This window comes from Leiobunum rupestre, chromosome 5 (assembly GCF_980474605.1).
Source record: "Leiobunum rupestre chromosome 5, qqLeiRupe1.1.hap1, whole genome shotgun sequence".
Classification (NCBI taxonomy): domain Eukaryota; kingdom Metazoa; phylum Arthropoda; class Arachnida; order Opiliones; family Sclerosomatidae; genus Leiobunum; species Leiobunum rupestre.
Window position 1 is genome coordinate 73,416,434 of NC_143388.1, and position 144,179 is coordinate 73,560,612.

The following is a 144,179-nucleotide window of genomic DNA, read 5'->3' on the forward strand; positions in this document are numbered from 1 at the left end:
GTAGAGCGTTATGGAATTCTGTTTTAAAATCACATGATTTTACTTTTTCCACCGTTTTCTCTGTTATTGAAAATACCACACTTGTTAACACTCGGAAAAAAGGGTGAAAATCTTAAACAAAAAAAAACTTACTTATAGAATCTCGTACATTAGTTCCAGTTGACCATATTCGGTATTCATAAACAACAATTTTGCACAATTTATTGGCATATGGAAGTATTAAGGGGTCTGCGACAAACAAGCCACCTTTGTTGATTTCATCCAACGCTGGTGGAATGTCTTTTTCCAATAATTTTGTATTTCTTATTTAAAGTGATATTTTGTACAAAATGTAAGCTTGGTCACGTTGCTTTTGCGTCAGTGGTTTTTTGCCTTTTTTGATCTTTGCCAAAACTTTCAAACCGTTTTTATTTACCGACCAGATTTATCCCAGATCGCCTCCAACAATTCTATTCAGTGTGTACAGTCTATCTGTTTTAAGGTGCCTTAGTTTAAACCTTTTGGCCTTGTTTAATGGAATATCTAATTCATATTCCCTATGAAACTTTCTTAATTCTTTAATTGAATTATTTTCTGTAATTTCTTCAACCCAAAGTTATCTAGCTTTTAAATCAAGCACCTGCCACCCGATCCAGTGAACAAGATTGGAAATTTCGTCACCATATAGAGTATGGTCGCACAAAATCACAGGATCAATTTCATCTTCTCCATGAACTAGGCTATACAACCAATTGTTCCAACGGTATAAAAAAGGCGAATACCCATTTCTATCATCTGCGTATTTTTCCTTCAACAAATCAAATTGCGAAAGCATGTCCTCAACTAATTCGCGTACACTTCCATTGTCTACCATGAATTTAATCGCGTCTTGACGTTTTCCTAGGAGATCCGTTGTAAAAAAATCGTCTTTATCATATTTACTAATTAATAAATCTAATATTCCGTTAGAACTTTCCATAATTTATTTTAAGATTCGATTACTTAAGACTTGCGCACATTAGCTCCCTTGAATCGCGACTCCCGCGGAATGCGCGGATAGATACGTTAAAGACCTGTTTTCGCATGTACCTTGTGCAATGCCCCAATTTGTATCGTGCCGCAAAGGGGGCAGGCACGTTCGAAAAGGGGTAAAGTAGTTTCTCAGATTTGATGGCGCGCGCTTTAAGGAAAGTTCAAGACTTTCTGTTTCTGTCTATTTACTTTTGAACTTACTCTTAGTATTTGCTTCCCGTTTATTCTATATTGAAGTGTTTCTTCCGAAGTGTTTTAAATAATCTTTTTTTCGTAGCCCTTAGATCTAATTCTTGCACCAGTGCAATTGGTCAGGACCACATTTTTTCGGGAGTTCTACTACACAGCTGCTATAACGATTATTAATGAATAAATCTTATCTGGTCCACCAAAATCGATTTCCACGACTTCCATCGACAACATGATAAACATCGATAAATCAGTAAGTTACATTATTATAAAATTTTTACCAATAGTGTATAAAAATACATTTAGGGATAAAAACTATGCTGGGTTGATTTTTAGCTTTTTTCCTACCCCCAGAGTTAATCAAATAAGCACGTTATCTAATTGGTTATCAAACACATACATCTATTGACGCGACTAACGAGGTTAAAACACAAGCAAATCCCTCCCGTGCAAAGGGAAGGCTATAATCTGGTGCACCGATGGCGATCCCGTGGGAGCTCATGGGCCAAGGCCCTCAAAGAGAAGAAGTAGGGAGCAGTGCCCCCACTGAAAAATATTTGTGCGGAAACCCCCAAGATAAATTTTAAATTATTGGTTTAAATATTTTAAAAGGTATTATTTTGATATATCTAAAAAAGGGTACCGAGAAAGAAATAAGCTTAGAATCTAGTCCTATAAAATGTGCCAAACAGTTTCAAAACTACGCGCCAAAATATAGCAAAGCTTTGCTGGTTATACTTTCAGGTAGTTCCTTGTGTTTTTATGATGTCAATGCTAGTTTTCTGGATTAATTCAAAATTCAAAGACAAAATGAACAAGAAAAGTGTTAATGTCATAAATAAAAATAAATCGAGAAGATATTCCACAATCCCTTTCTGGATTATGCAGATTTCACGCAATGTAAAAGGAGGATTAGCTTATTTAATTCCTCTCATCAAATATCGTGAGTATTTAATTGACTTTAGCTACACATCAAAAACTAGAAAATTCGAATCAAAATGAAATCGTGACGCAAAATTTCACGGTTGGATGTTTATCCAAACAAAAAATTGTTCATTTTCCAAGGTTTGGACTTGAAACCTAAGCCTACACTTTTAGAGTTTTAGTAGTCAGTTCCTGCTTAAAGGGAATATAACATTAAGAATTTCAGTCACTCCGTGATATTAACGATTTTGATGGTTCCAGGAACATAAGGGTTTCGAAAATTGCTACAGTGTTTAATTTTTGCACGCACCTTCATTTAGTCATAATACGTAAAATAACAAAAGTCCAGATTATTATTATTTTTTTAAATAGAGCTAATACCCAAGGCACCACCTTCCACCACATAAGCAAGCCCTTCATGCCACTCGAGCCAACTGTCAGCTCCCTAAACTTACTATTAACGTTAACCTCAGCAAATTTTTATGGGAAGGGTAAACCCAAGATCTCGGGGAAAACCCCTTTAACCAGTGGGGAGAGAACTTACAAACTCTACGCAGAAGGAGTGGTTCCGGATTTTCACCCAGTGCCACTAGCTGGGATAGAACCCGGCTCCTCTTGCTGCGAGGCGAAAGTGCTAGCCACTCCTCCACCCCACAATTTGCTAAGGAGGGATAAAGGCGCACCAACTTGGGTTTTGCTAATATCTCTCTTTGTATTGTATTAAGAATATAAACTTAATCACAAAAATGAGAGTCTGGCTATTTTCTACTCAAACAATCTTTGGAATATTAAGGTACGATCATCGTTTTAACTTGATCGCAGTTTGAATGTTGTGCCCGAAACGCCTTCTATAATTGGCACCTTCCTTTACTAAAAACGAAACTCTCTATGACAAAACTAAAGCCCGTCGAAACATTAACTGTTGGGAATTAAAGCAAAATCGGTGAATATCACCACGAGTCGTCTCCTTGTAAGTGGATTGTTATGGGTGTCATTTCTTGAGTTGTTGGGGTCTTCCATAAAGAACGCCTTACAGTTTATATTTCCTTCGAGCTTTTCGAAAATTATTTTTCTTTGTTCAATTGTCCATGGATAAATTAACTAAGAGATGTTTCATCGCTTTGAAAACTGGTAAATTATTTTTATAGGAGGTGATTTTTGTTTAATTTTAAAATGGTTATAAAATGTTTCATTAGTTTATAACAAGATCAGGTTTAATTTTCGCGGGGTATTTCCTGTCTCAAAAAGTTGGATATTGGGCCCCTGTTTTTCGAAAAAAAGTAATATATTCAAACTTAAATTCTTCCAAAACTTCCGCTTATTAATGCTTAGATTTCTGAAGACTACTATTCCAAATAAAACCAATTTTCAAATTCCTTCATTTTTCTGACGATTTCCACAGAGCAATTTTCCCTAGAACTCCAGAAGTTGTCTCTCAAAATTTTAATTTTCAAAAAACTCTAGAAATATTTTCCCAATATATTCCAAAGCAAATTCTTTAAAAAATTCCCTTAAATTTTACAAAAAGTTCTAAAGATGATATTACCAAACATTAAAACCCACATAGAGAACTAAGAAATCCCTAGGATTTTCTTAAGATTTCTTGAGATATTTTTGTAAGGTATAGCTGTTGTGGGTTGATTGTTTGATTAACATTGTTATTTTAGTAGTTAAGATTACTCATTGGGTTTGTAGAAGTTGCAAAAGTGATACTCGTTATTAATACAAACTATATGAAAAAAATTATTCCATTTCCCAAACCAAAACGAAATGGAGACGTTGGATAAAATTGTTAGGGAGATATGATTTTCCTCTTAAAAAAGTAGCGTGCAAAACATTTGTGTGTGCCCAAAATTTTTCGAAATGGCCTTAACAGATCCAATTCATAGCCAAAATTTAAGAAATATTTTAAGCATATCAGTTTAGTGTAAATTTATAATAAAGCATAAAATTATTTTTTAGGAATATTTCAATTCTGAAAACTCATATTATAGCTTTGGACCATAATTTAACAGATATTTAAATATATGATCCTCAGCCACATAACATAAATTTAAGAGCTATAAATCAGTGTTGAGTTAAATAATAAATTCAAATCAACATAACAGTCCACTTTCCAATTCTACAGTAAATCCCAAGGAGCTTGTAAGAACTGTGTACTTATCGTGGTTAAGAAAAAAATAAGTTTGAAATAATTCGGTAAACGGGGTTAAGGTTTCATCCTCGGGTACTGGCATCGGAAATTATAAATACATTTTATCGGACACTAACACAACAGTATATTCTGAAGAAATGATAGAAACAATTTCAGCCATTTCGAAGGGAATAAAATAATTTGTTTAACCAGATTTGCAGCTATTTAAAATATGTTTTAAAATACAAGAATTAAAGAAGATACAGGAGAAGTGCTGGAAGGAGTATCGATTAATGGAAACTCTCAACCCCAATTTCAAATAAAATGGAAGATCCCAGCAAACACAAGAACGTCCTTTAGACATCCGATAGACGTCAAACTCGGATCTTGCCTTCGTCCGTAGGACATCCCAAAATCCGGGATTGACGTCGGTTGGACGTTAAAGGACGTCCAAATGTCCGGTTTGTCTATAGCCGTAGTACGTCCCGGGGACGATTTTTCGGACATCCAACGGCGATTACGGCGGTCGTCCCCTGGATGTCTTTCTATGAAACTTAGAGATGTCTTTAGGCCTTTAATTTGGTTCAATCATGGCTCAATAGGGATGAAACTAGGACGTTCATTGGATATCGTATTCTGAACAAATAATTTAAAAAGCGAAACTTGATATTAAAATTTTATTCAAAACATTAAAATACAAGATAATGGAAAAAATCCAGCAACAAGTGTACAATTTGATTTTAATAACACGAACTCTACATAAAAATTAAGAATTTAAATTTATTATATAAGGTTATTTAATTTTTACGATTGTTTTTCGAAAGTTGGAAACTCAAGTATTAGCAGTTAACATATAAATTACAAAACTTATATAGTTATTTAATTTTTATATAACAAAATAAATTTCGAACTAAACTATTAAAAAATTAAATAACCTTCCTTATACAAATGTAAAACAAACAATAAAATTAAAAATCAGAATTAAAATAAACTAAGCCATTTAATACTATTCTTGAAAAAAAATTAAGACTATGGGATGAAAAATGTACTCTAGAAATTGCTGTTTGTCGAAGCTTAATTTTAATATCTATCCAAATCTTACTTTTGGAATTACAATTTAACTATATAAAATATAACAGTATGAAATAAAGCTTTAGGCGAACCACTCAGTGAAAGTAATGAATAATAAACTTAAAAAGTTAAATTGAAACATGTACATGTCCAAAATGAACCTTAAAAACATCGAACCTTCCTTAACTTTCGGAGAATACACTGCAAACCTTACTTTTGGAATTCCAAAATCAATATATAAATTATCACAGTATGAAATAAAGCTTAAGGCGAACCGTTCAGTGAGAGATATGAATAATAAACTTAAAAAGTTAAATTGAAACATGTACAGGTCCAAAATGAACTTTAAAAACAGCGAACCTTCTTTAACTTTCGGAGAATACACTGGAAATCTTACTTTTGGAATTCCAAATTAAATATATAAAATATAACCGTATGAAATAAAGCTTTAGGCGAACCGTTCAGTGAGAGTAATGAATAATAAATTTAAAAAGTTAAATTAAAACATGTACAGGTCCAAAATGAACTTTAAAAACAGCGAACCTTCCCTAATTTTCGGAGAATTCAACGCAAATTTTCTATGCCACTGATAATAAGTATTTTAGTTTTTTTTATTAAATAGCAAATAAGTTTTACAAGCCTCAGCCTTGAATAAAAATGGACTCATTTATCATCTGATTTATTATGTTGAGGCCTCTTTGAGTATAATCAGCTAGGCTTAATACCCAAGTGCACCACTAAGTCATCTTGCGACTTAAAAGGCTATACAGTTATTGAGTCTTAGTAAAGTTGTTTATTTCCCTTTGTTTTGTATTAAGTCTATTTACTTTTTCTACAGGTATATAACAGATTGCAAAAAGAAGCAAGAACAGTTAACACCACGCAGGAAATTCAAAAGACAATCCGTTCACTCTCGATGCAGGTCTAAGAAGAAACGAATGACTAAACGCAAAAAAAATAGATTTGTCCTTAACAAAAAAATTAAACAACTAGAAAAAAGCTTATGGAAACAAGTTTCCAACTAAATGAAAATCAAAATAGAAAGATGCGTGAGGTTGTTTCAGAAATCAACTTAAAGGGACGGAATGAACTGGATGATATTTTTCAAATTGCAATGAAGAAAAATAAACTTCTGGGATTGGCACTGAAAAAAGCTTGGGAAATGAACTCTAAAGCATCACAAGAAAATGATTTTCTAATTGATCAAGAACGCTGTGTTAACGGTTCAAATGGCAATAGATGGAGCCCTCTTACGTATAGAATTGCACTAAGTGTATATTCTCGCTCGCCAGCTGCGTATGAAGCGCTTGCTTCTTTTGATGTTTTAAGACTTCCGAGCGTTCATACCTTACAAGCTAAAATCCGACCAATTCCAAGCAAACAAGGGATAGATTTTGTTTATCTACAAAATGAATCAAAAAGGTTTGACCAGTTTGTAGATGATCATCCGGAATATCACAATCCAATCAAAGAAGGTGTATTAATTTTTTATGAAGTCAAAATTATTGGAGAGTTGATGTGGGATTCCAAAATCGGGGAGTTTTTGGGATGCGCTATGGATCCAAGTGAGTTTGCGTCCTTAGAAGATCTTTATAAATGTAAAAAAGCTTCGGAATTGCTTGAAGCAGAATATGTGCTACAGTATTTATGGCGATGTGCTACTACTAAATTCGACATTATAGGGCCATATTTTATGTTTTCAAAGCCAGTGACTCACGCAGCTATAACAAGCTCCATGTTTAGGTGTGTTTTTGCTTTTCATACTGTTGGACTTGAAGTTGGAGCTCTTGTTTGTGATGGAGGCAGTTGCAATGCAACATCAATTCGACAAAGTTTGGGTCTCCAAAGAGCGTATACTCATTCCGTTAAAGAAGATGGTACTTTGAATTTTCGGTTCCCAACCAAATTCAGGAATCCACATGTGAAAAATGCGTGGATTTATTGGATTGTATGTCCAAGCCACCAGTTTAAAAACATGGTATATGCTTTAGAACATTCACAAGATAATGGGACGAGGGATTTTACAATTGATCGTGTTCGCTTCGGGTGGCTGCAATTAAAAGATGTAAAGAAACGAGAAAATAATAGAAGAGATGCCGGTGAATTAGTTCAAGTCAAAGGCCTTTTGCAATCTCACATAGACCGGGACCCTTGGTCGAAGTTAAATGTAACACCGGCCAGAATCATGAAGCAACTCCCTCTGTTAGAAGAGTTGTACAATTATGGAAATCCGATGTTTGAAGAGCAGCCAGCTGATAGGCCTAATGTAATGGCTTGTTATTATTATCTAAAAGCATGCCACGATATTTTTGAATGTGGTTTACTCTCAAAAGAACGAGTAAATGGCTTAGAGTATCCTCCTATTCATTCCATGCTCAAAGGTATGAAGTTTTTCGAAAATTGGGCAACTACAAGAATTAGAGAAAATGAAAGCATGACCAACAATCCAAAGTTTTTGGCATGGCAAACGTGGGAACTTCTGCGAATTTCTGTCTATGGCTTCATTGATTTTGTGGAATACTTTACAAAAAGCACCCTTCAAAGTACATTTACCCTGTTCGAATCAATGGCTCAGCTGTGGAAACTTTATTTAGTCAAATGAAGTACAACGCTGCTGGGAAACTTACCAACTTAAATTATGCTATTTAAAATATGTTTTAAAATACAAGAATTAAAGAAGATACAGGAGAAGTGCTGGAAGGAGTATCGATTAATGGAAACTCTCAACCCCAATTTCAAATAAAATGGAAGATCCCAGCAAACACAAGAACGTCCTTTAGACATCCGATAGACGTCAAACTCGGATCTTGCCTTCGTCCGTAGGACATCCCAAAATCCGGGATTGACGTCGGTTGGACGTTAAAGGACGTCCAAATGTCCGGTTTGTCTATAGCCGTAGTACGTCCCGGGGACGATTTTTCGGACATCCAACGGCGATTACGGCGGTCGTCCCCTGGATGTCTTTCTATGAAACTTAGAGATGTCTTTAGGCCTTTAATTTTGTTCAATCATGACTCAATAGGGATGAAACTAGGACGTTCATTGGATATCGTATTCTGAACAAATAATTTAAAAAGCGAAACTTGATATTAAAATTTTATTCAAAACATTAAAATACAAGATAATGGAAAAAATCCAGCAACAAGTGTACAATTTGATTTTAATAACACGAACTCTACATAAAAATTAAGAATTTAAATTTATTATATAAGGTTATTTAATTTTTACGATTGTTTTTCGAAAGTTGGAAACTCAAGTATTAGCAGTTAACATATAAATTACAAAACTTATATAGTTATTTAATTTTTATATAACAAAATAAATTTCGAACTAAACTATTAAAAAATTAAATAACCTTCCTTATACAAATGTAAAACAAACAATAAAATTAAAAATCAGAATTTAAATAAACTAAGCCATTTAATACTATTCTTGAAAAAAAATTAAGACTATGGGATGAAAAATGTACTCTAGAAATTGCTGTTTGTCGAAGCTTATTTTAATATCTATCCAAATCTTACTTTTGGAATTACAATTTAACTATATAAAATATAACAGTATGAAATAAAGCTTTAGGCGAACCACTCAGTGAAAGTAATGAATAATAAACTTAAAAAGTTAAATTGAAACATGTACATGTCCAAAATGAACCTTAAAAACATCGAACCTTCCTTAACTTTCGGAGAATACACTGCAAACCTTACTTTTGGAATTCCAAATTCAATATATAAATTATCACAGTATGAAATAAAGCTTAAGGCGAACCGTTCAGTGAGAGATATGAATAATAAACTTAAAAAGTTAAATTGAAACATGTACAGGTCCAAAATGAACTTTAAAAACAGCGAACCTTCTTTAACTTTCGGAGAATACACTGGAAATCTTACTTTTGGAATTCCAAATTAAATATATAAAATATAACCGTATGAAATAAAGCTTTAGGCGAACCGTTCAGTGAGAGTAATGAATAATAAATTTAAAAAGTTAAATTAAAACATGTACAGGTCCAAAATGAACTTTAAAAACAGCGAACCTTCCCTAATTTTCGGAGAATTCAACGCAAATTTTACTTTTGGAAATACAAATTCACTAAACTATAAGTCCATCATTCAGTGAGAGTGAAGATGAATACTCCATAAAGGTAACGAGTCAAAATAGACTTTTATCAAACATATTTTCTTCCTACCTCTGTAAAAGACACATTAAAAAAATCGAATTAAAATCATTAAAAAAATCAAACAGTTTTTTAATAAGATACTTACTCTTATGATATATTATCAACGATACTAGAGATTACTATATTATAATCTTTAACGTTTGTGTAGAACGCATGCTGGACTTTATGGTGACCGATTCCAAACTATCGAGTAATGGGCTAATGGCGTCGTATAAAAGAAACTACAAACTGGGCTACCAGATATTTTAAAAGAAATTTAGCGCGGCCAACTTAGATCAGCTTTTTCGCAGTAATTGGCTGTGATTGTAGAAATAATTCATCAAATAAAAATAATGGAAATAAAAATTAAGAAAATAATAATATAAAAAAATATAAAAATTAAGAACAGATAAAATTAATTAAATAATTAAGTAGTTTTGATTTAACACGTAATTTCATTAATTCACGTTAAATAAACTCGTAAATTTAAATAATAATATTCATAATAAAATTAATATTTTGTGGTTCATTAATCATTATCAGCTCAAATACCAATACAGGTGAAACAAATTAAAATTAATTGCTGATAAACGCGCCTCTAGATAGCATTGATGGACGAAACATTTCGGACGAATAGTGGAGATCCATGCGACGTCGATTGGTCTGAATATCGGATGTCGCGAAATTGGTACTACGAGGACTAAAATGGGACGTCCGTTATTCGTCCCGTAGGACGAATTTTAAACGGGACCAAGCTGGGATCTATGGACCATACTGGGACGTCCCAGGACGATTTGTGTTTGCTGGGATATTTAACAGATGAAACATATTGAAGAATTTCCTAAATAAAACCTGGCCAGCCGACTAACAGCTACGTTAAAATTACTGATGCGGAACTTTGTGTACGAAGCAGTGAAGAAGAATTTGTGACAGGCTAAAAAAATTAAGCACAAGGTTTGCTGTAGGAGGTGGGGTTATGGCCAACGGGAAATGTTTCTCAATGAGTTCGGAATCAGAAGGCAGGTACAAATGCTCAAACCCTTATTCTGGTGTAGAATAGAGACATACATTTTTTGGTTTGAGGTTCACCAAATTATCCAAACAATTAGTAATTGTTAATGGTGAGGAACTAACATGGAAAATTGTCTGTTGCTGATATAATGCAGCTCAAAGTTCCCATATTAACTTAAAAATACTACACAAATTAACATCTGAGCTTGTAAAGAACAAGATGAAATTGAAGACCAGCTGTAAATTGTGATAACTCTTGAACATTTGTATCAATGCTTTTTGGTAAGCTACACAAGTACTTAGCCAACCAGTGGCGAGTGCCTAGAAAGTAGACTTTCCCTGAAATGCTTCGATTTATTGAAATTTTCAATAAATGATTTGATGTGGGGAATATTTAACGTCACACTCGGAACAGTAATTTTTCTTGCCTCTTTTCAAAAAATGATTGCAGATTGAAGGTAAATATATTTATCATGGTTTATTTATAAAAAAAAAAGTTTTAAGGATAATAACGGACGCTTATTTCTTTAGTGGTTTCCAGATGATTTTCCTTTACTTGGATGAGTTTGAAAACTATTTAAAATTTCTGTAAAGGAACGTAGTATTTTAACGCAAAAGACTTCATCTGGATTAAAGCAAACAACAAAAGGGTTAAATTTTAATTGATTTTGATGTGTATGTAATTACATCTCAATATTGATCTTTGCATTACCAAAATGCATTTTGGAATTAGGGCTTTTCATATTCTAACTGACCACTTTAATCAAGACCCAATTGAACAACTATTTAGTAAGCATAGGCGAGCGTGCATGGCTAGATCTAAGCCCACGTTGAACGAATGAATTTGGAATTCCATAAAACTTATAAGTTTCAGTGAAGGAAACACGAAATTACATTTAATGCAATTTAAAGTTTCTTCTTTAGAAATCAGTTAACACCCTATATTATCCATATTATTTGAACAAATTCTTGTTATTTTCTTGACTTCAAGCCTTAGTTACCATTGGTTTTCAGATTGATTGGTTTGTATGACCATTTCCTTTTGTATTGCAAAAACATTTAATCTCTTCATCGGCACCTTGTTTGTGTACACCAATTTTGCTGTACACCTTTTGCCATTTAATTACATAAAAAGTAAATAAACAGTTAGTTTGCACCTTAGTTCATCATCCTGTAAATTAATCCCGTAAAAATACTTTATTTCCAAGTATGGAAAGATGAAGAGAAGTAACATTTTTAAAGATGGTCTTAAATGTTGTCTTAAATTATTCTTCGGGATATTTCAGTTGAGTTTGTATTCTTCCAAAATTCTTTGTACTCTTCTGGAATGCAATACCGATGTCCATTTCGAATCATAGTGTTTTCTTCCATACAAAGAAATTCGATATTCTTTCCAAATAAAGCCAAAGCCTCTCTCCACAAAATATCTGAAATGTTTTCGGAAATTGCTTCTCAAATAGAAAAAAATGAATTTATGCGATAAATTTAAATTAACATTGAACAAACTTTTTGTAACAATATATAAACATTTGTTGGTTGTTATGTTAAGTTGTTAACAAAAAACACTGCCTTTATAAATATTTCTGAAATGAAATAATAAAGTAAGCCAGGTTCATTAATCAATAAATTTTAATTAAAGCTTGTTAATTGTAATTGGAAATTAATGCCAGTCATCTGGGTTTTTGGGTTGAAAATGGAGTTTGTACTGTAAAATACTTGTCACTTAAATTACCAATGATTAATTAACTTTAATCTGCAAAAATAAAGTTATTAACAAAAACCATGGTGGATAGGACTTATACCCTTCCCTCACTCTATTTTCTACTTTATTAATAAGTTATTTATTTAAAGTCAGAAAACAAACTAAAAAGCTTTGCAAAGCTTTTATGTAATCGTGCTGGCATGGTTTAATTAACTAAATACACATTTAAGTAATGAGTTAATTAATCCATGATGCAGGTTATAGACGTTAGAATGCACTTTTGGTGAACCATGGATTAATACATGACAGAATATTCAAAACAAAATTACAGAAAATATACTGGAGCTATACAGAAATTGTCATCTTTATTTGGTGCTATGCCAAACAAAGTTTCAAATGTTTAATCCGAAAAATTTGACATAATAAATATAATAAATAAAGGTAACATCCCTTAGTTAATTATTTCGTGGATAATCCAATGGCTGATTATTATTTAAGAAATATGTTACAATTTTAGTTATTTTTTAATTTAGGATTTACTAGATTGATTAATTTATTGGCGGTCCACATTTGCTTATTATCGGGTCACTTCAAGATTTCTATCAATAAGGCTAACAGTAGTAAAATATGCATGTTGGAATTTATTGAAATAAGGATTAATTGTTAAACATTTAAATCTTACATAAGCGGTTAAATATCAGAAGGGTGATCATTTAAATCAAGTACGTGTTATTTTTTCACGCAAAGCAATCCCTGATAATTTGGTCGGTGAATCGTCTCCATCGAGGGTGCTTCTGTGTATTTGGATTTTGGCCCTTTTTTATATTTACGTCAAATTCTCGAGTGTTTTCAAAGCCAATGCGTCAGCTATAGAGTACGCTGAAGTTGATTACATTCCCGACTTATTGAAGTATAAAGAGTGCGTGCCGAAGATGCTTCTGAATGGACCAGAGCATTATTTTATTATGGATAAGGTGAGTTCAATAGATAATTTATTATAAATGTTACTTCAAAAGAAATTAAATTATTTAAACCCGTGTGGTGCGTATATTCCGTGAAGCTTTAAATTAATAATTATTTGCTCTCAAAAAGTAGACGTAACTACTACTTAAATGGTAGCGAAAAAATTTGAAAATATTAAAAGAATTATAAAATACAACCCCTATTATCACAGGAAATAAGGCTAAGGCCTTTGAGGTGCCTTTGGTAATAAAATAATTAAATTGTTCTTCTTGATGTTAAAAAATTATTAACAATATGAGGTTATTTATTTCAGCTTATCAACAGCTATAATGTAAAGTAAACCGCAATCTTTGTAGCAGAATTTGAGTTTCAGGCATAGTTTGTAGAAAGCGTAAAATATATGCTTTATTAGATTAGTGAAAACAAGCTGAGACTCTATTGGGGGCCAGAATTTTCTTTTAATAGCCGTCAATGGTTTCCGGATGTACTGGAAAATTAAGGCGGGATATACTTTTTCACTGTTCTCTTCCAGACAAGACGCAATGCCAAATTAAGTTAATATTAACCGATCGAAGCCTTACTCATACGCGTAAGAAAAATTAAAATATTTTTTATTAATATATTAAAAGGTAAGCTTTTTCAAAGGCTACCTGAGTGTTTCACAAACTTACGATAGATATAAAAATATCGCTCACTTTAGTGATTTATTAAAACCGCTGACAATGAGTGGACGATTAAAAATGTTTCTAAACGTAATATTACACCTCTACAGGTAATATAAATTTAAACCGTGAATTTTTTGACCATACTTTGGGAATTTTTACAAATTTTCATTTAAACCTGATCTGTTCCAGATATCGTTAACGATTTTAACAAGTTGGCAAGCCAAAATATACCTCTCCTTGGAAGAATTGTGCCTAGTTGTAATAGTTTATCAAGATGACCCTTAATGATATATCTCCGCAATTCAGAGTTATTTACTGAAAACGTAATCCTGGTTCGATCCCACCCGGTATAAAATTTTAATTATAATAAAAATAATTTAGACGAAACAACCGAAATTAATTTATTCAGAATATTATAAACTAAGTAGTTACAACAGTGAGTTAGACGTACTAAAACAATGCCCAATTGAGTTAAACCCTCTTAACAGTACAAGTTTATCAATTAATACGAAGCCAATTACAATGAAAGAAATATCTACAGAGGGTACTTGTTATTAGTTTTCTCACTTACGCAATACTTGACGCATCTTTAACGTTCATTTTATTTTAACACTTACCCATGGTGAAGATAAAACCGATACCCTTTCTTAGTTCTTCCGTAGATAAACCCTCGTCTCCTTCCATCTAATATTCATAATTTACTAACTCTTATTTAAAAAGCACTACACCAAATCCAATAAAACAAACCTCGTGGCATAAAACAATTAATAAATAACCACAAAAAACCTACTTTAAACCATTTCACACAGATAACAATAATTTAATGCTAACAATACCGCCCAAAAGCTGAACACAATCAACAAATTAAAATACAAAAGCCCAATCGACCAAATTTCGGAGCCAAAATTAACAATAGAAAAATATAAAATAACAACCCAATCAATCAGGCTTCAGAGCAAAAATTATATATAGAAAAATATATAATAACTCAAACGATCAGGCTTCAGAGCAAAAATAACCTATAAAAATATTTAATATTAACCCAATCGATCTGCCTTCAAAAAAAATACTTAATAGAAAATGTATAATATTAACTCCATCGATCAGGCTTCAAAGAAAAAATAACCGTTAGAAAAATAAAACGCAATCAAGCTACAAATTCCTTCAAAAATTTAGAAACCAAACAATAGAAAATTTAATTATACCAAGAATTGCGACACCTTACCATTAACAAACAGGAATTTTCGACGTTATTATTATGAAACTGGATAAGCTAAATAACACGACGTACACACTGAAAAGGTTCCTCCAAACTGAACGTTTTCGTGGAAACAAATAACCTCAAACAAGATTTGACCTTTAGATTTTCATACGTAAAATATTTAGACTTTAACAATTTCAGAAAAACTAAAAAACAAGGTTCAATAAACAATATATGCAGATATTGTATTAATCCATTAGTAAGCCTTATCACAATGGTTAATTTTTTTTAATATTTTCCCTAAGGAAGTCAATGGCTCGGCGGTGAACTATCCGCATTGTTACAATGTGACCCGAGTTCAATACCTGATTACGATCAAATTTTACATTAAAATACTTAAATATTTAATTAAATATAAGATTAATATAATTTATAAATATTTAATTAAATATAAGATTAATATAATTTATAAATATTTAATTAAATATTAGATTAATATAATTTATAAATATTTAATTAAATATAAGATTATTATAATTTATGAATATTTCATTAAATTTAATATAATTTCTAAATTGTTAATTAAATATAAGATTAATATAATTTATAAATTGTTAATTAAATATAAGATTAATATAATTTATAAATTGTTAATTAAATATAAGATTAATATAATTTATAAATTGTTAATTAAATATAAGATTAATATAATTTATAAATTGTTAATTAAATATAAGATTAATATAATTTATAAATTGTTAATTAAATATAAGATTAATATAATTTATAAATTGTTAATTAAATATAAGATTAATATAATTTATAAATTGTTAATTAAATATAAGATTAATATAATTTAGAAATTGTTAATTAAATATAAGATTAATATAATTTAGAAATTGTTAATTAAATATAAGATTAATATAATTTAGAAATTGTTAATTAAATATAAGATTAATATAATTTAGAAATTGTTAATTAAATATAAACACCCACAACCATCATAACACAAACACAACAAACTCAACACCCACAATCATCATAACACGAACTCAACATCCACAACCGTCATAACACAAACAAAACAAACTCAACACCCAAAACCGTCATAACACGAACCCAACATTCACAACCTACACATAAACATTACAATAACGAAATATCCATTCACACTGAATATTCGCGACGGTGAGCGTTGACGAAAAAAAGACCATCCAAACCAAACCCAACCGCATAGCAATCCTTTAATGCTCACCGTCACACGGTGGTTTTGCCAACCCTTCGAGAAACTGTGAACGCAGAAATTTCGAGAAACTGCGTACGCAATGATTAACCTTTGCACGGATAATGCGAACGCGTTCGCAGGCCAGACAGACACGGTGGTTGTATAACCCCTCCTAGGGTACAAAGTCCTCTCGGAGAGATAAAAATGGAGCGTTATAGGAATAGTTTGTTGAAACATAAGTTTGTATCGGGTTGATTTCTGCTTACTCAACACACGACCTGATGGCCAACCGAGTAAAAAGTCATCTTTATTTTTATTCTTAATTAATATAAAATTATTTCGTTTTTGGTTTTTGGAATTTAATTTGCTCTTAGAAATAAGAATCATTTGGAATTTGGTCAAACTTCCCCCAAAAATACAAATGGGACAAATCACATTGATTCATTATGCCCATTGAAGTCTGTATTTTGGCATTAATAACTATGTAAATATCCTAAATACAAATGTATTAATAAAAATCAGCTAGGCTAATACCTTTGGCCTAAGTCATCAAGCGACTTTTGAAGCCATTAATTCAGGTGGCCGGGTTACAATGCGTAGGAGGGTGGTGGCAAGCCCTGCATGCCACGAGATCGAGCCAACAGCTCCCTACACGCATATAATTTATTTCCACAATTTTCATCGACTTTTCTTAATGTCTCAATGTTTTAAGAAACTACCAAATTGAAAAGGGCGGGAGAATTTTGGAAAAATTATTATGCTTAATAAAAACAGATGGTGCTAAGGCGATAATACTTTATAACGAATATACGCATGAGCTCTTACATTTCAAGCATAGACGTTGAGTGTCTAAGTTTCAAATTAATAATATCCTTACCAAACTGATACCTGAACATCCGTTTTTTTGTAATTTTGGGCTATTAATTATATTTTTATAAACAAAACCTGGCAATTCATTACGAAGTTGTACAATGTTCAAATGAATTAATAATTGAATGTGTTTTTATTATCTACCAACAAATACTAGAAAAGTATACTAATCTGTAAGTTAGAGGTATGGTATGTTTTCTCAAAATATATGTAACGACGTAAACCAATAACTTTCAAACATTCGTAAAAATTGTAACTTTAAAACGAACAATAAAGGTGCCATAATAAACCCGCTCTGAAGATCGGTTTTGTGGGGACCACAAAACCACTTTAATGACGGCTGGGAAGAGACAACGCTCTCCTGGCCGAGGGGTCGGACACTTGCCATTATTTTGTACGGGATTTCGGGATTTCGTTGAGATTTTGGCGATTTTACCATTACGTTTTGAAGGGATTTTGGGATTTCAATGTTAATTTTCCATAGCGAGAGTTAAAAGATTATGCGATTTCAGACAAAGTGTACGGGATTTTGTTAAATGTCCGACCCCTCGCTCCTGACACACATTTTAATTCCACAAGCCAAGTTGCTGATCTGTTTAATATACGTGGGTTCAAAAGAGTCACAATAACATTCGTGTGCAGAGTAAATAAATAAAAAAGACTGCGAAAAATGTCACCTAAAGTTATTCGGCTGAGAAATAATTTTTGTTCGATCATTTATAATATTATACACCTTCGACGTAATTGTTCTATTTGAATCTTCTAGGCATCACTTAAAAAATTCTATACATATTATTGTATATTATTTACATTGTTAAATTAATGGCTTCTGATTTTGTAGTCGGAGTCCGAACTACCGTTTAAGCGTATGCTAGAACTACTTGAACATTACAAACCGGAATGTTTTATCAATGCAATTGACCTTGTAACGGAAGACGGCCACTATTTCAACGTTTCCAGAGGGTATGAGGCTTTGTTGCTCCCCGACATGTTATACGAATTGGCTTCTGGTATCGTACTTCACGAGTTGGATAGAGGAGATTTAGAACTCTACATATCCAAAGGAGACTATTACTCATATCCTATGTTTTACGCCGTGCATCGAAATAAGTCGTTGCAACTTTTGGAAGAAATCAATTTAAGGTAGGGGATGGAATTAAATACTAATGCGTGATGCAATGTTTCTTATGTCCGGGTACAAGAATTAGCATACGAATAACGATGGTACTAGTTTATAGGACGTCGACAGGTTCGCAGTAGCACATGCAATGTAATTTAGTTAGCTTAAATATTTAAAATTCAATAACTGTTATTAGTAAACTATATTTATTTTACAACACACTAAACAATGGTGACCCTCTTTGTTACTTCCAAGGTAGGATCTTTAAATCTGGAGATTTCTGAACTCCTTGTAGATCAGCAAACTGCAAATACGGGCCAGTTAAATATTATTCCGCCAGTAACGGAGAATGGTTCCTACGACGGAGAAGATTCTCTTAACATGGGCCGTGCATGCCGGGATTGCCAACACCCTGGTTGTTAACGCCGCGAGGTGAGGATATTTATCCTCGTATATTTTTCAATACTCCAATGGCTCCTTTCTTTAATTTTTTCCCTCCAAATATCTGTTGTTTATAATAATAATTAATTTTTTTCGCCTTGAAGGCCTATCGGCCGAAGTACCGCATATTTCCCCCCATTAAAGCCTAGTTTTCTTCCCGAACTTCTTGGTCTCATTAATTGTTCACGTTTTTACTGCGAAAATCTTATCGACGCTCCTGGAAACACCTATCGAGTCTTTAGGTTTCATACACAATTTCCGAATTTTAATATATATATATATATATATAAAATCTATGAATTATTAAATTTAAATTATATGGAAATGATATTTACAATTCCAAATCGAATAATAATTTTCTGGAACAGATACTAGGGCTTGCTTTTCTCATTAAAGTATAACTTTGTATCAGAATTCTAATTTCGCGCTGTGAAATTCCAATAAACCGCTAAGAATTAGAATGAAAGAGGTGATCTTGGTTAGCTTCACTCTTTTCCTGAGTCTTCACTCGGAGAGTGACGAAAGAACGAAAAAATTCAATCTCAGGAGGGAAGTTCTCAACGGCAATTGTGTAAAGAGGGAAAAGTGAGGATTTAAACGTTTGTCACTTTCGCTCATGAGGGAGAGTGGACGACTACACTTCACTCGCGATTTTGCCCATGGCTGATAATAACATTTCAAAATGCTTTTATTGTTTAAGATTTTCTTTATTGCGTGCGCATTCATAAGGCAAGACAACTCCCCAGGCATCTAAAATAGAATTTGGGCTTAAAGAGCAAAACAAACCAAGATTGTTTCTTCGATTCTTAGTTAAAACTGGTGTATATTGTTCGAAAAACATTTAAAACAAGAATACTTCATTTTATGTTATTTGTAAAAACCCCATTTATGAATATTTAATGAAAGACGCAAAAATTATAAAACAAAATATTGATAGTGTTTATACAACTTTTATTTAAATAAAACCAAAATAAAATTAAAATTTCTGAAGAATTTTGCACAAACACTGAAGATAAATTAAATTGACCATCTTATCAGTTAAACAAAGTAACTAGTTATGAATATAAAAATTATTGGATGTCAACAAATTTCGAAAAATGTATGAGGCTTTTTTAAACGCTAATTGGTTTAGCTCTGAAGGTTTGTAAAAAGTGAAACATTATTTCCAAGTTTCTTTAGCCTTATTTAATGTTCAAGATTTGAACTGATTTTCTTATTGGAATGCCTGGGATAATGATTGAAAGCCTGCGATCAATCTTTGTACCGCAAAAAGAATTAAACTTAAGCCAATTTTTTAGATGAGGTTTCACCCATTAGGGGATAAAAAGCTAAAATTTAAAACCTACGGTTATTTCTAAATCACTTTTATATTTTAGTTAATTATCTTTGAAACAACTATATTTCGGCACAAAGGAATTTTGTTTGAAGAAAACAAAGTGTTTTTCTACAGGAGTAAATTTCCTTATTTTCATGTTTCCAAAGTAAAATGTTTTAGCTTATTTTTTGAACTAGGAGTTTGGGTCAAAATATGGTAACCTTTCTAAAAAGGTTTTTATTTTAATTTTTAGTAGTTCGTTTTAATCCTACTAACGGTAGTAACTGCTGTTACAAAAGGTTTTAAACCAATAAACATTAATTTCTTTTTATGGCTTTTTAATTTTTTTAACTTTTTCTCGATATAAAATGTCTAATATAAGCAAACATTAATAGTGCTACATTATTAATCAGTTTAAACTAGTCTAGAGGTTTAGTTTTACTTTCAGATTCGATAAAATGAGGCGAAAATGCCGGTTTATTTAAATTTGTAAACAATATATTAGAGTTATCATGAAAAGAAAACTTTTCCGTAAAATAGGCCTCGGTCATTTTCCGACCAGATAATTTCATATGAATAAAATCATGTTTATTTGGCAAGTTGCGTATTTTTATTACATTTAAAGTATAAAGTGCGAGGCTATCTTGAATACTTGATGAAAACTACCTTGACAGCTATCTTAAAAATCTTTCTAGAAGACTTATTAATTCGCGGTTCACGATAATTCCAAATTTACCATATACCTTAAAATATACCCTGTTTACGTGACGTACCAATATATTTATTTTGTGGAAAACAAACTATTAACTAACTACGCACAGTTGGGGCAATCTGAGCTCAAACATGGTCAAAATTAATATCTCAAAAACCGTCTCCTGTACAAATTTCAAATTTTTGTGACACTTAACACGTGTTGGGGACAAATAAAAATTATAACATCGATAACCTTGAACCATGTCTTCAAGGTCATTAAAAAATAATTCGAGACTCGTTAGAATTAGAAACTTCGTTCCAATTAGAAAAATGTTCCTCATCATATTTTATGTCTGAATAACTTTGGCCCGAATTCATTTGATCAATTGAAAGACGAAAAACAAGTTGGTCATCAAGTAAACAATGCTTAACTGTTGATAATAAAAATTTAATAAATCCCAAAATTACATAAAATAAATTATCCCATTGACTTAGCATAGTCTTAAGTTGAATCGACAAAATGTATAGAAAATAAATTTTCGATTTATTGGTTTTCTTTTTTACAAATTGAATCATATTCAAACCCATTTAGCATAAAATGTGGCGAAGAACCCTTTTCTAATTGGACTTTTTTAATATCCATTATGGTTCTCAACATATATTTTAATTAATAGAGTATTCGTGAACAGAACATATGTTACGTCCGATTCATAATAACTTCCCTGTAGCACATTTAGCTTTTTTTCCTTGATGACCAACTGGTTTTAAGTGTGAAATTTTTCTGCTTTCAAATGATCAAATGAATTCGGATTCAAGTTGCTCAGACATAAAATATGATGAGGAACAACTTTCTAATTGGAACGAAGTTTATAAATGGATCGGTTCTCAAGATAATTTTTTATGACCTTGAGTAAACGGTTCAAGATCATCTATGTTATAATTTTTTTTGTTCCCCAACACGTGTTAAGTGCCACAGAAATGTGAAGTTAGTACCGGAAACTGTTTTGATGTTATCGCCATAGATCGTTTTTCTAATGGACACGCTTTTTAATTTCATATTTCTTTTGAAAATTTGTCAAAAAAATAGAAAATAGTCAAATATCGCAAAAAGTTTAATCGATATTGTGATATATACTGAACATTCAAGAACTTAAATCAAACATTGTAACTTAATCTACCTAAAGTTGTAACTAAAAGGCACATTAATTCGAAAAGGAATATATCAGTTACAGACCTTTAACGACGTTTTCCAGAATTCACACTATTTGAACTACGCGGCGTTGTGTAATAGTTGCATCATTATAAAATATCGATATCTACTTGGTATTGATATTTCCAAAACTTTAGACTGCAGAAAAATATCTTAACCTTTTAAATCAAGTCTGACTGTATTCCAAAAATTATGCAAACACTCCTAATTAACATTTCTTAAAAAAATTTACTTCTAAGGAGCCTGGTGGAGAATAAAAATTTGCATTCAAAAACCAAACAGCATTAAACAGTGCGGCGGTTTTTAAACAAATATTATATATTAAAATAAAATTCATTTTTAACTTTTGCCATGTTTGGGCTCAGTTTTCCCCACTGTGCGACTTAAGTATGGTTAATTTATTTTTTAAATTACGTTTCCACTTATTATGGCTCAAATTTTACTATTTAAATGGCCCTAAATGGGTTAGAGTGTGCAATAACTGGTGGCCTTACCAGAGAGTCAGGGTCCGGCTCTTGTAACCCATAAGGGCGGTTTCGTACTTGCAGATGTTAGCTTTAATGAAATTATCTTATCTCACCCTCTTACGTCGGTCAGATTTGGGCTGGAAACTGAGCTTCAGCTCAGTCTAACGGAGAGGGTACAGGCAAATTGGCCGCTTCGGAGGATTGGGTAGCCTGCTGTGAGGCAACGGGTCTTCGTATAAGACGCAGTGGTCCGGTTTCTTGGCCTGTTGGAGCACACCCCTTTAGGAGCTCTTTCTGAAAGGTATGACTATCTTCCTACGTAGGTAGGTTGTCGGCTGGAGTTGCTAAAGCATCCACTCTTATTCCCACTGCTGTGTGCGAAGTGGGGGTTGGTCGTCCCATTTTTGCACCTTCTGCTGGGTCGCGTGGCTTGCGTCTAAGGTGAGATCATCAGTAGTAGGGTACTACTACCCATGCTCGACGTGTCACCTGTCCGGCCTGTGGACGCTGGCGTAGGGCATTATAATGTGGTTTCAATCTTACTGGTACACCAGGCTATAAAATCTGACACACTGATATCTTTAACTTAGAGGCTAACCACTTGCGTATTCAGGTGTTCGTTGGTTTGTAATTCCATATAATCCCAAATGCAAGACCAAAAATATAACGTTTTACGACATATTATCTTGACTTTATACATGGCTAATTGGCTATTCTTCATTTCAATTATGTACTTACTTAGCTAGATTTGTACCCTCAAGATTATCAACATATATGAAACGGTGAAATGCGCCGTTTTTTTTATTTAATCAGGTTGTATTTCGGTTAATGAGATCCTTGTAATATAGTTAAATAACATTAAACAATACTAAATTTTTATTTACTTTGGAACAGGGTGCTGAGAATATTTGAAACGAAAACCTTCGAAAACGTTCTATTAGAACTAAGGTTCAGCGTTTACGAAATGCACAAATGGGAATATCCTGATCAATTCGACATGTCTTTAACGTTTCAAGATTCATATATAACATTTTCATTTTTCATCATATTTCTCAGTGCTAGTACCTTGGTTCTGTTTGTTGAAATATTTAAAAATTGACTTATTACAAAAAATGAAACCCCTAAATTTCCTAAATTGTTTCCTGAATAATTCGTCGATGAACAAAAGGCCGAAAGCTTATCAATAACTGAAAATAATTTCTAGTCCCTAATTAATATTTCAAACGAGGTTCATCATATTTTCTCTATCAATAACGATATTTTACATTTTCCGTTTAAAATCTTAAACAAAAAACCGCAGTGATTGAAATTGTGCTATTTTTCGTTAATGAGTACACTAAAAATATATAGTTAAAAATTATAAAATAGGAAACATTTTACTTTGAAATTTTTTTAAATAATATTTGTTGAAATATTTCAAAACTTAAATTTTTTATCAAATAACTTTTAACCTAAATTAGAGTTTATCTCAATTTACAAAGATGGCGCTCTAGGTATATATTTGTTAAATTGATATCACTCGGGCTTAAATTTTGACTTTGGCACTAAATGTTTATTGTGACCCATTATATGAATAAATAAAAAAAACACTTCGAAATCGTTATACAGGGTGTCTCAATTTGCTCGATCAGGCCATTTTTCTCAAAATATATTAAGGCTAGGGTTCTGAAATTTTCAGGGTTTATTTGTTAGGTATGGAAGGCTTTGGATACTAAATTTCAGAAAAATCGGACGATTTTGTGCCGTTTTGGAAAATTTATTTTTCACCGGTAGGTGTCACGCAAAATGTTTCAATAGAAAAGTTGTAGGGCATAGTCGAAAGTGTAAAAATAATTTTGGTTCGGTTGAAAAAGACCTATTTTTCACTGAGTTTGGAGGTCGGTGGAAAAACAAGATGTACTAGCAGGCAATAGCCTTTAACGTAAACAATCGTACATAATCACAACACACATGTACATTTATTTTAGGGAACTTATGCTTTCAGCTATGTTGTTAAAAATCAGAACTGCAAAAAGTTATTGTTAAAGAAAATTATTACGTTCAACACCTAATTAGACAAAGTAGACAAAGACCGCGTCTTCCATTTCGACGTGGTTACGAGTAAGATCATCAAACAAAGATTTGTAGACCAAAAATTACGCTTATTTTTCTTTTGTTGTTTTTTAACGTGAAATATCAATTGTCCGAGTAATATTTAAAGCGTTTACATTTCAAAGTTAAAACATTATCTCAGCTTGGCCGATTGTTGTCCAGTATGCCTCTTTACACTCGAGATCAGCGCGCTCATATGCTAGAATTATTTTACGGAGAAGGTCATCATAATGTTACTCTAGTAAGTCAGTTATTTAGACGAAGATTTCCCAATTGCAGACCAAGTCATAAGACGGTTCTTAGAGTGGTCCGCGACTTCGACAACTGGGGTAATATCAATCTGAGGTTTCGTGGTCGTGGTCTCCAGGACATCGACATGGAAAACACCATACTTGCATACTTCGTCGCCTATCCTCGAGCGAGCGTCAGGACTGCCAGCTTTGACTTAGGGTTGGATCGAAACTACGTTTGGAGAACACTCAAAAGACACCATTTTCATCCTTATCGAGCGACACTTTACTAGAGGTCGGGGACGGTTAATCATTATCCATGTTTAAATTTATTTTTTTCGGGAAAAAATGTAAACAAAGAAATTTGCCGGTTAAATTTCGGAAAATGATTAAAAAACATGTATTATTCGGAAAATTTTAGCTTTTTATCGAAAAAAACGTCGTTTTTCCGATTAATTTTACAAATTTATCATAAAATTAATCGGATAATACAGAAATAGAAATTACTTGATCAAAACATTTTTCGAACAATTTTGAGAGCTTTATCTATTGAATAAAAGTTAACCATCCCCGACCTCTACACTTCACCAAGGACTGCATATGACGGTGATAGACAGCGCCGACTCGACTTCTGCAATTGGTTTTACCTCATGGCTGACGCACACCAGGATTTTCACGATCAACTACTGATGCCCGACGAATGTTCATTCGGAAGAGATGGGCCTTTCAACCGTCAAAACCATCATATGTGGGACTACGAAATCCACACTGGGGATTTCCTCACCGCCACCAAGTGCAGTTTCGCTTAAATGTGTGGGCTGGTCTGTTAGGTGACATAATTATTGGCCCGTTCTTCATACCAAATCATCTGAACGATCAAAACTACTTGGAGTTCCTTCAAAATGAAATATCCAACGTGTTGGACGACATTTCTCTGGCCGAGTACAGACGCATCTGGTTCCAGCAAGATGGGGCGCCACCTCACCAATATCGTGACGTGGTTGCATATCTAAACGACGAGTCTCCTGGAAGATGGATCAGAAGAACTGGTCCGGTTCATTGGCCTGCAAGATCCCCTGATCTAACGCTACTCGACTTTTTTCTTTGGGGATTCGTAAAGCACTACGTATACCAAATACCTGTAACGAGCGTTGAAGATTTACGACAAAGAATCATCTAAGCATGTCGCCGGGTGACTGCAGAAATGGTTCGGGGAGCATTTCGCAATATGCAACATCGTAAATATTTGTGCAATGCATCAGAAGGTGGCATTTTGAAAACATTTTGTAGAAGTCATTAAAAAACATTTGTCACTTGGGCTAATTATTATTTGTTTATTTTTCGAAATCTTATAACTGAAATGCATGTTACCTACAATTTGTTATAGGCTATTGCCTGCTAGTACAACTTGTTTTTTCCCCGACCTCCAAACTCAGTGAAAAATAGGTCTTTTTCAACCGAACCAAAATTATTTTTACACTTTCGACTATGCCCTACAACTTTTCTATTGAAACATTTTTCCAAAACGGCACAAAATCGTTCGATTTTTCTGAAATTTAGTAACCAAAGCCGTCCATACCTAAAAAATAAACCCTGAAAATTTCAGAACCCTAGCATAAATGCATACATGGCCTAATCGAGCAAATTGAGACACCCTGTATATTTCAAGACTATCACAAAACTTGAACCAGGTATCAATTACTTAAGTCAGTTATTTTGTGTAAGATATTTTTTTAAAATTATCCTTACCACATTGGAATTTATTTATAGACGTTTTTCGGTTTTTCCCTTAAGGCCCTACCGTGCCGAAATATGGGACCCAAAAGGGTCCTTTAGTGTCAACATTTTTTAATAATTCAAGGGAATACCACTAGGACAAAAAGTCTCCTTTGTACTAATGTAACTTTTTCACATATCGTACGACTTACAGCTTTTATTTAATCGTTGGACCCCGAATACCTTTACTGATACAGTGAGAGCTAACTGCTTAATTTATTGAATTTTTTTTATATTGAGATTGTACTGCATTTAAACCTTACGGGGTGATTAATCCTGTGAATTGGCTTTAAGCCTTTTTTAAAGAACATTATATATTATCAAAACTATGCAAATATTAAGAAACAAATCCTTAAAGGCATGATGTTATAGTTCATTTGACCATTCATTGAACCTTGAAAACCTTATTGTTGAAGAGTTTATTAAGATTGTTATTATTTCTGCAATTTGGTTAAAGGTATTGGACATATTTTTTAATGTGTTCCTAAAAAGCTTTTAACGCATTTGGTGTTCCATTTATTTTAATCGAATTTGGTTGAGACCTGTGTTAAAAATATTTATTTATTGCTTAGCAATAAATCTAAGCAGCTATTTTGCGTACACCAATTATTTAGTTTTATAGAAAAAATTTCAGCAGAAAACATGAGTTTCTATATTATTTAAAACATGTGTGACACTCCTTATAATTAGAAAGCAATTAATCAAATTGAAGTCCATTTAGTCGTCTAGATTAATTTTTAATAACATTTAGAAAGTAAAGTTCCGACATTTATAATGAAAAATATATGGGGATGTGGTGCTGCAAAAGTTATAAATGGCTCTCTGGTTAAATAAATTGTTCTTCTTATTTTTGAATCTCGATGAGATTAGTTTGATGGGTGGGCGTCCGTGGTTCATCTCCGAAAGGCGCGGGACATTATATTCGCGGAGAGAGGTAAATTCAACGTGGGTTGATACGAACGTTACGTTGAACTGGAACTGGAGTCAGCTGCGAAGCGGAGACCGATGGTCAGCATCCTGACCTCGTCGTCGAGCGAAGAGCAGGAGCCCAAGAGAGCGAAAACACGCACGTAGCCCCTCTTTATAACCTCAGGGGCTCAAAGGGGACAAAGACCACAACAGGGTCCAAATTAGTTCTTCCAAAATTGAAAAGCGCTGAGGAAGTTCGCAAAAAGGTATTGCTGGGCGTTGCGAAATATTAGAGTCTACTCGTGCATTAAAGAAACCTGAGCCAGGCACGGTGTAAAAATATAAGTGGGTCATTTATAAATGTTCTTTTGGTAATGGAACGTTACATATGCATTAAATTAACCTCGTTTCTGACCCGAATTAGGAGGTAATTTCTACCAACTTGGACTTAATTATCAATTCGTACAATTGATTTATAAAGAAAAGTAATGCACTAAGTGAGTTATTATTAAAAGATCTTAAACCCAAAAGTGAATGCGATATAAATAGCCAAAAAATAGTTAAGCTTTACCCTTTGTTGAGAATATCAGTAATGGTTAAGCTAAATTGCCCTAAAAGTTATCAATTTCATAATGCAAGCAATAAGTGAAGATCAATTGATTTAGCTATCTTTATATACTGCTAGTACTGCGAAATGTATCAACCTCTTCAATAAACAATTCATGTAGAGCAAACATTAATGGTGTGGTAAACAGAGGGGTTGAGTAAAACATAGACCAAAAAGATAATATTTTCACTAAGCTTGAATTTAAGATAATGCACTTTCTCGGTTTTAATTTATTGAGTAGCATCATCCTCAGTTTTCACTTATATAATAGTACACACATCAATATTATCGACAATGAAACAGCCAGTACCAAAAATTAAACGCAATTTAAAGGCCTAGGTTTTCGTCTGCCAGTCCCCCTTTAAATTAGGCCAACATGTTTAGCGGTTGGCCTACCACCAGGGTATTTGTACTCCACTAAGTTAATTTAAAGGGTGACATGCTATAAACGTGTATTTATTGTTTACTTAAATGTTTATTTACTATAGGAATTAAATAAAATATAGGTATGGGAATGTATTTGTGTAAGTATATTGTAAGGCAGAAAATATAAACAAATAGCAATATAGGATGGTTTTTGTGTATTTGTGTTGTAAACTTGATTGAAACGTATAATAATTTATAAAGACTTTTTAAATCTTAAACAAATCGTGTTTACTTCAAATATAATTATATCCATTATAATCTGATCAAATACATGCTAAATAAATATAAAAAATAACGCTCGTGAATAGTGATAATTCTATACTCTGGCTGTTTGTCTTCGTTATGAATAGCGACCAATTAGTGTAAAATGTCATAGTTTAAAATTTCAGCGTAGCGACCACCGTTCAATCTGCGTTCAATTACTCTAAGGATCCCCTTCTCTCCATCACCGATGCATGCCCATACCTTTACTAAGAAGCGTCCACTTCTTTGAGTTTCATTTATGTTTACATCGGCTAACCTCGTTTTCCTTCATCTGTCAACCCACAAAACAGTCGACGAAGCGCTACTATGAAAAATCTACGAAATTAACTTGTATATAAATTGATTTTAATCAGGTGTTACTTCCTTAAAATACCATTTTCATCTGAGAACAAAAGAAGTCGTCGCAAACGATCTTCTGGCCACTTGAGCAGTTCCACACAAAATTCACGCCTGGCTACTTTGTGGCGTTCAAGAAGTCTCGGTTTGTTTATCATTCGACGTCTACAAATTCCAGCTCTTTTCAGACGTCACCAAACAGTAACGTGACTGACGCCAGAAGCTTTTGTGCTGTTCCACCAAGTGCGTAGTTTTCGAATGGAAGACTTTCGGTGTTCTACACTAACAATTAGGAAGTCTAACGAGTCACCCTTCTTCAATCGGTCCAATGACGCGAGGTTTTCCAGTTCGTGGAAGGTCCAAAAATGTTAATGTGTTTAACACAAAATAGTTTTATAAAAAGTAGATTACAACTTAAATAACCTGAACTGTTCCATTCTTCTGGAACTTGGCCCAAATATATTTAGCGCTTCTTTCAGAACAACCAACGGCCAAACCGATATCAGCCCATGTTATTCTCTTCACCGAGTCGAGGCATGTCGTAGTGTCAAATAAAGCTTGATAAAACGCTTCTTAAACAAATATAGCCCATAAATGTCAATAAAAGCGTAGCCGTTGCTCGCAGTAAAATGAAGCTTGCTAAAAAATATAGCACGCGATACTGCGACCAACGGCTACGCTTTTATTGACCTTTATGGGCTATATTTTTTAAATGTCATAATTTGAGACATAAAAAGCGCTGGTAAGGCCTAAATGTTATATTTCAAATACAACACTACTTTGAGCTGTGTAGTTTTTTTTAATTACTGGGCACAAATTTTATCTTTCACAGCGAAGAGTTCCGATAATAGACTAAAAATATCAATTTCATACCTATTTGATAGCTTCCCCGTAACTGAAATATTGGTAAATACAACTATCCAATCTTTTGGTCTTTTCGTGTAACCAGAAGTTTACAATAAACTCCATTAAAGGAACTTATAGACATCAATGATCATTTCTACGTCAATGATTAAATACTTTACAAAATTGGACTTATGAATAAGTGCGCCAGTCTATGCAACCTGGAACGTGAAGTTATAAATCCCCCCCTCATAGGAGGAAGTGACTGTCATAATGTTGCACAGAAACTTCCTGCTTTTCTTAAATTATCGTATTTCCTCTGGTAAAAATGTATGCCTGAAATCTTATAAGCTTTGAGTAAATTAAGTAAGCAATTTAATAATAAAACAAGGGAGATTCCCCTTTTGTGGATTTTCAAACCTCCGTAACTCTGGAATGGTCTGGTTTAGAAAGAAAGCTTTTGCACTTTACAGATAAACGTCGAGACCGATACTTTTAATGGTGCTGGTCCCATTCCTGTATCTTTTCAAATGTTGGCCCTATTGAAAAGTGTTTTTCCCAATTTATTGGCCTATTTTCAGCACGTGTGCTCTCGGACTTTTGCATTGCGATGCAAAAGTTATGAATTGCCCAGCAATAAAACCGTATTTTACAATACAACAAATCCCAGAGGCAAAATCTTTTTTCACAGACTGTACATAATCACAACCGCGAATGGCGTACGCTTTCACCCTAAAAATTAATATTCCTACCCACAAAGGTTCGTATTCACACGTGTAAAGGTAATTAATCACACCCGCGAATAATTCACACCGTCACCTCTATAAAGGCATTAAATAATTTCTGAGAAAAAAGGTTTATATTCGAACCATTTCAGACTGCTTTTGCACCTACAAAAGGTTGAAATTGTAAGCCTGTTGCAATTGTATTTAATATAAGATATTATACAATAAAAAAATTGTAAATTGAATCTAATATAGAATATCAAAATCAACTTTTTACGCGAAATAAGTTTATTTTCGAAATAAAGAAGAAATAAATCATATCAATTATTTAACAGTCCAATTGTATTAAGAATAGTTTGGAAAGATCCAGGGATTTTTGTTGGTTTGTCTGTTTTTAACATTATTATTTGAATAAATTCCATAGTTTTCTTAACTCGGGAGGGGTATTCTAAATTGAAAATATAATAAGCTGCAAAGCAAACCGAGGCTGCACTTGCAATGCTGGTGCAAGGAATTCGGTTTTCTACGAGAGTCACTGCTACTGGTTGGTAAAAGAATGAATATTATACGGGAAAAGTTTAAAAAAATAGCACACCTAATAGTATTTTCACCCTCACTTATAAACAACATTACCCAATACTGACTAATTATACTTAGAGCAATAATAAGGGTGGTTAAATAGTTTTGGATTAAATAGTTTTATTTCTGTGTGGAAAATTTGCATGAAATAAAGTAATTGCGTTGAACAGAGAGGTACAGTGTTTTCAATTTGATTTAAAATATAGTTGAAAATGGGTATTGTTAAAATGTTTTCACTCATTAATTAATTATGGTAGAGGATGGAAAATTTTCATTTAGGTAGTTTTTTCAAATTTGAATTTGAAATTTTGATACTCTGCACCTGAAGTCTGAAACACTTTGTAGGTTAAAAATAAAGTGGTTAAATATTTTGGGTTTAATAGTTGTATTTCTGGGTGAAACATTTGCGTTTATTAAAGTTATCGTGTTGAACGGAGCTTCAGTGTTTTCAGAATTAAATGTAAAGGAAGTTGCCTTTAAATATAGTTGAAAATAGGCATTGCTAATCTGTGTTCACCCATAGATTATGGTAGGATATAGAAAATTTCATTTAGGCAACTTTTTGAAATTTGAGTTTTAAATTTTGATACTCTGCACAATATATATTATCATTTATTTAAATCTCAAATTTGAAAAAGTGGTTAAATGATAATTTTCCATTTTTTACCATAACCAATTGGTGAACACAGTCTAACAATTCCTATTTTTAACTATATTTAAAGGCAACTTCCCTTACATTTAATTCTCAAAACACTGAAGCTACGTTCAACAAGATACCTTTTAATAAATGCAAATTTTTAACAAGAAATACAACCATTGAAGCCAAAAATATTTAGCCACTTTATTTTTAACCCACACAGCCCGTCAGACTTGGGGAAGGTTGTTTTTAGTGAGGGTTCAATCACATTTGAAAAAAAATTGCTTGAGCTTTAAATAAATGGTATAGGGTGCAGGGTATTAAAATTTCAAACTCAAATTTAAAACTACATAAATGAAAATTTCCCATCTCCTACCATTATCAATAAGTTAACACAGACTGATAATGATTAGTTTTAAATATATTTAAAGCTAATTTACATTAGGTTTCATTCTGATCAGGGTTTAAAAAACCCGGGTTTTTTTAAATACCTAGCCCAGTGGGTTTTTTGGGGTTTTTTCGGGTTTTATGGGTTTTATTGGGTTTTTTATTTTAAAAATATTAAATATATTATGTTTATTAAATTATTATTTTTATTAAATTATTATTTTTATTAAATATAATATGTTTATTAAATATATTATGTTTATTAAATTATTATTGTTTATTAAATATATTATGTTTATTAAATTATTATTGTTTATTAAATATATTATGTTTATTAAATTATTATTGTTTATTAAATATATAAGGTTTATTAAATTATTATTGTTTATTAAATATAAAAGGTTTATTAAATATTGTATTGTTTCTAGAAAATATATTATATTTTCAAGAAATAATTTAATTTTACAATTTTACATGTGAAAAGGCAATGAAACTTGTGAAAGTCTAACGATATTTCCGCGCTGAACCAAAACACTGGCTAATAGTCTAATAGAGTAGTAGCACTATCTGTAGCTTTGGACATAGTCGCCATTTTGGTCGCAAATTTTTATCTATAGGAAAGAGCATGGGTTACGTACTAGGACGTCACAAGGCCATTATTCTATAAAGATTTAGATATAAGGTTGTTTCGATAATAAAAGTAATAAAAATCTTACTCTTACAAGGAGACTACCCGAGGTGGTTATCTTCGATTTGGTTCAAACTCGGGTGGTAAGTAGACCTTCATGTAACTTGAAAATGCCTAAAAGGGTGAACAAGAATGGGCTTTCATATTGCCATGGCAACCAAAAATGTTTTTAACAACCTAAAAACGGATTTTCTCTATGAAAATTAACATGGGAAAATCGAAGATTTTAAGGGTCCCCCCTAACAATATTTTTCAAAAAATTAAAAAAGGTTCATCAATTAGATACATAATTCAGATCATGGCTAAATCTGGTACCTTTGGACCAATATACGTCAATTTTGGTAAATATGAGAAAATATACATATATTGGGTAAATACGAGTAATCAGTTTTTAAGTTGTTAAAAACATTTTTGGTTGCCATGGCAAACGAAAGCCCACTCTTGTCCACCCTTTTAGGGATTTTCAAGCTACATGAAGGTCTACTTACCACTAGAGTTTGAACAAAATGGGAGATAACACCTCGGATAGTCTCCTTGTTAGTAAGTTAATCTTTTTAAGTTCTTAACAAGTAGTAAGAATATTTTTAAATTTCTAAAATAATAAACATCTAAAAATTTTCCTCTCGTGTTTTTTAAAATTCAAAACTTTGAATGTGGGGTTTTTAAGTGGGTTTACCCAAAAAAAACCATGGGTTTTTTGGGGCTGGGTTTTTTCAATTCGAACCCTGATTCTGATTGTTCAACGCATAACCGTTATTTTATGCAAATTTTTAACACCGAAGCAGAATTATTGAACTCAAAAACCATTTCACTATTTTCATTTTAACCTACACAGCGATTCAGACTTGGGGAAGGTTGTTTTTAGTGAGGGATCAATCACATTTGAAAAAAATTACTTGAGCTTTTAAATAAGTTATATAGGGTGCAGAGTGTTAAACTCTCAGCAAAGCTCAAGCCTTTTTTCAATTGTAATTGAATCCGAGGGGTTAACCACTTTTGAAATGAGGTGTACAAATCAGCAGTGAAATCACTTGAAATCAGTAGCTTTCATAATGTTAAATCAAAAGTGAAATCACTTGAAATCTGGTGTACAAAATTTTGCAACAGTGAATAATCCCTCGATTGAACCCTCATTAAAAACAACTTTCTCCAAGTCTGACTAGCTGTGTAGGTTAAAAAATAAAGTGGTAACATATATTTGGTGAAAAATTTGCATTAATTAAAGTTTTGTGTTGAACTTGCAGATTCATAGTTTCCAGAATTAAATGAAAGGTAGTTGTTATTAAATATAATTGAAAATAGGCATTTTTAATCTGTGTTCACCCATTGATTATGCTAGGAGATGGAAAATTTTCATTTAGACAACTTTTTGAAATTTGAATTGTGAAATTTTGATACTCTGCACCATTATCATTTATTTAAAACTCAAATTTGAAAAAGTTGTCCAAATGGAAATTCCCATTTATTACCCTAATCGATGGGTGAACACAGAATAACAATGCCTATTGTTAACTACATTTAATGGCAACTTCCCTTACTTTGAATTCTGAAAACACTCAAGCTCAGTTCAACACGATACCTTTAATAAATGCAAAAACGTTTTACCTAGAAATATAACTATTGAAGCCAAAAATATTTAGCCACTTAATTTTTAACCTACACAGCCTGTCAGATTTGGGGAAGATTGTTTTCAGTAATGGTTTAAATAGAATGGGGGGAAATAGCTTGAGCTTTTAGATAAGTGATATAGGTACTTTGCTACCAAAATATCAAATTCAAATATTAAAAAGTTGACTACATCAAAATTTTTACTTTTCTAGCAGAATCAATAAGTGAACACCGACTGTTAATGATTATTTTTAACTATACTTAAAGGCAATTTCCATTACGTTTAATTCTGAAAACACTGAATATTTTTCTACACATTATCGTTAATTTATGCAAATGTTTCACACCGAAGCAGAATAATTGAACTCAAAAACAATTTCAGCATTTTCATTTTAACATACACAGCTATTCAGACTTGGGGAAGGTTGTGTTAAGTGAGGGTTCAATCACATTTGAAAAAAAATTCTTGAGCTTTTCAATAAGTGATATAGGGTGCAGAGGATTAAGATCTTAACAAAGCTCAAGCTTTTTTTGCCAATTGTAATTGAACCCTCATTTAAAACAACCTTACCCAAGTCTGACTAGTCTGTGTAGGTTAAAAAATTAAGCGGTAACATATTTTTGGTGAAAAATTTCTATTAATTAAAGTTTTGTGTTGAACGCAGATTCAGTGTTTCCAGAATAAAATGTAAGGGAAGTTGCCTTTAAATGTAGTAAAAAAGAGGCATTGTTATTCAGTGTTCACCCATTGTTTATGGTAGGAGATGGAAAATTTTAATTGAAGCTTTCTTCTATGTGATAACCTTAAATATGCAAAATTGGAACTCAGAATCGCTATTATTGAACCCAAAACATATTTAACCACTTTTTTTAACCAACGCAACTATATAAGCTTCAGTGTTTATAGCCTGCAATTTAAGGGAAATTGCCTTTAAAAATAGTTCTTTATTAGTCTGTGATCACCTATTGTGTAAGGCACCATTTAAATAAAAATAATTAGGAGTTTTTTTATTTTGAAATTTTAGCAGTTATTTAAATATTTTCTCTATTTTTTGCAATTGCATAACTGTTAAAAGACAAAAAACGCCTTAAACCCTAATGTTTAAGTTCAATTTATTAAAAAAAATATTGTTTAGCTGCAGTACACTCAAAGAAGACATTGAAGAGTTCCAATTATAAAACATTTTGGCAGTATTTATGAAAATCGAGATTGAAAAATTTTAGACTGGTAGAATTTGTGTAATGTTATATAAACTACTTAATTTTAAATAGTCAGAAAAGTTACATTTTGTTGAAATTAAAAAAAAGTAAATGTGATTGATGTTAACCAATACGGGCAGCATTGTAATTTAGCCACTGCAAAAATTATGAATCTATTTTTAGTCAATTTTGTTAACTTAAGCTGTTTTAATTCTATATAGCTGTACCACGTCTTTGAAATAAATTAGTTCATTCAATAATTTACTTTTACATATTTATATACTGTAAATTAACAACTTGTTTACTGTAATTAACACAGATTCAATGTTTACCATAAAAAAGTTTTGTAACATTTACAACTTCTATGTTGGCATTTCTGCAACCTTTACACCTTTTCTGTAAATTTTACAGAAGCAAAGCTTTTGGACAAAGTTGTTGTAATATTTACCAACTTTTTCTGTAATTTTTACAGAATCAAATCTGTACAATAAATCAAGTTGTTGTAAAAATAACAACTTTGCATTGGTAATTTTAACAGATGTTGCTCTGCAGAAAAAACAAAACGTTTGTAAAATTTACTACACATGTTCTGTGAAAAGTACTATTAGTTTTTACTGTAAAAAATACAACCCTTTTACTCTTATCCTAAAAAAAACAAAAGAAATGGTAAAATTAACAGAAATATTCTGGCATGCAGTGCTTCCAGAAATTTTCTGTAATTTTAACAGAACTTTTTTCTGTGTATTTTTGTTTACTACTATCTGTGAGCCATGTTTTGTCGTTAAATATCTGGACGACTATAGAGAAATTTGAGCAAGTGTTTTCTATATGTTCATTTGATGTGTCTTAAATTTTTTCGGTCGATGCCAGATGTTATTTAGGCGTAACATATGCTCTAATTTTGTTACGATCTCGTTCCATAGATGTTACAATAGAACATCTGCAGAAGCACGTAAATTTCACTTAGAGTGCATCTGGAGTACATATATGTTACACATAATTGCATCTGCTGAAGACTAAAAGTGCATATGTTCATGTGTTCAACAGGTGTCGGGTGCTCTAATTTTGTTACGGTCTCGTTCTATAGCTGTTACAATATGCCACCGGCAGAGCACCTAAAAGACATTTATAGCACATCAGGAGTACATCTACCGTACACATAATTGCTTCTGATGAACTTTAAAAGTCCATATATGCAAGTGTTTAACATGTGTCAAGTGCTCTAATTTTGTTACGCTCTTTAGGTGTTTTTTAAACGGGCTGTAGGCGTCATAAAGATTTGCAGTGTATCCAATCTTCATATTTGGCACTGAAAACTTCTAGCAAAACACTATTTGGAGATATTTTAAATGCATCAGAAATTAAGGCTTGAGTGTAGTTCAGTTAATAATAAAATTAAATACCGTCTGACCGGTTTCGTCGGAGACAAAAACAGACGATGAAAGGCTAATTAAATAAAAAAGTTTTATATATGCAAATATAACGACGTTCTTTTATTCTTCACTTAGTATCAGAAATTCTTGTTATTATATTTTTTGATTTCATATAGGAAACTGGATATTCTGGCATCTAAAATAGATAAAATCAGTTACGTGATTATTTATCTTGAAACGTTATACCTCAGACCACCAAATAAGGGACGGTCATCTTAATAGGAAATACGGGGAGATTAGAGCAACGCCTGACGCTAGCGCCGCAGTGGCGGCTTTGGGAATTTTATCTACGGAAACAAAACCACGTTTCAAAATTTTAAATGTTTCGCGGCGTTTTATCGGAGTAGCCTCAGTAGCGATACCTCAGAGGCGACACAGCGATGACCACTCTGGAGTCTGGAGTTCATAGTCGAAATAATTGATTTTAAAGTTAGTAAAAGTTTAACTATATCTCAGACCTCCAAATATATAATAGCTCTAGTAAATATTAGATTTTACATTTCAAAAGATTTGACCCTTAAATTAGTTAACACGTATTTTATTTGTAGTTTTGTTAAGCCTTGACTTAAATTTAATTTTTCTATTTGGTCTTACGCATGGATCAGTAATTATGGTTGTCGTTTTAATTCGAAATTTATTTTATTACAGTGTGAAAATGGATATTGTACTACCTTGCAAAAGCTTTTGTGAAGAAGTTGAAGGTAAAATCTCAAGTTTAAAATGTAGATCTGATTACAAAACCAATCATGAACTTATTTTAAATTTAGAAATAGTATCAACTGAATCAAGTTATTTGGAGGTTGTGAAGAATGCTCTTTTTAATTTGAGAGATCTAACAGAACTACAGTATGAAGCTGGAATAGCTACGGCTCTAAGAGAAAGGTTTTCTATTCTTACAAACCTAACAAAGCACAACTTCAGGGATGAAACTAAAACCAATATGAATGGAAAAGATATAGAATTAGTTTTCATTCAAATTATTCGGGTAGGAAGTTTGAAAATGGTTTATTATATTTCATTTCTGAAATTTAATTAAATAACTTTTTTCAGGATATTGTACCTAACTCTACCACGAAATATGACTTGCGACTCTTGTCTCATTCTGTTTTAAGTAGAATGCTTGAAGAAATTCTATTTTCTGCATCAAAAAAAAACTATAAGTGCTATGAAGCGCAACCTCTTTAATTAAGACAAGTGTCACTAGAGGCCAATTACGACCTAGAAGCTGTGCACTACGTTGGAGGATCAGTCATTCACAGTTTGATAAAGACTCTGCCGTTGAAAATTAAAGATATTGTTAAAGTACAAATGGAAGCCACAACCTCGAAGTCACGATATGGGGACTGGACAAGAAAGACAAGTTGGCAAGCCAAAATATACCTCTCCTCGGAAGAATGGTCCCTAGTGGTATTAATTTCTCGACACGATCCCCAAAGATATCTCCGCAATTCAGAGTTATTGACGAAAAACGTATTCTCGGTTCAAACCCTGCCCGGTATAAAATTTCAATTTTAGTTTTAAATAATTGAGACGAAACAATCGAGTTTAATTTATTCAGAATATTATATATTAAGTAGTTACAACAGCGAGTTAGACTTACTAAAACAATGCACAATTGAATTTAACCCTTTTTACAGTACATGTTTATAAGTTGAATATAATACTTAGCAAATTTTAATGAAAGAAATATCTACAGATGGTAATTGTATTTTTCTCGCTTACGAAATACTTGCCGCATCTTTAACGCTCTTTCTATTTCAGCACTCGTCGACTTCCAGTTGACGTTGTGACACATAACACATGAAAAAGACCAATGCCGTCCAATTTCCAATATCATATAATGACTCACACACCCAGGAAATCATTGACTGCGTTAGAAATCGTGGATATCCAAATATCCACACCAAATATATTTACACGAAGCAAAAACCTTACCATCAAGCACAGAGAGCAACTTGACTAACCGCCAGCTCTTAAAGCAATAAACGTTAAATTATCTTCTTTGAATTAACACAAATATATATAGATCGTCAATAATACCCGTAAATAAATAACAAAAAACTAACAAAGTAGACCACCCACAGGGTTTACCCTTTAACCCTCTTATCTCGTCTGACTGCGCTAAAACAAGATTTAACCTTTAAAATTTCATTCGTAAAAAAACAGATTAGGCCTTCATAAATTAATTCATAAAAAAAGACTTTATTACCTATTATGCTTTAGCGTAACAAGTGTCGGTGGTTCTGTGGTAGAACGTCCGCCTGCCAAGCAGGAGGTCTCGGGTTCAAATCCCACCCGATGCGATCGGAAATTGATACTAAGACGAATACCGTGTACAACTGGTGGGAACCCTGCCATTGGACGTTGAGAGGTAGCATCATACTCAGCACTCGGTCCGTCCCAAAGTCATTAAGAAGAAGTTGGAGAGAAAACGCCCATACAAACACAACAGACTCAACATGCACAACCATCAGAACACAACACTCACAACCTACGCATAAACATTACAAAAACGTAATACACCAAACCGTCACGACGTTGAGCGAAAAACACCAACCAAACCCAACCGCAAATGAATCCGTTAAAGCTCACCGTCACACGGTTGTTTTGCCAACCCTTCGAGAAACTGCGAACGCAGAGATCTCAAGAAACTGTGTACGCAGTGATTACACTTTGCACCGAAAATGCGAACGCGTTCGCAGGCCTGACAGACAGACAGACAGACACGGTGATTGTCATAGTCCCCTCGGAGAGGTAAAAAGTAGAGGGTCTTTAATTGATATAAATGACGATGTAGTAGAATTGTTTAAATTACTTTTATCAATATCAGATAAATATCTTAATCCAAAGAACCGTAGATTCCCGTTAGGATGAAATAATTCATAATGAAAAGGTTTTAAAGAAATGGGATTTTAGTTGGGGTGATCTGCCTCTAGAAAAAATATTTTAGCTTACAAACTGTGATAGAAAAGTTCCTTAATAAACAAGCCAATTGTTTAAAAACTCTCCTTATGCAAACCCAACAAATTCAAACTAAGAAATTAACCAAAGCGAAGAAACTCAGGACAAAATTATCATGATCAATGAACTGTACTAGTCACCTATTAAAGTGCAATGTTATTTTATTTATTTAAAAAAAATTGTTTTACATTGGGTTTTTAATAAAGACTGATTTTTTTAATTTTAAAAGTTTATATTTAGTAATTTTAACTCATTTTTAACTCCTTTTAAAAATCTAGTTTACAATAATTTTTTGGGTGGAATTCTTCCTTTAGGTACTGGCGCAATTTGATTTTCATTTTGTTGGGTTTGTCTTGACATCAAGATTGGTGACACAAGCAATCCCGAGTTGCCATTAAGTGGAGGTTTTACGTACTGTCGGAGGTCATGTGTTTTTCTATTCCGTTCTCCGTACTCCTTCGTATTCGGATTCAAACTGGCTCCTCCCATGCTTCGGATTTTACTGTTCTAGATAATCCTGGTTGAGGCGCGTAGTGAAAATAAGTTTGGCCCCCTTATTTAGCATAAATTTTACAATTTCCACAACTGATTGACCTAATACAATATTTAAGTTTTTAAAATACATCCAACTTTTAAAGAACACTTGTTAAATTAAACTAACTGGTAAATCTTAGCCCTTCAATAGTCTCCGAGCTTAACAGCATCATTTTCCGGTCTCCATCTGTAAAAAGTCCCTCTCTTTCTTTCTCGTCTCTTGACCAGTCATCAAGATAGGTTAAAAATTCTTCTTCAATCCACTAAAAAATTAATTATTTCTATTTATCTTGAGTTGGTAAATATAATCAATGTCAAAAATGATTTCACTAGAACTGAGAATATGAAGGCAGTAGCTCATTTGACTCATCCGGAATAAAACTTCCTCTCGTCTTTTAAAAGCTAGCGCACACAGCACACGTTAGCAGTAGTCAGATATCTTCCGAACCAGACAAGGGCAGATACTATAGTTGCGTCTTTATATTCTCATTTAACATTAAATCAATCTTGACAAAATATATTTGTATAATTACTTTAAGTCTTTCATCATCATTTCTTGTAAATGGGAGAAAATTTGGATTTCTCTGACGAAGACCTTGGGTCAGGCTGCTTACATTAATAATGTCTAACCATTTATTCATATACTGAATACATTTTACTGTTTCACTGGCTTCGTCTCCAAGATATTGCTCCATGGCACAAGCAACGCTAAAGCTTAGAACCTGTGTTGCCAACTTCACACGCATTCTAGAGTACGAATCAAGATCTACATGTTCGTATTTAAGTTTTGGTAACTTCCTAACGAGGGGCTAACCACTTTTAGAAAGTCTGTACACCGGATTACGCTTAGATTACCACTGCCAAAGGCAGTGCCTTCAAAGATTACGCGTAATCCCATTAGTACAGTAAAAGGTACGGTTCTGTACACCGATTACGCGGAGTGATCAGCCCCTCGCTTCCTAATAGTTTTTTTTTAATTCTATGTAGTAAACCTGGACCACATGTGACCACAAAATTTCTTTTCCATTTTTATATAGCCTCCTTGGTGGTTTAGATTCTTCGTCATCAGTTGATTTGATTTTCTTGGCTTTTTGCTTTTTAATTTTTGGTGGTTTGGACGAGATGAGGAGCATCAGAAATGAAATATAAACGTCTTTCTTCGTCCCTGGCAAATTTGTTATCCATAAAGCCATTGGATCTACCATTCATTTTGAAAAACATCCGGTTAGTTGACGCTCCATCCCCAACAATAGCCAAAACACGACAGCCCATTCCCTCCAACCGTTCAACTACACCCAGTAGTATGTGGTCAAGCGTATCGGAACTTAGATTGTGTGTAGGGAAAAAAGCCAATGGAAATTTTATAGTTGTTGATATTCCTCTCACCATTACTTGAAGCCAAATCAAGCCCTTTATTTTTCCCATTGACTTTATCTTCGAGTTCCTTTATACCATCGAGATATTTATCTAAGTGAACGAACCCAGACATTTCTCCAGTAGAGTTATAATAAATAATTTCTTGTTTAATCTTCATTGCGATACACACGTACTTTTGATGTTCTTCCAAAGCAATTTTATCATAAATCTCTTTAAATTCATTGAAAATTTCATTTGCAAAGCCCACTTTTTCCACCATTCTAGATGAGTATTTCGGCGAAGGTAGTTTTAAAGCACCAGATTGCACCAACGACTTATAGCCTGCTGGTGATTTACTATGCATGAAAACACACCATTTTATGACATCTGGGTCCCATCTCCGAGATTTTTTGTTTTTGTTTAGCATTCTTAACTGCTCTACTAAGAACTGTTTAGTAAAAGCATCAGGTTCAGAATTCACGTTGTTTTTTAAAATGTCTCTTAAATCTTTGTTAGTTTCAGATCCAAAATCATCTCATTTTGAAATATATTCCCTTTATTTCTTTTGGGCAGTTGTCAGTTTTCTTTTAAGAGAAACTACATCTCGCTTAGCAGTTTTTAATTTTTTAAGTAAATCTTTTTTCAGGAGAGACTTATATTTGGTTTTAGAGATTTTGTTAGGTTGATAATTTCTCTTGCGTTTGAAAATTAAAACTCTAAGTTGAGATCGTAAAGCTAAACAAAATTTGCAACGTTTCCCCTTAGAAACTGGTGAAAATATGTTACTACACTTTAAGGACCTAACAGCTTGTGTAACAGTGCAATTAAACCCATTTTTACGATGCCTTGATAAATATTCACTCTTTAAATGTTCATCTGGATTTCCACAGCAAACTTGCCATTTATTAACTTCACTTAATGTATTTTTCGAAGCTTCCTGTGTTTGGATAATATTGGGTAATTTTTGTTTTAATGGGTGGTTTTCGCCTATTTCCTCATTCAAAACATTTAGTGAAAAATTGAAGTTATTATCAATAACAATCTTCATAGAAAATGTCATCCCTACTCCGAGTTTAATGAATTCTAACTTAGAAGTTTCAAAATTTTTAAGCCAGCCTACAGGATATTCTTTAATATCATTAAGTTCACAGAGTGACTTAGCTTCCATAATTTCATTTGGACGTATGGCCTCCAATGTCTTAAGCACTGCTGATGATGTGCGAAGCTCAGTAACAGAGTTAGCTTTCATAGGTTTGTCTGTATCCATAAACTCTACAGCCTGCAATGTCTTTGATGCTGCTAAAACCTCAGTGGTCTGAGCTAAAACCATGCCAGTTTAATGTGTTTGATTCGAGCGAAATCTAGAATCCAGGTTTACTGGTAAGTTAGAATTTTCGACGTGCAATTCCTTTTGCCTCAAAATTGGTGGGAGTTGTACCAGCTCAGTTTCCAGATTATTAAGCACTACGGTATTTAAGTGAGAATGATTTGTGATCTCTTGTCAAGTACCATTTAATTTTTGGACCTATATGCACATTTAATAACTTTTAAAACCAATAAAAGTGTAGGTGTATATTTTCACATACTTACAAGTTTAATGTTTTGAATTGGATTTGGATGTTGTTCAGTAGGGCCATTTCTGTCCACAAAATGATTAGTACATATATAATATTGCTTTGCTTTGTTATTTTTGTGGCGGTTTAGAACGTCATTCATAGTGAAATCAATTCTACCACATGCCTTTAACCACGTTTCACATTTTGGATAGTGATATTTTGGTTTAGGAATCTTAATAAACGTGACATTTTTCATATAAGGCATAGAAGAATATCTTTTATCATTTTTACAAGAACCATACGAACACCTTATTGAGGGCATTATTCTGAGATACTAAAACTGTCAACTTACAAATACTCATATCATCACCATTAGACTTATTATGCAGACTAATTAAATAGTCACGTGAAACGCGAGTAGATAAAATGCGGACGACTGACTTGAGGGGCGCGCGCTACGCGTTGCCATTTGAAAACGCACGTTTAAGCTTAGCAACACCGTCCCTTATTTGGTGGTCTGAGGTTATACTGCATTTAAGCAGTTGGTATGTCTTACTGGTGCTAAATCAATAGACTCAGCTAAAGCCTTTCATATTTAGTACCAGTGTCTTCCTAATAAATATTTAAAGATCGAAACCTTTTGATTGTACCTTTAGGAAACAAAATATTTTCAGTGGGGTGGCGGGGTGGTTAGAACTATTTCCTAGCAGCAAGAGAAGCCCCGGTTCGATCCCAACTTGTGGCACTGGGTGAAAATAAGGGAAATACTCCCGCGTTGAGTTTGCAAATTATCTCCCCTCCGTTAAAGGGGTTTTCACCTGAGCACTTCGGTTTCCGCTTCCCATCATAGTGGTTAGCTGTGGCAGGGCTAGCTAAAACCCTCATGGAGATGCAGGTTATTAGCAGTAGATTATTATTATAACATATTGTTTTCAACTGAACCTTTTTATTTAGATGTTAACTAGAAATCTTTTGCACAAGGTAAAACATATTTACAACAAGATTGAATTAAATTGGTTAAAGTAACTTTACTATTTATTGAAATATTTCTACAGACACTGAAGTTCACATTTTAGTCCATTTACTCAGGGTGCACCGCAGTAGAATGTATAATGTGCCACCCTTTTGGTACATTTCAAGTGCGCAATAGTCATTTTGTTCTTCGCCAGGTAGTAACATTTTACATTCGCCCTCACACACTTCGATAGAATTATATAACCTATTAAACTTTACTAAAACATATATCCTTCCACAGACTCGCCATACATTAGAACATAGCATGATTCTTTAAAATAACCAACATAATACAATTTCCGCCACGCACTGCTTCCACTTTGAGGGTATTTTACCCGTTTTCGCGTAAAATTTATTTCGAGAGGGATTTTATTTTCAAGATTGATGGTAATGGGTAAAATGAGGGTATTTTGAACATTTCATGGGAAATTTAAGGGTATTTATTTTTTTAAAATCTACCATAAAATATAATTTCCCTTGTTAACAAAGTGTAACTAAGTAGGCCGTAAGTGGAAAACTGGTTTTGCTTATGTCGAGACCTTTTTAGGTTATTTCTCTGTTGTCAGTTTTGTCGATTGGAACACACAATAATATTGTTTTCGTCCCTTAGTAAGCGAATTGCAAACCTACCATTAATATTAGTGTCTTTTTCTTTGTAAAAATTAAAGAAAAACTGTGATAATTAAATTACATTTTTGAGATCGGTGATTTTTATGGGAATTTTAAGTGTATTTTTGAAATTTGGAAAGGGTAAAAGTGGGTATTTTCAGTTAATGTCGGGGTAAAATGATCTTTTGGAAGTGGAAGCACTGCCTCCGCGTGAAGTAGGTCCAACACTATGACGGTGCTTTTTTGAGATTTAATAATCTTAACATCAAGGGTACGGGATTGATAAAGAGCTTTAACTGGTTTTAATGGATATTGGTGATGCATATATAATTTTTTTGCAGAGTAAAGTCATTCGGGCAACTGCGATGTCTTAAGATTAATTGAGTTCCCACTATCAATCGAATCTGGAGTTAACCCATTAGATCCACTAAGCTAGTAAGCCTGAAGGAACGGTTACCGTTTGGCTGCAGTTTTGGGAGCATTTTTTAATTTCTACAACGCTTTATTATTTCATTAAAATATTGGTGTTTCGCTTCATAACGCATACACCATAATTTTTTAAGAGGAGAAAATTCTAATATCAATCTTGATAATGAATGAGGTGGTGTAATTTTGGAGCTTGAGCTCCAAGGCAAGTAAAATAAAACCTTATTTAACTATCAAGAGATCAAGCCAATCTCTTTCAATAACAGGAGTGCATATTATTTACAGATCTCACTTAGTTATAGAAGTTATTCCCATATTTGATAAAAATATAAAATAGAAGACACCTGTGTATATTTTAATATTTACACAGTAAAAATATTTTATAAAAATATTTTTACTCTGTAAATAAAGAAGCTATTTTTATTCTTATTGCCATATTTCACTACTCTCATCCTCTAAATCACCATATATCAATGGTAGAAGTTGAAATAGGCGTTACTTCTGTGATGCTTAACCACTAATATTGGATTTGCCTTGAATAACACTCTGAGATATAGTACTCGATATCTTAGATTTGGTTATAGGCCCATATTTAAAAGATTTTATTCTCTTTTTTATAATTTCTAAAGTCACGAGAGAGCTATCGTTCACTAAATGTTGAAAAAGAGCACGGATAAATCTGCAATACCATAAAATTTGTTAGTTGCTTAAAACAACTTTGGTTTTTGACATCATTTGTTACGTTTAAGGGATTTCTCTGAACATTTTCAACATGGTAACTTATATCATCTTCACTTCTCAAAACATATTGATGTTCTTTAAATTTCCTGCCTATTTCTTCATGTTAAGCCATGCGATATCTACATACATGGCCTTTACCAAATGATTACATAAGGCCAGCTAAAGCGTGACTGGATAAATTACCCCCAGCTACGGTTAAAACTGTTCCATAAAATATTTTGGTTTGCGGCCCATTTGAAACTGTAATACCTTCGGTTTCAAGTATCTTAAGATCGTCTAACAAAGGCTGGTAAACTTTCTCATAGCCATGTTGTCGAATAGACGTATATAAAGCTGCTACTACTAAATAGGTACTCGATAGTTGGCTTCGATATTTTGAGCTAATGTTACCAAGCGTCATGTAAGTCCTACTAAGTTTAGGTACACCACTTGTATCGCCAAGCGGATTTGATACATGTACAGTCCCGGACAAAAGTTCCCGGCCGTTTTCATTTGGCCGCCATTTTGGTTCTATTTGACGTAGAGAGCTGCTTGAGGGCTTGTTGGAAAGAATATGCCCACGAAATGTTTATGCACGTAATATAATAGTCGTGTCTCTCACGTGGAAAGAGAAAACCCGTAATTAGTAAAACCCCACCGAATTGACTTTACCAAATTAAGTGTTTATTAATTCAGTTGACTCGCAATATCACGCAGAATCCAAATCTGTTTTGGAATTTGAAATCGGTTCACAATTGCCAAAGTTATAAATAATTAATAACTGTTTACAACTGAAAAATTAATCCTAAACGGAATATTCAATTAAACATATCAACGTAACCTGGAAGCAGGCGTTAAAGAGGTGAAAACAATTGGGTTCAAGACCACATTTATTTGCTCAACACCTTGAGTAGTTAGCATTAAAATGAAAGAACTAAATATGGCTACGAACAGAGTTCAAATGAAAGTTTGATTAGTCTTACAACCAATGACATAATTTCTTATTAATTCAATACAATCGTGGATAAATTTACATTTGTTTTTTTTTACTTTATTTCTTTGCGGCACCTAGTAATCAGACCAATAACCACGTTTTTCAAAAACTTCTCGCATTCTCCTTGGCATTGATTCGTGATAGGCTTGAAAAAGTTCCTCGTTGAATTTTAGATCACGCCACGCATTTCGTACCGCCTCCAGAAGGTGTTGGACATTCCTTACGTTCGTATGGTTAATAACAAGAACCATTTCTGCCCATAGTTTTTCTATGGGGTTCATATCACATCCTTTGGCAGGCCAATTCATAATCTCAATAGAAGAACAAAAGAAACTTTATTTGAAAACTAATCGTCCGAAATGTTTCGTCCATCAATGCTATCTAGAGGCGCGTTTATCAGCAATTAATTTTATTTTGTTTCACCTGTATTTGTAATTGAGCTGATAATGATTAATGAACCACAAAATATTAATTTTATTATGAATATTATTATTTAAATTTACGAGTTTATTTAACGTGAATTAATGAGATTACGTGTTAAATCAAAACTTATTTAATTAATTTTATCTGTTCTTAATTTTTATATTTTTATATTATTATTTTCTTTATTTGTATTTCCCATAGAAATCTTATAACATAGAATGATTCCTTATAAATACAAAATGGGCCAATTACATTTTCGGTGGTTTCGTCATTATCAGCCAATCACGATTCAAAGAGTGACTACGGCAACGACTCGTTGCCATCTAGTTTGAGTTACTAAAAATAATAATTTGATTTTATATTACGTAACTCGAGTCACGGCATCCTGCTCGTGCAGTTCGCCGTGATCGAGTTTAATGTAGTTTTTAAACATGGTAGACTGTTTCTTTACTCGTAAAGATTTTTCTCATATATGCAAACGTTTTGGGTAACTATTGCGTTGTTTGTTGTTATGGCTCCTCGATGTTTCATTTCCACATGTAGAAAACGATTTGCGGTGGACGGTAATGTGTCATTGTACAGGTAAACGTTTGGGTTTTCTTAAACCTTGGGACATTTTGAAATGTTAACAAACGGCGGGCTTACAAATTGATGATTTGGTAAAAGTGACTTCAGGAAGTTCAGTGAGCCTAGTGGAACAACAACTCAGGACTATAATTACTGCAATATCCGTTTTTTTAAAACACTATTTAACATTGTAAATATCGGTCTTCGTTGAGTACTATCTCTTATGTTGTTTAACAGTGGAATGTTGAATTTAAGCAGAGTGCGAGACATTTATCTTGGCTAAACTTCTAAGACAAAAAGGATATTATTAAATAGAAGGTAAAGTTTTGAAAAATAAGACAATTATCAGTATGATTGTTGCTGTTTAATGAAATGACTGTCGTCATTTCGTCATAAGTGTCATTCGTTAGTGTAATGTATTTTTTCTGGGATATAATTAGGTTTTTGTTTATCCAAGTTTCTACAAACATAACAAAAAATATAATATAACTGACTTTAAATGTGAAATAACCTTTAAAGACAAAGGTTAATTCTAAGGACCTTCAGTCACTGCTTCTCCCAAAACTACCATTGACATTGCCTGCTATTTTAAAAGTTAGGCCTATGTCTGGCCTAGGCTTAAATATTTTCAAAGTGAACCTAAACGAAATATTATTTATCTTCCTCACAATGGCATTTAAATATTCCTTATAATAAGCAAATATGAAAACAAAACTAAAAGTTCAAAAAATCTTAACACTTATTAAATAAAAAAGTGGTTCATGTTAAAAAATCCAGCAAAAACCTATGGGAATTCTGCGAGCTTGGATCGGATGGATCCTTTAAAAATCGTCTGAGCTTCTACTATTTTTAAACGCTATGTTATGGCGCTAGCGGCTTGCCGTAGCCGCTGATTGGCTGAAGCTTAAGCAAAGACTATATAATCATTAGTTGTTGCTACAAAATGACTTGGCGTCAGGTTCTCCCGTAGACGGGAGCATTCTAGATACGAGTATAAGATTTCTATGGTATTTCCATTATTTTCATTTGATAAATTATTTCTACAATCAAAGCCAATTACTGCGAAAAAGCTGATCTAAGTTGACCGCGCTAAAGTCCTTTTAAAATACCTGGTAGCCCAGTCTGTACGACGATATTACTCGATAGTTTGGATTTTGGAATAGGTCAGTAGAGTAGGACTAAATATGAACATGTAAATCCAAGATGGCCGCCAAGATGGCCACCATAACCTCCCCAAGACACCCCCAAAATATTTTCCCAAAACAAAATTTTTGTCCTTGGAAAAATCGAAAAACATATTTTTGTTTTCAATCTCAAATTTCACCTTGAAGATGATCTTTGACCTCGACGCTCGAGCACTGTCCACAACCTCTAAGCCTCGGTCTATCACCTCAACAAGTTTGGTCACGATCGGACAAGGTCGGCCCGAGATATCGGCGGTAATATGTGACCCCGCCAAATACTTCAACTTATTTACTTTTGGTGTCACTTTTTTCGTTTTTTCGTTTTTTCGCCGTTTAAAATGCTAATTAGTTATTTGCGAGATGGGGAAACGAATTCGCGACCTTCGTTTTAAAACCATTGGCGGTTTTAGCCCCACCCAAAATACTTTAAATAACTAAACTAATATAAATAAGTTTTCATTTTTTGGCAAATAGATTATTATTTTAAAACAATGATAGTTTTAATAAAAGTAAAAACACAATTAGTTATTATAATATTTAATAACTATTATATTCCAAACAATATATTTTTTAAACACTTAACAACATATGAAACACTACAAATAAAACTAAAATATAATCTAACAAATTAAATTAATAAATAATAAAGAATTAAAGAAGGGTGTATAAATAATTTGAAGGCTAAAAAATATAAAAAACACAATGTTAAAAATATTTTAAGTGTATAATTAAAAATAATTATAATTACATCAATTCGTAGAAGGTATTTTACCTCTTCGGAACAAAACGAGATGTCGGGTTGGAAATTCGGGCTAGAATTTATAAATATAAATAAATTAATCTATTAAAAACGATTATATCTAAAAAATATTTACCACAAGAATTATTTTTGTTGCTCTACCATCGCACGAATAAAAACACTGGTTTTGGTCTTAATCGCTTCGGAAGTATATAGTTCGAGAATGTCTGAATTAATTAAAACAGATCGAACGGTATGTTGTACAGTGCCAACATGTTGAATTTGATCTAACACATAAAGTTCAGACTCAAACTTTTTAAATTCTTGTGATTCCACCAAGAAATTTGACGAGTATTACAAAAGATTATACATTCTTACTACTCAAAGAGAGATAATTTTTAAAGATCGTGGCAAAGAAAGTACAGGCTTTAGATATAATTCGAGAGTACAGGCTTTAGATGTAATTCACCAAACATCTTGATTCTAGATTTCTCCTGGTAAAATCCTTTACATTGAGATTTTATAGTTTAAGCCCGACCTTTATTTTAAAATTTAAAAATATTGTCTTTGGGAATAATTATTAATTTTTTAATACAACTAAGGTTAACTAATTATCCCTATCCTTCTTAAACCAGTTTTATAAATTAATAAAATTATATTCAATTTTTAAACAACCTAGTACAAAATGTACTTATACAATTTCAGTTAATATAATTATCAATTACCAAAAAAACATAAAGCATTAAAGTTTAACCGATATTAGTATAAAAAAGTACATAGAGGACATGAAAAAAATCAAAAAGATTAAAAAATAGCCAATGATTAGTTTGAAAGAAGCAATGGGTCGTTTGATACAGGCGATAGATTGTATCCCAGATGAACTTTGTTTAAATCAGTTTTAAACAAGAAATTTTCAAGAAATTTTTTAAATAATAATTATAATAATAATAATAATAATAAAAAATATAAAAAAACTAATATTAATAAAAAAAACAAAAAGATATTTTAATAACCGAATTAATTTAACCAAAAAAATTTGATACCTGACAAAAAAGATAAGAATAAAATTTCTTGAAAATTCACTGGATAAAAAAGATGAAAACAAAGGATTTTTAATATAGAGAAAAAAAGACTTTACACCAATCCCAACATTAAATTAATAAAACTAGTAAAAAAGAAAAAGTAGATTATGAAGTATTAAAAAGAGCCTCCCCGCCTGAATTAAATTAATAAAATTAGTTATTTTGGAAAACATATTTAAAAAACACTTAAACCTTTTAAAATAAAAACAATTTAAATAAAAAATATAAAACATTTCAAAAATTAAAATCTTTCACCAAATAAAACAATTAAAATAAAAAACACAAATAAAGTCTTTAAATAAAATAGTCTGATGAACAATATTAGAATTTTATAAGATTTGAGTCCTATTTAAAAAAATAAATTAAATTTTTTAAAATAAATAAAAAAATATTGTAAATACCTTGAGTCGTAATTGAAAAAGTTGCCGACGATCGTTTAAATTTTGAATTGGTCGAGATAATTTGCATTTAAATAAAAATATTTATCTTAATTATTGTAATTATTTTTAAAATTAGTATTCCTTACTCTAAAGTTGTAACTATTTCAACTTCTTGTCGATCCAAATCATTAATAAAAAATAAAACAATCATTCCTAATTCTAAACGGATAGTATATCTTGTTAGATGAAAGTCGGTAGATAAAGTTAATTGTTTTTTTCGAAAGAAAGAAAGTTGCTGTAATTGGTAGAGAATTAGAAGATTGTGTTGAAGATTCCTACGATTTCTATGCTGACGAAACCATGGGATCTTATTTAAATTTTGATATAGTCGCATATGTTGTCCAATTAAACGTAAAATTTCGTAAGAAAACCAACCTTCAAGAGTGTATTGAGTGTGGAACAGTAACCCGTCAAACTCAAAACCGTCGTGGGGACAGACAAAATTAATAGAATGAACGTCAAATAGACAAGAATTGTTATTGATTCTTCTAGAAAAAACCGAAGCAAAAACAGCTGGTGATAATTTGAAAGATTTTTTTATAAAGGGGCAAGCAAAAACGATTTTTTTAAAAGGTTCTACTAAGGCTTTACACTCAAGAAAGACTGTTTTCATACAGTAATTTTCAACTCTAATTGAAACTTCGTTAATTTTAAAAAGATTACAATTCCTAACTATGCGTAATGCTAGATATTTAAGTGAAAAAGGGTTAATAGCGAGAGGATGAGAAATCTTACCAGAAACAAACAAAACTTCGCGAGAGCCCATGGTTTATAAAACGAATGCGTTGAAAAACACTCTTTTTATAAGAAAAATTTCAGAATATTTAATTTTTACATCCTGATTTTAACCTGTTTTAAAATCAAGCCAAAAGACAATTTTTTATCAAATACACCCTGCAGAAATATAATTTTATCCCTTCGTTTAAATTTTATACCTCGCAGAAATATATTTCTTCCCATAGAATTTTAAAACATCTAACCCTGTAATTAACAAAAGTCTTACATCTATAATCGATTTTTAAAGCAAAAATATTAAAACTCTTAGGGCGTTGTCTTTTTTGTCACGGAATGAAATATAAAGTCCTTAAAAAATAATTAATAATTTTATATTTTTATACATATCTATATTTAAATTGACATTCACAAACAATTTTAAATACCATTTACATACTGATAAATTATAACTAGGTTCTATCCTTGTAGTATTAATCACTTTAATATTCAAGGTTTTATATTTTTGAAAAAATTAATGAAAAAATAAATACTTTTGGTATAAAAGGGCAAAATTTTACTATTAAAACATAACAGGCTAAACTGGCTTCCACAAGCAATAGTCAAAGCTCCGCGAGTCAAGCAGTTTCAGTTTTTTATAGGCCTGAAGAGGAGATGTTATTAGAGTCGGACGAATCGGATGGGGACTTTATTCAAGAGGTCCGTAGGATGTCAAACATCGAAGAAGTTGGAATCGAACAATCAGTGAAAGTTAAAAAAGGTGGAGTGTCTTACGAAACTAAAACTCCGAGAAAAAAAGCGAGCGACAAGGGAATACATCTAGATATTCAGATATATTCGTATAAAAACATTAAACATCTTCCCCAAGATGAACTCTGGAAGGGTGATTATAAAAGGGTGAAATTCTTAGCTAACACCCTATCCATGGACGTTATTCGAATCATAAACTCAACAAACAGGCTGAAAAAGATAATTGACCAGACGGAAGGAAAAATTGTTTACCCACCCACGAAGGCAAGTTAAACTCATTAATTAATTATTCGTAATAGTAATTAGAATAATATTTTAGACCTGGAAACGAAATTAGAATATGGAAGACTCCAGTGATTACTATTCGGACAGTGAATTAGACTTTTCATCTTTAAACAGTTTTAATTATAAAAAGTAATAAAATTAAAAAATTAAGCCCTAGAAATTCAAAAAAGTGGAAATGTAAACAACTGGATATTGATCTAGAACTAATAGATTTAAACGAAATCCCCACACATTTATTTTTTACAGTATTTGAAAAGATTCTGTCCAAAATTATCAAATACGTAAGACAAGAGGCACCAGGTTTCGATTTCCTCAGATTTGCAATTCAATCGGAAAATTTAGAACATCCAATTAACATTCAATTTATTAAAATTTATCAGTTAACTGTTTCTCGAATATTTAACCATATAGCTCGCATTGCTCAATCGAAAAAAGATTTCTTACTAGATGGAGAAATTAAATTTAGTATAATTCTTTTGAAATCCCCTCAGAAAAAAGGAAAAAAAATTTAGCTCTAAAAAACAGAGACATTATCGATCTTGATGCTTTTTTAAAAACTAAATCCAATTTTTACTATAGAAACAACATCGATAATTTATGCGTAGCGAGAGGCCACAGTCGGAATAAAACTCTGTGAAATTGCCGAGTATAAAAAGAAAAAACTTCCATAACAAGTGTTCTTAAAGAATATAGAGCCTTAACATTCTTTCGTAGTAAATTGCAAACTAAAGCCGCTAAGAAATTGCATGATGATGTAGGAATTGCACAAGGAGCTGTAGAAATTGGTGACAGAGCTAAATTTCAATCATATTTAGCCCCAAAGTATCAGATAATAATATTTAACGCCACGGAAAATTTTCAAATTTATTTCAAGGGTTTTCCCCCTGCCGAAAACAAAATTCTACTTGTAAATATTGGCACGCACGTTCATTTAGCTAAAAATCTACATTCCATTTGGGGTGGGGTAGCTTCGTGCTTAGACTGTGAATTTTTTTTATTCCACCGCTTGTAGGAACAAACACCACTGCTTTGACACTAGAAATATTAAATGTAAAAGGTGTTTAGGTCGAGATTTTAACGAAATTTTAGAAATTCCTTTAATTCGTTGTAAACTTTGTAATAGGTATTTAAATCCAGGTTAATGTTACAGTTTTCACCTGAAAAATGAAACTTGCAAGCTTTTCCACAGATGTGAAAAATGCTGTATTCAATTTGAAACTTCAAAAACTCACAAATGTGAAACAGCTTGCAACTCTTGTAAAATTGAACATCCTCCAAACCAACATTATGTTAAACAGTCGACCTTTAAAAAAACCACGATCCTATGTATATTTCGATATTGAAACTATAATCGAGAATAATATGCATAAACCTATTCTGCTAGTGGCACAAAGTGAAATTTTAAATCAGCCTGTGGAAACCACGGTTTTTGAAGGACAATATTGTGTAAATAACTTTATCAATTTTTTGTTTCAACATGAAACTATTTTACTTACGGATGGGAAACGAAAAAGAAAAACAATTAGGCCGAAATTTACCAACCTCATCGTAATGGCCCATAATCTAAGATCTTTCGACGGAATGTTTATTATTTCTAAATTAATTAATCATGTCATTCCCGAGGTTATTTACGATGGAGCCAAAATTCTTACTATTTATATTAAAGGGGTAGACATTCGTTTTGTAGATTCTTTAAAGTATGTTAGTGCTCCACTAAGACATTTTCCTAAAATGTTTTCTTTGCCTCAATCTAAAGGATATTTTCCCTATATTTTTTGGACGAAAAAAACTTTGAATTATTAAGGACCAATTCCGGACGAAAAATATTTTGAGCCTAATAAAATCAAAGTATTTGAATACCGAGAATTTAAAAATTAGTATTGACACAAACAGCTCGAACCGGTCTATTGTATTAAATCAGAATCCAGAGCGTATTGTCTTTTAGATTGTAATTTATTACGCTTAGCTATGCAGAAATTTCGCATCTTATATAAAGAACTAATTGAAATTGATATCAGTAATTATGGGGGTATTTCTCTTTCTGGGGCACTTAATAATGTATTTATCGACAAGTTTTTAGAACCATATACACTATGTACTATTCCTGCTATCGGTTTGGCAAGTAGACAGAATCAAAGCGAGATTGCATTAAAATATTTATCTTGGTATGAGAAGGAAAATAATTTAATTTTGCAAACGGTCAGATCCGCGGCCGGGGAACAGGCCGTAGGTCCGTATTTCGTAGATGGCTACGGTGAAAATCCACCCATAGTAATTGATGTAATGGGTGATTTCTGGCACGGTTGTCCAAAACATTTTTCTGGCTCGAGCTTTAATTCAATTGTCGGAAAAACATTCAAAGAAATTAGAGAAAGATAATTAGACCGAAAAAAATTTATTGAACAAAATTTACCAAACATTAGAATTGTTGAGAAAAAATGCCGAGGCGAAAGCATTTTTTAATACAATTAAAATTATTCCTAAAATTAACCCTAGAGATTCTTTAGTTGGAGGGCGTGTAGAAACAATTAAGCTGTACCATGAAGTAGAACCCTTAATTGGAGAACAAATCCGATATTTTGATTTTTGTAGTCTGCATGCGTATTGCTTACAAAAAATGGAATACGGTTGTAAAAATGTTAAAGTTATCACACACAACTTTGATTATGCACCGGACAACTATTTTGGAATAATTAGTTGTCGAATACTTCCCCCCAGAGACCTCTACTTACCCGTTCTTCCCTACCGATTTAATAAGAAACTTTATTATCCTTAATGCGGAAGTTGTGTGATAAATAATGATGAAAAATGTACCCATAGTATTGACGAACGAGCTATAACGGTAGTTTTACCTTCGGTGGAAATCTACTTCTCAATAAAAGAGTGTAACTACAAACTGTTAGAAATTTTCGAAGTTTACCACTATAGTATTACAACAAATTTTTTCAAACCATATATTGACATTTTTTAGAGCAAAAGTTAAAAATTCAGGATTTCCACCCAATATTAAAACATATCAAGAGCAAAAAGAGTATTTAGACGCGATATACGAAGCTGATGGAGTAAGGTTAGAGCCTGAGGAAATTGTTGATAACCCATCCTTAAGAACTTCCGCGAAATTGGCGCAAAATTCGTTATATGGCAGAATGGCGTTAAGAATGGATAAATCATCAACTAAAATTATCCATCGCTACTCCCAATCAACCGAGATTATAGCAGACACAACGAATAAATTAACAGACTTTCATTTAATCAACAACGATGTTGCCATGGTAAGCTATAAAAAAAGTGAGCTAGCCCCAACATTTTCAAAAGGTAATGTTTTTGTTGCTTCGTTTGTCACCAGTTACGGGCGTATTCATCTGCAAAAGTTAATTAATAAGTTGGGAAAGCGTGTAATTTATTATGACACGGATGGAGTAAAATTTACACATCAACCAAACGAGTGGCTACCCCCCCTCGGTGGTAATTTAGGTGAACTTGCGTGCGAGACTCCGAATACATATATCACAAAATTCGTATCAACTGGACCAAAAAGCTTCAGTTTTCAACTTAAAAATAATCAGACAATTATAAAACTAAAAGGAATAACTCTTACCAGGGAGAATTCAGACATCATACATTTCGACGCCTTCAAACAAATGATTTTTGTACCAAATACCGAGTTTAAGGTGAAAATTCCCTTTAACGTAATAAAAGATAAGTACAAAATGCTTTTACGTGTTGGCAACTTAAGTAAAACTTTCAAAAAAACTTTTTGCAAACGTGTGCTAAAAGAGAATATTTCTAGTGTCCCCTACGGCTATTTAGAATGTGAAGATGTTGAATTGTAAAATAAAATTGTCATCTTTTAATTATAAATCTAAAAATCATGTAAAAAACCAAGCAAAACAGGTTTCATTTAACCACATTATTATCGTAAATGAAATCTCTTCCGAAAATCGAGTAAATACTTTATTTTTAAATAAACTAAGATTTAAACTTTTAACTTCCAAAATTGAATTTTTACTAAAAAACGGGAATTAATAATTTTTTTTGGTGAAGGAGATATTATGATTTATATTTTATTCAAAAATGTTATTTTTTTGTATGTTATTATGAAGTTTATATAAATGGTGAAGGAATGGATTTTGATAAGAAACATTATACTTTAATAAAATAATTTTTTAAATTTAAAATGTGTTTGTTTATTTTTACATATATTCTATAAATCAGTCAATGTAGTAACAAAATACGTAGTATGTTGTCTTTGTTTAAACAGTAATGTCTTATATAAAATTTCTTTCACCGTTTCGAATGATGGTGTCAGGGCCTACTATGTCGGGCAAATCATCATGGACGAACTCACTAATTAGATGGAGGAATGAATAAATCGATAAACCTCCTATAAAAATTATTTATTGTTATTCGGTTTGGCAATCAGGTTACCATGATTTATCTCAGTTTTTAACCGATATAGAGTTTATTCAAGGACTCCCTCCAATGGACAGCGAGTTTTGGGAATCAAATAGAAATTCTTTACTTATTATTGACGATCTAGCAGACGAACCTTACAAAAATGATCAAATTGCTAAATAGGTTACCGTAGACAGTCATCATTATGAAATTTCAGTCGTATTAATCTCACAAACCCTATTTCCTCGAGGCAAACAATCTCTTTTAATCTCTCTTAATATGTCATATCTAAATCTGTTTAAATCTCCTCGAGATCTAAGTCAAATTCAATATCTGGCCAATCAAATATCTCCAAATAATACAAAAATAATTAAAATGGCCTACGATATGGCTACTAGAGAACCTTACAATTCCCTATTTATAGACACATCTGTCACCACTCCAGATAGCTTACGATTAAGATCGTACACATTTAATCAAAACGGACCACAAATGGTAGTTTTTTCCAATAATAAATAATTTACTATATTATTATCAAGTTCATTAAATACAATGGCTCCAAAAAAGACAGTACGTAAAAAAACGACTCCTATTGCAAATCCCTCTGACAGGTTTAAAACACACTATCCATATTTAAATTTATTGTGTAAATCTAAAGGAGGGATAGGTAATAATTTATTAGCTAACAGTTCTCCAACACAATTAAAAGCCTTACAGACCGTTTGCAAAAACTTGAAAGGGCGTGGAATTATATTATCTAAAGCCAAAAAAACAATTATCTAAATATAAAAAAGCAATACGGTTTTTAGCCAGTCCGTAAATTTCGCAAAAAAGGAAGCGTGCTCTAATAATTCAAAAGGTACGGGATTCTTTATACCGGCTTTATTAGGATCTATTGTTCCTTTAATTGCCAATTTATTCAATAAAAGATAAAATGAAAAAAATGATTTTAGTTCCCGCATCGAGTGTCGGACAAAAATCTCAAGAAAATGAACCGCTTGTTTCTCCCCAGGAAACATATTATAACTTAAAGATAATAAGATGCAAAATATATTAACTTCTAATTTAAACAGCCGCTCTAAATTACGATAATTTCTAAAAATACTGAGCGAGGCCAGAGAAATGAGGAAAGCGATACCGGTACCTAAAGTTGAATTTACAAACTTTCAAGCACCCGTACCTGTTGCCCCATTAAATTCCCCGTTCACCTCGCAAAATTATTCACCCTTCAAAACGCCCGAGGGAGTTAACGCTGGCGACGCTGCGGAGCTGCGTTTAAATACTATGACACGCAAAATGAAAGACTATCTCAGCGAGAGAGAAAACGAACAAACTAGGAAATTCCCGAGTTTCTTAAAGACTGTAGATTCTTGGAAAAGGAAATCATCTACGCCGATTGTTAAGCAACAAAAGACAATAACTGAGGATAGAATACAAAAACGATTAAATCGAGAAAATGAAATATTTGAAGAATACTTAGAAAATACCGATATTGGAAGTCAATTAAGCAAGGAGTTGATTGGGATCGAGAGCTATCTTTGGAGGAGGGTGCTGTTGGTGGCGTTCCAATATCGCCGCAAAAAAATTAAAATTACCATCTCCTAAAAAATCTCCCAGGCCCAAAAGACAGACCCGGCCTCCTTCTCGTTGGCAAGAATAATAAAAATGTGTAAAAATAATTATGTGTAAAATAAATAAAAAATTTTTTTATTTTAAACAAATTGATTTATTTTGTTTCCACTCTTTCATCAAATGAATACATATATTTAAATTTAAATTATACAATTCGTTAATTATTTTAATGTAAGAAATCCCCAATACATCTCGAGGTTAGAAAATAAATAACATGAGGTCCGCAGTTTTGGCTTTTATTTGATTTAAATTTATGAGTATTGAATTGAATTCGCTTGCTATATCGCTCTAGCAAAAATCCATAGTCACGATTTGATCTTCCTAGAGAACAAAAAAATCCAGAGTGTCGCCCGATTTATAAACAGCCGTCCAATGAGAGCCTGGAAGCGTATCAGGATCGGTGTTGATTACGAAACAATATGATTTTTTTAATTGGAACTTTTGGTAATCTATTAGCGGGAAACACTCCGATAAATTTATCTCTCGAGCGGGGGTCACACTTAAGTATAGATTGGATTTGATTAGTGTTCATCTTTCACGTCACTGTCAAAATGCATAATTTCTCATATTGATCTTTTGTTAAGTTGATTCCCCTGATAGATGGCTTCAAACTTCCGTCTTCTTTCTTGAAATGTCGCACGTCAAAAGTCTCGTTACATTTTACGAGGTACGTGTCTCTTCCTAGATCGTATGCTTTGTCACAAACTCCAATATCTAAGCTGTATTCGGGACTTCTTTTTTTAAATTTCATCGCGGATGATACTATTGTGGCACTAACACCAAATATTACAATCGCGAGACCCAGGAGAATGTGTACTTTACCCATGGTTAACAAAATGTTGAATAAAGACTTTAGCGCTCTACACTTGACTTTAACTAATTCTTGAGCGTAAAACGCACCTTTAATTATATTGCCGGTCAAATCTTTCACAATATACATACAGGGATCTCTCGTAATTACTCTATGAATTTCAAATATTTCGGCTGTAAACGTTCCTTTGTATGCTTTATCAAATGATGATTTTGCAACAGCTAATCGAATTTTATCCCCAATTTTTAATGTTGGCTTCCCAATCATACTAAGGTTGCCATAGTTTTTTTCCCAAATTGCCGATTCATTGTTTTTATTGACATCTTTAGGGGTGATTCCCGTTGTTGAATGTTTTCGAGCGTTATAAGATTTTGCAATTAATGCTATTTTATTAAGATAATGTAAATCGCCGGTCTTGGTAATTATTTTAAAAATTTTAGATTTTACCGTACGAACCAGTCTCTCAACCATAGAGGCCTTTTTCTCGGAGTATGTGAGGTAATGGTGGATGTTATAACGCTTTAAGAGAGCGCGAAATGGGGCGTTTCGAAATTCTGTACCTTCGTCGGTACATAAATTAAGGGGTACCCGTTTTTTGAAAATCTCTCTAAAAGCCTTCACAATTTCGCTCGAGGATTTATTTTTAATTGGCAGAATAAAAACGAATTTGCTTAAGATATCCTGAACTAATAACGTATAACGGTAATTTTTATTAAAAGTTTGTAAAATAGGGAGGTCTAATAAATCGGCCATAAATGTCTCATCAATAGTTGTTACATATAATTTGTTACGTGTAAAATTTAACCTCCTAGCTCTGTGTTGTGTAAGTTAGTTGTTTGCTGAGAAAATTTTTAATTTCTTTTTCCGAAATTTTGGGAAATTTTTTTCTTAAAGTAACACTGTCAGAATAACTGTATGGGCTTTCAACATCGTAATAAACTTTACTTAATTGTTTGTCTGTTTTTGACACCACCATCTTTAAATGTATGAATAGAAATAATAAAAACAAACTATAGTAAAAGTTTTTATTTTAATAAATTAAATCACATTTTAAGTTTGACACATTTTGAACAATATCAAAATATAATTGACTTTCTACTATTAAGGGGTCAAGACCAAATTCCTTTTGGAATCTAACAACAATATGATCAAAATTTTGTTGGGGAATAGCTAATAATAACATATTTTCCACTCGGTCTTAAAAATTTGTGCTAAATCCTAGTTTACAAGTGAGATCGTGAGTAATCGAAGATTTACAATGTGGATTCTCACAATTTTCGTTGAATTGAGAGATTGTTAGAGTTTGCCGAGGAATCGTAAGTTAAATCAATTGCGAATAATGTATTACCGTTTTTATAATTTTCGTTATCAATACAATTACCAGAGTTATTTCCAATTAAATCCATTGCCGAGAATCGTGAATAATATGACCTAGTGTAGAGATTTTTATTAAAATCTGGAGTTAGAGCAGTTTCTGGTATATTCTGGTCATCTAATGAAAGTTGTAAGAACGAGAGATTATTATGATTAATTTGAAAGGGATTTTCTCGACTAGACCCATTGTAAGCAGAATTGTTTACCATTCCGACTATTACCCGATTTGGAATTTTACCTAAAAAAATATTTGACTTCACGAAATCGCTCGCGCCTGCTGAGATTGTCAGAGTTTTAACAACAGTTTGTGTTAGATCGTACAAAGCTCTCTGTTTCTGCAGTATCACATTATGTGCCAGCTGGAAATCTGGATTAACGAGAATATGCTTAGCCGTAAGAACCGCATCTTCGATAATCAATTTAAATTTCTTATTAACATCTTCATGGGAAATAATTATAAATTCATCGTAATTTTTCAAGAGTCGAATTCTTAAATTCACTTTGTTTAAAAGAAATTTGTCTATTTTACAAGAGTCTACATGAAGTCTACCCATATATTTACAAAGATTCGATCCCGCAATATCTTTACTTCTTTTTAAAATTCCATTATTTTTTATCCTTATTAACATCGTCAAACGCTAGCGCTGGGTCGCAAAACCCGTCTTCGTAATAGCCCTCGGCGGTTTTGTAAGATTGTTTGGCTCCCTTATCAAAATTTAAAACTGTTGCTAAATATGCTAAGTATGGGTAGCAGTTGTTGCTAGATTGAACTAAAGTCTCATTCATAAATACGTATATTTGGCTAAAAATAGAATGCAATGAAAGGTAACATAGGGATACTTTTTTTCGACTGCAGAAATATCTATTAAAATCCCGTTTTGTTCTTTTTTAACACGAATTCGAATTTTAAGCATCGAGTTTGACATGTCAATATAATAATCTCCCCCGGGGACAGAAAAATCAATCTGTGTAGCATTAGACAAGGGAGCTATAGGGAAATATTCTACAAATTTATTCCCCTCAATATTGCCATCAATCAGGGGTTCGTTAAAAAGCTCTAACTCTGAACACATAGATTCAAATTGAGGCATAATGCTTTAGTCAAGAAAATCGGATTTGTTCTCTTGCGTTTCCTTTGATTATTGCGTATTTTTGATTTGCGCTTCTTTACTCTCCGAACTCCAGAGCCTTTCTGTGTATTTAATATGGAATCACCGAGACTATTTAAAAGATTTGTTCCAGCAATTTTACTATTTTTTTTAAAAGACTCCTTAAAATTTTGACCCGCAACAACATCATCCATAATTCTCTTCCCCATAACCAACCCTTGAATTCCGAGTGATTTAGCTACGGGTCGAAAAAGAGGTGTTACGAATCTTGCTAAACTTTTAAAAATTGACCCAAATCTACGACCAGTTTGATATTGGCTTCCTCGAAAGACGTTATATCCGCGTCCTGTTTGTACATAATGATGATAATATTTTTCCATGATGAGCTTGTTTTAAGTGTACTTTAGACTAAGAATCCAATGTTTTAAATATTAATTTTATAATAGTCTTGCCTGTTTTATATGGCAGGAGTTCACCGTAATCCGACCTTAAAGAAATTTCTATAGTTTGTATTTGATCGTAGAGAACTGGAAAATAGTCTAAAAATTGAAATCTTTCAACTTGTGCTCGATTTTTATTTTCGTTTAATTTGATAATTCTCAGCAGGGGTGTATTAGTGTGGCCTGTAATTACAGGTTGTATAATGTTTGTATAGACATAAATTCCGGATATTCCGTGGTTGAGATCTAACATTTGCCCGAGTTTGGGGTTATCTATTGGAAAGGTTAAAAAACTGTTTCCACCCAAACCTTTAACTGAAACTGTTGAATCTGAATTTAAATTAAACTCGAATTTAGCCCAACTCTGATGTGGTTATGAATGTTTCATCGCAATTAAAACATCATCAATAGTGTGGTAAACACCAGTTGGAATTCGACAATGGAATTTGTCTACAACATTTAGTTTATTATTTTTACCATGTTCGTAATTGGGGAAATCAATATCACGTTTTTGTCGTCGACTATTCTCAACTCTGTTTAAATCTTTTCGAAAAATTATAAAATTAACCGTATTATCTAATTCTAATCTAATTTGAAGTGGGTCTAATGCTTTGCTTTTATAAACTGAGGAGATATAATCTACTTTGTACTCAATTTGTAAGAGGTCTGCTAGAGGTCCAAATATTTTTATTTCCAACCCACTCATTAACTCAATTTGAAAATAATAATTTCCATTTTCTTTGAAAATAAAAAATACAGCCTTAAGTGACATATGCGAATCAAAATATCTTTGAAGTTCATTTAAAATTTTGAAATGAGGAGATAACGGTATAAAATTCCCGGTTAAATCCTTATCAGACTCGTAATTATTACGTTCAAACGTATAACTGTCATTTTCCCAGTTAGGGGCTTCAATTGGAAAATTTTTATTATACCTAAAATCTATAACCGATTCCTCATCTGACATAAATTTTTCCTCATACACTTTTAAAGGATTTTGACTGCTAATTACACCATTTTGAAATTCTGGCGCGTTTATATTAAAAATATTTGCTAATCTCTCTTGAGGGAATGAAATTCTTAAGTAATGACCTCGATTTATTTCTTCTATTGCGTAACTAATTTCGTACCGATTCAAAGGGGGGTAGTTTGTAGCTTGTTGAATCTCGTTTTTTAATTGCCTATGCAAAGATAATGGGATAATATTTCCAAAATCATCTCTCTGACCTTCAAATAAAAAAGGTTGGATAATTGATACAGAGTAGAAAGCCCAATCTCCCTGCTCAAATTGCGGTATTTTTGTAGTCTCAATACGTATGTCGATAAAATTGTTACGCAAATTAAAAGTAATATTATTTAAATTATTTAACGGGCCAAATTTTTGAATACCCGTAAAATAAGTGTCTGGAGGAATTCTAAAAAGATCTGCTAATGGATTTAAAAATTTAATTTCCATCCCTACCGGTATTTCTAAATTAAAATATAAATTATCTTCATCATCGGACGATATCGCGGTTTTTAATCCATCAAACTGTCTTGGTTTACATCGTTCTAATAAATCGCGTATAATTAAGTGTAATGTGAACGGTTGAATTTCATTATTATATTGTCTTTCTCCCTCATATCTGCCCGCCTCAAACACAATTGCGTAATTATTCCATTGTATTTGTTTAATAACAGGCTGAGATGGTAGATTAACTGGTATTGGGAGAGAACTTGGTAAATTATTTTCTTCGGACGGATTTAAAACTTCTGGTTGGTTGACGTCTCCATTAATATTTGGAATTAAAGGTTCTGTTGGTAAAATGTTGTTTAGATTTTCTTCTGGTTTCAAATTTGACTTTTCTTCTAAATTTGTTTTTGGTTCAAGTTTTGGTTTTTCTTCTTGTTTCGGTTTCTTGTTAATTTTCTGTTTTTTCCTCCTGGGTTGTGATTGTATTTCTTCCACGGGAATTTGTCGTGGTAAATATTTTTGTTGATATTTATTCACAACTAACGCTTTTTTAATTCGTACTTCGATAAAATTTGTTGCGTAAGTTAAAGAAATAGTTTTGGCGTGATTCGAGAGTGGATAATTAGAAAGATAATCACTGTCGACAAAATCATTTTCTCGAAATTCCAGAACAGACGCTAGGGGCGATGCTTGAGGTATTCTTACTTGCACATCTTTTTGTAACTGTATTTTTAATTTTGAACTGTCTTCGTTTTTATCTGCTTTTACCGTATTTATTTTTATTTTTCCTTTAAGTGGTTGATTGGCCTCAATAGTTTTAGCAAACTCGTTGAGTATATTATTTTTAAGAGATGTTGGAATAGTATTCATATTTCTGTCTAGATCACCCTCGTAACGTTTGGGTGGAATTTCAATTTTAATATAATCCCATTGATTTTCTTCGGGTGAAATAACATCTGACACGTGCCCTACTTGGAAATGCGAATACTCATTTGTTATATTCGAATAAGTTTCAGGAAGAATTATTTCTGCTAATGAGCAAGCCCATTTTTCATTGTTAAAATTTAAAGGTTTTGATAACTGTACTTTAAAGTTAGAAGGCGTATTTTCCGGGTAAATATCGGGTAATGCGTTCGAAGGTAGAAATACTACGAAACTTGACATCTTTATAATGACAATTTTAGTTGGGCGACATCTCGTTTTATATTAATAAAAGATTTAGCGTGATAGATCGAAAGGATTGGGAGTTGAACTTGAGACTGTTTGAATAACGTCCTGCAACGCTATCGATCTACCACGCTAAACCTTAACACGAAAGAGTTAAATTATCTATTTTTACGTAGGAAAAAAATAAGCACAATATATTTATTAGAAAACATATTTATTCACATATTTTCAATCATTTGACAAGTTTGTTCAAGATTTTCTAAAACCTCGATGGGCGTTTCAACTTGATTAAGAGTTAAAATTTGATTATTTTTACAATATTCTTGAAAAAAAAAATAGCTTCCATCTGCTCATCAGATGGCATGACAAAGTCCGGTGGAAATACAACATTTGATTTCCTTGTTGAATTTAAAGTTTCTTCACTCTTAATACCAGTTGTCTTTTTTTACGATGAATTTTCTTTGGATTTTCATTACCATTAACAAACTCGTCGAGCCATTCTTGATTTTCTACGTTAAACTCGTTCAAATAATCAATAATTTGGTCGTCTAATATTTCTTCTTCGCTTGTGTATTTCGGTTGATTAGAATGAAGACAATCGCAAACATCAATATTAAGAAGTGTTTTATTAGAAAAACTAGATGTCAAATGATTCAGCAGATGCATCTTAAAAACTCTACGTTCCAGAAATAAAGCTTGACAAACCAAACATTTAACACTAAATTTAAAACTATTTATAAAATCAAACGCGTGTTTGCGACATGGTTCCTCGTAATAACAAGGGTTCTCGGTAGGCGATTTGCATTTAATTTCTGGTTTCCCCATAAATAACTTCATTTTTTAACCTTTAAAGAGCTCGATTTTTGAGACGTCTTACTCTTACACATATCCTTTGACTTTTAAATGTCAAAAGAATTATTATTTGTAGAAATAGTTATTATCTCAAGTTGACGTAATCGGGGGGTTACATATTACCGCCGATATCTCGGGCCGACCTTGTCTGATCGTGACCAAACTTGTTGGGGTGATAGACCGAGGTTTAGAGGTTGTGGACAGTGCTCGAGCGTCGAGGTCAAAGATCATCTTCCAGATGAAATTTGAGATTTAAATTAAAATATGTTTTTCGATTTTTCCAAGGACAAAAATTTTGGTTTTGGAAAATATTTTGGGGGTGTTTTGGGGGGGTTATGGCGGCCATCTTGGATTTACATGTTCATATTTAGTCCTACTCTACTTAAGTCACCATTAAGTCCGTTCTACATAACGGTTAAAGATAATAACATAGTAATCTCTAGTATCGCTGATAATATATCATAAGAGTAAGTAATTTATTAAAAAACTGTTTGATTTTTTTAATGATTTTCATTCGATTTTTTTAACGTGTCTTTTACAGAGGTAGGAAGACAATATGTTTGATCAAAGTCTATTTTGACTCGTTACCTTTATGGAGTATTCATCTTCACTCTCACTGAATGGTGGATATTACCCCTTCGCTCCGCGCGTATCGTTTAATACGATACGTAGCAGTTGTTACCCCCTGTGGCGCCATATGGCGAGAAGTTTTTTTGTCTTCATTAAAATGCCCTCAATCGAGGAAGAAAATTTGTAAGTGTTCATTTTTTTTTGTTTGCTAATTAATCTTTTTTTCTCTATATCCTCAATAAAAACCGAAACCCCACATAAAGGGAAAAACGAAACAAAATCGATTTCTCCTAAAAATAAAAATAAATAATCATAAGTAAGCCAACAAGAAAATTCAAAAATAAAGTTAGTTAAAATTAAGCCCCTATAAACATATTTAAAAACCCCTAGTTAAAATAAAAACCTATAAAATCACCATCATAAATATTAATTATTTCGTTTGTTAAATGTTAAGTCTTATGTTTTTCGTTGTGTATCCCCTTGACAAATATTAATAAAAATGAGGCTGTTTTCATTATGTGTGTATCCCATAACTCTATATTTGAATAATCCCCCATAATATAACGCAAGTTTAATCAAAATTCCCCAATTAATTAAAAACCTTCAATACAGTTACATTAAATCCTACGATACTTGGTATATCATGCGTGGTATGGTTAGAAAGCCCCAGAAAATAGATATAATTTAAAATTCTAAATATTAAAATTAAATTTAAAAACCCATAAAACTGAAAAGTTTATTTAAAACCATAATTTAGCGAATCTATTCTATTCATTGTCGCACCTTAGTGTTACTTTTCCACCGATAGACAATCCGGCGCCCAGAAAAATAGAAAATCCACCCAGAAGGTCAAATTGCACCATGAGTCGACAGTTCGAATAGGAAAGAGCGTCCAAACTTTCCCCCCTTTTTCCATGCAAACTATGTAGCGGCTGACCTTACCCCTGCCTTACAGTGTGAAAAGTCATATTCGGCTCTGGAAAAATCCCCGAAATTTAGTTGCCCAGGACAAAAAATAGCAAGTAATCCAAAAGGGGTAGAAACAAAGACCCCTCCGATATATAATAACCACGCCTTCCAAACCCGAGAAAGTATAACCGCAAGTAAATACCACTACCAAGCCTACACTTCCGACACCTGACTCCCCCCCCTTGACGGAAGAACAACAAAACCAGAGAACGCAAAGGAAACAGCAAGATTCTAACAGGAAGAGTTCCTGTACAGAATGGGAACTAGAAGAGATCCCCAAACCAGTCGAGGCTTAGGCCGCGATATCCCATGAACGTAGTCCCCGATGTCCCAATAAAAGATGCATAATGCACAAGCCAAAAGAGGCGTTTAATTTCAAATGAATCCCAAAATCCAAGAACTTTTTTTCCCGTTATTGAAAAACTATCAGCAGATCAAGTCAACTAAAGGCACCCCTCCATATCCAATTGTCGTCGAAGTATCATACGCGTGTGCGTGTGTCTTGCGTAACCCGTAACCCGGAAGCTCCCGTCACCCGGAATCCCGTCAATCGAAGAGCAGCCACGAAAATCCAGATATTCGAGACACCAAGAAACAGAGCCAGCGAAAAGAAGACAAAATCCCATGACAGCGAAACCTTAACGTTGTTAATTTCCTTGAACCCCCCCCTTACTGTTCCCTAAGACGAAAAAATTACGTTTAAGAATATACGCTAATCCCCGACAGGTTAAAAGATTGAGTCCAGAGCCCCTAAAACCCTGTTAAATCAATACTGCCCAAGGATTCCTTCAATACCAAGTTAGAGTGTTTTGCCATTATCCTGTCCCAAGAACGAGAAAAGCCCCGTGTCGAGAGCCCCGAACAATACCCCTTTATTCCAACCCGTATGAAAACCAAGCCATCAACCCAAAACGGTATCTTAACAGATATCTACCTTCTCGACGCCACTCAAAGTGACTTCCCCAATAAATCGTATTAACAAGTAAATTTAAGCGCTTAACGCAAGTTTTTCAATCTATTTTATTTAACTGCCCCCATTTTTAAGTGTTATTACCATTATCATGGCTGCCAGGTATCCCGAGGATACACCAGATTTATGTAAGAAATCCCATTTTTAATTTATCATTTATTGTTCATTTTTGTGTTATTTTTCAATAAAGACATTTCAATCGAGAATTTCATTGAGTATTCTAATAACTGTCCGTTATCATAATCTTTCTTTTACTTATTGCCATCGACGCACTGCTACGTATCGTAAATATTAATCGAAATACACGCGGGAGCGAAGGGGTAATACAGTGCGTTGATGATAATAAGTAAAAGAAAGATGATAATATCGGACAGTAATTAGGATACTCAATAAAATTCTCGATTGAAATGCTTTTATTGATAGATAAAAATAATAGAAAAAATACACAATATAAACGAAAAGTAAAAAATGGGACTTCTTGCGTAAATCAAGAGTATCTTCGGGATACTTGGCAGCCATGGTAATGGTAATAACACTTAAAAATGGGGACGGTAAAGAAAATAAAGAAAGATAGAAAATTGAGTTAAGCGCTTAAATTTACTATTAATAAGGTTTATTTGGGGAAGTAACTCGAAACTTATGACTGGAGTGGAAAAGGTAAATATCGGTTAAGATATAGTTCTGGGTTAGGGGCTGGTCGGAATAAAGGGGTATTGTTCGGGGCTCTCGACACGGGGCTTTTTTCGTTCTCGGGTCAGGAAATTGACTAAACACTCTAACTTGGTATTAGAGGAATTATTGGGGAGCATCGGTTTAACATGGTTTTAGGGGTTCTAGACCCAATCCTTTAACCTGTCGGGGATTAGCGTATATTCTTAAACGTAGTTTTTTCGTCTTAGGAAATAGTAAGAGTGGGTTTTCAAGAAAATCTTCAACATTACGGTTTCGCTGTCAGGAGATGTTGTCTTCTTTTTCGCTGGCTCTGTTTCTTGGTGTCTCGAATATCTGGATTACTGCAGAAGCGACGTGGACGACTTATTTATCGATAAGAAGGGGACGGAACCCAGGAATGTTCTTTGCCAGTGAGATGATACTTCGACGACAGTTGGGTTTGGAGGGGTGCCTTTAGTTGACTCTATCTGTTGATAGTTTTTCCATTACGGGAAAAAACGTTCTTGGATTTTGGGATTCATTTGAAATTAAACGCGATGGGCATTTCGCCTCTTTTGGGTTGTGCATTATGCATCTTTAATTGGGACATCGGGGACTACGTTCTTGGGATATCGCGGCCTAAGCCCGGACTGGGTTGGGGATCTCTTCTAGTTCCGATTCTGTTCGAACTCTTCCTGTCAGAAAGTCTGTTTTCTTTGCGTTCTCTGGTTTTTTTGTTCTTCCGTCTAGATGGGGTGGAAAAGTCGGGTGTCGGAAGTATAGGCTTCTTAGTGGTTTTTACTTGCAGTTATGCTTTCTTGGGGGGTTGGAAGGCGGCGCTATTCTCTATTGGAGGGGTCTCAGTTCTACCCATTTGGACGATTTTCTCGTTTTCGTCCTTGGAAACGAAGTTTGAGGGATTTTTCCAGAGCCGAATATGACCTCTCACACTGTAAGGCAGGGGTTAGGGTGGCCGCTACATAGTTTGCACGGAAAGGGGGGGTTCGGACGCTCTTTCCTGTTGGAACTGTCGACTCATGGTGCAATCTGACCTTCTGGGTGGATTTTCTATTTTTCTGGGCGCCGGATTGTCTATCGGGGAAAAGTAACACTAAGTTGGGACAATGAATATAATAGATTCGCTAAATTCTAGTTTTAAATAAACTTTTCAGTTTTATGGGTTTTTTAATTTAATTTTAAATTATATCTATTTTCTGGGATTTTTCTGGGCTTTCTAACCATACCACGCATGGCATACCAAGTAGGGTTAATCAAGTGCATTAGGGGATTTATTGATTAAGCTTAATGTATACTCTGTGAAATTATCGAATTCTATTAACATTCACTAATGGGATATATGAAACTAAAAACACAAACTTAACATTTAATAACGAAACAAACAATATTTATGACAATGTTTTTAAAGATTTAATTTTTTATGGGTTTCAAATTGTTTGTTTTATTTTTTAATTTTTATTATAGGTTTACTTATTCTTATTTACTTATGTGGTTAGATAAATCGTTATTTTTTCTTTCGCCATATGGCTCCACAGGGGTAACATGGACTTATAGCTCAAATGTGTTCCGTGAATAGTTTAGTGAATTTGTAATTTCAAAAGTAAGATTTTGGGTGTATTCTCCCAAAGTTAGGGAAGGTTAGCTGGTTTTAATGTTCATTTTGGACCGTGTAACCTTTTTAAGGAAAATTTGGACTTTGTCATGTGATGGTTGACTGACAGAAGTATTCCTTGCCCTTGCTCGAAGATATTAATTCACAAAATGCGAGTCGTGGCCTTATCGTGGAGTGAATTAAATCTGAGAGAGGGGGTTACATACAGGGAAAAGAAAATAAAAGAAAAAAATAGGGGGAGATTCTAATTCAGAATGGAAACCCTTTATCGTTAATCAATCACAAAATCTTTATTTAACACTTATTATCTTATAGAAAAACACAAAAATACAAAAATTAACCTATTGCCGGGAGAACTGGCGGGGTAATTTTACCTTGCTTCTAGTGATGGTTAGGCCATCTCTACTATGGTTCTTTTACCTTTTTCATATACACTTACACTAAATAATAAACACTACTATTCAGATACTACGCTTTGAGATTCAACATTTTAACAATGGCACTGTTAACTAAACAAAACAAAAATGGCTACAACGATGGTACAATGCGAACGACAAAATATAACCAAACTGCATAAATACACGAAGTAAAATGAACTCTCAACCTCGAGGGGGGGGGGCTGTTTTAAACCTTTTTCTCGAACAATAGCGAGGGATTAAGCCTTCTTTCTAAAAATAATTATCAACGTTTTCACCGGTTAATTCGTATTTCGACCCTGGGTACTCTACAAGGGGGGATTATGATCAATTTCTACTTATCACATGATTGGTGGCTGCTCTTCTATTTATAATCCAGTAACTTTAGGAAAGAAATCGACCAAACTTCGGAAAAAATGCCCCCGGGCTGAATTTTTGCATACACCTTTATTTAGTGTCTATAAACGTTGTGCCAAAAGTACCCATCATTGGGGTGTATGGAACTCTTTTGGCGGTAAAATGCCCGGCAAAAATGGTTTTTCACCAATAGCTTCGTTATTATTACTTTTACAGCTATACTGTCAATTACAAAATTAATGCTGAGCACGTTTTTGACCAGAATGGTCTTTTTGGAATTCAGCGTCTGAGCAGTCGTTTCTGCGCAATCGCAGTGCCAATGTTTTTAGTATGGCTTCCATGTTTTTTTGTGGAACGGCAGTGAAACTAGTCGTGTCTTTTTATAAAACATTTTTAAATTTTACTATGCAAAGGGTTCGTTTTTTTATTCTTTCTAAGAAGAAAATGAAATTGAAGAACAAGAACCAAACAATTAAACATTTCACTTACATATTTAACATTGAATAATCTTAGCCGACTTGTAATCATATTTAAATAACTTGTTATCAATTAGTATGGAATTGGTATTAACCCACTTAAATTTCAATGGTAATTTTGTTTTGGCGAATGATCTGAGGTTAAAACGAGCCAAAGATTGAATTTCTGTGTAGTCCTGTTCGATAAAATTGTTCGAGCCTTTAAGTTTGACATTATTTTTTAAGATGTCCATTTTTAGGTCGTAGTTGTCGGCCTTATATATAATTACTCTAGTTTTGTTGGCTTGGAAGGGGCCTCTTCGAAAGACTTGATTCGGAGTAACATTTATGTTTAATAAAACCAAATTGGTGAATAGATCAGTTATTTTTTTAACTAATGTTTGCCTATCTTCATGGGTAATATCGGGTATACCTTTGATGACCAAATTATTGCGCCTTAGAGACACATCGAGATTGTCTATAAGCATTCGGCTATGATCAATTTTTGCGGTGGTATCGTTTCGAAGATTTACAATTTCCTGATCTACTCCATCTAATCTAAATTTGATTCCGGGGACATCTTGAACACTGTTCTCTATGGCGTCTAATGTGACTTTAATTTGGGATTGCCATTGTTCGATTTTAAAAATTTTGTTGCCATTATCTTGGGATAATTTATTTATGTCATCAAGTTTATTGTTTAGGGTATCGAAACGCGAGTTAAAATTTAGTTCAATACTTTTTAGTTTAGATAGAATGTCATCGGCACTTATATCACTCGTATTAGATCTTGTTTCTGGCATTTTTATGAGAGACTTTCGCAGGCAGAATTTGGTAGGAAATAATACATAGAAAACAAAAACGTTTACTTAACCTATAAACAGAGAATAATTTCAATTAGCTGAGGTAGATACTTGGTTGATCACACAAATTCTGCCTGCGTGTGAGTCTTCCGTCGAAAGTTCGTCTCTTTATATCACCTTCGATGTAGTGGTAATTTTTTTTCTTCTCTATTTTGTTGCACAAACGATTTGACCTTGACGACCACGGTTGACGTTTTATCTTGAGGAGCACCCGGCGAGAAAAAACGAATAGAAAAAAATGGAGCTTAATAATCGAAGAGCTGTCTAGTTGTCTTCGACTTGCATCTACGCTGGGCTCGGTGGCCACGATAAGAGTCACCGTTCCAAATTAATGGTTATTAGCGAAGAGAACGGATTTCTATAAACAGATAATAATTTCAATTAGCTGAGTTAGATACTAGGTAGATCACACAAATTCTGCGGCGAAACAAGTCGTGACTTTCAATAAAACATTTTTAAATTTTACTATGCAAGAGTGGTCGTTTTTTTATCTTTTTACGTGTATTTATTAATGTTTTTATTAATTAATATTTGATATTTACTTTATTTTTATAAAATTGGTTTTCAAAAAATATCTTTAGTACGGTTCGCTTTGAAACTGCATGTGCTGTGGTCGTAACGACCTAGAATGCCCCCTGGCGGTTGAATGTCTAGTCGGGCAGTCTTGAAACAATTTTTTTCGAACAAAGCGCTACATTTTGACTTAGAATTCGCCTCAGAACATTGTTCATTCGAAATTGGCATTAAACCAAAGACGTTTTATTATTAGAAAACGAAGGGTGGGGTATCAGTTATTATTTAATATTAAAATAAATAATAAATAAATAAATTCCAATTAAACTTTGACCTTCTCCAGAGCAACAGGGCTACTTTGAAATATTATTAGAAGTATTAATTAATAAGCAATATGTAAGAAATATACCGTTTTTCGTTATAATTTAAAGATATTTTAACTTTTTTAGCTCATGACTTTTGACCTTTTAATAAAATCGACCTTTTAAGAGCTTATTAAGAAGGATAAGACAATTTGAAGAAGAATGAGACCTCATATTTTGAGTTTGGGTAAATAATTTTTGAATTATAAGCTAATATAAAATGGCGGCCATTTTCCAAGATGGCGGTGAACGTTGGCACTGCAGACTTTAGGACTTTGCGGAGGTTCTATAAGACCATAACCTCTTTCGATTGTAATTTTTTTTTAGGTATGGCATATTTTTTTCCACAAAAAAACATGGAAGCCATACTAAAAACATTGGCACTGCGATTGCGCAGAAACGACTGCTCAGACGCTAAATTCCAATAAGACCATTCTTGTCAAAAACGTGCTCAGCATTAATTTTGTATTTGACAGTATAGCTGTAAAAGTAATAATAACGAAGATATTGGTGAAAAACCATTTTTGCTGGGCATTTTACCGCCAAAAAAACGTTCCATACACCCCAATGATGGGTACTTTTGACACAACGTTTATGGACACTAAATAAAGGTTTATGCAAAAATTCAGCCCGGGGGCATTTTTTCCGAAGTGAAATCCTAAAGTTACTGGACTATTACGGGATTCCGGGTTACAGGAGCTTCCGGATTACGGGGTTCCGAATTACGCAAGACACACGCCCACACGTTTTCTTGGAGGGACTCGACGGGGGACTTCTTGTTTCGCGGTGACAGTTCCAAACTGTCCGTTCGTCTCGCTTAAGGCAGGGATGCCCGGATTACGGTAACTAACGAGCCGGATTACGGTAGGGATGTTCGGATGACGATGACGAACTTCTTACAAGCGGCGTAGGTACTTCGGGTTTCAGTCGAAAACATCTGTTTAATCGAGGGAATCGGTCTTGGTCATCTGGTTTTCTTCTCTCGGTACGGCTAAATATTGGGTGATCAACAGGTGATTTGAGGGTGTTGAGGGCATTACACTTCTCAGATTCATGGCTGCTCGGATAATGCTCTTCCGGTCGGAATGCCCTGGACGTAGGTCATCTAGGTAGTCTGTGATGGTTGATTTGGTCATGAGGGCTGCATTGAGGGCTGCCTTGAGGGTTAATTAATATCTAAGCGCGACTTCATCGCACATTATTCTATATTTATCTCGGCATGGTCTTTCTCTCGCCCGAGAAACAGAGTTCTCCGGGAAATGAAGGCGGGCTTCCTTCCTTTCTGGTACAAGTTGAGTTCTCTCCAAAAGCAGAGTTCTGTCGAGATCTGTCTTTTTGGGGCTCTATCTCTTGGTTTTGTTCCAGGGATTCGAGGGCGGGGTTGAAAATAAAAAGGTTACCTCCCATTTTATTTGGGTCATTGGTGCACCTAAGACTCGTGTCCTGTCATGGGATGTATGACGTTGTCCGACCCGCGCAAGGTCCGTTTGGGTTGGTTCCGCGTGATTGCGGGGGTCTCAGTGTTTGTGGGGGAGAAGATGCCAGGAAATCACGAGGTTATATTTATTTTGTTGTCAAGCGAAAATATCCAGGCACACTTTTGACCTATGGCCTGGCCTTGGAAAGCGCACGCTTTTTGTTAGATTCGGGTTACCTGATAGTGGGCTAAAGGCCCGCTAACATGACAAAGGTTCCATGGGATCGCTGTGAGTTAAGGGAATATTACTGGTTTAGTTCGGCAAAGTTTCTGAGAAAAATACAGGTGGGGTCAGTTCCGAGAGTATTGTAACACGGTAATAAACGAGGAAAAAGACACCAGTTATCTCCAGATGCCAAGGGCTCTTATTTGAACATTGCTGAAGGCCGGGATTTAGTTAATAATATATATTAAGTACCCTGTTTAATTAATTCTCTCAATTTTATATTTTATAGTGGGGGTTCATTGAGTTCTAACAGATTTATAAACTATATTTAATTTGTATGTATGGTTCAAAAGTTATTTAAGTTTTTAATTTATCATTAATTTTAATTTATATTTAACACTGTGATTAGTTTAATTAAATAGAGCTCGGAATTCTAAGAAATTTGACGTATGGGGCTTTACGAATACTTAACAATTACTATAGATGGCCGAGAGTGGAGGGAACAATGTAATAGCAAAAGTAAAAAAAAACACAACAAAATTAAAAAATAAGTATACGGGGGAAAATTAACCTGAAGGGTTACAACCTGTACATGTTTCAATTTAACTTTTTAAGTTTATTATTCATTACTCTCACTGAACGGTTCGCCTAAAGCTTTATTTCATACTGTTTTATTTTATATATTAAATATGTAATTCCAAAAGTAAGATTTGCGGTGAATTCCCCGAAAGTTACGGAAGGTTCGGGGTTTTTAAAGTTCATTTTGGACCTGTACATGTTTCAATTTTACTTTTTAAGTGTATTATTCATTACTCTCACTGAAAGGTTCGCCTAAAGCTTTATTTTATACTGTGATATTTTATATAGTTAAATTGTAATTCCAAAAGTAAGATTTTAAAATTAAGCTTCGAGAAACAGCAATTTTTAGAGTACATTTTTCATCCGATAGCCTTAATTATTTATTTTTAAGGAAAAGTATTAAATGGCTTAGTTTAATTTTGCTTCTGATTTAAAAATTAATTTTATTGTTTTTTTTACATTTGTATAAGGAAGGTTATTTAATTTTTTAATAGTTTAGTTCGAAATTTATTTTGTTATATAAAAATTAAATAACTATATTAGATTTGTAATTTACATGTTAAATGCTAATACTTAAGTTTCCAACTTTCGAAAACTTATCGTAAAAATTTAATAACCTTATATAATTAATTTAAATTCTTAATTTTTATGCAGAGTTCGTGTTATTACAATCAAATTTTTTCCATTATCTTGTATTTTATTGTTTTAAATAAAATTTTAATATCAAGTTTGGCTTTTTAAATTATTTGTTCAGAATATGATATCCAATGAACGTCCTAGTTTCCTCCAATTGAGCCATGATTGAACCAAATTAAAGGCCCAAAGACATCTCGAGGTTTTATAGAAAGACATCCATTGGACGACCGCCGTAATTGCCGTTGGACGTCCGAAAACTCATCCCCGGGACGTACTACGACTCTAGACAAACCGGACATTTGGGCGTCCTTTAACGTCCAACCGACGTCAACCCCGGATTTTGGGATGTCTTACGGACGAAGGCAAGATCCGAGTGTGACGTCTATCGGATGTCGATAGGACGTTTTTGTGTTTGCTGGGATGATTGCAGACAACTATAAAATATATTGCTTACTATCACCAAATGGTTTACAATATTTACAAATCAAAAATAACTTTAATAAAAGCTTTAACTAGAGACCCTTACTAGGAGCAAATAGCTTAGAATCTACTAGATTAAACCAATGTAGTAACCGGTACTAGCAAGGCTAAACGAAATTAGATACTAGGCCACCATCTACAGTTATAGTTAACACTTACGTCCATCTTATAAAAAGGCTTAAAAATTACCTTAGGATTTGTGAAGCCTACGTTTTTGGTAACATTCAATTTTGTTTGGTCGTATTTTTAAATAAATGTTTTCCGGTAAAGGGTTATAATAAATAACTCCGATCAACAAAGATTCTGGTAGCATTTGGTAGTCTTAAGTTCGACCAGAATCATGATCCAATGACTCATTCTAAATTAATTATAACAATTATTGTTTCCTTTCTCTTGTAGCCAGCTTTCTTTTGTTTAATATTAGGTTGACTTTTATTCTGTTAAGTAGACTACAATTAGCAGATAAAAGTAAAATGGCTTCGACGACGGTACGTACGACCGCCGCGCGGCGTCACTCTCGTCGATGGTGATAGATGGTGTTAATTTTTAAAAGCAAAAATTGGTGTAGTAAACTAGTTAAGATACTCGTCTAATGATTTCTCAACGGATTCAATCCGTTTTCTTAAAAAAAAAGTCCGTTGACCAACGTGACTTAGGGAGTTACTGTACGGTTAATTTTAAAGTCCGGTTTCTTACATGTAGCTCTATGGCGTCGTCTACTTTTCCTGGTAATGAAAATAAGTGAAAAAGAAAATTGTTGTTTCTATTAGTTTATGAACTTGTTAATGACGATATAGTAGAAGAAAACGAATACAATTTGGTACACCCTAAAAGCTATCTAAAAAATATAAATAAGGGAATCGCAATAACCATATCCGGAACTAGTTTTCTTTGGGGTCCCTGATCCAAGGGACATCGGGCTATTGGATCTTTGCGTATGGTTTCGAGAGCGACACTTTTTGTATGAATATATTTTCTATTTTCGCTACCAGGACTAAAATGGGACGTCCCTTATACGTCCCGTAGGAAGAAGTTTGGACGGGACCATGCTGGGACGTCCCAGGGACGATTGGTGTTAGCTGGGTAGTTCGCAGAAAGGTTATTTATAAATAACAAATGCAATAACACACTATGATTAAAAACCAAACTGTTCCTAATTAATACAAAGCAACAAAGTATTGTGAATTCCTGATAATTCAGTGAGATATAAAAATTTATTCATTTAAAATGTCTAAGCCAACTTTCCTATAAGAAGCTTCAGCATTTTGTTTGGTATTTGTGCAGCCCTTAATTAACAAAACTCTTCTGGCTGGTCTATAATTTACACTTGTAAGCTTTCCCCCTGATATATATTTCAGCTGGCTTAAGATAGTTTCAACTGCGGATCCATTGATTCTTACTGGGTAAATACATTTATTCGTATGTCTTTGAATAAAATCTTCCGCAAAAACGATATAAAACCAAAGGCTCCTCCATTGAATTGAGAATAATATTGCTAGAATTTCAATTACGATTTCGGTTGCCATGGTTACGCGGGACCTGCTCTGAGAAGACTGTACGAAATTCATCTTTATAATTAGGCGGTAGCGCCATCTAGATTTTGTGAAGTTATATGATTCGTGCAAAAATTCAATTGCAATATAGTTGCCACCACTAGAGACAGATGCCGCCACGGTTGAACGATATAGTTGAAAAAGTCTCCATTTTGAACGAAATTGGTCCCGCGCCAGCCAGATTTAGTTGTACCTCTATTTATTCCCAACTCAATGGGCTCCTCGCTCCGCGCCTCACCGCGTGATTTGAAAAGAGAAACGTCGTGTCGCGCGCCATGTAGCGCGCGCGTAAAAATAATTTTTCATTTCGAATATAAGCCTCATATTATGATTCAAAATCTCTGGTTTGAAAACTTCTACAAATAAACAGAAACCCCCACCCTTTTCAGTTCCTTCTATTTTAGGAATAAAACTACATCTTCAATTTGCCCCAAAAAAATTCGCGTAAAATTCCAGGATTTTGGGGAGCGAAAAGGGTCAGTTTCGGACTCAACATTAGTACACCAAGGCTTGGAAATTTGTTTCGACAATGACATTTTTGGAAAGAGAACGTCCCGGGCTTCTTAGCAAGCCCGCGTTCATTTGTTTTCATTACTTTCGATTTTTCGTGCAACCAACACTAAAAATTACGAATGATGTTTCTAAAAAAACACGCTTTCTTTGGTCGAATAAACCCAAAATCAATTTTGGAATATCCGCAGTCTTTTGTGATCTCCTGTGTTAATTCATCGCGGTAATTTCTCTTAACAACTGACCTCTTGATCAAAAATAAAACTTTAATCTCAAAAACGAAAATAAAAAAGAAATATTATTCAAATAATCGGGCCCTTTTTGTTCCTCTTCCCTTTAAAAAAATAGCAGGGAGATGAACAGTTAATGAATAAATGTGAACATAAAATTTGATTATTATCTTTGAATATTTTAAAGATAAAATAACAATTGAGTAATTAGGAGCCTTCTTAAATAAGAGTATTGCATGTTGGTGGTACACTCACAGAAAATACAGTGTATTTTTGGTTTCTTAAAATAACATATTAACATATATAACCACTTTTGTAATGGATCTGTACAATAATCCGGACAAAATTAACCAAGTACGTAAGCTATCAAAATATAATTTATAATATCAAGGGTTAACGCCTATTCCGAATTGTTTTAGTAATAAGTCGGAGTAAGCCCACGCTAGAAACGCGTAAGAGCTAAAATGTTTGAAAGATGATTTAGCTCTATCGCGATGAGCTTAATCTGAATAAAAATAAATGTATTCGTCTCACCAATCAGATGTGGTTTTCCACTTTTCGTGCGTTAAAAATTATTTGATAAGTTTAAATTTTTTATTGAGCGCATAAATTAGTTATTTCGTACAAAATTTGAGGTATAATATTTTGCATTTTTATGAAGCCTTACGCATTGCAATTACACGAATTAAAATAATTTATAAACTCAAGATGATTTGCAAATGATAAAAAACCTCGCTTTACTTGTTAAATTATACATGCTGAAATAGATTGTCTTTTAAATTTCGTTTCAAAACTTTAAGCGGCATCCGGTATGCTGGCTAGATAAAACATTCGTCGTCACGTGGCTACTTTAAATTAATTATACGCTGCGTTGTGCTTGGATCGACATCGATTAACCTATTCTATTTATTTCTTAATACTTTTATACGAGCTTCTAAATAATATACGATCTTCACATACACAGTAAATTAAAATATTTCATTAAAAGCTTGCATTTAAATTTAGATTTGCAAACATAAATTAAATAACCGGACGTAGAAAAACCTCTTTTGTTAACAAAAATACCCTGCTCAACGCCAAAAAAACCTTGCTACTCGAAAGTGGCAAAAAGCGAAGGAATGACAAACATGACGCCAAGGTAACTGCAAGCCAAAAAACTAACAAGCTAAAACCCCTCCATCAAAACTACCTAAGAACTAACTTATCGATCAAGCTGGCTGGAAACTGTTCCGAAATGTGATATAGGTTTTTTACCTACTCCGAAGATAAGTAGACCAATTCGTCGAACGCTTAACGTGGATATAAATGGCAACTTGATGCGAGTATGGTAGATTATATGGTACTTCAGGTGCTCAATAAAACCAGCGGAGCCGCCTTTAAGTATAACCCCTAAAAAAGGCATTATTTATAAAGCTATTTTTCGACAAAAGGTCTTTAATGGTGGTTTTAATTAAACTGCGTGATAAAATATTATTTTTTAATTTTGACCAAGCTGCGTACTCGAGGGAAATTTTTTCTTAATTATTTTTCAAAATAAACTCGATTCTACAAAAACCTAGGAGTTGTCATAGCAACCACTCGGTTGAAATCCAACCAAAAACCTTTAAGTTAAATCCCAAAGTTTGAAAAGGTGTTTTCCATCTACCTTAATCATTGGCCTGTCATACTTAATCAGGGGTACTTGTAATCTTTCTTTGGCGTAGCAGAGAGGGTGAAGGCATTTTCGCTTTGATAACCATACATTTAGTTCGACAAAAGTACCCCATCATTTCACGATAAAAAGAGCAAGAATAAATTTACCATCGAGATATTCGTCAAGTTAACGATATAGCCGCTTATTATATACTTTCTAATGTAAGACAGGTTGGAATAAATTTTAAAACAACGAGGTTTAAGCAGAGAAAGGAATTATCGTACCGCAAATGAGATAATTAATTGGATATCTAATCTCATTTGCGGAACGGTAATCGCCAAAATTCTCTCTGCCTCCTTCCCCATTTTTCCTCTCCCCATTCGTTGAACGGTAATCGCCAAGATTCTTTCTGCTTCCTCTCCCCATTCGCTGAAATATAATCGCCAAGATTTCTGGAGGATGGAATTTACCCCTCTTTACATATCTCATTTGCGGAACGGTAACAGCTAAGATTTTTTCTCTGCTTCCTTCCTCCTTTTTTCCTCTCCCCATTCGCTAAACGGTAATCGCCAAGATTCTCTCTGCTTCCTCTCCCCATTCGCCGAAATATAATCGCCAAGATTTTTCTGCTTTTCCTCAACCCATTCGCTGGAATATAATCGCCACAATTTCTCGGCCTTTTCCCCCCTCCCCAGTCGCCGGAATATAATCGCCAAGATTTTCTCTCTGCTTCCGTCCCCCTCCCTATTCTCCAGAATTAGTTTTCCTCGTGCAGATTTCTGGAGGATGGAATTTACCCCTATCTACTCTTACCCCCACCTCGTTAACCATAATTTCCACTATCGCTTCCGAACCCCTTAATTTCTAATCTCTAGGCAATAAAAACAAGTTATTTTAAATTATTTTATTTTATTTTAGAACTTTGTTTACATGTTAGTAGGTACTATCAGATATTCCATTAGATGGTTATCTGGTACATTACACAATGAAAACAAATTAAAGTAGCTAAGTTTACCGGTTAATTGATTATCTACGAGTAAATTAGTAAAATCTTGTAGTACTTCCGATGGTGATTTAAAACAGCCAAAATAAGATTTTACTTGATGGTACGAGTTAAATTGATCGGGGTACAAAAATAAACCCTCGAAAGGTTTACCATATAATAATTCGTGAATTTGTTTAAGGTTTTTAACAATAGCTAAGTACATGCATTCGATAAGATTTTTATGCTCGTTTGAAAGATCTATTTGAAAACGAATAAAATTATTTTTTTTTGGAACTGACCGATTTCGCGAGCTCCCAGATCAAGAACATGGCCGTAGGCTGAGTTCAAATTGATGTTGTTGGACGTGGCGACGACGGATACGTTGTTGCCGTGATAGTCGATGATGTTGTGGGTAAGCGACGATGCTCCGGTTTGCGTAGCAGCGAAAAGTTCTCCCCAAAGAGAGAGTAGATTGTTGAAAGCTTCGGAGGTCAGGAACAGAATATTTTCGTTCGATTTTTTGAAGAAAATAACTTGTAATTTTGATCCGTCGAAACCAAAAGAAATGTAGACTGATCCTCCTAACGTCATTTTCTGTTGATACGTCTTTCTTGGGCCCTGCGTTTGGATACGGTATGCGTATCGGCTATAGAAAATGAAAATGTTAAGCCTTTGTCTATTGAAATAGTAAAAGTATTATAAAATAATGCTTACCAATAGAACGTTTTTCCATGTTTACGGTAGACGAAGGGAGCAAAGCGGATGCACTTCTTTTCAGTTCAGCGTCTCGGAGAGAAATGACGCGTGGGAGATTATTCAATTCCTATCTTGTTGAGATTAATTCTTCACGTGATCTAAACTTCAAATAACCTCAAAATCTATTGGCTCTCTCTCCGAGATAACAGCTCTGCGTACTTAATTAAGCCGTCTCGTGATCTGCCACTAATGATTCCCATGGTTTGAGGTCATAATTTTACCTACTTGAAAAAAAACTCATTGTAGATTCCTCTCGAGAGCTTGTGATGCAATCATATCCTAGAAAACAATATAATTAATATAAATTAACATTAAATTAGTATACTTTTAATACCATTTTGTGAACTACAGTGACAAAAGTTACAATTTTACGGTAGAACCGTTTTCAAAATACCACAAAATGAACTCAAATAAGAAAATTGTAATTAAAATAATCACTACGGCTATAATTTTAGAAGGTTGTTTCAGGACGGCGTTTATGGCCGATGTTTGTACTTCAGTGTCCATATCGGAAATGAAGTTAAATGGAATATTTTGCGTAAATAAGTAAAAATTTTAGCCTAACCCTAATATATTCTCGAGAACTGAACAAGTTCTTTGGGAATAAGAGATAAGCTTACTATCTTCCCCTCGGCCCTATATAAGGGGGTGCCAGAACCGGGTAACGCCACTCTATTGTTGTTCTTTGTGCGTCTAGTACCAGGATTTTTGAAACGCTCTCTCTACGTAAGTTTATTTTTTATATATTTTTTCATAATTTTTGGAATAAGGTTTAAGTAAATTGGCATTAAAATGAAAGGTGTACAATACCCTGAAATTATTTTAGTTGACACTCCAGAATTGATTTTAATCGACTCTCCTGAATTGATCGATATAACTGATAACGAGACCCGGAAGTACCAATAATTACTTTACCCGATTCTCCAGAAATGGAAGTAATAGATTTAACAGAGTCGGTACCCCCCTCACCGGAGTCTGTAGAAACAGATTCACAGGTTGAACGGATGGAATTGGCAATGGACTATTTATCTGTTTATCAACTGACCCGTCAAATGAGCATGCCCTCTATCGTTAATTTACCTTCACCCCTTTTAAGACCTAGTCAAATCCCACCCTACGAAATATGTAATTCGCCCTCGTATACGCCTATGGATGCTCCCTCACCCTTTCTAGAATCGCCTAACTCTTTCGTAGACGATTGGAGCATCATGTTCGAAAAAGCGTTGTTAGCGGCCCGTACGGCTAGTAGTAGTAGGCCTCCTCGTAATATTACCCCGCCGCGTAATAATGACCCCATAGCTGTCGCAGGCCCCTCACGAGCTCCTCAGTATTCACCGCCCTTGTCTCAGGCCGCTGAAATTAGTAACGCGGAGAAAAACGCGAACCCCGAGAACTCGAATTTGGCAGCCACCGCTTCGTCTCCTCCTCAAGTCGGAGGTGGTTTAGTTGACGTTGCAATATCGCCTCCATCCTTTCCTAATTTACCAGGATCTGTTAAATATTAAATAATAATCTAGAAAAATTTCCAAATTTTGAACTTTTGGGACGGACTTTAAATGTCAGACTAGAAAATAATATCGACAATGGTATTTATACATTGATGGAAACCCTATTGGAAGACTGTTTGCCTTCCGATTTTGTGTCGGTTTCATTCGCCAACGTCACTTAACCCGGTTTTCAAATTAACGTCAGTTTCCGGCGTAGAGACCAATTAGATTTGCAGTGGTTGATGACGTATATTGATGAAAAAAGCTACAGATCCGAGAACGACGGCAGTTTTTTGAAGGAATAGTTACGGTTACTTTTAACCGAGTCAGATTGTCCCAAGGAGGAACTAGACCTGAGGGGTTAGGTATTTCCCTTGAAAAAGAGTTTTCTTTTTATAAAAATTGTACCATTACAATGAATAACAAAGAAAAAATCTGTTTAGCACGCGCTCTTGTAGTCGCTATAGCTCACCGAGAGTATATAAATAATAAGGACGACTCTGAACTAAAAAGAAATTATAACACTATACGACAATGTAAAGGAAAAAATGTTGAAAATCAGTTAGAGACCAAGAAGGCTAGGGAACTTTTAGCTTACGCAGCGTTATCAGATTACGAAAGCACAGGGCCTGACGCGTTAACTCGGTTCCAAGAAATCTGGCCCGAATACAGTATTATCGTTTTACGATTACGCGATCCGACTCCCGTAACTGTTTTCGGTGACATAGACGAAGAGAGGGAACTAAAAGGGCCTCTCCGCAAACGTCTTTATCTTTTAAATATTGACACACATTTCAACGTAATTACTAATCCCAAGCCCCTTTTTGCATTTAATAGATTTTGCGAAAATTTTTTGATAGGATATAATAATCTCATTGACCATAAATGCGTTATTTTCTGTCGTAGTTGTCATAGACCGCAAGACTGCGTGATCGGAGAAAAAATAACAGGCCAAACATGTTTAAGAGTTTTCCCTAATCAAAATTGTTACGATTACCATTTATCAGGACCCGAGTCCTTATGCAATAAAATTTACGTTTGTAATCTTTATGGGAAATATGTCAATATGTTTAAGCGTGAGACAGTACACGTTTGCGGAGAGACCTATTGCCTTTTGTGTAGTGTGTTTAAACCCGCAGGTCATTTATGTTATATGCAACCTATAAAAGAAAAGACTGACCGTAAAGATTCTGCCGAAAAACTACTCGTTCTCGAATAAATAGCAATAATAAACGGGTACACGACTCCGACAATGTACAATCACTACCAACTAAGAGAAGTACTCCAAAAACGGAAGTCTTTGTTTTTTATGACTTGGAATGCATACAAACAAATCGTACTGATGCCGATGCTTTGATTCACGAACCAATTTTATGCGTTTCGCAAAAAGCGTGTAAATTCTGTTTCGAAGAAAAATATAGTCGGTACGCGTGCGTAAACGCGGTGGAGGTCCTCGGGAGAAAATAGTTATCTCAAAAGACCCCGTCGGCGACTTTATGGAGTATCTTCTTACGCTTAACAGAGTGGCTGATAAAATAAAATGTATCGCCCATAACGCCAAAGGTTACGACGCGCAATTTAATTGATTGTACAGTATAAAAAATTTAAATTCCTAGATTCCCTAAATTTTATGCCTTTTGCACTTTCTTAATTCGTTTCCACATTCGTTTTAGATAATAATTTAAATAATGGACATTTCCCGCATTTATTGTTTAATACAGTAGACCATGAATTTGACCCAGCCCGGTCGAACGAAACCAATTACGTACTACATAATGACATGCCTCCGATCGAAGCGTACGACCCTAATCGTTTAAGCGGTAAGCCCTACGATGATATAATCCAGTGGTATAACGATTCCCTGTCCGAAGCTTGCAGTAATTCGGACCCCAACTTTAATTATTTTGATTATAAAAGAGATTTAATCCGGTACTGCCGACAGGACGTAAACATTCTTTTGCAAGGATGTTTATCTTATCGTTCTATTTTCATGGATAAATTCGAAATAGACCCTTTCTTAACTGCGATAACGATTGCGGGAGTATGCAGTTGTATCTTTAGGAAACACTTTTTACAGACCGATACGATTGGTGTAGTGCCCCCTTTCCGCTATCGTATGAATTGCAACCAGAGTTTTGGCGCAATCGAATGGCTTGAATGGGAGTCTCACTTACGAGGGAAGGGAATACAGTCTGCTTTTAATGGATTTGAACCTAGAATTCTTAACATTAACGTGGACGGACTTCTCGATCACGAAGTGTTTCAATATCACGGTTGTTATTATCACGGCTGTAAAAAGTGTTTTCCTATCAATAGAAACTTAGCGTTATACGGCGACCACACACAGACCCATAATTCACGATACGCGTCAACCGTTGCTACTACAAACCGCTGGAAACAATTGGGATACACTGTCCATGAAAAATGGGAATGTACCTTCAAAGCTGAGAGGAGTACTAACTCCGCCATCGACGCTTATCCTTCTACTCAAAATTAAAAATTAAAAATTAAAGAACCAATTCGCCCTAGCGAAGCCTTTTTCGGACGACGTACGTCAGCCTTGAAATTACATCACAAGTGTAAAGAGGGGGAGGAAATTAAGTACATTGATATTTGTTCACTCTATCCGTGGTGTAACAAGTATTGCAAGTTACCCGTGGGAACCCTAAAATACACGTAAAAGCTCCTTTCCCTGACATTTCTACCGTAAACGGTTTAATAAAAGCCACAATGTTACCGCCTCAATCTCTCTACCACCCCGTTTTACCCCAAAGAATAGGATCGAAACTAGTGTTTGCCAACTGCCAAAAATGTAGTGAGTCTCAAAACCAGCAGGATTGCCCACACGAAGACCCTGAACGAGAAATAACTGGTACTTGGGTTGCAGACGAGGTACATTTGGCAATCGAAATGGGTTACAAGGTCATTTCTATTCACGAAATTTGGGAATACGAGGTAGTAAAATACGACCCGATATCGAAAGAGGGCGGTCTTTTCTCCGAGTTGTCAACGCTTTTCTTAAACTCAAACAGGAATCCGGCGACTTACCCACGGGCATAGAGACCGATGAAGATATTAAGAAATACGTTGACGAATATTTCGAAAAGGAAGGAGTAAAACTTGATCCTACCAATATCAAAAAGAACCCTGGACTTCGTACCATTGCGAAGCTTTGTCTTAACTCTTTTTGGGGACGGTTCGGTCTTAACCCGCGCAAAGACCAATCGGCTATTATTAGCGATCCCAAAAAGTTTTTCGATTTATTCTTAGACCCTGACATAGAAGTTAAATCGGATATCTCCTTAAGTCAAACGCATTGCGTGGTCAAGTGGGCGTTTTTTAAAAGATATTGATCTTGTTTACCCAAACACGAACGTAGTAATTGCCGCCTATACGACCGCAATGGCAGGATCAAGTTATACTCTTATCTAAGGAGATTAGGCCGTCTTTCGTAATATTATGATACGGACAGTTGCATTTATCTAAAATTACGTAATGGGATAGAGATTGAGACGGGAAACTATCTCGGAGACATGACCGATGAGTTGGAAAAGTACGGAAAAGGCTCGTACATCCAAGAATTGGCAACAGGCAGTTCAAAAAATTACGCCTTTAAAGTACTAAACCCTACGACCGGTAAAGTCTCCGACTAGATGAAGGTCAAAGGGTTCGGTATAAATAAAGGCATTAAAGATTTGGTTAATATGGACACACTTAAAATATTAATAGGCGTCGACAGAGAAACGAACGAGCCAGTAACCGTACCCCCGCCGAGGCAGATTTTGCGTCTACCCGTCCATACGGTCGTTTCCGTCGACCGTACTCAAATCTATAGACCCGTAGTAGATAAGGTACGGTTACTGGACGACTTCACTACGGTACCCTACGGCTATAAAGCGAATCTAATTGGTAATGAGGACGGGGACGTAGCGGCTGCCAATCGCTAATTCTCGCTAAAAATTAGTCTCACCACTCTAAAGTGAATATAGGTTTCAGTCTTACGACTCTAATGTGAATATAAAACCTATACGGGGTAATGGTCGAAATAGGTTATTCGATTATATTTTTCCTCCGCTGAAGAGTCCCATAAATTTCACCGAATTTTAATTTGCATTTTCATTTGTACGCTGGTACTCGAAGGGAGATAACCATGCAATTTATTCATCCGTTTAATTGCGTAACGGCAGTCCTGAGTCAGAGCGGCAAAAGCTATTGAATTGAATCTATAATTACTCACGAAGAGGAAATGTTTTTTCCGGGTTTCAAAGAAATACATTGGTATTACGGAGAATGGCAAGCTCTATACGATAAAATGAAGCACAGGGTAATTTTTAAAGAAGGATTGCCTGTTTTATCGGATTATGACGGAAAAGATCCTATATTATTAGTTATCGACGACCAGATGAGCGAGAGTAAGGTCAAATTGGCGATTTATTCGTGAAAGGGACCCATTACCGTTCTCTAAGCGTTATTTTTATTACACAGAACTTATTCCAGCAATCAAAAGATAGCAGAACCGTTTCCTTGAATTCGCCTAGCTGATTATTATTTTTATTAATTTTTATGAAAAGTCCCCGAGACCGTCAGCAAGTGGCTTATCTCGCTTGACAAATGTTCCCTGATAAATGGCGTTTTGTAGTAGACGCCTACGAAGACACGACTTCCAGATCTCACGGTTATCTAGTATTTAATTTAACTCCAACTTGTCCCGAAGATCAAAGAAACTTAACTAATATTTTACCGGGAGAAACGTGCTACGCCTATTTCCCTAAATAAATAGAACTAACATTTCGTAATCTCATTCAGTTATGAATCATGTCTCGTAGAGTACGTATCGAGAGAGACGCTCTCCGATATCTCGGTCGTTGCAAACCCGTTCAACGAAAAGCCATTTTAGCTAAAGCCGACCAATCCCTCATATACACAATAGCCGAGTGCATACATAATACTTTATTTGGTAACGTTAAACTCTCAAATACCCTAAAAGTCAGGTTATCTCGTCATAAAAATACCCTTAGAAAACTAGCCAGTAAGCGCGTAGCTTGGAAAAGTAAAAAGAAATTGTTAGTTCAGTCTGGGGGCGGGTTTTTCTCGTTTCTTCTACCCGTTTTTTCTACCCTTCTTGGTTCTATATTCGGAAGTAAACAATGAAACACGTCAGAAAAATGATTCTCGTCCCTAGTGACGTTTTAAAGTCCGACCCGTTCCCGCACCCCCTCGCTCTGACAGTCTCTGAATTAGACGTTAAGATGGACCTAATATTAAATATGAAAGATTTAGACGACGCCTCGAAATGGATTTTATACGAACAAGCTTTAATGAGACACGGAAATCTACGTAAACAGGCCTTGGCTCCTTAATAAATCGAAATTGCACCCGAGCTCGACTCGCTAAGTAGGGACTAGATAGAAGATTTACCTTTGATATATTATCATAAAGCGCAAAACATGGTGGATCAGTTAGAAACTGTACCCGATAGAATACGGTGGGATGAAATAAACGGTCGACCAATTAAAGGTTCCAATATTAGCGAAATTGCCAAAGCGTATATAAATCCTAAAAACTCCCCAAAACCTATCGGATATTTCGCGTTTATTTCCAATTTAACACAATTTAGCTCTTCACCGGCGATCCCAAGCTTTTCCTCCCCGCTAGCTCTGAACGCACCACAACGACGTTTTCCCGTTAAGCCAAATTTGAAGCGCGAGTATCCGGTTACTCAAAGAGCGCGCGCGCAGGACAGATAAGCCCCGCTCAACTCTTAGCCTCGACCGAGATCACTCCGCGTCTGACGGGGACTCTTCTCATCACTTGTATAAACAAACAAGGAGTCGCGCACGAAAGATGAAAGTATGGGAGAAGCTATTTTAGAAAAAATATATTTTGACCCGTAGCATCCGGCGTCTTTCGGAGGCGCTGAACGGTTATTCCAGTCCGTAAAGTCTCACGGTCTAAGTAGGGAAACTGTAGAAAAATGGTTAAGAGGAATCGAAGCTTTTACGATGCATAGGCCGAAATATAACAATTTTAAACGAAATAAAATAGTAATTAGTAATATAAGGGAACAATACCCGGCGGATATTAACGATAAGCGTTCGTTAGATGCTGATAATGACGGATACAAATATATTTTAACAATTATAGAATGTTTTAGTAGAAAAGCGTGGGGGTTACTTTTAAAACTAAATCGGGGAAAGAGGTTTTGAAAAATATAAAAATTGTTTTTAAAGACGGAATTCCTGATAAATTCCAATCGGATAAGGGCATGGAATTTAGGGATAAAGAAGTACAAGGATATTTAAAAAAGAATTAAGTAAAGTTTTTAGTACCGAAAATGACGAGATAAAAGCCTCTATCGTAGAAAGGTTTAATAGAACGTTAAAAACAAAAATGTATAGATATTTTACCCATAACTCCACAAATAGATATTAGGAAGTCTTACAGGACTTGGTCGAAGCGTACAATTCCTCTTACCATAGTTCAACTAAAATGGCCCCTAATGAGGTTTCGGAAAATAACGTATTACGCGTGTACAATAATAATTACTCAAAATATTATGCCGAGAAACTGAAAATGAAACCGCAATTCCAAGTAGGGGATTTGGTTAGAATAAATACAACTAAAATGATATTTCAAAAGGGTTTCGAAGCTAATTATACCGAAGAAATATTTAAAGTCGTAGCTATAGTTAAAAGACATCCTCCCGTTTATCAAATAAAAGATCTCACAGGAACCGATAAAAAGGGTACGTTCTATTTTCGAGAGCTTCAAAAGGTCAACGCTTTTCGTTCGTTCAAATTGAACAAGGTTTTACGGCAGAGAGTTAAAACGGAGTAAAACAATTGTACGTTAGTTGGCTAGGATATCCTCCATCGTTTAATAGTTGGGTTAATCAAGATGACGTCTGGGATTTACATAATTCTTCCTAGTAATACTAGAGATAAGAATAAAAACAATCCAGAAAATACCCTAGCCTCGTATTCTACAACGTTGGCCAAACCCATTAGTTTACGCGGAGATTGGGAAATTACCCTGGTAGAAATTATTTTTCCTTTATCTTTTGATAACGTAAACGGACTAATGGGATGCGGGATAGAAATTAAGGAATTACTATCGAACCCTCCAGCCCACATAGAAGATTACAAATAATCGTACGACTTCCGCGAGATACCTCAGGGCTACTACAAAAATCCTCATGAACTTTTGGCTGTACTTAATGAAAGTATTAAAAGTTTGAACCTTGATTTAAAGGAAAGCGCTAATTCAGAGTTCGATAATGATTCTTTAGGAAAATTTTAATATAGTTTAGAAAATGGACACGTACAATATACTTCCTATACTAAACATTATTGCAAACTCGAGTTAACGTCGGAGTTGAGGAAAATTTTAGGATTTAGAGATAATTTTACTGATATTTTACCTAAGCAAGCAATCAGATCAGATACCCCTATGCAATTAAACTTATTCGTCCCCGATCTTATGTTCGTGTATTCCGATTTGGTTGGAAATTAAATGGTAGGGGATACATTAGCCCCCCTTTTGCGAACAATTGTTGTAGATCAAAACGCGCCCCATGGATCAACCGTTTCAAAAACTTTCGATTCTCCGCATTACCTAAAACTGAGTAGAAATTATTTTGACAGTATCGACATTAACATAAGAACTAGTTTAGGTGAATTCGTGCCATTTCAGTTTGGTTCAGTCACGTGTAAAGTACATTTACGACGAGCTCCGTAAAATATGGCTTATCAGTACGTTGATAGAAATTGTCCCTACATGCAATATTATTTAAATCAGGCGGGGGGCGGAGTAGATTTACCTTATTTCTCTGGGTTTGCGGGACAAAAAGGACACGGAATTGGTAGCTTTTTTTCAGGGCTAGCTAGGTTTGTATTCCCATTCCTAAAACAGTCTGCTAAATACGTTGGAAAAAGGGCTCTTTATACAGGAAAGAAAGTACTCGGAGACGTCTTGCAAGGTCAGGACTTAAAAACGTCCGCCAATAAACGAATGACAAAAACTGTGGACGAAATGGTTGCGCAAGAAGGTTCGGGTCGTCGCAAGAGAAGAAAAACAACTAAGAAAACATAGAAGAAGCCCAGCGCTAAGAAAAAGAGTTCAGTTAAAAGCCGCAAGTTCACGCGTACGGTTCGAGATATTTTTGCTCTCTAAAAATGGAAGTACTTAAAAGCGAATTAAATATTTTCAACGAACTACCAACTCAACTCAGCGTTGAAAAAGGTCAAACGGTATGGTGTAAGCCAATTTCATCTATCGACAGCAGTTCTATCGTCGAATTCGTGGTACCTGGTACGGGAGACTCTTACACAGATTTGGCAATGACAATGATATATTGTAAAGTCAAAATCGTCAAGACCAGCGGTGACAACTTGGATGCAGGGTCTAACGTTTCGCTCGTGAACAATTCTCTGCATTCGCTATTCAAACAATGCGAAGTGAAACACAATGATACGACGGTTTCACCATCGGCCTCGAATTACCCTTATCGGGCGTATATCGAAACCTTGCTCAACTTTGGGAACGATGCGAAAAACACTCACCCAGCGACATCTGGATGGTACAATGACACGGCCGGAAGTATGGACCTCCTGATGAACGCCGGATTCACCAAGCGTCAAACCCTAGTCGCGGATTCGAAAGAAATTGAACTTTACGGGAACATTTTTTGTGACATTTTTAATTTCAACAAATATGTAATTAGCGGCGTACAACTTAAGGTTTCACTTACTAGAAATAGCGATAATTTTACCCTTTTTAGCGACACTGCCGACGCGTATTAAGTCGAATTTATAGACGCTGCTCTAATTGTGCGCAAAGTTAAAATTATGCCAAGGAGATTATATTATGGGTAACGAGAGGGGAGGCGGAGCAGAGAGAGTTTATGGTTAACGAAGATACCAGCGCTGCGGAAACCATTCTGGAGATTATGGTTAACGAGGGGGAAGAGGGAGCAGTGAGAGAGAGAGAATCTTGCTGCTACCGTCTGGTTAATGAGAGATAACAATTATGGTTAACGGGGTGAACAAAGTGGGTGGGGGTGATATAGCGATAAGAAATTCTGGCGATTCGGTAGGGGGAACGAAGGGGGAAAGCAGAGAGAGTCTACTGGTTGTGGTATGGTTAATGAGATAGGATATCAGACTGATAATCTCATAAACCAAACCGTAACCTTCTCTCTTTTTCGTGTTGTCGCATTTTGTCGCATTGTGGGGGCATAAATTTGATAGAGATATTTTCTGGGGAATCAAAAAAGGGGGCCAACTTAATCGAGCCAGTTTTTCGCTTCTTGTTAATACATTTTTTATTGGTGTGGATATTTGGACATCTAAGATTCTTAATGCAGTCATTGATTTCCTGGGTGTGGGAGTCATTAAATGATATCGGGAATTGGATGGTATTTGTCTTTTTCATGCGGTTTGTGTCACAAACTCAACAGGAAGTCTACGAGTCGTCCATTACATGATTTCGAATATATATATTCTACGGTATCTTCATCAAGGGAAAGTGTTGAAATAAAATAAGCGTTAAAGAAGCTGCAAGTATTTCGTAAGCCAGAAAAATACAAATACCCTGTGTAGATATTTCTTTCATTAAAATTTGTTTCGTTTTATATTTAACTGATAAACATGTTCTGCAAATAGCGTTAAATTCAATTGTGCATTGTTTTACTACGTCTTATTCACTGTTGTAACTACTTAATTTATATTATTCTGATAAATGAAACTCGGTTGTTTCGTCTCAATTAATTTAATTAAAACTAAAATTTTATACCGGGTGGGAATACGTTTTTAGTAAGTAACTCTGAATTGCGGAGATATCTTTTAGGGTCGTCTCTAGAAATTAATACCCCTAGGGACAATTCTTCCGAGGAGAGGTATATTTTGGCTTGCCAACTTGTAAATAATGAGTAAAATGTTTGAGAAACACTTGACTTGGATCGTTTAATATTTGCTTTAGAGGAAATTTTTGGAGAGGGTGAAAATACCTCATCACAAACCAGAATCAACACGCCGAGATAATAAATATTCAATTCTACGAGAGGAGATAAAGACGTATCCCAATTTCTTTTTCATATGGTAACACAAATCGTGCGTGTTAAGCAATTGCAGTTAATTCTAATTTTGGCAAATTATTTCTGACATTCTTCAATAAGATACAGTAATATTAACAATAAATTTGTAATTTTCGTCACAATGAAAGATGTAAATACTTTCAAAATATTGCAGATACATGCAAATATCCAAGGTAATAAAAAAAATTATTTCTGTGGTTAAAACTAAGATAATGAATTTTTTAGCAAAAATACAATTGCTGTTTAATTTATCCATATTTATTTACGGCATACATCTCTTACAAATAAATATTTGAGTCATTTACTTTAATTTTGGTAGTTTACCCAATATAGGTTCTAATCAGCCTTTGATGAGCTGTTGCTGCGGAATTATTGACTCTAACCAATTTTATGTTATAATGCATAGTACAGGCACTTTAGGTTTGAATACCGAACATTTCAGAGACAAGCTGAAAATCGGACCATATGTAGTTTTTGACGTAAAAAAATGTACTAAAAGTCCCGAAGTGTAGGACGCTTGCATCGTCGCATTTTCCAAGATGGCCGACGTATACTATAAACTTTACAAAAATTATATCTCTGTAACGGAAACCGATAAAATAAAATTCAAACGGCCAATATATTCCTATAAAGAACTCTGTCGAGAAAAAAATAACACGCGCGCCTATCGCTACCATTTTTCAAGATGGCTGCAGTTTACAAAAAGTTTTCAAAAAATTATATTTTTGCAACGGAAATCGATAAAATGAAAGAACTTGCGACAAATATATTCTTATGAGAAACTGTTTTAAGAAAAAAATAACGCGCACCTCTCGTCACCATTTTCCAAGATGGCCGCCGAATAATATATAAATTGATAACCTAATTTTACCCAATACATAATGAAGCCATTTTTTATTTAAGACATGTTTACAAAACGTATTTTCAAAATTTGATTGAACATTAAACAGAATTAATTTTAAGGTTCGAACTCAAGTTTTAATCATTCTCTTCATCTTCGGCATTTAAGGAAATTGAGCCCGCGTTATCACAGCTGTTTCCTCGACAGTGCGCACACATGGGAGTCCAGCTTTTTTGCACTCGCATTTCCTTTTTCAAGAAACTTTGCAAGTGTAGCTAACAAGCTCTAAAAGTTTATCTGGTGCTGGTGGAAGTGTAGTTACTACTGGGCTTAAATCACCGTTTGAATTTCGTTGCCCATCCCCATTTTCCGCGTTTAAGTCAACACCTTTCCATTTTTGTACTTGGAGATAAACCCTATAGGAATGCTGCCTTGCCGCTGCACTTGTTGGGTGTAATTTTGCCAGTTCAAATGCCGATTTTAGAGCCAAACGTGACACAGACTGATTATAGGAGTAATATCTACAGAAGTCTAGGGTATCTATCTCTTGACCGCCGTACAATGAAACTAGAAACTTTTCTCCGGCAGTGGCTATATCGTCGTGCGACTGATTAGGATAATTAAAAACCGACACTTAATTTCGCAATTCTTTGTTGGCTTCAAGTACTTTTAAAGCCGATTTCTTGCCCTTTCCATACAGGGCTGACGTAGTGTCGCAACCAGTTACAGCAGGCGTAATAAGAAGGTGGTCTTTAAGTTCCCCTAATTGGCTCCGAAGGAAAGAAAGTTTGACTAGAGTAGCTGATTAGTTCTTATACCCCGGCTTCAAAAAGAACAAATTACAATCTGAATTAGCAAGAGATACTAGTATTACGAGCACGTCAGTCTCTTCAGCGACAACAGTTACTGGAATTTTATTTTTCTCGGTTTCGGCGATTGCAGTTGTGACAATAAGCCTGTCGGCGTCCTCTTCTGCTTAGTAGGTCTTAATTCCAGATTGAGATAGCTTTTTACGTAAAAGGTCAATAAATTGACTTTTGTTGTGCAAATTATTTAGAAATGCTGCTTGTTTAGTGGAGACATATGTGTTTTCTTTTACTTCTAAGTTAACTGAAGAATTTTTTGAAGCTCGTCTCATCTGTTCCATAACTTTGATAGAATTACTGGTGATATACCCATCAAATACTACCACTACTTGGGTACCAGAGTGAGAAATCAAGTAATACTGATATAACTCCAGAAGATCCAGGTACGTAGGTGGCTTCGGCCAAACTACTTTATGCATGAGATGGCCATCATCAACAATATAAAGAGTTCCCATATTATTTTCTACATCGGAATCTTCATTGGCGATAGTAAGCAAATGCTTTTAGAGAGTGGCTTTTGTTCCTTTCCTCATAAATACATCGTCAAAAAGAGATGGTGAGCGAGGAGCAAGCTCGTAAGTCAGATAATTTTTCATGTCTTCACTGGAATTAATCACACAGGTAATTCTATTAAACAGCAACTGCGAATTTACGTCGACAATCTCGTCTTTGATTTTAATTCCATTTACCATCGAAGCTAGCGTTTTTACTTTGTTACTGCGCTTTAATTTCAGGTCATTGAAAGCATTCCGATTTCTTTAGCTCGCTGACAGTTTACAGATTCGTCAGCAACCATTCCACTAAATAGAGATACTAAATCTTTTGACTGCCGTTTGAAGGGATTGTGATCTTTAGGCCAAGCCACAAGCTTATTAGTGTCATCTTTATCGCGTGACTGTCTAGTGTATCGAAGTTCCACCTGCTGTTCAGAGGTCTTATTCGATACACCACTTAACTGCTCAACCGCTTCAGATATTTCAATACATGCTGGCATAGCCTGTATCCATGTTGCCAATGTACTTTATTTTAAGCCTCTTCCTTGAATAAGACCGCCTATGAGTTTGATCTGCCTCATTAAAACCTGTTCTATGGTCATATCTGTCCAATTACCACTCCAAAATCGATCCGAGCGTCGAATAGTGAAGAAACCGCCTTTGATGAGGTTTTGGAACTCTGGAGCTGGCAAAAGTTGTACCAGATATTCCATCTGCTGGAGGTATATTTGGGCAGATTTAGCATACGGCAAGTGCGCGGCTGCGTGAAAAAAGGGCGCATTTGTCGAACGGAATGAAGATGAAGCTCCCAATCACCTGTTCTTTCAGCTCGAATAAACATTCTCATCAGTGTCACTTGTTCGTGATATTGAAGCCACAGTTTGCATGTTTCACTGCGATTTTCATAAGCCGATATCAACTCCGTTAGGCGTCCTTGTACGTAGCATAGGGAAATCGAGTTGTCAGCGTTATATACTGATTAATCATTTAGTAGAATCCTTTAGTAGAGTTCACAAATCTGTTCTACGTCGTCTTCAATATTTTGAATATCCGCTTAAAGTATCGAAGTTAGAGCAAGTTGTGTTAGGAAGTGCGCCTGAAGGGCGCGGAAATAAGCGTGACCGGTTTGCATACGTTCTGCCGAGGACTTAGCATAAATAATGGACCACAGCTCTAGCAAGCCACTTCCGGCCATAATATTTCCAACTGATCCCATAAACGACATCAGTAAATGAAATCCTCCTAGTCGTGGAATTATCATAGAAAGAGGACTGTATGATCGGCTGCTAAAACCATCTCCACCACTTTCATATACAATGGCTGATCAAAGGTCACGACGCAAAACCGTTGTCCATGACGTCGTGCTTCAGTAGCAGCAAATATTAGGCCTGTGTTTATAGTCGTTGGATTACTTGAATCCATAGTTAAAAATGGAACTGGAATGACCTTCGATATCTGATAAGGTGTTTGTGTTTCGGAGACTTTTGGTTTTTTATATACAATTATTGATATCTTTTCAGCATCGGCTATACACTGAGAGAAAAAACTGTAGAATTTACAGAAATATTTTACAGCACCCGTTCTGTATTTTTTTAAACAGTTCTGTACTGTTTAAATTACTATATTCTAGAAATATTTAGAGTATAAATTACAGGATGTTTTTAGGTATTTAAAATGCAGGGGCTTCATGTAGTATTTATCGTTGAATAGTAATATATACATACATTTTCTGTACATATTACTATTGGTTTATAGTAAAAATCAAAGGTTAGTTTCAGATATTTGTAATAAAGGACAGCCATGTAGTTTCGATGGTAGAAATGGTATATATGTACATATTTGTTCAATACATATTAGTATGTATTTACAGTTAAAAATGAAGACGTTTTAAGGTATTTAAAATACAGAGAGTTCCTGTAGTTATTGTGTTCGAAGTTGAATTGCTAATATTCCCTAAAAATGCATTATTTGTTGTAAATCAACTAATATGAAGAAAAGATTTTTAGTGACATATCGTAAAAGCACCAATGCAGTCATATTTTTAATTACACATGAAATGAAAACAAATTAATGTTTATACATTTAAATGCAAATTCATCGCGTTAATGTTTGTGGTTTGAACTAAGTTTAATACGTGTCTGGATTCCGAGCCAATGAGTTGCATTACTATGTTGTGCACGTGTTTATGTCTCTTGCTTTGGACTCTAGTTCTGCTGGAGCTTATTATTATTATATTTAGCAAATTTGTTGAATATTTTTTTACAATTATAGTACCTTATTGGTTAAAAATTAATTACGGAAATGTTTAGTGTACATAAACTTATTTTAAAAAAGAGTAATTAGAACAAATCAAACAGATAATATTTCCAGGCTATATTCACGCAGTTTTTAAATGTAAATTCCGTAAAATTGACAGGCGTGGTAGAAATTTTAATTATTATTTCAGTTGTATACAATACAATGATTCTGGTTGAAAATTTTACTTTGAGCTATTTGTTAAAATTATAGGAAACTCAAGTTAAAGATATTTACGAAACTTTCTGTAAAAAATACAGAACATTCCTGGCTACTGTGCGTCCAGGAGTTCCATGTAATTTCTACGCAATACTTTTCTCTCAGTGTAGCTATTCGTTTACAGTTTGCGTAGCAAGTCTCGGTACTGCAGTAGAAACATGTACATCATTCGACGGGGTAACACACTTAATTCCACCCATACTATGAAAAGTGGCCTGTCCATCAAGTGTGCGCGTGTTGAAATCCGCGTTGTCGAACACATATTGGACGTATGCCTTTTTGTCTAATGTTATGGCACCAGAATGTCGTACTACTGCTCTTTCAAATCGAATAACTTTCTTGTAGGATGAACACATTCCAAGATTTTAAAGCAAATCTATCATCAGTCGAGAACCGTAATTGCGATGAAGGTGTACGCCGAGACCAATTTGAACAGAAGAATCAAAAGTTCGAGGTCGAACTGCGGATACGATTGCGTGTTCTATGGCGATAATCTTTTTTTCTGATGCTTTTGTTACATTTTCCACAAACAAACGAAGAGTTTCTGGAATCTGCTCAGGGCTTCCACTTCTAATGTCATTTTCACTGGGGTAAACAGAGGTGTCATAGATTTTCAATATCATGTCCTCGCGAATAATATTCGCGGCAGCTTCTACAATCCTAAGACGTTCATCGTGATCGTTGTCTTTTCTTTGGCTGTGCCAAGTGTCTAACAAAATGTGGCTGGATGTTTCTATATATGAAACTATCGTTGGTTTTGGTGCCTGGTCTGTGAAACAAAGTCTATCTTTGAACGTTTTAGAGAGCTTACTTCTAAAATGGCGCTCTGTGTAACATATATCTCCGTTACCATATTCTTGAAATTTTTCATACAGTTCATTAAGCGTATATTGACATTCTTCATTATTTGAGATAAATTCACAAATTCTGGTAAATGGGCCGGCAGCAGCTAGATATACTGGCCTTGTGGTTGTAGATTCTTTTGATGTTTCTTTAGATTTAGTGAACTTTGTATGACATGTAGAGTGATAGCGTGCTTCGGCAGCTACAAGTTCTATTGTATCACCGATTCTTGCAAGTACTTGAGCTCCCCATTCGTCTTTACTATTAAGTGCGTTTTCCTTGACTGAGCCTATTAATTCTAGGGTTCTCACTTGTCTAATTTTAGCTCTATATTTTGTCGGTTTTTTATTTCTTCGGATATATCAGCTAGGCGCCCACAAAAAATACAGAGTTTGTTTAAATTAAAAGTTCTGATTGAAGATAGAAGGCATGGAGCAGTACTAGTTATTGGTAGGGTATTTGACGAACGATATGTCAAAAACTTTTGAATAGAGGAGGGACGTGTGTAATATCTTCGGCAACAACTGTGTAAAGTCAGCTTTTCTAACTTATCAATCTTATCGTGAAGTCCATCTTTAATTTTAACACTTGCTTCTATGATAGTATTTATTCCGCGTGTAAAACAAACCATCTCTCCAACATCCATGCTTGACTTGCAAATTAAGCGAGCCGCCATTGCAACTGCTTGAGCTTAATTATGAAACCCAGAATGATGATGTAAAATATGAAGCTTACCGAAGAACACTTCGAATTTTCCTTAAGTCACTCGCCTCGACGTTTAAAATCTCCGTAATGCGTCGCCGCCAAGAAGCGTAAAAAGCGGACGTCGAGTGCTTTACCTTCGCGGTGTCATCCATTGCGGCATTGTCTGGGAGCCCACTAAACAACAACCTTGACGTATCGTAACCCCTTTGGCCACCGTTAAAATTTAAACGATGGGAGCTCTACTCGCACGAGCCTCGAATAGGTCACAAATAATTACCCCTTCTATACCCCCCACTACGCCATCAATGTTACTGAAAGCAACACAAAATTGTTTTATTTGGAGATATAGGCTAATGGTAGGCATGGGGGTAGAGAGGGGAGGTGATATAAACCATTGCCAACATTTTAAATTTTCATGACTCCAGCGCCCCCTTGTGCGGCGTTTTGGAACGTAACATTTCTGGACTTAAACAGATAAAATCTAACGAGTAATAGATAGACGTCATCAGGAAAATTAGTCAACGCATAAAATGCAACAATAGAACTAAGAAAAATTTATATGATAAACAAATGTATTTTGATTCGTAGAACGCAAGAGAAGGTCTTGTCCAGAAAATAAATGGACAAGTGACGGCGAAAAATCCAAACGAAGAGTACTTTATTGAAATCTTCTACGATATCGCAAACAGTCGAAAAATTGTCATACTTCCAAGGAGAGTCGTGATGGAAAGCATCGCTTTTCTTGATCTTTGCGAAATATACTCCCAAGAACTTCAATAGATGTTTCAGGAAAACGTATGTTCATTTGCTTATGTTTAAGAAATTGTTGTTAATTTTTAATAATTAATGTATCGTTTATCTCTACAGAGGTCAACATATGTTCGAATTCAATACGATTTTAGTTTCTTACCAGTTCATGGTCTGGCGAACCAAAAATGTGTCTTATTAAATATAGAAAATCCTCTAACGCTATAAAAACTCTCACTCTGAAACATTTTCAAAAATTATTTTTTTTGTTGTTAACATTATAATTTTTTTGTTGTAGTTGCTGAAATTATTGTCGTAAAAGATTATGGGCGATATCGTTGTATTGTTGTACCACTTAATATAAAACTGTAGAGAGTAACGGTAACTTCGAGTACTAACTTATCGAACGTTAAATTCATAAAAACTGTAGTCAAATGGTGTCATGTACTCAAGGAAGAAAAATATTTTTATGTACAATATCTCCCAAGTGGCGGGATTTGGTATGGCACTATGGAAAAAAGTTTGAAGTCGAAAATTTTCATCATTCATTTTTCTATTTTATAAATTATTTTAACTCTGTGACGTTTCAAATAAGCATGTTGTTAATTTAAGCACACGAAATACTTGTTAAAGTAGAATCATTTTTCAAGCCACTTCTTGTCTTATTATGAGTAAAGTCTAAAAACTAACTCTAAACAATACCTTACATAAACAATTTCTAAATGATTAACATTTCCAACTTTAACAAATAAAAACTGTCTAACAGTAAAGGCTGGCTTTCTGTTAGTAGAGACTTGAACAGTCACCGATGTCACGTTCGTCATTGTCAAAAGAATCGACCGGTACAGGAAGCGAGAGCTTATGTCAGAACACGAACACGTCTCCTTTTATGGAAGAAGATACAACTTCTTAAGATATTAAAATTGGCCAACGATATCATAAACTATACGATGACAAACAATGCTTTTATAAGTATCTTTTGGATCAGAGTGATGATTTAATTTTGGCAATTAATTAAATGTGTTTAATCCAATGATTTTAATCTGAAGTAACGTTTTTCAAAAAAACATATACAATTAATATATTTATATTAATTTGAAAATGAAGGGACTGCTAGTTTTTTATCCGTTGTGTCCTACCATTATGAATATATAGAAATTTTATTTTGATTTTGTAATTGATGGATTATGATTTCCCATAACCTTTGTTGTTCTCAGATCAAATGGTTATAAAAATTTTACCAAATATCTTTTTATCAAAATTACATCAATTCAAAGATAAAAGAATTCATTATCTAAACTGGAAGATTTGATGAAATTGGGGTCAATCTTGGTTCATAATTTGGCAAAGGTTTGATAAAATGATATATTTGTAAAAAATTCTTTGATCATTTTTCGATTAAACTTTGATTGTTCTTGAATATTTAGTCCAAAATCATTTATGTGAATTATTAAAACGTAAGACTATACTAAATATTTTAAACTTTATATTTATTTTCTATATATGATTAGTTGTATTTTTAATTTTACTTTATATCTATTATTCCAACTGCTTTAAACAATAACAATTAATTGTTTTAAAAAGCAATCGAAAAAATTACCCTCAATAATTATTTCAAATTTAAACAAAAAAATCTTTATCTTATGAGTGGCGAGCCTAATTGATGCGCATTTTATCGGTAATAAATAAAAATAATTTAATATTTATTTCATCCTCTAAACTCTCACGTTTTTTTTAATTTGGGTGCATGCTGCACCGGCCTGTACATATTTTTCTTGTACCTCCAAAAACAGCTAGAACATATATCTCTAATGAAATTGTGATATCATTAAAAGTAAATCAAATTCTGGTCATATATTATTAAGCAAGTTAAATATAAGCAAATAATGTCGAATGGTATTTAATCAAGAAAAATTTAAGGAAATTAAGTAAGATTTTGACAAAATTGGATCAAAGTTTTATGAAAAATGTTCTGATAAATTTTATTTTAATCAAAATTTGATAAAAAGTCTAAGTTAGATCAAGCATTTTCGCAAGTGACGTTTTTGTGGCGTGCGCATTTAGAAATTAACTGCGTATTTTTAAGGTAAGAACTGACTAACAGAAAATGTAGCAGGAAATGCCACTATAGATGTCTTAAATACCTTGAAATTTAGATTTAGGCTATATTGTTATATTTCAATTAAATTTCCCACCTCTGAAATCGACTCCGTTTAACGTGGAAACGGAACTAGAGCCGATCCATAAAGAGTGTATCTGGAGCCACAGTTTCATATCCGGATCTGATAATCTTTGATCTGGAGGCGAAGACGACCGCCACTGGAGCCGATGAGGTCGGAGCCGGAGCTGGAACCACCGAAACGGATCTGGAGCAAAAAAAATAGAATTAAATTCCTGTTAAATTTTAACAGGTAAATTCCAGTACCAACTTTTACCGTTAGAGTTACTAGATAGTTGCTGTACGCAACAGCTATAGTAAATTTTCGGTAATACCGTGTAACTGACGGCTTGAGCCCGCCATCTTGTGGAGGTTGCAGTTTTCACTAGTTTCAAAGTGTAACGGCTTTGAAGATGATCGTATCACGGAACACAAATTATCATCAAATACAAAATAGTGAGTAGAATTTTAAATTTCATTATTTTAAAGTAATAATGAAGTTTATAATGGGGCCATTTAAGTTAAGTAGATATTTATATTGTGTATTTGGTCAAGAATGTATTTATTTATGCTTGATTGGTATAAACAAATCGCCTAGGCTTTACTCAATAATGCGTCAATTTTTAAATTATCCCGTTAAACGCTATAATTTAAAACTTTAATTATGATTCTGAGTGATAAATTTGTATATATTATAGTGATCACTTTGAAGCAAAATAGCAGTAAAAAAACACTTAGCCAACTTAATATTGTAATATATACAAATATTTCACCCAGAATCTCAATTATTGAAACTAAAAATATTTAGTATAGGTATTATATTATATTATATTATTACCCTAGTCAGACTTAGGGAAGGTTGTTTTAAGTTATCATTCAAATGAATTTGGAAAAAATTTGCTATAGCTTTTAAGTATATTTTACACGATGATGGATACCAAAATTTCAAACTTAAATTTAGTAAAAGCTGGCTAAATTAAATTTTTTCACTCGTTAACATATTCAGTGGGTGAACAGAAGATTTGCTCTGAAAACACTGAAGCTTCCATCAGTCCAGTAACTTTACCATGTGAAAAATTTTCATCAGGTCAATTGAACCAAAAACATTTTCTACGTTATTAGTACTTTGCACAGCTATTCTGACTTGAACTTGGTTTTTTAATGCTTGTTGGATTGAATGGATAAATTACTTCAGCTTTTATATAAATTATATAGGTAGGATAGAAAAAAATCTTATTAAAAAGCTGAAGTATATTTTTTTATTTACCACCATCACTTAAAAACAACCTTGCCCAAGTCTGATAAGCTGCGTTGGGTAATTTTTCGATTCAATAATTGTAATTCTGGGAAAAAAATTGCATGCAATTAAGTTATCACATTGAAAGAAACTTCAGTGTTTTCATAGTGAAATGTAAGGGAAGTTGGCTTTAAATATAGTGGAAAATTACCTTTGTTATTCTATGTTCACCCATTGAGTATGATAGCAGATGAAACAAAATTAATTAATTAATATATGCAAAGTTTTCACTCAGAATCAAAATTATTGAATCCATAAAATATGTAGCTATTTTATTATTACCCTACAGACTTAGGGAATCTTGTTTTAAGATAAGTTAAAAATGAATTTGAAAAAAAAAATTGCTTGAGCTTTTAAATTTACGATACAGATTGGATCACATTTAATGTGATGATTCTGAGTGAAAAATTTGCATAAATCAAAGTTATTGGATTGCAGGAAACTACTGTTTTCAGGGTGAAATTTAAGGCAAGTTGCCGTTAAATATAGTTGAAAATTATCTTTTTAAGTCTGTGTTCACCCAATTAATATGTAAGGAAGTGAAAAAATTTCATATAGCAAGCTTTTATTAAATTTTATTTTGAAATTTTGGTATCCACCCTTTATCATATATTTAAAAGCTTAGGCATTTTTTTCCAAATTCATTTTAACCAAATCTTAAAACAAGCTTCCCTACACATAACTGAACCAAGAAATATTTATCTACGTTATTAGTACTCTACACAACTACTCTGACTTGCACAAGGTTTTTAAAGTTATGGTTAAATTAGAATCAAAAAAAATAAATTATTTCAGGTTTTATATAAATGATATAGCGTGGATCCAAAAAAATCTTATTTAAAAGCTGAAGTAATTTTTTTTAAATTGAACACCATCACTAAAAACAACCATGCCCAAGACTGAATACCTGTGTTGGGTAATTCAAAGGTGGTTAAAAAAAATTTCGATTCAATAATTGTAATTCTGGGGAAAAAATTGCATGTAATAAAGTTATCGCATTGAAAGAAGCTTCAGTGTTTTCATAGTGAAATGTAAGGAAAGTTGGCTTTACATATAGTGGAAAATTACCTTTGTTATTCTATGTTCACCCATTGAGAATGGTAGCAGGTGAAAATAAAATTAGCCAGCCTAATTCTGTAATATATGCAAAATTTTCAATAAGAATCACAATTATTAAACCCAAAAAATATTTCGCTATTTTATTATTACCTTACAAAGCTAGTCCGACTTAGGGAAGCTTGTTTTAAGATATGGTTAAATTAATTAAAAAAAAATGCTCGAGCTTTTAAATGATACAGGGTGGATACCAAAATTTAAGAAAAGCTTGCTAAATGAAATTTTTTCACTTCCTAACATATTCAATGGGTGACCACAGACTGAAAAAGATAATTTTCAACTATATTGAAAGGCAACTTCCCTTAATTATCACCCTGAAAACACTGAAGTTTCCTTCAATCCAATAACTCTAACATATGCAAATTTTTCACTCGAATCATCACATTAACTGAACCAAGAAATAATTATCTCTGTTAATAGTACTCTACACAGCTATTCAGACTTGCAAAATTTTTAAAGTTATGGTTAAATTATAATAAAAAAATGATATGTAAATGATATAGGGTGAATACAAAATAAAATCTTATTTAAAAGCTGAAGTAATTTTTTTAAAATTGAACACCATCACTTAAAAACAACCTTGCCAAAGTCTGAATACCTGTGTTGGGTAATTTTAAGGTGGTTACGTATTTTTTCTCTTCAATAATTGTGAATCTGGAAAATAAAACTGCATATAATAGAGTTATGGCAGTGAAGGAAGTTTCAATGTTTTTACAGTGAAATGTAAGGGAAGTTGCCTTTAAATATAGTTAAAAATTATCTTTGTTAGTCTATGTGTGACCATTGGGTATGGTAGCAGATGAAAAATTTTATTTAACCAACTTAATACTAATTATTTGTGGACGGACTTCCTGTACATGTACTAATTTAAAATAAATAAAATTTAACCACTATTGCACAGTAAAAACATATTTATTGCTACTACAGCTGTTTCGGCTCCCTTACCGGAGCCGTCGTCAGGTAGGGAGCCGAAACAGCTGTAGTAGCAATAAATATGTTTTTACTATGCAATAGTGGTTAAATTTTATTTATTTTAAATCAACTTAATACTGTTATCTAAGAATTTTTTTAACACAGAACCACAATTATTTAACCAAAAGATATTTAACCACTTTTTATTTAAAAAAGTTGGCGAAGTGAAAATTTTACACCTGCTACCGTATTCAATGGGTGAACACAAACTAATGATGTTTCTTTTCAGCTGTTTTTAAGTGATGGTATCAAATTGAAAAAAAAGCTCTAGCGTGTATACCACCAAAATTTCACTAATTTTAAAATTTAAGTTATTGTTTTAACACCTCTAAAAACCACCTTGCCCAAGTCTTGAAGTAGGGGATTACATTTTCTTTATTCAATAAATGTGAAATGTAAGAGAAGTTTCCTTTAAATATCTACAAAAATTATCTATCTTAGTCTGTGGTCACCCATTGAGTAAGCTAGGTGAAAAAAATCTATTTAGCTCCCTTTTTAAAATTGAGTTTGAAATTTGGTTATCTATTTAAACTTTTTTACGAAAAATAATTGTAATTGTATTTTAATCACTATCGCTGAAAGAACCTGCCTAAAATCTTAATGACTATGCTTAATGTGCATATGTTTTTGGTTGTGATTTTGTATGAAGAATTTCCAGTTATTAAAATTATTATATTGTTTAGCTGCAGTACACTCATAGAAGACATTTAACACTGATGAAGAGTTTAATTCAAATTGAAAAATATTTTAGCTGAATTTATTAAAATCAAGATTGAGAAATGGAAACAGCTGGATTCCAGGATTTGACTAAAGTTTCATTTCGAGTATCTCCATCAATGGCAATCAAAAAAGAACGCTGAAGCTGATAATTTCAAAAAACATGAATTGTTAAATTAAATTAAATGTCTTTTTTCTGCCTGTTACCCTTTAAATTTACTTACCTGCCGCACAAATACCCCGATGGTAGGCCAACGTTTTCTGCAGTTGACCTACCACCAGTATATTTGTGTGGCAGGAAAGTAAATTTAAAGGGTGACAGGAAGAAGAAAACCTAACCCTTAGAGTATTAAATAGCAGAAAATTCACGTTTATAATTTAATTTCACCGAAATACAAGTGTTAACGAACGTTGACAGATTTTATTTTATTAATTGATTTGAAAATTTGAACTTTAAATTTTATAAATTGTATAAGTATTTTTAGTAAAAACAATCTTGGTGAGGTTTATGCACTTTTTGATGTTTTAAAAATTTTGTTCACATAACCTGATTTGATTCAATTGCTGTATCATGTTTTTCAAATAAAAAAGTTCATCAATAATTTAGTTTTATCTATTTAAATTTAAAATTGCCATTCGTGTACAATTATCATGTAGTAATTAATATTTGGAATTAATTTAGGGTAGGCCTATAGCCCCAGCATAATTTTTGCGACAACAGGATAATAAAGTTCTATTGTTAAATTACCGTAAACGTAATGGGAAATTTCATGTTGGAACAACAGCAATTTAAAATGTAATGTTAATGGTACTTTATATTTCTCGTGTCTAGAACAGGTTTTTACTTGCTACGGTTACAGGAAAAAATACCTGTAATTTTACAGGAATTTTCCTGGTAATTTTCTGTCAGGTAAATTCCTGTCAATTTTAACAGCAATTTTTAACAGTGTGGGCCCCCATATGGGTCGTGGGCCCTGTGCGGCCGCACCTGTCGCATCTGCCTTGTTACGGCACTGGTTGTTTTCATCGATGAACGTCGTTAACCATTGCAAATCTAATGGGTCCATCGTGGAAAACTAACGTTTATTTCAAAACCGGGTTTACTAACGTTCACGAACGAAACAGAAACCAAATCGGAAAGCAAACAGTTTTCCAATAATGTTTCCATCAATGTAAAAATTCCGTTTTCTATATTATTTTCTATCCTGACATTTAAACATCGACTAAATAATACAAAATAATATAAATTTTGAACAATGTTACTTATTACTCTCACAGAACTCGTTAAATAAGGGAAGGACGATGGCGGTTTTGGAAAGTCGCTAACTCGGCCCTGACTCAGGGATAAAGCGATGCGAGACAAACCGGCCTTCTACTTTACCTACAGCATCATTGGTTTTTGCCCTAGCCATCTCCTAAATTGGAGGAGTCAAATATTGTGGGGCATTTGAGGGATGAGCAACCACTGTAGGGGTCGTTGTTTTGAGGAGAGCAAATAAATCTGTGTTGAAATGGCCCAGAGCATGTGTTTTTTCTTTACGAAATTAAAAACTAACCGAAAGTTCCGTAAAAGAACATTTTGAAAAATATGTCGAAATAACTCCCTTAGAATCATCTTTTTCATTTCATAATGGTCTCGTTTAAGACGTCTGCGAAATATTATTTAAGTTAAACATTTTATCAAGAATGTATTAATTAACATGACTATGTTGAGAAAATTGCAAGCGTGTATATCATTCCATCGCACGGTCCTACAGGAAGTTCCTTTATTCTTAAAAAATAAGTTCCAGTAGCACCCGCAGTAGTACCGTAATGAAAGTGTGTGGGGTTGTGTTGCAATGTAGAAAATCGTGCCTTTTTCTTCTAATTTAGAAATTTATCTAATTTTGATTGTTATTAAAAAGTTTTTTATTCGATTTTGACACTCCTTTGCGTAGCCCCCTACACACAGAAAAATATTATTGTAAAATTTACAGTAAGCGGCGGTCAGCATAGATGCCAGCAGAATGCGGTTAATTTCACAACCAATTCGGACCGTTTTTTTTATTGTCATGCTTCCTGTTGAATTTACTGGACACTCTGCTATCTAAAAATACCGCAAGATATAGTTATATTTACAGAGTAGTGCTGTTAATTTAACCTTTATTCCAGACGTATTTAATACGGTAAATGCAAGCAGTTTTTACCGTAAAATCCAATGTTTGTAAAATACCTTTGTTTGCCGTAGTTTTAGTTATCATACCTATTTAGTACAGAACCTATTGACAACTTTAAAATTTCATCAAAAAAATTACGGATCAAACTATTATCACGTTGGTTTAATTAAACGTTTTCAAATATTTCATTAATCAATTCATGATAGAAATACAGGGTGTTTAATTAAATAATAAAAATCTTATCAATAAATTAAAATGGTTTGTACTTGTCTTCAAACTGATTTTACTTCTAAAAACACATTCATGAACATTTGCCACTTGTTATTAAAGTTTCTCGCCTCACGGATAAAAATCAATTGATAGTTTAATGAAAACAATTTGGCTCAAGGAAGAATATTGTTCGCCAGATATAAGGCTGTTTCCAGTTTTTTAGGTTTTTTTGGGAGGCCATATCTCTGAAACGAAGCACTTTAGGACCCCTGTTTACTGGACAATTTTTACTCATAGAGACCCATAGAATGCATATAGAAAGTTTCGGTACTCTTATCCGTAACACCCTGTATATAAATTTTTTTATCAAGTATTAAAATTATTATAAAAACTTTGACAAAATATTTTTAAAATCCAATAGAAAAATTTGATCGAAAATATCCAAAATGACTACAACTCAAGTTTATCAAGTTAGGCTCGAGCCTTTGTAGTTTAGAGTTATAGTGAAAACTAAAGGAAAGTAAACTATTTACTTGGTTTCAAATTATTAAGCACACGATGAACAAGGGTTGTAATTAGGAGTAAAACGCTCTAGACCATTGGTGGTTCTCGTGTTTTTGCTCTAAGGGTTGTATTTAATATAGCATTTTGCTTGGGATGCTACTAATACAAAAGAGTATGTAAAACATTTGATCGGATGTTTTGACAACTAAATAATAATTAGTTGTTTTATTTACAAGCGCTTGCCTTTTATAACAGAAAAAACAGCACCGTGTGGTAAATTTTACCCATTTTTTAAGTAAAACGCCAACCACGGTTTCATATTAATAATTGTAATATAACTGTCATTTTAAAAACAGTAAGAATATAAATTTTTACAATAGCTTTTGTTTTCGTCAAAATACAGTAGAAAGCTGTAAATTTTACAACAAACTGCTGTTAACCCACCTCAACTGCACCTTGCTGTAAATTATAAACCGTATTTGCTGTTTTTTCAACAGTAAGTTTTGAGTGTGTATTCATGTTTCCCCTTTGACCCGCGATTTCCTATTAACCTATTTTCGTAACGAGAAAATGGTGCCCAAGGATCTTCTCAATAAAGTAAATATATTTAAGTATAGGCTGGATTTCCTTACACCCGGATTCATAATTAAAAAAGTCCATATATTCATATCTAATAATCTTAGAATTACCGTTAACAAGTGCAGCATTTTCTATTACCTTAATGCAATACACAAAATTGGAGCACAGTTTAAGGGTGCTATCTGATTCTTATTATCAAACATCTCTAAAATGGATAAATATGTTCAGATAAAACCGCTTTAAAATTTAACCTCATAAAAGCGAAAAAGGACTCAAGTAGGAGACACATGGGAATTCCAACGTCACGTGACATTATATTGGCAACTTAAGTCAAAACTAATGTGCCCTTATGAGGTTAAAAAAACTATTCGACTTACCCTGCCACGGAACGTTAGCGTTAAGCCAAAAACGGTCCGAGAAATGTCCTTCAGTATTTCGTTCATGGTTCACGGCTTCAAAATAATTTTTTTTGTGGACTTCCTTCGATGTTAAGGTTCCTGGAGCGTTACCCACTTGTTGCTTTTTGTGGTATTTGAAAAATGGTCAACGGTTGATATTGCTTATATTTTCAAAACAATTACGCTAAACTATTTACACGAGCTCTAGTTTATTAGCACGTTGAACTCCGCAAATCATCGAATCCATCTTGTTTTGAATACCCTAAATGTTGTTGTTCTTTGATCGAGTGTTTCATAGGGAACAAGAACTTTTTAAGTTCAACGTTTGAAATTCTACGCATTGTAACCCAGCCACCGTTAAATAAGGCATTAAAAGTCGCAAGCTGACTTTGGCCTGTGGTGGTGCCTAGGGTATTAGCCTAGCTGATTATTATTGCTATTGAATTTCAACATAGTTATGATGGTTTGAAATAAAACTGACTAATCCTCTTTTTTCGATTTAAGTTGTTATGGCCATTGTCTTGTTTTTCAGGAACTGTGCCTACAAAGAAAATAAACATTCCCTGTTTGCAACGCAGTTGCCATACTGAATTTATGAAAGCCTGAAAACACTAATTGTCTATTCGCTGTTTGAGAAATCTGTCTAAGCGAAATTTAACATTTGCTACGTGAGAGAGTAGATTAAAACGTGTGTTTTTGTTTTGGGTTTATTATTATCCAGTAAATGATAAGAAGCATTTTTATGTGGTGTATGCCCTCTGTAGCCCTACATGAGGAGCCTCGATCACACTTACAAAGGATAGCTCATGTATTTAATTTATTCTTAGATTTTAATATTAATAAAACCATCATCAGTTAAATCAATAGAGCAAAATCTAAGTTTAAGTGCAAGTATTCCGTTGATTTATTAATCACTTTTAATTATTTCTTTTCTTTTATGACTGGCGAAGCGTGAAAAACCCAAAAATCTCTCCGCAATAAATGCGAATGTCTTGCCTAAAGTCTGCTTAAATACGAAGACGCGAAGCGTAACTTACACTTAGCCTGAAGTAGGGCTGTATTGAAAGTCAAGTTAATCGTGCAATCGGCATAAAAATCTTGAATGTAAAATAAGTAGGGTTAAAAGGTATCTGATAAATTATGCGACAAAGCATCTCCGATCCGTCATATGATTACGACTACCGCAAGTTTTATAATTTAAAGAATTGTAGTCTGTCGCTAGTGACAATTTTGCCGTCGTTTACCCTGTTTTACACCAAATTAGTAAAAGACTGTTCTTATCAAAGGAAAGCCCTGTCCGGGCAACTTTAAAATGGCAACCTGTTTAGCGATTGCCTATTTTTAAAGAGATCGCATATCAATCTAGTAAAAAACCACTTCATTAGATGTCTCGGTATCGATTTCATTACTAAAATATAAAATAAGTAATATGTAGATAGTAGAATTGGTTGTTATATCACAAAAATAAATATTTTGAAATAATCTAATTTTATGTTAGATCAATTCCTCAGAACTTGTTTCGATATATAAAGTTTCGTGTTATAGTTTGGTACAAGTCTCTTTCGATTTTTCGGTTTAAGTTTCGTACGTGCTAGGTTGCAAAATTTTCTTATATAAAATTATGTTAAAAGTAAACATTAATAAAAATTACATGCACTGTCGCATAATTTTCATTTCTCTAATGACTTTATTTATAACAATTACATATATATATGAATTTATTTATTTTCCAGTTAACAATACCCTTTTTACCTCTCCGAGGGGACAAAGCTAACTGGAATTCAGATGTCACGGAGCTTTTCATAACGCAGTAAGTATTTTTCTGAAGTAGCTAAAAAGAATTATAATAAGGAATTTAAATTATTTGACCATAGTAGAAGTGGTTTTCCAGAAAATGTGAAAATGTATCTTCTAATGCTCAACACCGATTCGATTCGGCGCCAACCACGAATTTGTGGTTCAAATTTTACCCAGGGTTGGCAAGTGTTTAAAACACGTTTAAAACAACTATTTTAAACAAATACCAATTTGTTTTAAACGTTTTAAACTATCTGTTTTAAACATGTTTTATAAGGTAAATTTTCATCGTGTTTTTGTAAGATTTTGGTTATTCAATATGAGGGAAAAGGTAGAAAAATAATTCCAAGGCTTTAAGAAAGATAAAATGTATTGATAATGGGTAGTTGGATTTTAAGATTATCTGAAAAGAGCGACTGAAAGGGCTCGATATGATTTCATAAACTTCCTACCAGTACAAAAATCCTACGAACGCGTTGAATTTTTTCTTTTTGTATATAGCTGTCAATATACATCTATTTGGGACACTACCTATGCACGAGATAAAAGTAGGGTTGCTGTTTAGTCGGGTTGTGCCGGGTTTTAAGTAACAAGAAACACGGCCGGTCTGGACTAGGCGGCACTCCTAGATAAAAATCGAGGGATTTCGGTCCCCTTTCTCGATTTTTTTGAAATTTTATGACGTGATGGAATTTTTAAGATTATAGAGGTATAGAAGTTATTTTTTATAACATTTTTTTATTTGTGATGATTTATGACTGCAGACGTGCACATTTCAATAAACCAAACCTAAAAACAATGAGTGGATAACTTTCCATTAGCATGTAAAATGTTCAAATTACTCTGCGTAATGATAAATCTTTTCCTCGATGTTGAAATTTTTTGAGTTTCAAGTAAATTACATTTGTACTCTAAATATATTCAAACCTTAATCATTATACGCTCCGGTTATTGGTTAGTAAACGTCATTTACGTCACTTTCGTTAAACAAGGTATCATTGAATAGTTCATCTTATTGACACACTTAGGGTAATTGTGCCACTTATGACAATACGTTTAATGATACCTAATATTTCTTTAAATGAGTTTACTCGTGAGTCTGATTCATAGAAGTATAATGAATAGTTTAAAACGTGTTTTAAACATAGTTTTTTATTGTTTATTCTGTGTTTTTTATTGTTTGATTTAAAAACAATGAACCTTGTTTAAAACAATAAAAAACATTGTTTTTGTTCTTTTTGAAAAAAACAAGGATTTTGCCAACCCTGATTTTACCGCGCGTATAACTTTCCATTAGCATGTAAAATGTTCAAATTACTCTGCGTAGTGATAAATCTTTTCCTCGATGTTGAAATTTTTTGAGTTTCAAGTAAATTACATTTGTACTCTAAAGATATTCAAACCTAAATCATTATACGCTCCGGTAATTGGTTAGTAAACAACTCATAAGCTAAATACATTAATTTCAATAAAATCTAGCAAATCGACCACAAATTAACTTTATTTGACACTTTTCAAAGATTTAATTGGGGAATAAAAAATAACTAATTTTGAGAGACATTGAATATGGAGTCGTTATAAGTTTAAAGATTGGTTAATTTGGATATTTCTAAGAGAGTCACAAGTTATGGTTTTAAAAACACTGGAAGTAAAAAATTTGCTTTAAAATCATTTAATTTTAATTTGTTACCTCGATTAAAATCTAATAGATAAATAAAGTCTTAAAATCATGACGTTTTCGCTAGATTTCGGGGACGAAATACCCTGTCCAGAGTACGTTCTCTCAATCTAACATATCTTAGGACTCGTTATTTGTTATGGTTATTGCTACGGACACACAAAAATAAATCTAGAACACATTTTTGGTGTCTTACACCTGCAATTCTCGACTCTTTCACGTATGATGGCTTGGACCCCTTGAGTGTTCGGATAGATCGGATTGTTCTGACTTTTCTACCTTACGTTTTCTATTTCTATGTATCCCTTAATCAAGAACTAACCAAACTGTCCCTAAGGCTGTGAAAACTGTTGCTAAATTTAAATTTAGATTATTGAATAACTGAAACTGTTTTGAAAAGGGTAACGAATTAAAACTTAGCGTTAGCCCCTTTTGATAAAAATTTGGGACATTTCTTTAACCCTTAAGATAGGGTCCATAGGGATATATTTTTAGCACCAAACGCATGAATTATTAACCTTTCACAAATTTAGATTATACCCTTTACGTTTTAGTTTTCGACTACTTATGATTTCCTACTATTCTGCTTCCAATTTTAACTCAATCTCTCCGAGCACTCAAGGTGTCCAAGCCCTCACTCGTCAGAGTCGTGTAATGCAAGTGTTTGAAAATTAATATTTTTCCAGATGGAAATTGTGTGTCTTAAGCAATTACCATTAACACTCTGACAAATAATAATTTGGGTAAAATGTTTGAACGTCATTGTAAAAAACTAAGCGTCAATTTTTTATTCATAATAATTTTCATTTGCTACAAAATGTTTTCTTAAATATGGAACCCTGTATCTATAAGGGCTAAAATTTTTTTAAAGATAAATAAGTTTTTAAATGAATAAATTAAAATTGAGAATTTAACTATTATTTAATGAAAATTAATATACATGGTGTCTCCATTTGCTCGATCAGGCCCTTTTTCTCAAAATGTATTTTTGCTAGGGTTCTGAAATTTTCAGGGTTTATTTGTTAGGTATAGAAGGCTTTAATTACTAAATTTCAAAAAAATCGAACGATTGTGTGCCGTTTTGGAAAATTAATTTTTTCACCGGCAGGTGTCACGCAAAATGTTTAATGGAAAAGTTGTAGGGCATAGTCGAAAATGTAAAAATAATTTTGGTTCAGTTGAAAAAGACCTATTTGTCACTGAGTTTGGAGGTTGGGGGAAAACAAGTTGTACTAGCAGGCAATAGCCTTTAACGAATTGTAGGTAACATGCATTTCAGTTATAAGATTTCGAAAAATAAACAAATAATAATTAGCCCAAGTGACAAATGTTTTTAATGACTTCTACAAAATGTTTTCAAAAATGCCACCTTCTGATGCAATGCAGAAATATGCACGATGTTACATATTGCGAAAAGCTCCCCGAACCATTTCTGGAGTCACACGGCGACATGCTTCGATGATTCTTTGTCGTAAATCTTCAATGCTCGTCACAGGTGTTTGGTATTTGTAGTCCTTTACGAATCCCCAAAGAAAAAAGTCGAGTGGTGTTAGATCAGGGGGTCTTGCAGGCCAACGAACAGGACCAGTTCTTCCGATCCATCTTCCAGTAAACTCGTCGTTTAGAAATGCAACCACGTCACGATATTGGTGAGGTGCGTCTGTACTCGGCCAGAGGAATGTCGTCCAACACGTTGGATAATTCATTTTAAAGGAACTCCAAGTAGTTTTGACCGTTCAGCCGATTTGGCAGGAAGAACGGGCCAATAATTCTGGCACCTAACAGACCTGCCAACATATTTAAGCGAATCTGCACTTGGTGGCGGTGAGGAAATCCCCAGTGTGGATTCTCGTAGTACCACATATGTTGGTTTTGAGGGTTGAAAGGCCCATCTCTTCCGAATGAACCGCAATTCCAAGTAGGGGATTTGGTTAGAATAAATACAACTAAAATGATATTTCAAAAGGGATTTGAAGCTAATTATACCGAAGAAATATTTAAAGTCGTAGCTATAGTTGAAAGACATCCTCCCGTTTATAAAATAAAAGACCTATCAGAAATCGATATAAAAGGGACGTTCTATTCGAGAGAGCTTCAAAGGGTCAGTGCGCCACGTTCATACAAGTTGAACCAGGTTTTACCACAGAGAATTAAAAACAAAGTAAAACAATTGTACGTTAGTTGGCTAGGATATCCTCCATCGTTTAATAGTTGGGTTAATCAAGATGACGTGTGGGATTTACATAACTCTTCCTAGTAATACTAGAGATAAGAATAAAAACAATTCAGAAAATACTAAATTTACAAAATTATTGCACGACGGATACTTCATGGTTCAAACCTTTATTTTTAATAAAATATTGAACCATGAAGTATCCGTCGTGCAATAATTTTGTAAATTTAGTATTTCGATTCTCCGCGTTACCTTAAACTGAGTAGAAATTATGTTGACAGTATCGACATTAATATAAGAACTAGTTTAGGTGAAATCGTGCCATTTCAGTTTGGTACAGTCACGTGTAAAGTACATTTACGACGAGCTCCGTAAAAAATGGCTTATCAGTATGCTGATACAAATTGTCCCTACATGCAATATTATTTAAATCAGGCGGGGGGAGGAGTAGATTAACTTTATTTCACTGGACATGGAATTGGAAGCTTTTTTTCAGGGCTACCTAGGTTTGTATTCCCATTCCTAAAACAGTCTGCCAAATACGTGGGAAAAGGGGCTCTTTCTACAGGAAAGAAATTACTCGGAGACGTCTTGCAAGGTCAGGACTTAAAAACGTCAGCCAATAAACGAATGACATAAACTGTGGACGTAATGGCTGCGCAAGAAGGTTCGGGTCGTCGCAAGAGAAGAAAAACTACTAAGAAAACATTGAAGAAGCCCCTCGCAAAGAAAAAGAGTTTAATTCAACGCCGCAAGTTCACGCGTACGGTTCGCGATATTTTTGCTCTCTAAAATGGAAGTACTTAAAAGCGAATTAAATATTTTCAACGAACTACCAACTCAACTCAGCGTTGAAAAAGGTCAAACAGTATGGTACAAACCAAACTCGTCTATCGACAGCAGTTCTATCATCGAATTTGCGGTACCGGGTACGGGAGACACTTACACCGATTTGGCCATGACAATGATATATTGTAAAGTCAAAATCGTCAAGACCAACGGTGACAACTTGGATGCCGGGTCTAACGTTTCGCTCGTTAACAATTCTCTGCATTCGCTATTCAAACAATGCGAAGTGAAACTCAATGATACGACGGTTTCACCAACGGTCGCGAATTACCCTTATCGTTCGTATATCGAAACCTTGCTCAACTTTGGGAACGATGCGAAAAACATTGACCTAGCGAGATCTGGATGGTACAATGACACGGCCGGAAGTATGGACCTCCTGACGAACGCCGAATTCACCAAGCGTCAAACCCTAGCCGCGGATTCGAAAGAAATTGAACTTTACGGGAACATTTATTGTGACATTTTTAATTTCAACAAATATTTAATTAATGGCGTACAACTTAAGGTTTGACTAACTATAAATAGGGATAATTTTACCCTTTTTAGCGACACTGTCGACGCGTATAAAGTCGAATTTATAGACGCAGCTCTAATTGTACGTAAAGTTAAAATTATGCCTAAAATTTTTATCCCTTTACTCGTACCGAAATTAAAGCTAAAACATTGGCTTGTTCGATTCAGAACGATAGTTTTGAAAAAATATTCTTATGTCCAATGCCCAACAGAGTCATTATTGGTTTAGCCACCAACAAAGCGTATAAGGGTTCTGTTAAGTCTAATCGTTATAATTTTTAAAATTTCGACCTAAATTATTTGGCTCTATACGTCGATAACGAACAAATCCCTTCGAAAGCGTTGACCCCTAATTTTAATAGTAAACAATTTACGCTAGCCTATCATTCGCTATTCTCGGGAACTCTGATACACTACAAAGACGAGGGAAACCACATCGCGTTGGCTCACTTTCCTCTAGGCTTTGCCTTATATGCTTTTGTTTAACCCCTGACATTTCGGCGAGTGACGTCACGTTTTGGAACCCCGTGAAGAGAGGGTAACTACGTTTAGATTTAGGATTTGGTACCCCTTTAAAAGATTCTACGGTCGTTATCGTGTACGCCGAATTTCAATCTTGTTTACAGATAGATAAAAATAGGAACATTATTCGAGACTATTAAAATGACTACGACAAAGGTTGACTTATCTCAGGCACTTTATAAAACACCGAACTTTTTATGCGTTTTTTCTTCCGATAATTTAAAACCCGTCGCGAAATATCCACAATCGCATATCATTAATTTTGATAAATGGGGCGAAACAGGTTCTCATTGTATTTGCGTCTACGTCGATAGCCGAAAATGAGGATTCTACTTTGATTCAATGGGGCTTCCCCCGTTTTTACCCTCAATCAGTAAATATTTAAATTCAATGTGTAAGACGTGGACATTTAGTAAAAGACGATTGCAAGGACTAATTAGTAACTTTTGCGGCGAATATCGCGTAATGTATATTTTGCATAGAACTAAAGGACAAAGTACAAAAACGTACTACCAAAAGTTTTCCCAAAATTGGGAAAAAAAGACCACAAGATATTTTTATCTTTGCTAGAAAAATCATAACATCGAATTTGGCGATTCCATTAGCTAGAGAGAGAGGTATGGTAACTGACTGGAAAAAAATCCGGTTCCAGAGGATAAAACAATATATTCCCACGCCATCTGGTATCTTTTAGAGATAAAACTCGATCTCTCTCGAAAACACGGACGCGCTTCTACGAGCGCCAAACCATTTACTTTCGAATAAAATAAACCATCCAAAAACAAAAACAAATGCAAATAGAATCAGGAAGTATTGGTATAATAGTTAGGACAACGGGGTGGTTTACGCAATCTAGCATGAAAACAAAACATTGGTAGAAATATATTATTGCATTATTCTCGCACGTTCTATTTAAAGTACTTTGTAAAAGTCATTGAAATCTGTTACCGTCATGTACCATAGAAAGATGTTTCCTACCCGTCATTAACAAAAGATCTTGAGTACACGCAAAATAAGATTGGTGAAATAAAATATTGCCTTAGATAATTAACTGAGATTTAGTTAGCTTTGGGCCTGGTAATGATAAAAAGATTGAAATTTGACTTGGCCATTTTATTTAATAATATAAACTTTTGTACGCGAAAAACAATTGTAAACAATTTTTCCTATGTAACTTTTTTCACTCTTAATAAATACTTTAAAATGTTAAAAAAGACTGTATTGAAAAAAAAAAACATAAAACTTTCCCATTTTTTAGCAAACTTCTACGTCGCTTAATTTTCCAAGAGGATTGTTTTCCGTAAACATTTTCAAGTGAGAGCTCGATTTTGATATCGTCAACGTGGTATTTCCAAAACTCTCGTTCGAGCAGCAAAGGGTTTTTTTCAAATACTCAAGTGGGTTAATATGTGACGTCAATCATTAGAGGCAGTTTAAACTCTCAGAGAGAGACAGCCAATAGAATTTGAGGGTTATTTATAGTTTATATCACGTGATGAATTATTATCAACAAGATAGGAACTGATTAATCTCCCTCGCGTCATTTCTCTTCGCCGCATTGACGAGTTAAGACCTGCTGACGGATCGCTCCGTCTTTTTCTACAGCTCGACAAAGGATTTCCACCCGTAAAGTAAGTAACTATTTTTTCTTTGTAATAGACTATATTTTTAGACAATTTTAAAACAATTTGCATATTGGAAAAAGGGTTTTATATTGAGAATTTTAGGGTAGAAATTTAACCATATTGATAAAATTAGGTTTAGTATGCTTAGTGATAAATGTAGGATTAGGGAATGTATCATTTGAAACTATAGAAAAAAATTGTATCTAGATCAGCTATGGACATCGAAGCGTATCGACTTGAAACGTTTCGTCACTGGAAAAATCCACACGCCACTAAATAGAAACTAGCGAAGGCTGGATTCTACTATATTCAACGGGGCGATGACGTACGATGTTTCAAATGCCATTAGTCGACGTCCCACGTCTTTGGTTCCAGCATGACGGTGCACCTGCCCACCAAGAAAGACACGTCGTGCACTACCTAAACAATTAAACCAATTAAATTAAAACAATTTAAACTGCGATACCGAACCTGAGGCAGAGAACACTGTACCATGGACTAGGTTTTTTTGAGGATTAATCACGTGACAAAGCGGCGATTTCGTTAACGACGAGGGAACGAATTTTTGCTTCACTCCTGCGGATCGCAGCGTAAGACTCAAGGCTGAAACTAGTTGAATCGGATTTTAATTTTTAAAATGAAAATGAAAATTTATAGTGCACTTAAATACGTTGTACTTATTTATTCTAATAAAAACTTTTTTGTGAAAAAACAAGTAAGGCGTCATATTGCATGCCATCCGTAGACGCCCTGCACATATATCTAATTCTAGCTTTGCACTTAACCATGTTTCCTGTTGAAAATGTCAATATTAATTTCCCATAAATATAAGTTATTACTTTACTGACCAAACTTTTGAATTTTGTCGTAACAAAATTTTTTCATAAAATAATTTTTAAAGCAAACGTTAATGCCTATTAAAAAAGAAGCACCACGCTTTCAAATTAGTTTAAGAAATTTATCCTAAATGGGTTAGAGTGTGCACTAACGGGTGGCTTTACCGGGGAGTCGGGGTTCGCCTCTTGTAGATCATAAGGGCGGTGGCGCACTGGGAGATGTTAGCTTTGATCAAATGGTCCTATCTCCACCTCCGACTTTGGTCAAGTTGGGCTGGATATTGAGCTTCAGCTCAGGCTAACGGAGGGGGTCCGTGCAAACTGGCCGCCTCGGCGGATTGGGTACCCTGCTGTGGGGCGGCGGGCCTCCGTATGAGAGCACGGCGGTCCTGTTTCCCGGCCTTTTAGGGTCACACCGGGATCTCCAGTGCCCGCTGTGCCGGATTACTTGGGCTGATGTGTGCCGTCGTTCCCCTTTAGGAGCTCTCTCCAAAGGGTTTGACTCCTTACCTACGTAGGTAGAGTGTCGGCTGGAGTTGCTTTAGCATCCACTCGTTATCCCACTGCTGTGTGCGAAGTGTTAAATGGTCCCACCATTGCTGCACCATCTGTGCAACCATCAGTAGTAGCGTTCTGCTACCCATGCTGGATTTGTCACCTCTCCGGGCTTGGTGGACGCTGGCCTAAGGCACTATGATGATAGACCTCCGGTGGTATGGTCTTTGTTACTAGGTACACCGGGCTATAAATTCTAATACATTGACGTCATCGCCCAACACATTGGTGTGGATACCTCCAATTTAGGTGGTCTCAAACTGGAACGGCAAATGGGCCTGGAGCCCCGTCATGTTAAAACCACATGCCACTTGAACTTGCTAGTGGAACATCATTCAGAAGGTCTGGTTGGACATCGTTTAAGAACGTAAGGTACGTTGTCCCATCGAGTCGAGCCTTCAGCATCTGAGGACGAATCAGATTATCTCAGATAAATAAAATAAATAATAATCAGCTAGGCTAATACCCAAGGCACCACCTTAGGCCTAAGTCTTCAAGCGACTTTTGAAGCCTTTAATTCAGGTGGCCGGGTTACAATGCGTAGGAGGGTGGTGGCAAGCCCTGCATGCCACGCGATCGAGCCAACAGCTCCCTACACTAACTATTTCCGTTAACCTCAACAAGTTTTTATGGAAGGGGAAACCGAAGAACTCGGGAAAACCCCTTAAGCCAGTGGGGGGAGAACTTGCAAACTCAACGCAGAAGGAGTTGTTCCGAATTTTCTACCAGTGCCTCAAGCACTGGGAGAATATTTACGGATAATCTATACTGATATCCACGTGTAAACGTGGCATATGGATTTGAATGCGCCTACTCGTGCTGGTTGTGAGTGTTTAAAAGACCCTTCCGTCCAAATGTGGCTTTGTCCGAAAATAATACGCTTCGAGGGAAATGTATATCATCTTCCGAACTTTCCACGAACCATAGGGCAAACTCGACACGCCTTGGTCAATCTTCCTCTCTAAGGGCTTGCAACCTCCGTCGGTGGTAAGGGCGCTGATGGTCATCATACATCACCCACTAAACCGAATATTAAGAGGCTTCCATTGCGAGTGGTACTTCACGGGTACTTGACGGATTGTCAGCGAATGCTTGTAGAATTTGTACGTCGTACTCGCGATGAAGAAACTTCCCGTAAGCGGAATCAATCGTTCCTGTTTCGTAAATAATAATTTAGTTACAATAAGTTATTATTAAATATCGTACCTCTACTCTGCCGTTCTCGCTTAATCTATGATGGACGTTTTAAAAGTATGTGCGTTAAGGACATTTCGGTAAGGATATATTTCTTGGTAAATTTCCATAAAAAATTATACAATTCCTATAAAAATTATATAAGGAAAACTGATTATTTCTATAAAATGTTATATAGAAAATTCGTCCAAAACTTGGTAAAAAACACATAAAAACATCTTAAAATAATATATGGCGTCCCTCTACGAAACTGCTATAGAATATTTTCGTACAGGGTCATATGCATGGTCATCTGCTAATCCGTAGACGAAGTGGATGTCCAATAGTTCCTCGAATGTAAAACAACGATGAGCCATTGCTGCAGTTTGTAACTGACAAAAACATTTAGTTCCACAAGACTTTCAATACTCATTTACGTTTACTTTTTATGCAGCATAAAAGTTATCGTTAAGGATACTCATTACGTTTACCTTTTATGCAGCACAAAATATCTCTAGACCCAAATCCACCGGATTTTTTCTTGAGAGGCTAGAGGGAAGACCTCGTGTACGCGACGCCAGTGGAATCCGCGATGGATTTGATTGAAAGAATCCATGCGCTGTCTAACACATCCAGCATATTCTAGCACGTTCGTGATTCTTTTTTCCCGATAACATTTCGAGAACTTATTGTAATGAAAATAAATCTTTGTACTTCGTCTGTATTTTATCTTTTTTTTGCATATTTTTGTAGGTGCGTTATTACGGCAGCCTACTTTCAGAGGGTAGTAGTTCAAAATTTGAAGCCATCGAGCTCTCATAAAACTCGTCGCAGATAATCGCGACAAAAACAAACACACTTCTCAGCACATACCCTACAACCACCAGAAATTTCTTTAGTGACCTTTCGACCACCCTGTATACAGTGTTAATACAATTATAAATTAATTTTGTTTGGCAAATACATATCTAATATTATATATTTAATATTATTTTAATATTGAACTAGTTTTTTTCTCCTTCCCTGCAATTAGAACGTCATTTGTTCACGATATTCAATAGCACGAAAGTTTTAAAAGTCAAATTATATATTCCGCAAATGATTCCTTTTCTTAGATTTACATCTTTGTAATAATTGGTTACTAATTGCCTTACTTTACTATTCGTTTATTTTCTTTTAGATTTAAAAGAAATTTAAATTGTTTAATTTAGCTGAAAGAACGAGGAGTATAATGTAAAAAAAATTCTTTAATATACTGAGTGGAAATGAAATAGGTAATATTTTTCGACGGATTTGATAAATATTCAAAAGATATATTTACGTAAGAAATGGAAGAATTACTTTAAATTTTTCTTGCTTTCAGAAAGCGTTTTAGAACCCAATATTATTTAGACACTTTCGTAATGGAAAAACTTGGAAGCTTTCCCAATTTAAAACGTTCTACCTTAATGTGGTAAAGAGATTGACGTTGGTAAGTGTAAGCCTTTACAATGGACAATGCCTCCAACAAAGAGACTTTTACGAAAGAACTCGAAAAAAGAAGCCACGGACTGGGTTTTAGATTTCAAGCGGGAAAACGAGTACGTTGCTTCGCTCACGTACCGCATTTTGTGGTGATTGCGATACTCGAACACCTCAAGTCCAATATAAAACGTAGTAGCGAAGAAAGTGGGGTCTGAAGATTTTGAGGTATTAAATTCTGACTCCTGCATTACTTACTAAGTGACTAAAGTAAAATACTATTATAATAAAAATAAGTTAGTTTATATTTTTCTCTTCAATATTATGAAGATAAGAGTCGCAATTATAAAAATCCGCTTGTAGAATTTAAAAGAAGGGGCTTCTTAGAAAGAGACCTACATTTAACACAGTTAAGCAAATTATTTTTACAGTACACCATACACTAAAAGCAACCACACCTAACATAGAACCAGACATTTTTCTCAAAAATTATATAGCCGAGAAGTCTCCAGATTATCAGAGTATATTTATTCGTAGTTGTTGGTTATTTACATAGAAATCAGGTTAATGCTTCCAATGAGAACGTTGATTGAGAATCTTTTGAAACTTAGATACAACTGGATTGGGTTAAGTCAAAATGGGGTTATTTTTCATTAATATATTATATTATGAACAACAAAAGCAGTTGGCAAATTACACTTATACCAAGTTGTATTTTATAAGCCCCTTATAAGATATTGATGTGGTGGTAATCTAAAGGGGGGTAAGTGGGTCAAAAGATCAATTTGATAATTCCTTCGATCCTCATAATTCATAACCCTCTGCTCGGATAAAAACTTGTATTACATAAAAAATATTATCTTAAAAAATAATATAGATTGAGTGTTTCTATCATGACGTCTTTCGCAGGGGGTCACTAGAAAACGCTACGCGCCTAAAATTCGATTAAATGATGAAATTGTCGAATTTCTTAGAGTTTGGTATAAACTTTAACTAAAATTGGGACCTTATGTAAACTTGATATCTACACAAATTCAAGGTCTCTTTTTGTAAAAATCCAATTCCCTAGTAATGCCAATTTATCATTGGCTTCTGCAAAAGCTTAATTTGGCAATTGAGAAAAATGAAGGTAGCGTGCATGTTAGCTCAACCAAAAATGGAAGATTACCAAGAATTAATTTCTGTGGGTCAGTTACTTGGGGTCTCTCTCTCAGAAGCCTTTTCTCCATAGTAAATAAATTTGTTAGAGCAAAAACACGAGAACCACCAATGGTCTAGAGAGTGAGTAGTAAAAACGCGAACAAGTAAAGAGACCAAGAAGTGGGGGAGAAAACTAAGCTTTAATGGGGAAAAATATGCGGTACTTCGGCCGATAGGCCTTCAAGGCGAAAAACAAGTTTTTCGCCTTGAAGGCCTATCGGCCGAAGTACCGCATATTTTTCCCCATTAAAGCTTAGTTTTCTCCCCCACTTCTTGGTCTCTTTACTTGTTCGCGTTTTTACTAAATAAATTTGTTATCGATTCGTAGTTTATACCATCCATATCATTGGTTTTTTATTTTTCAAAATCCGTTAAAGTTGTAAAATGTACGTGGTAAATTTGTTATATACGGACATTTAGAGTACAATTTAATTTGCTTATTTTATAAATGTGTTTTGTGTTTGCGAAAAACAGTACAAAGTTTCAATGATAGAGCTATAATGTATACTATGAAACGTCTAAAAAAAGAACTTTTAAGTTCAAAATTTAATTCCGAGTTTTATTAACTTGGCTCGTTAAAAACTATAACCTACCATTAACAATTTGTTTTTCAATGATCTCGCATATTTGTGAAATATTGTATTTATATTTTTGAGTACGCTTTACAATCAATCCAAAACCGCCAAAAAATATAATATTTCCGAAATTTTAAAATTTAAGGGAGTGTTAACTATTTCAAAACATTATCTACTACTAACATACGCTACCCCTGAATTGTTTAATTTTTCAATATATATACGAGTTAATCAAAAAGGATTGGAAAATGAAGGATATAGTTCCATTTTTAATTTCATGCCCTGGATCCTTCTTTTAAAGTTGGTGATGACGCAATTCTAGAATGCAATCTTCTAACAGGATTATTTTCTGCGCTGACAAATCGATCGCTGAAGGATCAGATTTTTGTGAGAAGAAATCTAAAGCCATTAGTTAAAAACTTAAGTTATCAGGAACTTAAAACATGTTAGATGATCACCTATTTCAACGTAATCAATTATTGAAAACGCCAGAGTAATGTCCGCATAATTTTACCCTTTAAAACTCTTCCAACATTTAACGTAACGTTTTTGAGCAAAAATACAACGACCTTCGGAATCCCACAATTTTGCAAAGCGTACACATGCTCGAGAAGAAAAGAGTTCAGATAAACGATATTAAAGTCGGTAGATGGTCGCTTTTTATTTTATTACATAATTCAGCACATCCGAAATAACTAATTGTCCCTGACGCGGAGGCCCAGTGGACAAAATCCCACAAGTTTGCGGTCTAATTTTGCTTGGATGGGCCGTTCGTGCTCTCGAGGTGCCAGGAAGCTGATTAGTGGTGGTGGGGCTGCGAGGTTACTGTACCCAACTGACTATTTTTTCCAATCTGCAGCTGCTTGCTTAAAGGGCCACACTGGCGTTTGAAAAATTCGGCCCGAATTTGCCACGTGATACGCCAAATCATATTCTGGAAACTGGCACGGGAAATTACTTTAATCCGAATGCCACTGTGGCACTATGTGGTTTGGTAATAAATGCCCGGTCTAAAACTTATCGATTATGTTTTTTTAATTACAATAAAGTCAATAACATGTGCTGTGCAGCTTAAGACCCATCACTGAAACTAGATTTCTTCAAAGATCGATGTCCAAAAACATAAAATCTACAGTTTAGGACGTTTTTAACGGATATTACCAGAAGCAACGCAGTATCAATCATATTTGGATGACACTCTTAGCATTTTCCCAGAGCGTGCCCGAAAGTTGGGAAAATGATCAGCGTTCCTAAAATTTTTAAAGGATGATTTGCTACCTCCCTAAACCGACTAAATTCAATGGTGGAGGGTAATTTTGAATTTTAAAGGAATTAATGTTATTCCGAAAGTATTTGCGATAATGAAAACGTATTAGTATATATTACACTCCCACTACAGTGATTAACTAGCTGAGCATATCACTCAAAACGGTTATGCTTAATTTTCCCAAATGTAGAGCGGAATCTAGTGTGGGTTGTAAGAACGTTTTCTTCTACCTTACGACATAAATTTAGTCAAGGGAAACTTTTATGTAAGCTGATTTAAATATTTAATTTAATTCACCAGAAATTGAAAAAATCTTGGTATTTTTTCAAATTGTGGTCTAACACTAATTTTTAAACAAGTCAGTGGTGGGTCATGTTAATGTTTCCAATTAAATCGCCAACTACTACCTACCAAAAATCACGTAGAGTCCTACGTTATCAGGAACCTAAATACGTTGTCGGCGGTGTTTGTTAATTGAAGTGTGATTGTAGGTCAATCAAGACTATTACCCCACATTCCAGGGGCGTAGGAACTGGGAGGGGCAGGGGGGCAATGCCCCTCCCTAGAATTATGTTGGGAGGGGCAACTAATGTTATTGCCCCCTCCAACATTATGGTCATTTGAAATTTTCAAAAGGCTCAAATTATCATTTTAAAAGCATATACAGTTTATTAAACCTCAACTGTGTTTAAATTTCAGTCTTTTCCCGCCAATTTACATAATAGTAAACAGTACACATGCATTCGGAGAAGCTATACCCCATTAAAAATTCAATACCATTCTCCAGACCACTTTTCGTTTATCTTTTCCTCTACAACTTCTAGAACGTTCCTACGCCCCTGCCACATTCAGTAACATGGCAAAATATTACCTATTCAAGTATCTTCAGTTGCATCTGAGATAATATTTTATGGCGGTTAGAACCTTATTCCCCGGAAGAGGGATTCACTGAAACTCGATACCATATCTGATTTAATGTGTCTCAAACTTGAGGGGATCATCAATTTGACGAATAATTTGTAAAAAATAAAAAAATTCCATAGTAAACGTTTAGATCACTGTTATTTTTCTTGTTTTATTTACCGTATTTTTTTAGATATACTTGAATAAATACATAAAAAAAGGGAACCAGAGTCCCGAAACAACTGACGTCGTGAGTGAGGTAAGGAATCCATGTCTTATGACTAGCGTTTTCTATTAAGTGTGTCTTTGTAATTTATTACGCGATTTTCGTTTTGAGTGTTATAACCGATACCGAATTAAAGCATTTTCCCGATACTGATACAGACTATTAAACGATATTATAAATTCAAAAGTCTTTACCGTTAGCTATATCTAACCGATTATTATCGTTAGCGTTATCTAACTGATTATTCTCATTAGCGATATCTTACCTATTATTATCTTTAGCGATATCTAACCTTTTATTACATGGTAAAAAACACAATGTTAAATCAATTTCACTGAAATAATAGCAAACTCGCAGCAGACGAATCAGCAAAACGAAGGGCGAAGCTGGCTGAGACGCTTACCATGTTTTTGAGAAAAATGGTGTAGGGTTAAAACTGTTATTGGTTCGAGATGCGATTAATTGGGGAAATCGCGATATCGGTTACCGATACCGATCTCGTATCGTTTTGGGCCCATCACTTGTTTTATGTCTTGCGCTTGTGCTTTTAGATATTTCCATTTAAAGGGAATTGCCGTAGAGAGTAGCCGTCCTTCCTTTTCATGCTAGGTTTTGCTTCCGTCTTGATGGCTGAACCCAATTAAGGGTAAAAACATGAGCTTTCTATGATAGTTCTAATCAACACCTACAGGGTGCTGCTGGTATTACAAAAAATATTTTCCGAATTTCAACTGAAGATCGTTTTTAATATACGTAATGAAATTTAACTAAATTACCACTATTAATTTTGTTTCGCAAAATATTTTAACAAATGAATCAGCCTCATGACACATGTGTTTAATTCTTCAGTGGTAAGCGATGTTCATTTAAAACATTTGGGTGTTAACGACGAATAATGGAGATATATTTGATTTATTAAAACATTTTAATTTTAAATGTAATGCAATAAAGTTATCCGATAGATTAAACTTTGGACAAAGCATTTTCTCTAAAGAGGTCGCCAAGGTTTCATGCAACACGACCGTGTCATTTCCCACTCTAGCGAGACGAATCGTAGATGACTGTTTTTCCGCGCCCGGAAACTAAGGAGCTTTGCTTGTCGGTGTGGAACGGTTGCTCTGTTGCTGTGGTTGCCAAAACTATTATTTTCACGGAGCGTAAAAAATACTTTTTCGAGATTTCACTAGGAGTCCCTTCCTAGTGGCAAGAAAGACGGGGTCGCAAAGTGAAAATGCCTCTTACATTTTTCTATTCTTACCGATACCTTAGTTTAATTTACTTATTGGAAATTTAAACTAGTTGGCAAGCCAAAATATACCTATCCTCGGAAGAATTGTCCCTAGTGGTATTAATTTCTCGAGATGACCCTTAAAGATATATCTCCGCAATTCAGAGTTATTTATTAAAAACGTAATTCCAGTTCAATCCCGCCCGGTATAAAATGTTAATTTTAATTAAAATAATTGAGATGAAACCGCCGATTTTAATTTATTCAGAATATTATAAATTAATTGGATACAACAGTGATTGAGACGTACTAAAACAATGCATATTTCAATTTAACCCATTTACAGTATAAGTTCATCAGTTGAATATAATACGAAGCCAATTTTAATTTAAGAAATATCTACAGAGGGTATTTGAATTTTTCACGCTTACGAAATAGTTGCCGCATCTTTTACGCTCATTTTATTTCTACACTCGACCTTGATGAAGAAACCGTAGAATAGCTATATTTGACATCTGGTAGTAGCCTTCCAGTTTACGTTGTGACACATACCGCACGAAAAAGACCAATGCCGTCCAATTTCCAATATCATATAATTACTCCCACACCCAGGAAATCAATGACTGTATAAGGAATCATAGATATCCAAATATCAACACCAAATGTATTAACAAAAAGCAAAAATCTTACCATCAACAACGCACAGAGATCCACTTGACTTTACGACAGCTCGTACATCAATAAACGTTAAATAAACGCCTTAGCATTAATACAACTAAATTTTAGTCGATAAGAAAACCCGTAAATAAATTACAAAAACTATTAAAGTGTACCATCCACAGGTTCTACCCTTTAACCCTCTTATCTCTGCTGACTGCACTAAAACAAGATTTGACCTTTAAAATTTCATACGTACAAAATGTAGACTTTAAAAACCAATAATATACTCTTCCGCTAAGCTGAGTTTATAATTTCAAAGAAGTGTAATATGTATCGGTGGTTCTGTGTTAAAACATTCGTCTGTCATGCAGGAGGGCTCGGGTTTCAAACCTGGATGGCGCATTCGTTTTTAATCAACCGAGAAGATGCTACATTAGAATATCTTCGATGCAATTATATAAATGGAACACGGAATTTCGTTTTATTTTTTTAAAAACCGTAATTTGTAATAAACGCTTCCGATAAAGTTGAAGGTCTAATTTTCCAAGAAGCGTAATAAGTGTCGGTGGTTCTTTGGTAGAACGTCCCCTGTCATACAGGAGGTCTCGGGTTCGAATATCACCCGATTTGATAGCAAATTGATACTAAGACGAGCACTGTAAACAATTGGTGGAAACCCTGCCTTTTGGACGTTGGGACGTTAATCGTAACCCTCAGCACTCGGTCCGTCCCAAAAGTCAATAAGAAGTTGGAGAGTAAACACAAATACATACAAAACGCATACACAACAAACTCATCACCCACAACCGCCATAACACGAACTCAACATTCCCACATTACGCATAAACATTACAATAATAAAATTTCCAATGAAACCGAGTTGAAACCGTCACGATGGTGAGCGTTAGCGAAAAAAAAACTGCCCAACCAAACCGCACCAACTGCAAATTTTTCCGTTAACGCTCACTGTCAGACGGTGGTTTTGCCAACCTTTAAACTGCAAAAACGGTTTTTCAACTTTGCTACGGTAACGCTTTTTGGACTTTGCACCGGTAACGCGTTCGCAGCCCACAGACAGACACCCACACAGACACACACTCACACACACACCCAGACAGACAGACACGATGATTGTACAACCCCTCCTCGGAGAGGTTAAAATCGTGAAGCCAAACAGAATAAGTTGTTATTGCGTTATATGGTAATGTACAGGCTGATTAAAAGATAATTCGTAAATTATGTACATGAGGATTTCGTACATGTTGTAATTATTTCATTGCGATTGTACAGTGTGATTAAATGTTTTTAATTCAAGGTTTTATTTCATATGGAAGATATATTATATAACACATCGAGGAGCAATCTGTAAAGGTACTTTTTGTTTTTTAAACGTAACTATAATTTGTAAGATATACTTAAAAAATTCGGAAGATTGTGTGTACTCAAATGTCTGTGTCATTTTGTTATTTTTCCAAATGAGTGTTTTAGATTTTCTTAACTTTGAATGTATCCCATTGAAATAAGAGACATTTGAAATATCCGACGCAGTTATATATTTTAATTGGATAAGTTAAATTCATATTTTAAGTTTTGATGTGCAAATGTCGATAATATTTAAATAATATTGGCTTATTTGGTAGATAAGGTACTTGTTGCTTGACGTTCTCGGATAAAAGACGATAAGTAATACGCTAAGTTTCTATGTCCGAAAATATGCATCTGTTGATAATTCAATATTCGTATTATTTTAAGATAAAATAACTGAAAGAGCGTTTATCCAAACGCATATCTTTTAAGAAGGATATGAAAAATCTAAGATTTTTACCCGTTTGTTTGTTATCCAAAATTAAAGGTAGCTGTATTTTATTTATCGGATAACCATCCCTAAATAAATTGTCTTAAATTATATTAATAGCAGATGAATATGAATAATATATTCCAAAAACCAACTTCATCGCTTTCCTCGCCCCAGTGTTACACTTGAACTAATTAATAGTATAACGTCAATTTTAAAATAACAAGAAGTGCTATCTGTAGGTTGTTTGTATGATTTTATATAACTGACATTTTGCCTATAAAACATGTGAATCATTTTTAAAGCTGCAAATTATACCTAGGGAACTAAGACGTTAACCCTGTAGAAATAAACATTTTAAAAATATTCAGAAATTTTTAAAATGTAGCCTTCAGTACCCAAACGTTTTCCCTGAAATTTAAACATTTATGAGCAAAAGGCGCTGTTAGAGCAAATTGGTATACCTTGAATATACTTAATATATAAATCACTATCAGGTTAATCGAATAAAATGTTATTTTAGAGAAATTATGAATTAAAGAAAATATATTTCGGTTTTTAAAATAATTCCAAAAACTCAAAAACATTTTTAGTATTTTTACCTTTTTAGATCCACCCTTAATTGCGTATTAAATTAAAAAATATTTTATCAAATAGTTCACAGTAGTATGGGAATAAGAAATAGAGGACACGATCCGCTTGGTGATCCGAAAAATTGTGTTTATTTTTCCTTCACCGAAATGGAACTGGTTGTATAATTAGCAAGTATACCTAAGCAGGCACCTCTCCAATTCTGGAACAATCTGCTTGAAATTTCGAATCCTACTTCAAGGAAAAGAAACACAGGTACTTAAAGGGTTCACCTTATCAAACCAAAATCAACAAAAGTTTTGCCGTGTTGAAAACTGTCGTGTATTGAGATAAATTTTTCTGTTAAGGTATTATTTGCGTATTTTTTTAATTTCGAAATATTGCTCAATCGAAATTATAATCTAAAGAATAAATCGAATTAGTCTATTTACCGAATATAAATTATATAATCCTTGTTTAGTATTTATAAGATGTGTTGTTATACGTTTGAAATAAAATAAACGGGGTAAGATCCATGACGTAAAATTTTCTGTTTTAAATCACGCGCTCGTGGGAGCGTTATTTAAATAAAACGTTTTTTTAAATTGGAGTTGAATTTGTGAGCCTCGAAAAAAGGAGCTCCGCTCGATTATAAAATAAATTACCTATTAAAAGCCTGTTTGATATAAATAGAGAAGTTTTCAGTTCCACTATTTAGATAAGATATATAAATGATTTGTTCAGTCGGTCATTTGAATTCAAGTCAGAACTGCTATCCCATTATCCTCTGTGTTTTATACGATTCCGACACCTATTATTCCACTTGAATTATCTTCAAATTTGGTGCCGAAACCCGGGACAGACCCGTGGTATACAGATTTCGTTGATGACGAGATCAACAGTTAATAATTAGTCGCCGACGGCACAGCTTGCAGCAGCAAAGATGTTTCGGAAAGTTATTCGAGATCACGTATCGAAGATCATGAATGAGTGGGAATCATAACTGAAAGATGGAGGATCAAACAAAGAATTTGAAGACCAACTTGCAATTCTTGATAAGAAATTAAAGTCTATTCTTAAAGTTGAAGATTGAGGCGTTAATGTCGTCAGGTATCAAAATGGAGCGAATGTGTGCAACGAATGTCACGATAAAATCATTATTGCCCAAATTTAAGATTGGAGATCCCTAAAGAGAAAAGCAACTGTCGTATCGGCTAGTTCGGACGACGACCCGGATGCGGAATCAGTCAACTTAACAGCCTCATCTTCGGCGAATCAGCCAAGACTTCTTACTCTCGCCATCAATATATTCAATGGTAAATTAACCGAGTGGCATGGATTCTCGTCGCAGTTTCAATCGACGATTTGGAGGGTGAACCTAAAGGCACTTTAGGAGACATGAAGGCTTCCGCCGAAAACTTCGATGTCACTGTGATAATATTGAGAGAAAAATACGAACGCAAGAACATGATCATCAACAAGCTCATGAGAAGTCTTTATTTTATAGAGTCAGTTTATATTCGTAATCCTTTATCGGGTCTACGAACGATGTACGATTTTTGCGAGCTTAATATTTCAAGTTGATTTCGGTCGATTGCGGAATTTCTAAACATCGACCCAATCTCGCAATATGTGAACCGAACAAAGCGAACGAGAAATCACAATCAAATAATAAAGAAGACCACGACGAATCTTCCGTCAAAGGGGTTTCATCGGTACATTCTCAGACAGCTTAAGCCGTTGTGAAAAATCAGAATAACACGGAAGAAAAACAAGTCGTAAGGTGTCTCTTAGACATAGGAATCGTCATTTATAAGAAAGGATGTACCGAGGAGAATGAAGTTGCCAGAAATTTGGCAGCAAATTATAGAGATCCAGATGTTCGGTAACGAAAATAGCTTGAAATCGAAGCGAAGAATTTTAAGAGTGAATATACCGCACGTGAAAGATCTGAAAGAAGTGATCAGTATTACGGTCCTTGAAGTACCCTATGTGCGAAACGCTCTTACGGTGGTGAAATGGGCCGAAATAAAGGATTTCTTGGGGTCAAAAGTATACCAAGCAAGGTAATGGCTATTTTATCAATCAAAGGCATTTTAATTGGCGCAGACTTGTACTATGACGTAGTAAACGGAGATTTTTAACGGTTGGCAAATTCGCTAATGGCTATTGAAACGAAATTGTGGTGGGCCATTCAAGGTCCCACGTCTTATCGGCGTCACGGTATACCGAATAACCGTAATGAAAATAAGCCTTAATGATTCTGAATTATAGAAGACGTTGCGAATGGTTTGGAAAAATGAACCGCTAAGCATTAAAGAAGGTGAAAACCATTTTCAAAGTGAAGACAAAGTCATGGAAAGAAACAGAAATGATAGGACGTTTGAAGATGGTAGACACGTGGTGAAATTCCCACCAACAGAGATATTACCGGATAACAAAATTGTAACCACCAGACGAATAAAGTATATATTGAAGCTATTTATTTGTTTTCGAAGCTATCGAGTAGCCGTGACAGCGGATATTGAAAAGGCTTTTCACCAGGTCTGTCAGGCCAAAAAAGATCCGTGGGATATTTATGAGTTAAATTTGAAGAGGTCAAATTGAAGAAAATGAGTTTCGTATATTACGAATGACCAGAATTTCGATTGGCGTATCAGCTAGTCTTTGTCTTCTCACGGCAAAGATAAATAATCATTTCGAAAAAGACCAAGAAGAAGATTTGTTCGTTCAGGATTACGTCACTGGAGCCGGGAACGTCGATGAGGCGTGCCTTGAAGGTAACGAAGGATCCAATTTGAACCTTCAAAAATTTTAATCAAATTATCTCGAGTTGCGAGAGAGATAGGGAAGTGACGATGCCAAATCGAACAAAGTCACTAAATTTGAATCAGAAAACAGTGGCAAACAAAAAAATCTGAATTGTAATATACATTGAAAATGATATTTTCGTTTGATCTCCCGAAATTTAAGTACACCTAATTCCCCGATGTATTAATAAATTTAAAATATTAAATTGAACAATTTTTCAAAGAGCTTGTACAATAACATAAAAAACCAAAGAAAAAAAATATTTTTCGAGATACCTGGTTTTGGAAATAAGGAAGCGAACACGAACCTCTTAATTAAAACTAATTTTAGGCAAATCGAACTTTTCCAGTTACTGTTTTTACCTCTCCGAGGGGACAAAGTCCCCTAGGAGGGGTTATACAACGACCGTGTCTGTCTGTGGGTCTGTCTGTCTGTCAGGCCTGCGAACGCGTTCCCATTTTCGGTGCAAAGTGTAATCACTGCGTACGCAGTTTCTCAAAGGGTTGGCAAAACCACCGTGTGACGGTGAGCGTTAACGGATGCATTTGCGGTTTCGTTTGGATGGTGTTTTTTCGCTCACCGTCGTGACGGTTTGGTGTATTACGTTTTTGTAATGTTTATTCGTAGGTTGTGAGTGTTGAATTTGTTGTGTTTGTGTTCTGATGGTTGTGCATGTTGAGTCTGTTGTGTTTATATGGGCGTTTTCTCTCCAACTTCTTCTTAATGACTTTGGGACGGACCGAGTGCTGAGTGTAATGCTACCTCTCAACGTCCAATGGCAGGGTTTCCAACAGTTGTACACGGTATTCGTCTTAGTATCAATTTGCGATCGCATCGGGCGGGATTTGAACCCGAGACCTCCTGATTGACAGGCGGACGTTCTACCACAGAACCACCGACACTTGTTACGCTTTATTGAAAATTAGACCTTCAGCTTTATCGGAAGCGTATTTAATAGAGTACGAAATTTTGGTTTAATTGAAATAGAATTGAAATTGAAATTATTGCATCGAAGAAATTCTAATTTAGCGTTTCTCTATTGATTAAAAGCAAATGCGCCACCCAGGTTTCGAACCCAGACCATTCGGCTTGGCAGTCGAGCGCTCTACCACAGAACCACCGATAGCTGCTTAGATTCACTGAAATTAAGACAGGCATCGTAAGCATAATAGGTAATAAAGTCTTTTTTTATTAATGAATTTATGAAGGCCTAATCTGGTATTTTTTAAAGGTTAAATCTTGTTTTAGCGCAGTCAGCCGAGATTAGAGGGTTAAAGGGTAGACCCTGTGGGTGGTCCACTTTCTTAACGACCTATATATAGTTCTGTTAATTCAAAGGAGATAATTTAACGTTAATTGCTTTAAGAGCTGGCGGTTAGTCAAGTGGCTCTCTGTGCTTTGTTGATGGTAAGGTTTTTGCTTCTTGTAAATACATTTGGTGTGGATATTTGGATATCTACGATTTGTAACGCAGTCAATGATTTCTTGGGTGTGCGAGTCATTATATGATATTGGAAATTGGACGGCATTGGTCTTTTTCATGTGGTATGTGTCACAACGTCAACCGGAAGTGAACGAGTCGTCCACTACCAGATATCTACGGTATCTTCATCAAGGGCGAGTGTTGAAATAAAATGAGCGTTAAAGATGCGGCAAGTATTTCGTAAGCGAGTAATTCCAAAAAGCCTCTGTAGATATTTCTTTCATTAAAATTTGCTTCGTATTATATTTAACTGATAAACTTGTTCTGTAAAAGTGTTTAATTCAATTGTGCATTGTTATAGTACGTCTACCTTACTGTTGTAACTACTTAACTTATGATATTCTGAATAAATTAAAATTGGTCGTTTCGTCTCAATTGTTTTAATTATAATTAAAATTTTATACCGGGCGGGATAGAAATGGGTTAATATTTTTAACAAATAACTCTAAATTGCGGAGATATATCTTTTAGGGTTATCTCGAGAAATTAATACCACTAGGGACAATTCTTCCGAGGAGAGGTATATTTTGGCTTGCCAACTTGTTTGGAAATAAGATATTGAAACGTGAGCCACTTATTTCAAATAATTTTTCGAAATTCAAATATCACAGTATTGCGCACCCGGGATTTGGGTCACGGCCGTCTCGAGATCTGCTTAGCGCTCATAGCGGCCCAGGCGATCATACGAAAATCGCGTATGGAAAATAAGTTCAAAAACTTCTCACATATTTTTATGGAGCTAGTCTATCCACACCTTGAGAAAATTCGCAGCCATGTTATCGCGTAATGCGTAATTTTTTGTAAAATATTTTTTTAGTAATATTTAAGTTAATTAGTTATAAAAAGTAAAGTTTTGAAAAACCATATTAAAATTTGGTCATTCTAAAGCTAGAAGTCGCCGTCGACGTTTTCTGTATAAAAATGTAAACATAAACACGTGGTTCTCCTTACAGCTGTATTTTTGTTGTGTAGTAACTTCCAGAGGCCTGTGTTTTGTATTAATGTTTATAAATTTAATTTAATTAAAGTAGTAAAATAAATGAATTTTAAAAGAAAACAAATGTGTCATCTCTTGAAGATTTTGTAAAAGTTTATTATTAAGGTATTGATTTGTTTTTAAGAGCCAAAATAAGTTTAATAATACATATTAGTTGGAATATGGGATGATGTAAAATAATGAAAATTTATACAGGACTAGTTGGAATATTGTTTAACATGGTATAATTATTTATTCAAATATTGACTGGTTGAAATGTGGGTTAACGTGTTATTATTTATGTCTGTTGACTACGTGGAATATGAGTTAACATATAATGATAATTTATACTGGCATGGATTAATTAACTAACTGTCACTTGGAAGATCACTGTGAATGAAAATAGTGATGGAAACTTGGAAGGTATTTAAATCTGATAAATATAATAAACCAAGGTGGATTCCCGCTGAATGATACACAACTAAACAATAGATAGGAAAAATTTAGAATTTACGACTTGAGTACTTTTCAAGTTCGTTCACTTTCTCAAATTTTGGGGACAGAGTTAGTTTTGGTAATATTTGTGATAATTAGGGGTACGAACTTTCCACAAATTAAATCAGCAATTTCATTCGGGTGATTATTATTCAAATCACATTGGATGTACGGGCATAGAGCAATTTTTGGCCACAAGTGGATTTCAATGTATTTTTAAAATGGCAGGTGAATCCCGGAGATAGGGTACAGCTCTCTCTAGGAATGTTGTTACTATAGCCCATATAAGCCATTAATGCTTTGCTGGGAATACCTATGGTTTCCTCTGTCGGATAATTTTATCAATCCAACTAATGGTGAGTCAGAATTAGGCTGTGATACATTTTCAAGGCACAATTCGCAAAACATTTTTCTTTCTAGGATTTGTACTACATAGCCAGTCAAGTATGCGATACTTGCTAGCCGTAAGGTGCATCTCTGTGTAGCTGGGTTAAAAATAGTTTAAAATTCATCGAGTCTAGTATCAATCATGGCTGATAGATCTGTGAAGCTGTCTTGGGGAACGTTAGATGTTTTAGGTTTTTGACTAAATTCTTTTTCACATAGTGTCATTACCAATTGGAATGCTTTGCCATCAAATATTGTTGCACAATCTAATTATGACAAATTCCGCTATTTATTATCTGAACATTTATGTGCCTGGACATTATCTCGTAATTCTTTTTTCTCGTTTGTTCATTGTTTTCTTAATGTTGGCTTTGCTTTTTTCTTTTAATTATTTGTATATATCTCATTATTATTACTATTATTATTATTTTTTCTTACTTTTATATAATTTTTTATATTCTGTTCATTTTTAAACCTGCGATTCTGTAAGTCTACACATAAGTTGGACTATGCGGCTTTGTAGATAACCTCTGAATAAATAAATAATGATATAGTGCCTCTCTTAAAGATGGATTCCAAACTGAATATAGTGGCTCTTGCATCAAGCATGTCATTCCCCCAGCCATTTTCCTGAGAATGCTGAAAACTATTCAATAGCATCACTCGTTAAATTTATTGTCCAGACAAACTGGAAACCAGATTTAAGGAGGTATGATACGCAAGATATTGTAGACAATGAAGTTATTCTAATAGATTCATATGTTTCCTTTGCCAATATTTTCTTCTCGCAGTTGGTTTGAACTTTTTCTAGATATTGAGGAAAATCATTTTCAAGCCAAGCCAGTCTCTCTTCATTAACAGAGAAGAATGGACACTTGTTCTAATTTTAAAACTTAAATTTGAGAAATGTGAGCTAAGTTTAAAGAATAATAAAGCTATTTATTTAATAATATTAATAATATTTTGGTTATTTATTTAAAATTCTGATAAAATGAATGTTAATACTGGTTTGAAAACAAGTAAATAAATATTTTAAATGAAAACTTATTAGATAAAGATCAAATCATAAGTTGTATATCCCAAACTTTCGAGAAAATTTTGAAAAACAATGCAAAAAGGATTAACTAGTTGAATTTACCGCCATAGAAAACTATTAAATATCCCGCTGATTTTTTACATTTAAGAGGGGGCTTGGACAGCGCTCCTAGTGTTAAGAAAAGGTATTCGCGAAAATACATAGGGGAGGAAATCTTTGCCTGGGCCGCTATGAGCTTGAAGCAGATCTCGAGACGGCCGTGGTTGGGTCCAGCAAATTGGCCAGAAATCCCACTTGAAATTAAAATTTCTTAGCATGACCGAAAAGAATGTTAAGAAATGATCAGTAATAAATAAAAATTTATTTTTTCACCAAGTCGGTCTTAATTGAAAAAAGTATATAGATTTAAAGTCGGATATCGTCAAAAAAGCCCTTATGTGGGAAATTACGTACTTCTAGACTTGCAATCTCCTAAATTCATAGCGGGGTACTGAAGTAGAGGATAACTAAATATGAACCATTTTTTCCAAGATGGCCGCCAAGTTGGCCGCCATAACACCCCCCCAAAACACCCCCAAAATATTTTCCAAAAACCAATTTTTGACCTTGGAAAAAATCAACAAAATATTTTTGATTTCAATCTCAAATTTCACCTTGAAGTTAGTCTTTGACCTCGACGCTCGAGCACTGTCCACCACCCCTAACCCTCGGTCTATCACCCCAAAAAGTTTGGACACGATCGAACAAGCTCGACCCGAGATATCGGCGGTAATATGTGACCCCACCCGGTTACCTACGCTTATTCACTTTTGGTGTCACTTTTTTGGTTTTTTCGTTTTTTCGCCATTTAAAATGCTAATTAGTTATTTGCGAGATGGGGAAACGAATTCGCGACCTTCGCTTTATATCCTTGGCAACTTTTGGCCCCACCCAAAATACTTTAAACAACTAATAAACGAATCTAAAATGTCGATAAAAACTATTTCTATAAATGATAATTCTTTTGACATTTAAAAGTCAAAGGATATGTGTAAGCGTAAGACGTCTCAAAAGTCGAGCTCTTTAAATGTTAAAAAAATGAAGTTATTTATGGGGAAACCAGAAATTAAATGCAAATCTCCTACCGAGAACCCTTGTTATTATGATGAGCCATGTCGCAAACACGCGTTTGATTTTATAAATAGTTTTAAATTTAGTGTTAAATGCTGGGTTTGTCAAGCTTTATTTCTGGAACGAAGAGTTTTTAAGATGCATCTGATGAATCATTTGACATCTAGTTATTCTAATAAATCACTATTGATGTTTGCGATTGTCTTCATTCAAATCAACCGAAATACAAGCGAAGAAGAAATATAAGACGACCAAATTATTGATTATTTGAACGAGTTTAACGTAAAAAATCAAGAATGGCTCGACGGGTTTGTTAATGATAATGGAACTCCAAAGAAAATTCATCGTAAAAAAAGACAATTGCTATTAAGTCCGAAGAAACTTTAAATTCAACAATGAAATCAAATGTTGTATTTCCACCAGACTTTGTCATGCCATCTGATGAGCAGATGGAAGCTAATATATTTTTTCAAGAATAGAAGTTGAAACGCCCATTGAGGTTTTGGAAAATCTTGAACAAACTTGTCAAATGATTGAAAATATGTGAATAAAGCTGTTTTTCTAATAAACATATTGTTCTTATTTTTCCTACGTAAAAATAGATATTTTAACTCTTTCGTGTTAAGGTTTAGCGTGGTAGATCGATAGCGTTGCAGGACGTTATTCAAATAGTCTCAAGTTCAACTCCCAATACTTTCGATCTATCACGCTAAATCTTTTATTAATATAAAACGAGAAGTCGCCCAACTAAAACTGTCATTATAAAGATGTCAAGTTTCGTAGTATTTCTACCTTCGAACGCATCACCCGATATTTACCCGGAAAATACACCTTCTGCCTTTAAAGTACAGTTATCAACACCTTTAAATTTTAATAATGAAAAATGGGTTTGTGCATTAGTAGAGATAATTCTTCCTGAAACTTATTCAAATATAACAAAGGAGTATTCGCATTTCCAAGTAGGGCACGTGTCAGATGCTATTTCACCCGAAGAAAATCAATGGGATTATATTAAAATTGAAATTCCACCCAAACGTTACGAGGGTGATCTAGACCGAAATAAGAATACTATTCCAACATCTCTTCAAAATAATATACTTAACGAGTTTGCTAAAGCTATTTAGGCCAATCAAACACTTAAAGGAAAAATACATATGAATACGGTAAAAGTAGATAAAAACGAAGATAGTTCAAAATTAAAAATACAGTTACAAAAAGATGTGCAAGTAAGAATACCTCAAGCATCGCCCCTAGCTTCTGTTTTGGAATTTCGAGATAATGATTTTGTCGACAGTGATTAACTTACTATTTCTTTAACTTACGCAACAAATTTTATAGAAGTACGAATTAAAAAAGCGTCAATTGTGAATAAATATCAACAAAAATATTTACCACGACAAATTCCCGTGGTAGAAATCCAATCACAACCCAGGAGAAAAAAAAAAGAAAATTAACAAGAAACCGAAACTAAAACTAGAAGTGAAACAAGAAGAAATACCAAAACTTGAACCAAAACCAAATTTAGAAGAAAAGCCAAATTTGAAATCAGAGGAAAATCTAAACAACATTTTACCAACAGACCCTTTAATTCCAAATATTAATGGAGACGTCAACCAACCAGAAGTTTTAAATCCTTTCGAAGAAAATAATTTACCAAGTTCTCTTCCAATAGCAATTAATCTACCGTCTCAACCTGTTTTTAAACAAATACAATGGAATAATTACGCGATTCGGTTTGAGGCGGGTAGATATGAGGGAGAAAGACAATATAATAATGAAATTCAACCATTCACATTAAACTTAATTATACGCGATTTATTAGAACTATGTAAACCGAGACAGTTTGATGGATTAAAAACCGCGATATCGTCCGATGATGAAGATAATTTATATTTTAATTTAGAAATACCGGTAGGGATGGAAATTAAATTTCAAAATCCATTAGCAGATCTTTTTAAAATTCCACCAGACATTTATTTTACGGGTATTAAAAAATTTGGCCCGTTAAATAATTTAAATAATATTACTTTTAGTTCGATCAAGAATTTTATCGACATACGTATTGAGACTACAAAAATACCGCAATTTGAGCAGGAAGATTG